Source organism: Anabrus simplex, chromosome 9 (assembly GCF_040414725.1).
Source record: "Anabrus simplex isolate iqAnaSimp1 chromosome 9, ASM4041472v1, whole genome shotgun sequence".
In the NCBI taxonomy this organism is placed as follows: domain Eukaryota; kingdom Metazoa; phylum Arthropoda; class Insecta; order Orthoptera; family Tettigoniidae; genus Anabrus; species Anabrus simplex.
In genome coordinates this window covers 147905768-148049946 of record NC_090273.1, presented here as the reverse complement: position 1 = coordinate 148049946, position 144179 = coordinate 147905768, and positions in this window count along the sequence as shown.

Here is a 144179-nt window from a genome sequence, read left to right as displayed (position 1 = left end):
CGTGCTCTTGTTTGGAAACAAAGCCACGTGCAGCTGTCATCCGCCATCTTTAATCCAGAGAGCACCGTGCTGCCCTCTTTAGCTACTTACCTTTGAAATGTGGTACGTCACAGCTGTCATCCGCCATCTTGCATCGCAAACCTCAGTGCTGCACTCTTTAGCTAGATACCTTTGAAATGTAGTAACGGCAAATTCCACGTGCTCTTGTTTGGAAACAAACCTATGCGCTTTTTTGTCAGCTATCATCCGCCATCTTTAATCTAGAGAACACCGTGCTGCCCTCTATGTGGTGGTGGTAAATTCTACACGCTCTTGTTTGGAAACAAACCCATGTGCTTTTCTGACAGCTGTCAACCGCCAGAGAGCACCGTGCTGCCCTCTTTATGCCGGTGGCAAATTCCACGTGCTTTTTGACAGCTGTCATCCGCAAGAGAGCACCGTGCTGCCATCTTTAGCTAGATACCTTTGAAATGTGGTGGCGGCAAATTCCACGTGCTCTTGTTTAGTAAACAAAGCCACGTGCTTTTTTTGACTATCATCCGCCATCTTTAATCAATAGAGCACTATGCTGCTATCATGCGGGTAATTTCGTCAACTGTCATCCACCATCTTTAATCTACAGAGCGTCGTGCTGCTCTCTGTAGTAGCGGGCAATTTGAAAAGTTCTGTTACTTGTCATCCGTCATCTTTAATCAACAAAGCTTCATACTGCTATCTTTAGCTACATACATTTAACATGTGGTGGCGGATAATTTGAAAATAAAAAACCTTCCGTTAGCTATCATCCGCCATCTTTATTCAACAGAGCATCGTGCTGCTATCTCTAGCTACATACATTTAACATGTGGTGACGGCAATTTGAAATTCTATCTAGATGCCATCTTTAATCAACAGAGCACCGTGCTGCTAACCCTTTGAATTGTGGTGACGGATAATTTGAAATTCCGTTAGCTATCATCATTAAACATTAGTGCATTCGCTAACCTAACCTCTCATCTACTATCTTGAAGGAGATTATACGACACCTCCTCTACCTCATGCTCTTCCTCCTCCTCCTCCTCCTCCCCTACCAACTCCGCCTCCTCCTCCTCCTCTGTCAAGGCATAACTTTATCGAACACGCATCGCGAAGGCAAGAGTGTGCAGCGATATGCATGTTTAGACTTGCGGATTACGAAAGAAACATAACAAGACTTGAATCGAACACTGCACTCGATGTCGTTAACTTCAACATGTGATTAAAACATTGTCTGGTGTGTTCAGAAAACTACATAAGTAGAATCGAACACTGTACAGCATGTAAGGGGATACCTTTGTTCTAAGAAGATCAGATTGAAACATAACAAGACTAGAATCGAACACTGCACTCGATGTCGTTAACCTTAACATGTGATCAGAACATTGATTGATGTGTTCAGATCACTAAACAAGTAGAACCGAACACTGTACAACATGTTAGGGGATACCTTTGTTCTAAGAAAATTAGATTGCAACATAACAAGACTAGAATCGAACACTACACTCGATGTCGTTAACCTTAACATGTGATCAGAACATTGATCGATGTGTTCAGATCACTAAACAAGTAGAACCGAACACTGTACAACATGTCAGGGGATACCTTTGTTCTAAGAAAATTAGATTGAAACATAACAAGACTAGAACTGAACACTGTACAACATGTTAGGGGATACCTTTGTTCTAAGAAGATCAGATTGAAACATAACAAGACTAGAATTGAACACTGCACTCGATGTCGTTAACCTTAACATGTGATCAGAACATTGATTGATGTGTTCAGATCACTAAACAAGTAGATCCGAACACTGTACAACATGTCAGGGGATACCTTTGTTCTAAGAAAATTAGATTGAAACATAACAAGACTAGAACTGAACACTGCACAACATGTTAGGGGATACCTTTGTTCTAAGAAGATCAGATTGAAACATAACAAGACTAGAATCGAACACTGCACTCGATGTCGTTAACCTTAACATGTGATCCGATACAACATGTTAGGGGATACCTTTGTTATAAGAAAATTAGATTGAAACATAGCAAGACTAGAATCGAACACTGTAAGAACATTGTTTGATGTGTTCAGAGCAAAAGTACAACTTCAATGATTTACCTAGTGTAAAAATCAAAAACACACACTGTGCGAATATCGCATAGCTATCTAGCCTATCACTTGCCTAGTATGAAAATCAAAAACACACTGTGCACATATCGCATAGCTAACTCGACAACACTTCAAATGATTTGCTTAGTACGGAAATAAAATCTATACCGCGTAGCTAACTCGTTCATCACACTGCTAAGACGCTTAGTAATTGCAAATACACTGATATATGTCATTCGAAAATCAAGAAAGCACACTGCGTAGCCAACTCGCTCGGGTCACTCGCTTAGTAATTGCAACACGACTAGAACCCTGATACACGTTACTCTTTTTTTCTCGAAACACATACACACACGGATAAGAATGTTGCGAGATACTACACACTTACATGTTTTTTATTTTTTTAAATAGGGGGATGAAAGATCATAAATTAGATGTACACATGTTGTCTCCTCCAAGTTGTAAGACGAAATAGACGCAGTACTGCGAGTTTCCGCTCTAGCTGGCGAACGGAAGTAGCATGATATCTCAGCAAAAAACATGCGTGAGCTTGCATACACGCAAGTCAGACACAATGATGGATACCGCGATTCAAATCCTGGCAACTTATGCCGTCAGGAAGGGCATCCGGCTAGATCATGTTATGACGATTCTAGTCTTGTTATGTTTCAGTCTGATCTTCTTAGAACAAAGGTATCCCCTAACATGTTGTACAGTGTTCGGTTCTAGTCTTGTTATGTTTCAATCTAATTTTCTTAGAACAAAAGTATCCCCTGACATGTTGTACAGTGTTCTGTTCTACTTGTTTAGTGATCTGAACACATCGATCAATGTTCTGATCACATGTTAAGGTTAACGACATCGAGTGTAGTGTTCGATTCTAGTCTTGTTATGTTGCAATCTAATTTTCTTAGAACAAAGGTATCCCCTAACATGTTGTACAGTGTTCGATTCTACTTATGTAGTGTTCCGAACACACCAGACAATGTTTTAATCACATGTTGAAGTTAACGACATCGAGTGCAGTGTTCGATTCAAGTCTTGTTATGTTTCTTTCGTAATCCGCAAGTCAAAACATGCATATCGCTGCACACTCTTGCCTTCGCGATGCGTGTTCGATAAAGTTATGCCTTGACAGAGGAGGAGGAGGAGGCGGAGTTGGTAGGGGAGGAGGAGGAGGAGGAGGAAGAGCATGAGGTAGAGGAGGTGTCGTATAATCTCCTTCAAGATAGTAGATGAGAGGTTAGGTTAGCGAATGCACTAATGTTTAATGATGATAGCTAACGGAATTTCAAATTATTCGTCACCACAATTCAAAGGGATAGCAGCACGGTGCTCTGTTGATGAAAGATGGCATCTAGATAGAATTTCAAATTGCCGTCACCACATGTTAAATGTATGTAGCTAGAGATAGCAGCACGATGCTCTGTTGAATAAAGATGGCGGATGGTAGCTAACGGAAGGTTTTTATTTTCAAATTATCCGCCACCACATGTTAAATGTATGTAGCTAAAGATAGCAGTACGAAGCTTTGTTGATTAAAGATGACGGATGACAAGTAACAGAACTTTTCAAATTGCCCGCTACTACAGAGAGCAGCACGACGCTCTGTAGATTAAAGATGGTGGATGACAGCTGACGAAATTACCCGCATGATAGCAGCATAGTGCTCTATTGATTAAAGATGGCGGATGATAGCCGTCAAAAAAAGCACGTGGCTTTGTTTACTAAACAAGAGCACGTGGAATTTGCCGCCACCACATTTCAAAGGTATCTAGCTAAAGATGGCAGCACGGTGCTCTCTTGCGGATGACAGCTGTCAAAAAGCACGTGGAATTTGCCACCGGCATAAAGAGGGCAGCACGGTGCTCTCTGGCGGTTGACAGCTGTCAGAAAAGCACATGGGTTTGTTTCCAAACAAGAGAGTGTAGAATTTACCACCACCACATAGAGGGCAGCACGGTGCTCACTAGATTAAAGATGGCGGATGATAGCTGACAAAAAAGCGCATAGGTTTGTTTCCAAACAAGAGCACGTGGAATTTGCCGTCACTACATTTCAAAGGTATCTAGCTAAAGAGTGCAGCACTGAGGTTTGCGATGCAAGATGGCGGATGACAGCTGTGACGTACCACATTTCAAAGGTAAGTAGCTAAAGAGGGCAGCACGGTGCTCTCTGGATTAAAGATGGCGGATGACAGCTGCAAGTGGCTTTGTTTCCAAACAAGAGCACGTGGAATTTGCCGCCACTACATTTCAAAGGTATCTAGCTAAAGAGTGCAGCACTGAGGTTTGCGATGCAAGATGGCGGATGACAGCTGTGACGTACCACATTTCAAAGGTAAGTAGCTAAAGAGGGCAGCACGGTGCTCTATGGATTAAAGATGGCGGATGGCAGCTGTCAAAAAAAGCACGTGGCTTTGTTTCCAAACAAGAGCATAAAGAATTTGCCGCCACTACATTTCAAAGGTATCTAGCTAAAGAGTGCAGCACTGAGGTTTCGGATGCAAGATGGCGGATGACAGTTGTGACGTACCACATTTCAAAGGTAAGTAGCTAAAGAGGGCAGCACGGTGCTCTATGGATTAAAGATGGCGGATGACAGCTGTCAAAAAAAGCACGTGGCTTTATTTCCAAACAAGAGCATAAAGAATTTGCCGCCACTACATTTCAAAGGTATCTAGCTAAAGAGTGCAGCACTGAGGTTTCGGATGCAAGATGGCGGATGACTGCTGTGACGTACCACATTTCAAAGGTAAGTAGCTAAAGAGGGCAGCACGATGCTCTCTGGATTAAAGATGGCGGATGACAGCTGCACGTGGATTTGTTTATCTCACGCTAGTGATGTTAAGTTGGTAGCACTAAGGTTTAGGCCCGCCAAGATGGCAGCACTGCCGATGACAGGTGACGAATTTTACATCTACTACGATAAAGAGGGCAGCACAGTGCTCTGTGGTTTAAAGATGGCGGATGACAGCTGTCAAAAAAGCACGTGGTTGTCAAAAAGCACGTGGCTTTCTTTACCACGCGCTAGTTAGGTTAAGTTGGTACTACTGAGGTTTAGGCCCGTCAAGATGGCAGTACTGAGGTTAGCGATGCGTTGTCGTCTGTCAAAAAGCACGTGGCTGTCAAAAAACACGTGGCTTTGTTTACCTCGCGCTAGTTAGGTTAAGTTGGTACTACTGAGGTTTAGGCCCGTCAAGATGGCAGTACTGAGGTTAGCGATGCGTTGTTGTCGATGACAGCTGTCAAAAAGCACGTGGCTTTGTTTACAAATTGAAATCTCGCGCCAAAATTCAAATTTCCCGCCAAAATTCAAATTTCCCGCGGGAGGAGGCCGCCGAACTCTCCAATTATACTACTCCCGCCAAAAGTAGTTATTGGGAAGTCAAAAAACATTAATCTTTGTATTTCACTTGCATTAATCGCAGGTGTGATTCTGAGGTTCAGTTTCTGTGAACAATCCGGCAGGTTAAAGATGACTGCACAGCTACAGCCATCACCAAACGGGCGAATACAGACCGAAATAAGTTATTTGCAAAAATGCTCAACCTTGACCTAAAAGTATCAATATATGCATTTATATGATAAGTAAAACCACTCCAATTTCACGATAATCACCTGATTTGCATTAAAACTCAATAGGTATTTCTAGTCGCACCGACACAGATAGAAATTACGGCGGCGATGTCATAGGAAAGGGCTAGGAGTGGGAAGAAATCGGCCGTGGCCTTAATTGAGGTACAGTGCCACATTTGCCTGGTCTGAAAATGGGAAGCTACTGAAAACCATCTTCTGGACTGCCGAGAGGGAGAGGGGAGGGGGATTCTAAACGACTACCTCCCGGATGTAAGCTCATAGCTTCGCTCCCCTAACCGCACGGCCAACTCACCCGGCAAATAGGCATTAAAATAGAGATAACGATCAAATTATGACTTCTCATAATCATCCAAACCCTAGTGATGGTAATGAGGTACATACTGGGTGAAATTTCGATAATCAAGTGCAAGAAATTAAGAACTGATCAAAACCTTTCAGTCGCAAGGTTTATAAAATGTGAAGGAGACATTACCATCGACAAAAGAGTAGGTAGTATTCCAGTAATACACCTGCCATTAAACTTCAGTACCAGTCTCACTCGGGCTGAATGGTCAGCGTAACCGCCTTCGGTTCAAAGGGTCCCGGGTTCGATTCCCGGCCGGGTCGGGGATTTTAACCTTCATTGGTTAATTCCAATGGCCCGGGGGCTGGGTGTTTGTGCTGTCTCCCACATTTCTGCGACTCTCACACCACACATAACACGCAGTTACCTACCAATGGCAGATGCCGCCCACCCTCATCGGACGGTCTGCCTTACAAGGGCTCCACTCGGCTAGAAATAGCCACACGAAATTATTATTAATTTACAAACTAAATACTTCTTTTCGTAATTTTAAATATAATAGAATTGTTAGTTGGTGAATTTCACAATGTAAAAACATATTTCAAAACATTGTTTGCATGTAGTGAAATAATTTTGCACGAGCTGATTCTCACACACTTTCTACTTAAGCATAAGTATACGCACATCTCAGAAAAAAAGTACTCTGGTGAGCTTCGGAGAACTACATCGCCCCTTCTTCAAAACTTCGCCTTTCCAGGCCTTTCTTCGTCTAATAGGCAGTGGTTATTTCTACATTTAGTTGTTGCACCTGTGGAAAACGCTATGTGGAATATTTCAGTTTTAAACTTTGCTCGGTAAGGTTCTGTCATCTGAGGTTCAATATTATCCGAGTTATCTTAAAGAATTCTCTTTCTGTACCGAAAAGTGCAATGAAGAGAGATTTGTCAAGACTACGGGCATCAGAGATGAAGTTTCTGAAGTCCACTGTCCAGAAGACCAGGTTGGGCAGGTTAAGAAATGACATGAGTCAGTATGATGATCGTCCTGCGGGTCAGTATTTCCTTCACATAGCAGGTTTCGCAGGCGCAACGACGATTAGTGTAATGTAATAACTAGGTAGGCAATGTGCATGGTTCGATGGTGTTGCAGGTTTGCCTATGGTCTCCTGTTATTTTTAATCATTTAGCTTCGCCGATGTCATTACTTAAATATTGGTCTTTTATTAACTGTGTGCAACCCGTTAAGTACAGATGTGTTACCGGCTTCTTATTTGCAAAGTAACATAGTATGGCGGTGGTGATAATTAATTTTATTAAGAGGCAAAATAACATCTTTATTAATCCCCACTTGGCACTAATAATCAGGTTTCGTGCATGAGTCACTTCACTATCCGTATGAATTACCTACACACGGAGGAGAGTGAAGGCATGACCAGTGTGTGGGGCTGGACTGATGGTTTCACAATACAGTACACTATCCTCTCCTCCATAATTGTTTCTGGTTCTTGTGCTCACAAGCCGCACTGGAATTATGGAAAATATACATGTAAACCAAACGTGCTCCTCGGTACAAACTTGTAGAGACTTTATCAAAGAATATTTTATTACAGTGGTTCGTGGTGTGGGTTACTGTAGTCGCGTCCTAGTTCATGAACCATGGGCAACGGCTGAGTGGCCTAGCAAGTGATCCTGAGAGTCGAGATACCTGTATTATGCAATATGTGTGGGCACCTCGGACATATTCTAAGACATGACTCTACTTGTGCTCAGGTGGACAGGGCTGCACAATCCACTGGGGGTCCCTGACCTGTTAAAGGAGAGATTGTCTCTGGAACTACTGAATGTGTAAGTAGGGTTGTATCCTGCTTCATAGTAATTACCAGGCTCAGCACATTTTAAACAAGCCTCGCACGTATGGAAGTTACGAAGCCCCTCTTGAATTTAACAGGCGAGGTACTCCTCGAAAAGAGCTTGTCGAACGATATGGAATTCGATGAGGAATTTCAATGTTAATGCGACTTATGGAAGGAGGAAAGTAGAAATGTCTGAGTTAGCAAAGAAGATGTTTCTGTATATGTTAGTAGTTAATGATATTCGAGTAAGAGGAGATAACGAGGAAGATTTAGGAGATTATGAAGTGTTTTTAAACCTTGCAATAAAGGGACGGGCAGAGTTGAGGATAGGGTTGTTCATTAGGAATACTCTTGTACGCAACACAGTTTCTATTGGGCACGAAAAAGAACGACTGATGCCAACAGATTTACCGGTAGTTGTAGGAATTAGGGCGATAATTTTCTTAGTCTATTCACCATGTGAGGGTGCAGATGAGGATGAAGTTGATAAGTTTAACGAAGCACTGAGTGACACCATGGTAAGGATCAACAGCATACGAGAGTGGTAATGAGTGATTTCAATGCGAGTGTTGGAAATAGAACTGAATGATATAAGGTGATGGGTAAATGTGGAGAAGATATGGGAGATAATACAAATGGAAAGCGTTTACTGGACTTCTGTGTTTGAATGGGATTAGCAGTTCGAATAAACTTCAAGCCTACGGATACTTACCGAGGGATACCAAACCAAATTCGTAATAAAATATATAATACCCCACATTGAATTCAGGAAATAGAAATGTTTGCTATTCCGCCGATTTTTCAATTATGCAGACCACTATCTGATTTGTTGTGAACAAAATATTTCTAGGCCTATGACAGAGAAAGTGGCATATGTCTGCAGACGAGTAAGGATAGAAAATCTCCACGACGAGGAAAATAGAAGTATATGGATATGATTAGTGAAACGTTACAAGCAGCAGACAGTAAGCAGGTCCAGGATATCGAAGGAGAATGGGATGAATGGGCCGCATGGTAGAAACTGCAAGCGAATATCCTGGAACACTTCTGTGTAAAGGCGAGAGAAAGAGAACATTTTGGTGGAGTTTTGAAGTGAAGTGAGGGAAGCTTGTAAACGTAAAAAGGAGGTGTATAGGAAATGACTCCAAATCAGGACTGATGCAAACAAGAAATTCAACTTAACATTCTGCTTTACGTCACATCAACACAGATAGGTCTTATGGTGACGATGGAGCAGGATATGTATAGGAGTGGGAAGGAACAGCCTGGAGTGAAAATGGAAAACCACGGAAAAGCAAATTCAGGGTTACCTGCAGTGGGATTCGGACCCGCTATCTTCCGAATGCATGCTCACATTTGCGGGCCTAACTCACTTGGTGTAATCAAAAACGAAGTTAAACATAGATAAATAAATATACCTTGTAAACTAACAAAAGATACATACAACATGGCGGTCTAAAATTAATCATTATAAAACAGTTATTAAACCAGAAGCAGCAGAAACACTAAACATGAATTTCAGAGGACAGATGGAGAAAGTCGAGCTAAAAGAAAGGACAAATTTCAGAAAGAGCATAGGACCAAAATTTCAGGATAATAAGATCATGTACATCAAGAATGAAACACTCTACAAGAAAATTAAGAAAAACTCTCAGGTACTATGCGAAAAGGACGGATAAATGTTTACCGTCAACTTCTCAGCATGAATTCAATAACAAATCTTTGACTTCTTCCGTAACCGTAAAACAAATCTCAACTGATTTAAAGAAAATGACAAATACGCAATAGAATTAAAAATGGCAGAAAATTCACTATTCGATCAAACAGCTAAAGTACAGGCGAGAGGAAAGGAAGATCAGAAAGAGCGAAGAAATATTGTGCACTAAGTAAAGAAACACACAGAAATTATTGATTCAACGTAACCCAAAGAGGGTGAAAGAAAAGAAGAAAGAACCATAAATAAAATAAACAGGAAGAAATGTTATCCTTACATATAACGTGATTTTATTAATCTCACTTCACTGGTTTTGATTCCATAGTTCTTTGAATATGAGGTTGTCTCTTTGTCCATCAAACAATACCGTTGAACAGTCTTGCAACTGCTGTCGCCACTTCGCGCTCCGATTTTTGAGGTCTGTTTCCTGATATATTGTAATGGTATACGTTTTAATCGCAGTGTGCTCGAATCTAGCCAAGATACACACGAGTAGTAATTTCGCTAGATGTGGGTGTGTTACACACTGCTGTGCGCTGGGATACATATTTAACTGTGTGGATTTAACCCACAACATATACCCCCGAGATATCAGCCGTTCTCCCCAGCGTCGCGACTTAGCCGGTGATGAGGAAATATGGGGTGCAGAGCCAGTTGTTCGTTTACTGTGAGCTCTCATGTCATTCCCTTTACAGCCGAGGTAGTGGAAACGTTCTTCGCTGGAGCACTTCGCAATCTAACTCGGTAAATTTCTTCTAGCACTTGCACGTATGTTTGGTCGAAGATTTCACTGCTCGAAACACAAGAAATAAAATGTATTAATTCGCAGATAATGAGGCATGAGGCATGATGTATGAATCCTTGGGTCTCTTGCACGTCAGAACTTTTAACTGGGAAGTAACTGAGCCGGGATTCGATTTCATGATCTTGAGCACAGGACAGAAGTGTAAAAGCAAGAAAATGTTCACGGCCAGCTGGAGACGTTTATAACATTCGTTTGTAAAGTATAAATGTACACGTACTAAATGTATGTGTACAAATTGATGAAAAATTTACAGAGCAGGAAGAGAAATATATTTTATGTGCAATGAAGTCAGCTGCTGGTGCTAGGTGGCATGGGATCTTCTTGGAGGATGTTGTGTAAATACAGATGATCGTCCGGGGTTCCCGGTGAAGAGTGAGAAGACCACAGGCAGTGTTGTTATCGACTTGAGCACGTCAAAACGGGCAGTGACGATTCACGTCAGTACTGAGAAAGTATTTGTAGAGTTTCGGGACCTTAGTAGAAACGATGTCGAAGCGGATTGACTCTTACTGGGAGGGGTACATAACAGGGCTTTCCGATGCTAAATGTAGCTATTCTGTAATCCAAGGAATATGCAAGGAGCGTGATGTTTGGTATCAAATAAAGGAATTAGTGCTGTATTGAATAAAATTAGAAAAATGCCGACTGGACTTAAATCCAGAGGGAAAAACATGAAAATCCACGAATAGCCACCAGCCATACACCAGAAGTGCTGAGGAAAGTGAAGACCCTTGTTTCAGGTAGTAACACTCCTCCCCAAAGGACTATCGCACGTAACTTGGGGATGTCTGTTTCAACAATTAACATAAAAATCAACAAATCCCTGACATTTGAAAAGCGGTATAAGAATGCCAGGAAAGTTTTCCAAGGGGTGTCATAATCATCACTTAATACTGCGAGTTAATCGTTCGCGTTGTCGCTATTCATGTGAAGGTGTACTGTACTCACTATCAACAAGAGGTTTTAACACCCATTTAAAACACAGATATCCACGCACTGTAATAGAGGGCGAAAAATATGGTATGGGTACACCAAGATAAAGCATCCAGGCACACCTCTCGTTCGACCCGCCTGTTCTTAAATAGAATAGAGTTGGACACTGGAATCCGTGTAATTCCTTTCTTTGGACTCCTTAAAAGGGCCTTAGGAAATAGACGTTCACGCACTCTCAATGGCCTATGGAAACTCTATCAGAAGGAATGGGATAGCTCTGGGAAAAAAGTCTACTGCAATGGAAACTGCGTTCTCGGGCTATAGCTAGTAATACTGGCTTTCAAATTGAGGATGATCGTTGGTGGAGACACGAATTTTCATAAGGTAATTACCCTTCATTCATCCTCCACAGAGATCCCGAATGACCCAAGGGGATAGCTGATTGTTCACAGGAAGTCCTCCAACATGGGATAACTGGCATTCACTGCAGTGTTGGAGTATTGGCTGTCGTGCACTTTCGAATAATTCTGGTATATCATGAACTGTGCCCGGCAGGACTAACAACAGCAACTGATGTAGGAATTGCCACAACGAGACTGAAACACTTGGTTACTGTGAGCATAGTTTCTGCTCAGTTAATTTATGACTATTAGGTTCTTCAGTTCGAATAAACTAATTCTGAGTAAAACGTTTTAATAATTCAATTTCAGTAATTGAACCTCGAGTTAAATCTCTCCAGCCATTCAAGTCCTCCACTAGCTTTCAGTAGCGTTGCTTAGATCAAAACTCACGAGCATAGTCAGACAGAAAGACACCAGAAGGTGAGATCTTCGAAATTCAGGCCTTGAGAGCAACAGACTCAGATGGAAGAAGTTTAAACTATATGAACTAGATGTCTCTAGAGTCACTAATATGGCGATTTTTTGTTTAATGGTTTCGTCATGTAATATGCATTCATTTGTTTACCTGTTACCATCCCCTCCAATCAAGTTGATTCTCTCCTAAAATCCTATCCTCCAATAACGTCTAATCTTTATAATTCCTTATGGAAAATTCTGTTGGGTAGCTATTTATAGAGTCCCTTTTTTTGAAAATTGGTCTTGCAGCTGTGAAGCGTTTGTTCTGATACGCTGAGGAATGTTCCTCTGAGAGGGAAAAATATGGAGGTGGGGAGGTGGCCGGCATAAGAAGGCAGTTATGGAGTAGACCAAAAAACTCTACGTGAACTAATTGGGTGTGTACTATGGGAAGAATTCTACCCTCCTTTTTTTAATGCAAATTTCACTTACTGGTTTCGACAAATTTTAAATGTAGGCTTTTCTCTTGTAATGTTAAACTCTATGTCGGCTTCCGTTCACCGTCTTCGGACTTATAAAATGTTCCCTAACGGTAACTTGTAAAATATAAGGAAGCAGGAGATTTACCCTTGTTAAACTTTCCCTCAACTTAAATCTTGGAGAGTAAGTCTTCTAACTGCTAAACTTAATTTCTTATTTTCTGACTTTAATTTTCGTACATTACTTAGTCAACTAGTAGATGGATTAGCCTCTGGGTCATTGGATGTTATAGCCAGTTATGTAATGTGAATATTTTCTCTGGAGTGCTTAGGTTTTACCTCCATTCATTTTGATTTTCGGCCTTTTTGGATGTATTCTATTCTTTCTACACCTTATGGCCGTGTAGCGTCGGCCTTCTGCTCCTGTTAACCATGTATCTGTAGATCCTATTTCTTTTGTATCGTGTGAATAACAAGTGTTCTACTATCCTTCAATCATCTGTTGTTGCTTCTCAAATTATAATGCAAATTTTTGTCCATTTGTGAGCACCTTTTTTATACTTTGTAAATGGACTCAACGATGAAGCACCTTGTAATATGTTGTAAATGAAACTACTGTGTTAGAAAGCCAGTTTGAAAATTGCGTCAGAAGCTATGGCTTATTTCTTATGTGGTGTTTAACATAACTTTCCTAAAGTGTACCATTTATATTAACCCCTTATGTAATGCTCATGTTGAGTAAATTATTCTGAGCTCTCGAGGTCTTCCTTGTAAGTGATCTCTGAGCTTCCGGGCGTATGCGCTCGCCTTTGTTGTTTAAATATCCCAATTTTGTAACATTTTTTGCCTTGGGCTCTATTTGTTCTTGCACAAGCTTCCTACTCTCTTCTTAAGATAGTGTTATATTGGTGGGAAAAGAAAGGAAAATAAAATTTCTCAAATATTAGTAGGTTTTATTGAACTTTAAATTTTCTTCCTCCAGCCATTAACCCCTCACGTATTTCTCTCTCTGCTCCGCGGAAAGCATGGTAACCACAACAACAACATATAATAATACTAATAGTAATAATAATAATTGTACCGGGAGGTACACCTCAAACGCGTGTATTTAAATGAAGCACCATCAAGAACGCTATCTATCACATACAAAATGAAACAACTAGAGCAAGAAAATGGGACGTTGATCAACAGATGTCACTACTAAAGTGACAGATGAATGTGTTATTTTAAGGTTTCCTACATCGACTGGATTTCTCCTGTTTTTGGGTTGTATCACTGTTTGCAACACTATTTCAAGAAGTTTGATCCCCATAGGTGTCTGTTTAAAAACTGATGTCGTGCACTCTGGTGCAAAGTGGAATAACTGGAAATTTAACGAAATTTTGTGTTCATAGGTTTTCTGAACGGAGTTGACTTTCTTTACTTCATAGTTTGCAACACTTCTTACTCATCCCCCCAAGCTTTGGAGTCTGGCCAATCAGAAATTTTGTGTATTTATTTTTCAGCCAATCAAACGCTTCTTCTACCTATTTTATCTGCCAATAAAGTGAGAGCGTGTGTCTGACTTTATTCCAGAGCCTTCTCGAACCTTCCTCTTGGGTATAAAAGCTGACCCCTTTTCGAGCTAACTTGTCTTATTGATCGTCGTATTTTTGAGTTTGTGTGCTAAGAGAGGAGGCGGAGGCCTCATCCGTTGGCAGGCAGAACATCAGCTAAGGTAATGGCCACTGTTTTTATATCTCTGTAGTTATCTCCGCAAGCTGATTCGAGGGGATGTTTCCTTTCTTTAACTATGTAACAGTCAATTTCCTAATGTCCTTCTCATGTAAATGTTCTAGTAAGTCAAATGAACTTAAACTGAAAACCGGTGATAGAGAGTGCGTTACCCTCTCCAGTTCCCCTTCAATTAACCTTGAGGTGACTACGATTTTGTAACTGTTTTCCTACTTGTAAATTTTAAATTGACTTGTGCAACTTGTCACCTCAGTAGTGTGGGATTAGCCTCTGTGTCATCGGGCCACAAGCCCAAGTAGGGTTTTAACCTTTGATTACAAGGAAAGCAAGTGTTCGCCTTCATATATTTTGATTTTTGGGCCAGTAATTGAACCTGTTATTTTCCATGAAGGCCCGGTAGAATGACGTTGTAAAATGTAGATCGTCCCTAGGGCGGCCAGAAATTGTAATGATAGTTAGGAAATGTAAAAGTTAAAGGTTGCATTAAGTAGGCGGTAAGGGTTTGGGAGCGCAGTCTCCTTGGTAGAGCGAGTAGGCTCTTTCTTGTAAAGTAAACTGGGTGCCTTTGGAAGGCCGTAAGGTGTAATATTTTGGAGAAAAAGTGCTCTTGATAATTAATTTGAAATATCCCATTTAAAGAATTAGAAGATCTTTCTCCTTGAATGTGTTAGAGGTGAAGCATCAGTGCTCTTGTTAAATTGTCAATTTAAATAGCGCTAAGTTCAGGTTACTAATATATATGTTTTTGATGTTACCAACTTTGTACCTGATCTAACTAACTAGTTCCGTAACTGAAATCCTGTATTCGCAAAACGAATTGATTGTTAAAATTTTTATTTCTGAAAATAATTCAAAAGAAATACAACCTTTGTTTTCAAAGTATGAAATGAGTCTTCAGACTGTCAAAGATAGACCCATTCAAGCCCGAACCTTATTTCACCTCTGCGTTCCACAGAATACCCCGGAACAATAATTAATGGGCACCAGGAGAAGATCTTATAATGACTGAAATTTGGAACATAGGTAGTGGTAAATCACTTCAGCAAATTAACGCTCTAATTGAATATATATGGATTAAAGAAGAAGTTCCCGTCGAGTGGAAGTGTGTACTAGCACATCCGTTGCATAATAAAGGAAATAAATCTGTCGCCAATAATTACAGAGAGATATCGCTGTTCCCAGATGCCTCCAAAATTTTCCCCAAAGCACTACTCACAAAACTTGAGAAGCAAACAGACCAGCTAATAGGTGAATATCAAGCTGGTTTTTGAAGAGGAAGATCATGTGTAGAACACATTTTTAATCTCAAAGCCAACTTAAAAATAAGTAAACCGGGCGACTTGGCCGTGCGCGTAGAGACGCGCGGCTGTGAGCTTGCATCCGGGAGATAGTAGGTTCGAATCCAACTATCGGCAGCCCTGAAGATGGTTTTCCGTGGTTTCCCATTTTCACACCAGGCAAATGCTGGGGCTGTAACTTAATTAAGGCCACGGCCGCTTCCTTCCAACTCCTAGGCTTTTCCTCTCCATCGTCGCCATACGACCTATCTGTGTCGGTGCGACGTAAAGCCCCTAGCAAAAAAAAAGATAATAAGTAAAACCAGGCGAACTGTAATGGCTTTTGTAGATTTGTGGATTTTCTTCCTTTGATAAACACTTTCGACGTGCTGGAGAAATTCAGAGGAGATAAGAAAACAATAAATTGTATCAGGCAGAGACTGACCGACAATCCCTCGAAAGTTAAGTTCTTTGGTGACATTTTTGAATTTTTTACAATAATCTCAATCTCGTGCTGGAGAAAGTAGTCAAAAGATGGGAAAAGGAAACGAAAGGGATTAATATCGGCAAGGAAGTTAGAGGTAAAATAGATATCAAATGTTTGGCCTTCACGGATGATCAGATAAGTCTACCCACAAGGCTCGTTTCAGTTCCAGAAGAAACGCTATGCAACTGTTTCTAAAACTCGACTATAAATCTCATATGAGGAAACCTGATACACGGAAGGATCTCCTCGATACTTAAGCAAGCAAGCTCTGGTACCTCAGCTTGGCAAAATCCCTCATGTAAAATTTTCAAATACTTAGGCGAAATAAGGAAAGTAAGGAGCACATAAAATACAGACTAGCGCAAGCAAGGAACGCGTTTTTTTAGAAAAGCAATTTGCTCCCTTCGAACATTGATATAGGATCTTGAAGGATATTTTGAAGACTTTCGTCTGGAGTGTAACATTGTATGGAAGTAAAACATGGACAATAAATAGCTTAGAGAGAAAGAGAATAGAAACTTTTAAAATGTTGTGTTGCAGAAGAATACTGAAGGTGGGCAGATCGAATCTCGAATTAAAAGGTACTGAATCAAATTGGTGACAGGAGATCGATTTGGCTAAGTTTTTACGAAAGAATTGATAAGAAGACACCTTAAGACACACAAGACTTGTTCAGTTGATTTTTTGAGTGAAGTGTAGGCGGTACGAACTGTAGAGGAAGACCGAGGTATGACTATGACAACCAGATTACAGGAGATGTAAGATGTAGTGGCTACATAGAAATGGAAAGCATAGCTCATGATAGCGTGGCATGGAGAGCTGCACCAAACCTGTCTATGGACTGATATTTCAAACAACAATGATCCAACCGTCCCCATTAAATCGAGAAGCAAGCAGAGAGATTATTTGTAAATTACGAACAGGTACAACAAAAAGATCAATATCTCGGAACGCTAATTCAAAACAATGTAATACTGTATGAGGCATTATACGCATCCGAATCTCTCATCATTGGAGACAGATTGCTAAGTACAACTTTAGAAAAACAAGAAATAAAAATCCTTAGGAAAATCTGTGGTCCAGTATGCACTGAGGGAGTGTGGATGGAGAGGACATATCCTCAGCATTCTGAGAAAATATCAAACAACATTAGAAAATGACGACTGAAATTTCATCGCCATATTCAAAGAATGGACAATGAAAGTGTTACTTAAAGGATATTTAATCGTGCCTTCTGACCAACTTATAATTTTTCTTCCTTTAACCTTTAAGGATTATTTGTATAAGGGATGCAGATTTCTTCCACTCCATATGTTACGCGATGGAGCCTCTGCTATGATAATTTGGTTTATACAAACACTATCTGAATTATAAATATTCTGACATACAGTAAAATAACACCCAAGGAGCTGAGAGAGTTCATACAGAAATTGTTAAAAATATTATGGTTTTAACTCCTTATGGCACTACTCTGTGAACGTGTATTTATTATTATTCCTTAATTTACATGGAGTGACTCAGGCTATAAAGCCTGATATTCTGCCAAAGCATGTTTTATAATGTACATACAGTTTAACATACAGCATATTACACATAACGCTCTCCCTAAACATTTACAACAGGCAGCTACAATTTCAAAATTTAAACAAAAAATAATCAATGGATAAAAGGAAATGATCAGTAAATCTTACGTATCGAGTAATGTGCGATGATCTTGTATTACATATTTGTAAGGGTTTCCTCTTCTTTCAGACTGTACCGTATTTACACATAAGGTACCTATTATTGTATTGTGAATATTCTCTAAACTCTGCCAATAGTTTATCCTTGTATTGCACCATTAAGAGCCTCAACTCAGGTGCCCTTAAATAAATAAATAAATAAATAAATAAATAAATAAATAAATAAATAAATAAATAAATAAATAAATAAATAAATAAATAAATAAATAAATAAATAAATAAATAAATAAATAAATAAATAAATAAATAAATAAATAAATAAATAAATAAATAAATAAATAAATAAATAAATAAATAAATAAATAAATAAATAAATAAATAAATAAATAAATAAATAAATAAATAAATAAATAAATAAATAAATAAATAAATAAATAAATAAATAAATAAATAAATAAATAAATAAATAAATAAATAAATAAATAAATAAATAAATAAATAAATAAATAAATAAATAAATAAATAAATAAATAAATAAATAAATAAATAAATAAATAAATAAATAAATAAATAAATAAATAAATAAATAAATAAATAAATAAATAAATAAATAAATAAATAAATAAATAAATAAATAAATAAATAAATAAATAAATAAATAAATAAATAAATAAATAAATAAATAAATAAATAAATAAATAAATAAATAAATAAATAAATAAATAAATAAATAAATAAATAAATAAATAAATAAATAAATAAATAAATAAATAAATAAATAAATAAATAAATAAATAAATAAATAAATAAATAAATAAATAAATAAATAAATAAATAAATAAATAAATAAATAAATAAATAAAGTCAAGTATAGTTGGATAATCGAAGTAGACGTTTGCGGAGACGTCAAAATTGCGGAGGACTGACATAGTTAAGCACTTTCAAATCCTACTGGATTTAGATAGGATCTAACCCATCTTGAGCGGTCTTTAGTATCTGAGCCGTCCAATTTTCTGGGATTTTCTCCCTGAATATGATTTTTCTAGTGTTATCGATACATGTGGATTGAGGAATTTCTCCCCTATCACCAGCGCCAATACCTGAGAATGGGGAACTATGCTGTGTTCGTGGGAAGAGTGAACGAAGTTGAACGCATTGCAAATAAGGATTGATAACAAAGCGAGCAGTGAGTAACAACGCGCCATTGTTGGAGCGTCTTCAACTGTGGAAACATGTCGGCTGAAAGGGAGAACAATTCAGTCCGGGCGATAACAAAGGTCACAATTTCATTTACAATGACATTTCATGGTGTCCGTGTAGGCCTCACTGTAAACACCCCCTAGCGCGTTCCTCAGGACAAAAGCGGCCTCTTACAATTATCCACTAAACGGCTCGCCAGGCGCAGAGCGTCGCAATTGTTGTTCAAGAAAGTCATAAAAGTTTAAGCTGACACCAGCAGACAACTCGCACACAAAGGCTTTTGAGGAGACAATAGAAGAAAGCGGAAGTCCTTCAAGTTCCCGCTGTCACAACAGCTTGCAACTACCGCTGTGAAGTACCGTGCTATTCCTTACCTCATTTCTGTCGATATACCTTTAGGTTTTATACAAGGAATGATTAATCGAACCTTACAATTCAGAAGAGGAAAATAAATTATTATCTGTTATATCTCGCAGAGCTTACCGTCCTTGTCCGGGTCCTCTCAAAATAAAAGTTAATAGAGTAGAATATTCTTCTCTCCCGATCACTAACTAGGGGTAGATCATTTGTATATTGCAATCTTACCGAATACATGCATTTAGTTTAAGAAATTACAAATTACTAAATATGTTCCAACTAACAAAATGTTACAAAAATGGATTAAAATATAGACATAGCTCATCTGGTGATCACGATCGTTCAGGAGTCAAGTCTATATGATCTTGCGAAGTTCGGTTTGAGTCCCGTTGGTAGATAAAATTTTCACCATCAGAATGTTGGCCAGCAAGAGATGAGATGTAATGGTATTCAATTTCCAATCATTGGATTGCGTGCATAAAGCCTGGGATAAGTACCAAGCCTCTCCTCAGTGTTCATATAGAGTATCATTATTATTATTATTATTATTATTATTATTATTATTATTATTATTATTATTATTATTATTATTATTATTATTATTATTATTATTATTTCGTATTAGAGGGTTGAGACAATATGAATAGTACAAATATACATTAATACAAATAACCTTAGCAAGGCCTTCGACTGCGTTGACACGGACATACTGATTGCAAAATTACGTGCTCTTGACATCTCACAAATCACACTATCCTGGATGTATTCCTATCTCTCTGATCGCCGGCAGTGTGTATCAGAAGGTGAAGATTTCTCTTCGTGGCAATTTATAGACACTGGAATACAACAGGGGTCAGTGCTGGCGCCACTCCTATTTTCGATCTTCATTTCAGGACTAACACAAGTATTAATGAAACATAGTCAATATCATATGTATGCAGATGACTTACAAATATATACACATGCACATCCTCGTAACTTACCTACGTAGGATTAGATCATAGCCAAGTTATTAGGTTAATTAAAACCTTGAAATGATACCTTAAGATATTGAATTGTAGATAATTTATTTAGTGTATATTTAACTCTTTATGTAGGTGTATGTATGGTCGGGCAGAATAGCAGGGTTCATAGCCTGAGTCACGCCATATAAAACAAGACAATAAATAATAAAATAATAATAAACATAACATACACTTCACTTTACAGATATAATTCGCTCAGTCATACTAATGATAATATCGTGTGGCTATTTATAGCCGAGTGCAGCCCTTGTAAAGCAGACCCTCCGATGAGGGTGGGCGGCATCTACCATGTGTAGGTAACTGCGTGTTGCTGTGGTGGAGGATAGTGTTATGTGTGGTGTGTGAGTTGCAGGAATGTTGGGAACAGCACAAACACCAGCCCCCGGGCCACTGGAATTAACCAATGAAGGTTAAAATCCCCGACCCGGCCGGAAATCGAACCCGGGACCCTCTGACCGAAGACCAGTACGCTGACCATTCAGCCAACGAGTCGGACGCTCAGTCATACTGAGTCCATCCAATAATCAGCGACAGCAGCGCCCTATTTGGTCACTTGAACGATGTCTTGAAGTATACCTTGGATAGCGCATAATCGAGAGATATACGAGTACATGTCTGGGGTAGTTTTATTTTTCCCCGCAATCACAAAGTTCTGTCTGTTTTTTCTAAATACAATGAGGCTGTGCCCTAGATCTTCCAGAACCACCTCCAAGTAGCAAAGCTGAGCTGATGTCCAGGAGGTGGAGATTCAAGTGGTCCCATCCTCTGCGAAACATCGCCACAGGTCTCGGTGCGCTGTTTCTGGTGATTTATTTAAAGAGGTAGAGACGTCGAGGAATCTTTCAGGAGGCAGTCCAAGTCGAAATAGCGGATGACTCCTGTTGTTTTCCGTCTTTCTCCTCTCATATCTTGCCGCCACTTCCCTCCGAATATCAGGGGTACTGATACCAGCCAGGACACTAAAGCTAAGAGGTTGCTTTCAGGTATCCTGAAATTGCTTTGCAGGTTTCATTCAGAGCTACATCCAACCACTTTGTATTTGGCGAATTGAGCCACACGGGGCTTGCGTATTCTGCCGAAGAGAAACTGAGAGCCAAAGCAGAGGTCCACAGTACTATTGGATGCGCGCCCCACTTGGTCGAGCTTAGTTTACGAAGGATATTATTCCGGGCTGAGATCTTTTTGCCCAGTAATCGTACAGTGTGTCTCGTATGTTAGGGCCCGGTCCAGCGTGTCTCCAAGGCAATGCTCCAATCACCTCCCCTCCCACTGCACAATCAGTTGCCTGTTAGCTTCGATATTCCTGGGTCTTGGAAGGTTTTGAACTAACCGGTTTTTAATAACAAATTGATAGTTCTTCAAGTGAGGATGCCATTATCCCTTCATTAGTGTGAAATTATAGTATGCAACCGCCAGCATATTGCAGTCGACATCAGAATTAATGATATACAACTAAGACAAGTAAATGTCTTTACCTACTTAGGAAGTAAAATCACTCCACATGGCAAAAGTTCAGTCGACATAAAGAGCAGAATTTTCCAAGCAAAGATTGCTTTTTACAAGAAAAGGATACTACTTATATCAAGGAATTTAAATGTGGAGACCAAGAAGAGATTTATTAAGTGCTTTGTCTTGAGTGTGGCCTTGTATGGTTCAGAAACGTGGACTATTAGTGCAGGTGATAAGCGTTTGAGATGTGGTGCTGGAGGAGGATGGAAAAGATCTCATGGACAGCAAAACTCACCAATGAAGAAATTCTTAGACGAATAGGTGAAAAAAGATCCTTTTTAGCAACAATAAGACAATTAATTGGCCATCTCTATAGGCACAATGGTTTCATAGTTAATGTCATGGAAGGAGTGACTCAAGGTAAAAGAGGAAGAGGAAGACCTAGACTGCAATATTCAAGACAGATCAGAGATAACGTAGTAACAGGCTCATATGTGGAAATGAAGAGATTAGCGGATTACAGAGAAGAGTGGAGAAGACGAATTGCTGCCAACCAATCTTAGGATTGAGAATTGAGAAGAAGTGTGAAAATCATCACCTTGGACAGCCAAAGCCAGGTCATCGGGGTAAATGAAGCTCCTAGTGAGAGGGGGTCGTAGGTGGCCCTGTGGACGGCGATTCTGGTATTCCTTCCTTTGAACTGCACAAAAAACCCGAGGTTCTGTTAGAGCGTCTCAATGATCTTAGTGAAACCAAAGTCCTTTTTTATGTGGTAAAGCTTGCTTGATGTTTTTGATATGGAGTGTTGATGTATCGATCGTCGGATGGGGACGTTATGCATTGAGCTGACCCCTCGGTGTTATTCAAGAGGAGTAGGCTCCGTGCCGACACCGCATTCCACCCTCTTCCTATATCATCCTATACCTAGACCCATGAGCGTCAGGTAGCAACACCTTCACCGGGTTTATATTGTTTACAGTATCAACTGCGAGGTTTTAATATCATATGTAAAATTAATAGATTATACGCCCTTCTTTCCCCCCAACCTATCTCTCTCCATCTCTCTTTGCCTTGCGGTTTGTGTTAAGAAGAGCTGATAATCCCATAGTACCTAAAAAAAACACCATTGATTTAGTAGCGTTGTGTAAAATTAATGCGAACACTAGTCGACACTGGTCACTAATTTGTTGTCTTTGATGTTTTAAACAGGGAAATTAATCCTGTGACATATGACAGCCGCTCATTTTGTGGGCACCAGATTTAATAAACTAATGTCCACTCCCTGGTGATTTATTTGGTGTTCGTACATAACTTTGCGTAGAAAGGGACTCATTTTACGATACTATTTTTTTGAACTACCCATGGATATGGCTGTGTATAATTGTGTGTACTGAGTTGGAATTATAATTGAATTTAGTATATGCCACTTGTTAATCTCCGGTTACATTACACATACAACATTCCAGTGGTTGAAGCCACTATAGCCTTCCCTGTTCGAAGATATTATCCATGGGGCCTGGAATGTAGTGCTGAAGACTCCTCGAAGAGTGGTGAGGACTTAATGCTATCTAGATGCCGAAGTTTATACTTACGTAAAGAAAATAGTAGGAATTGTAGATTTCAAAGATAGCATTTGTAAGATTATCAAAATGTAAAATATTTTTGTGTGGAGCTTGTATTTCAACGAGAGACGACATGGAAGTACTTGAGAAAAAGTTCTACACTTTACAAATGATTTAGACATTAATTTTAAGTTCCAACTTTTTGTTTTCCTTCCCTTAATTTGTATGCCAAAAATGCTTCTAATGCCATACGTTAAATACGAGGATTGTACATAAACTAGTCGCAATATTGATAGAACGCAAAATTTAAAGATCTAACAAGCACATTTGTATTACATTCCCTTACTGCAGTCACCGCAAAGTATATTACACTCGGGCAAATGTCGGGAAGCCGTTGGGGACCATTCGTAAGGCGTTCTCTGTTGATGACAGCCACGGAGCGACCTAGTGCGCGGAGTACAGGTGCCACGTTAGGAAATCGGTGGCCTGGGGGAAGTTCCTTCAACTTCAGAAACAGCTCGAAGTCACAAGGACTCGTGTCTGGTGAACACGGAGAGTTTTTCAAGACCTCTCAATACCACCGCTGCAAAAAGAGATTGGCATTGTCCGCGGCATAACAACATGCGTCGCCATGCAATGTTATAGGGGGATCGTCTCGCAATAAACATGGACGCTTACATTGTACAGCCGGACGCAGACGTTGCTCCAGAAATTGGCAATAATAATCACGGTTGACGGTTTGTCCCTCAGGCACAGGATACGTAACAATAACACCCTCGCATTCGTATGCACAATCAGCACAAGCTTCATCCGACTGCGTTTATGTCGAACTTTTGTGGATGAGGCGAAGCTACGTGACGCCATTCATTCGATTGACGCTCGTAGGGTCGTGCCCAGGTCTTATCAATAGCGAGAATACTCTGCGGAAATGCGACACATTCGTTGCGATATCTGTCAAGGTGGATGCCAGCCAGTGTATACCGGTGGCATTTCTGTACACCGGTGAGTTGATGTAGAACCCACCGGGACGCAGTTTTCCTCAGTATATGGAACACCGTTCGATGACTGAGACCAACCTCTACGGTTGATTCCCGGACAGTCTATAGATGAATTACGGAACGAGACTAGTCAAGATGACAATACGATCTTGTACGTCAGCGAAATGTCCGGAAAAACTGCACCAAGAGATCCTGCTGCCTCGTGATAATGCCCGTCGCCATATCGCAAAGGTCGTCGTGCAGAAGGTACGCTAACTCAACTGGGAGACATTCCAGCACACGTCCTATAGTCCTTATCTCTTCCCATGTGATTATGACGCCTTCGGTTCCCTCATTAAGGCCTTGGAAAGTCTACGCTTCCTGTCGGAAGATGATGTGCAGCAGAAGTACACGCAGCAGGACACGGTGCTTTACCACACGGAGATATTCAGCCCGGTGAATGCCTCAACGCTCACGGCGATTTTGCCTGATTGGCAACCCGATTCTGTGCGGTCGTCGAACTAAAACTTTTTGATCGTCCCTTATGAAGATGATGATAATAATAGAAATAGTGTTATTTGATTTACGTCCCACTAAGCACATTAACGGTTCCCGGAGACACCGAGGTGCCGGAATTTTGTCCGGCAGGTGTTCTTTTACGTGCCAGTAAATCTACCGACACGAGGCTGATGTATTCAAATCCACCGGACTGAGCCAGGATCGAACCTCTGAAGTTCGGGTTAGGAGTCCAGCGTCTTAACTGTCTGAGGTAGACAGTGCAGAAACTTCATTCAAATCCACCGGACTGAGCCAGGATCGAACCTCTGAAGTTGGGGTTAGGAGTCCAGTGTCTCAACTCTCTGAGGTAGACAGTGCAGAGACTTCATTCAACTTAGTCTTTATGTCCCCATTTCGATTACCTTCTTGACATTATTCCCATTCCTTTCCACCAGCGGTCGTTCTCGACGTCTATTAGTTCTAAATTATGTACTGTATTTTGTACTGGGGAAACATTTAAGGAAGTAAATTATTGTATAGATATTGTAGTGACGGTGAAGATGAAGACAGTTATCATGTTGGTGGCAGTGAATAATTTCTTGAATGTCAGAGGGATACAGAACACCCATCTACTGATATTTCAGGCTATATGTTTTTTTTTTTGAACAGGCTTGTATAGTGGAATAAATACTTTCTGACTGTGCGACGGATTTGCTTAAAGATTCCTACCTTAATCGGATGTTAAATTTACAACGCGGAAGGCAGAGAATCTGTATCGGTATCTACTGTTCTAATGGAGAGCTGGCGGAATATACAATCAGCGGATCAAATAAATAAACGAAATTAAATAAATTTTATGTGATCAGTTGTAGAGAATCCACCTGTGGATTTCAAGATTCTGGGCTGAAGACTTTGTTTGATTTTGGAAGAAAACACGAAGTGTTGCTAGCAAGAATGAGAATGTGTTTATGAGGTGATAACAAACACATCTCGATTTATGCATGAATCAAACAAGGTAGGGTTACTGGTCATCTCGTCGTCAAAATGTTATGGACGCCAACAATATCGACTATCATGATTTTTGAAAGAGTCGAAACGGTCAAGTCATAGTGCCGGTCGTAAGGTAGGGGGTGGGGGGCAAATTCCGTTCCTGCACCTAATTTCGTCCCCGTAGGGATTTCTAGTTTGCTCGGTTGGTACCTAATATTTAGCCGCGCGCACACGCGAAGCCTCATCTCATTGCCTTGCTTTGAGAGTAGGTTGTGTGCACCACATTTAGTTTCCGTGTACAACGAGGATTCATTTTTCATGTTGAACAGAGTTTGAGCAGCATTCAAATTAAGAGCCTGTTATACCCAGAGTGAGCACTGGTATGTGTATGAAACACTGGACTGCATTTCAGTCGTGTGGTGTAATTCCTGGCGTGTAATAGCTACAGTGAGGTGACCGGCGTGAGTTACTGTAGTGGCCATCATAATAAATCAGGGAATGTTCGTAATTTCGTCCCCTTTCAATTAATTTGTTATAAATATGAAGATTATTATTATATTCAGATGGGAAATCTTAAGCAGTGGGATTAGGAGGCTATTTAAAAGACTATTAAGGCAGCGAGAGACAAGATATCAGGTTTCAAACGTGCAAGTCAAGCGTAAACATCCCACGAGCAACGGTGAAACACTATGTTAAAGAGAATACAAATAACTTTTTTCATAAATTGCCTTCAAGTAATTCATTACAGAGAAAGTGTTTCGAAAGGTTAAAAAGGTTAAATATTCGGAAATTCATTGTACTTATTATAAATTTTGTGGGGGACGAAATTACGAACACACTTATGGTAGTTTTGTTTAATTAGTGTTTATGTTTATGTCAAAAATTGACTACTTACGTTATAACAGTTTCATTGTAACTTGCCCATAAGTGGAGAATGCATCCAGTAATATACGCTAGAAGAACATTATGGCCACCTACGTAATAGCCGGTATGTCCACTTTTGGCCCGCATAACACCGGTGACGCTTCTCGGCATGGAAGCAATGAGGCCTTGGTAGGTCGCTGGAGGGAGTTGCCACCACATCTGCACACACAAGTCACCTAATTCCCGTAAATTCCGGGATGTGTTCGATCGGGATAAGATCTGGCAAGATGGTGGGCCAGTACATCAATTGCAACTCACCACTGTGTTCCTAGAACCACTCTATCACACTCTTGGCCTTGTAATATGTCGCATTATCTTGTTGAAAAATCCCACTGCTATTGGGAAACATGATCGCCATGAAGGGGTGTACGTGGTCTGCAACCAGTGTACGATACTTCTCGGCCGTCATGGTGCGTGGCAAGAGCGCCACTGGACCCATGGATGCCCACGTGAATGTTTCACAGAGCATAACTGAGCCACCGCCAGCATGTCTCCGTCCCGCGGTACAGGTGTCAAGGAGCTGTTCCCCTGGAAGACAACGGATTCGCGCCCTCCCATCGCCATGATGAAGGTATCGGGATTCATCAGACCATACGACGCTCTGCTACTGCGCCAACGTCCAGTGACGATGGTCACGTGCCCATTTAAGTCGTAGTTGCCGATGTCGTGGTGTTAACATTGTCACATGCATGGGTCGTCGGCTGCGGAGGTTCATCCTTAGGAGTGTTCGGTGCACTGTGTGTTCAGACACACTTGTACTCTGTTCAGCATTGAAGACTGATGTTATTCCACCATAGTTCTCCGCGTGTCCTGTTTTACCAGTCTGCCCAGTCTACGACGTCCAACATCTGTAATGAGGGGTGGTCGGCAACCCCTCGACGTTTTACGTGGTTTCACCTTCGTTTCACCACCTGCTGAAGATACTCACCACAGAACTCCTCGAACACCCGATAAGAGTCCGGGTCACCACAATATGTCCTCGGTCAAACTCAGATAGATCGCGCGCCTTCCCCATTCCACACACGGACAGCACGCTCACTGATACTACATGAACCGTGCGCGTGTCTGAATAGCAGTCATTCCTCGTCAGGTGACGCTGCTATCGCCTGGACGGGTTTATACCGATAGTAGGTGGACAAAATGTTCTGGCTGATCAGTGTATATACCAATTTCTAGCCTTGTCTATAAAATGTTTGAATTTCTACAAGTCCAATTCTGGTAAGTAGACAAAATATTATGTAGGCTCCCTACCTTATTGTCGAATGAAAGTGAGTTGGAGAGAGCAGTGAGGCAAATTATAATGAATGCGACTCTTGTTTATTGTACTCTGAACTACCTGCAGAGTGATTAGATATGCTTTACCTTGGCGCGCGTGGTTATTTTCCTACATGCGACATCTCAACTTGTTCCCCGCGAGCGGGAAAAGAACAGCGCGGTATGCTATCACGTTGTTTGTTTCCTGACCGCATTCCTCCTAGCTGAGCTTGTATACTTGTACACGTCGGAGTCGTATTTCAGCTGTTCCCAAGTGTGTGATTTCCAGAGACGCCGAGGTGCTGGAATTTTGTCCCGCGGGAGTTGTTTCACGCGCCGGTACATCTACCGACACGGAGCGGAAGTACTTGAGGATTTTCAAATACCGCCGGACTAAGTTACGAACGAATCTGTCAAATACTAAGAAGAAAGGAGACGAGCTGCTCGACTGAATGGTATGTTCCGAGCTGTCAGTGGACAGATGGCGTGGAATGACTTTAGTGGACGAATAAGTTTGAGTGGTGTTTTTAAAAATAGGAAAGATCACAACATGAAGATAGAGTTGGAATTCAAGAGGACAAATTGGGGCAAATATTCGTTTATAGAAAGGGGAGTTAGGAATAGAAATAACTTACCAAGTGAGATGTTCAAAAAATTTCCAAATCCTTTGCAATCATTGAAGAAAATGCTAGAAAAACAACAGATATAGAATCTGCCACCTGCGCGACTGGCCTAAATGCAGATCAATGTTGATTGATTGATTGATTGATTGATTGATTGATTGATTGATTGATTGATTGATTGATTGATTAAACTCTGGTTCAGAAAGCCAGGACCTTAACCGTCTGAGCCACTCAGACCGACTAGTTTGTATGTTACTGTATGTGTCTTGATCTATTCTTATTTCTGTAATTTGTCGTAAAGGGTATCATGGCTCATGCGTTTCAAGGGAACAACATGTCTTTAGGAACGGTTTAGCCTATATATGTTAACTGAGTCAACTCGTAAATTTCAAAGACAGTTTCAAGAAAGGTTCCCGGGTGTAGATGTTCCAAGTCGTAAACCAGTCCATAATTTTTACAATGCATTTCAGAAAAATGGATCTACCCAGCGCAAGAATAATATCTGAGCAATAGGCTAGCCAAATATATTCCTCAGGTTCAATTCAATGATCGCATACTAAAGTTCAATCCACACCCGAAATATTTAGGTGTCTTATTGGATTGTTCCTGGAACTTGTAGTGAACATCTACGTAAAACACCTGCCAAGATTAAAACCCGCCATAACATCCTGCACAAATTATCTGGAACAGGTTGGGGTCCAACTTCAACTACCCTTCCAACTACAGCACTAGCCTTATCGGATCCAGTAGCTGAATATTGCAGTCCAGTATGGCTTAACAGTGCCCATAAAAAGATGATAGACACCCAGATAAATGAAACAATGAGGATCATATCAGGAACTATCCAATCTATTTACCAGTTCCTTCAAACATCTCACCTCCACATCTCCGAAGACCAAACGCATTGAAGAAAGAATGGATTAAATGTTGCAACAGTCCTCTCCTACCAATACATCAACACTGGTCATGTGAAGATCTTAGGTTGATATCTAAAAAACCTCCTTGGTTTCTAGGCAAGAGACTGGCTCAAGATAAAATAATTTAAATGCAGCATGGCGTGATAGGTGGAAAGCTTACTGGACGTCACATAACAGAATAGGAACCTAACAGAGCAGATGTAAGTTCTGGAAATACAAATGGAAAATCGACGAGGACCCTTACTGTAACTGTTCAGATGTGCCTCAGACCATCCATCACATCGTCATGGAGTGCCGACAATGACACAATGAAGGATCTCCACGCAGCCCCCGATGAAGAAAATTGGATATTCAGCTTTAACTGTACTGCAGTTAGTAACTGATCAGTCCACATTTGTAAATATTTAAATTTTCTACTAATTAGCACATACTGGCAGTATCTTAAAAATGTGTTCTTTTTCCACATCATCATCATCATCATCATCATCATCAGTGCCTCAAGGCAATGCCTTGTCTTTCCTGTCCTCAGCTCCTCGTTTCATTTTATAATAAGAACCACTATGGAGACTCTGTGCCAAGTTTGGAAGAACATGTTTTCCTCAGTCGTCCTCGGCCTTTCTTCCCCGTGATTTTTCCTTCCAGCAGATTGGTAAGAAAAGTTTAGTGTCGTAAGATGTGCCCGGTGAATTTAGCTCTTCTTCTTTGTATTGTTAATGTACCGGGCGGTACACCTCCACTCCGCTAATTTAAAATGTGCGCCAGTTGAAACTCCTCTGCTGGAGGAAGTCTGAACTTTATCTACGCTATTAATTCTCTACTTTCTCAGAAGATGTCACCACGTGGAAAATTTTGAGTTTTTGAACTGTGTCATTATTTTTTGATGTGGTTTTGTTTCACTTGAAGTAAGAAGTGTGAACTTTCTCTTCTAGAGGACACTACTGAAGATCAACAATAGTGCAACCTAGTGCGGAGTCAAAGAACTATTTTGTTGGAGAAATTTTTATTTCAAATGTTTGTTCTTTGCTAAAAAATTTTTTAGTTATTGTTTAAGTTGGCTGTATACCCCTCTCTTTCCCCTTGTTTTGCATTTAACCAATCCTGAATTTCTTTGAGTTATTTCCGACCAATCCGATGTATCTTCCCCCAACTTGGATATGTTTCTGTACCCGAGCCAATAAAAAGTTTGTGGGAGGGTGTTTTCATTCCCCTAACGCCTAGAACCTTCCGCGAGAGGATATAAACTGCTGATTTTAGGGTCTCCGGGCCACTTCTGTTCCATCTTTCAGTGTATAAAGTACATAGCAGGAGGCGGGAAGCGCCCCTTTCCTCGGCAGCGGTCATCAATAAGGTAATGGCCGATTAATAAATTCTTTCTTTGCTAGCTCAGCAGTTTAACTCTCGGGGCGGGTGCGAAGCGTTCCTCCATGTAACCTTTTCCTAAAATGTAACGATCTTTTCTTCTATTCTCTTTTAAGCTGCATATTGGGATAGAGAGTGCTAACCCTCTCGAGCTCCCACTCACATTGTCTTGAGGTGAACTTATTTTCTCAACCTATTCTTCATTAATGTAAAACAAATTGCTCTTTTCTAAAGTCACCTCGGTAGTATGGGATTAGCCCTCGCATTAGTGGCCTAGAGCCAGATTAGGTTTTTAAAAACAAGTGTATTAGGAGTGCAAGATCGCCTCCTCTCAAATTGTTATTTTAGAGGTCATGTAATTGCCCATTTTTATTTAATAGACCTCAGTAGGTTGGGTATTTTACCCCTGTGTCTATGTCCAGTGAGGACAGCTTGAAGGTGGAGTTTGGTGTGGCCTGGGAGAGGCTTAAATTTTGAGAGCGAGTGGCTCTTTTGAAAAAAAAGTGTTGTATGCCTCGTGGAGGCTTTTCTGTGTAATTTGGAGCAAGGGCTCCTAGGTATGAATGGGGTTTTCTGCCCCTCTGTTAAAACTCGTGTTTGGGGTAAAACTGAGCTGATTGCCCAAGCAGTGTAAAATCAGGGCGCGAAGCCCAATTCCTGTAAATATTGTAACTACCCATTTTGATTTGCTACCTTGTACCTGCCATGCTTGTTATTTCTTTGTTTTTGAAAAGAAAATATAACCTTGTTAAATTTTAAATTAATTTTGCTTTCGTAGCTGGAGACCTATTCACACCCGCACCTTCTTTCACCTCTAACTACCACGGAAAACTCCGTAACAAGTGGTAGCAGAGCGTGGTTGAATGGGTCTCAATTTAGCCCCTTTTGACGGCTAAATATTGTTTGTTCCGAACTCTAACTATTTTCCCAGTTGCTGGAATTTTTTGAGTTTTTCAAAATTGTTCTGTCACCATGCCCGGCCCTCGCGATGTTCTCCATCTTAACTATTTGCGCAAGGAGGAGTTGATCTATGAATCGACTATTAGAAATGTACAATCTGGAGGCACGGTTGCAGTAGACACAAACAAGCTTAGAGAGTCCCTAGATTTGCCCATTTCCATCCCCAATTTGGGAGAAAAAGAAATTGACGACTCTCTTTACACGATCACGGAGAATATTACTGGGCTAGCTTCTGTAGTTAGTTTTTTTGATGAAAATGATCCTTCTCCTAATCAAATTAAGCGTGTGCAAGCTAGGCTATATCATTTTTCGAATAGGGTTAACGATCTGTTGTCTCTAAAGTTGAATGACGTTCAGAAGAAGGAAGCTAGTACGCTGCTTGAAAATATGTCTGAATTATCTAGCAAGGTCACTCAATTGTTAACAGGGGAGGTTCCTCCCAAAAGCGACCTACCCACCACAGTGAATGCAGGTAGTGAGGAAGCGCCTCCCAAGTTAATAGGATAACCGTTGCTGCTCAAACTATCCCTGCCCCATTGGACAACGAATCTGAACGTCGTGCATCATTGAGTAACATCCGTTCTGAATTAACTTCTCTGCCATTGAAACCTTTACCCACTATGTCACCCGGGTTTAGCAGCTTGCCTCATCCATTGGCAATGTTGCTCAGAGGTATCTCTAAGTTTTCCGTTAATACCACCAGTGATGTAATTTCTTTTTTAAGATTTCTAGTTGAATTTCAGGATCATGCCCTTGTGTTTTCTCTTTCTCCATGTCAAATTTTGCAAATTATCTATCCGTATGCTATTGGTATTCTCTCAGATAAAATCGTAAGAGCCATTGCCGAGCAATCATCTATTGAGGATTTCCATGCCCATTTGCTAGCTAACTTTATCCCGGCTAGGGCCAGGTCCTCCCTTATTCAGAAGTACTATTACCGTGTACAACGCTTGGATGAAAACTTGGCTGATTTCATTCAGGACATTAAGTTTTATACTAGGGTGTTTGTTCTTCATTTCCCTGAGGATCAGATTGTACAAGCTATTGTGGAAGGGATTTCACCACCCTACAGGTCATATTTGTGTTTCGCGGCGTGCTCGCAAACTTTCTCTGTACTTGAAGCATTGGCCGTCTCAGCGGAAGGAGTTAGATACGCCGATTCTTTGCGTGTCGCGAAAGAACCCCCGCCTTCCTTTAGTAATACTCGGCCTCCACCTCGCCGACCAGTCAATCCCCGTAAATGTTATGCTTGCGGGTCGCCTGACCATCTGCGCAACAAGTGTCCACTGATCAAGTCAAGTGGGACAAGGAATGGAGCCGGGTCATCACAAGGCTGTTTTAAATGTGGGGCTTTCTCACATATCGCCAAGAATTGTCCCAATTCGAATAGCACCCCCTCCTGCTCAACTTCTGGTGCAAATTCCACCTATGCCAATAACAAAAAGTGACTAGTGGCTTCGGCTGAGTCGACTAATCCATCTTCCCGAGACTCAGCCCCGGGTAAACAGGTTGTAACTTCAGGGAACGAGCAATTTTCAAATTCATCTTTTGAAGGTCCCAAAGAGTGTCTTAGGATTGCGGCGGATTCCCCCGCACCGGTCCCCTTTCTCAAAATTGAGTTAAATAACGAGCCTATAACAGCTCTCTTAGATTCAGGTAGTGTTTGTTCTATTATTTCGGCTGATTGGTATTCAAAATTGAAATCTGTTTGCAAGCTTCCTAACTATTGTTTGTCGGCGATCCAATACGTTGCGGCTAATTCCTCTCCATTAGAAATTCTCGGTTCCTTATATGTCAAAATTCGTATTTTTCAATTCACATGGAAAGTTAAATTGTTTGTGGCCAAGCATTTGTCTTGCCCCATTATATTGGGATCGGACTTTATTTCTCACACTGGTCTTGTGCTCGATCTTCAGAGTAGGTCTTGCACTTTCAAATTTGCCTCTAATTGTAATATCCCTCTATTAAAGTGTAATTCTGCATCATGTTCTTCTATTTCGCCTACCCAGGATGAGATGTTGTTAGACCTTAGACATCTACCTGAGGAGCAGGCTGATAGTATTCGCAAATTGTGTCAGTCGTTTCCCGAGGTGTTCTCTGATACTCTTGGTGTTACTGACCTTATTGAATACAAAATTGAGGTCACGGATTCGATTCCTGTCCGTTTTCCACCTTATAGGCTATCTCCACCTAAAATGAAGGCTCTAAAAGAAATCATCGATCAGATGTTGAAGGATGGTATTATTAGGCCCTCTAAGTCAGCGTATTCTTCGCCTATTTTTTTAGTCCCGAAACCCCAAGGAGGCTTCAGGCCTGTCATTGATTACAGGGCTCTCAATCGGAAGGTGGTGTTACAATCTGTGCCCCTTCCCGACCTTCATTCTTGTTTTTCATGGTTTCGTAAGGCCAAGTTCTTTACTATCTTGGACTTGAATCAGGCCTATAATCAAATTCCCCTCGCCGAACAGTCTAAACATCTTACAGCGTTTGCCACGGACTGGAATTTATACGAATACAACCGCGTGCCTTTCGGGCTCCCCACCGGAGCAGCTGTACTCACTAGGCTACTAGATAGGGTCTTCTCCGACATCAAATTTGAGTACTTATATCACTACTTGGATGATGTCGTCGTATTTTCAGAGACTTTTGAAGAACATCTAGATCATCTGCGAGAAGTTCTCGATCGCCTTCGTAAGGCTGGGTTAACTGTTAAGTTGTCCAAGGTTGCCTTCGCTAAGCCCTCTATGTCTTTCCTAGGGCATATTGTGTCACCTGATGGTGTAGCAGTCGATCATTCTAGAACACAGGCCATCCGTGATTTTAAACCTCCCAAGGACATTAAAGGTATCGCCAGGTTCATTGGTATGGTGAATTTCTTCAGGAAGTTTATTCCTAACTTCGCTAATAGAGCGGCGCCCTTAAACCTTCTTCGTAGGAAAGGCATCAAATTCGAGTGGGGACCTTCTCAACAAGCCGCTTTTGAAGACCTTAAATTAGCTCTTTTTAATGCCCCTGTACTTGCTATGCCTGATTTCTCGAAGAAATTCATTATCCAAACCGACGCGTCGTCGTCGGCGGTAGCTGCAGTCCTTCTTCAAGAGAGTGAACTAGGGAGGCGACCCATCGCCTATGCATCTAGGACCTTGTCGGCTCAAGAAGCCAAGTACTCCATATATGAGCTCGAAGGTTTGGCAGTCTTATTCGCCTTAGAGAAGTTCCGTCTCTATCTGGAACATGTCAAATTCGACCTGGAGACAGATAATCAAGCCTTAAGCTGGGTCTTAGGTAGGCCGCGTCGTACTGGTCGTATAGCCCGCTGGGCCATTCGTATTTCCGCCTTCCAGTTTGATGTTAGACATATCAGAGGTACCGAAAATGTTGTTGCTGATGGACTCAGCCGTATGTTTTCTAACGACGTCGAGACCCACGAACCGGTCGACAGTTCATCACCTTCCGAGTCCATACTATCTAAGGTTAATGCCATCCTAACAGATGCCCCCATGCTCTTTAGGGATATCGAGAAATACCAACGTGAAGATCCGACGCTGGCTCCGATAATGGAAACCCTTTCTTCTGGGGAACATGTTGTCCCTTATGTTCTGAGGAATGGTGTTCTATGTTGCCCTTCGAGGCATGATAAGATGATGAAGGTTGTTGTTCCAGCGGTTCTTGTACCTATGATCTTCAAGTATTATCATGAGACCCCATTAGGAGGGCATCTTGGTATCTTTAAAACTCGTGAAAAGATTCGTGAAATGTTCATCTGGAAAGGTATGGACGGTGAAATCCGTGAACTAGTAAAGGCTTGTAAATCTTGTTTGCTCAGTAAACCCACCATGTCCACCAAGGTAGGCCTTTTGTCTTCGCATCAAGCGTCGCGCCCCATGGAACGCCTGTATATTGATTATGTAGGACCATTCCCCCAGTCAAAGGGTAATGCCAACAAGTTCATCTTTGTGTGTGTAGATGGTTTTACCAGATTTTCTTGGTTATTTCCGACTAAGCTGGCTACCGCTCAGTCTACCATTACTTGCTTAAATTCTATTTTTGCTTCTTTTGGTCCGTGCCAATATATTGTATCTGATAATGCTAAGGCTTTTACATCTAATTTATTTCGTAAATTCTGTTTTGACTTATCCATCTCTCATGTAACTACTTCTGCTTATTACCCTCAACCATCTCTGGCTGAACGGGTTAATCGTAATCTCAGGTCCGCACTTATTGCCTATCATCATGAAGATCATTCCAGGTGGGACACGTCCCTGCATTGGTTAGCTTTTGCTTTGAATTCGGCGGTTCATGAATCTCATAAGTTCACTCCAGCTTCCTTGATGTTCAAGTTTGTTCCCAACACGCCGCTCTCTAACCTTTGGTCTCTGAGTGACATTCTACCCGAGACAATAGATCCGGATAATATTAAAGATCTTTGGAAGAAGGCTAAAGTCAATCTTAAGGTATCTCATGAAAAGGTTAGAGAAAAGTATGATCGTGGACGGAGACCCACCACTTTGAAGGTAGGTGACCAGGTGATGGTCAAGAATTTTGTTCCCGCGGGCAAGCTTGCCCCCAGATTTCATGGGCCATGCATCATTCTCGATTTTCTTACTCCGGTTACATTGTTAGTAAGCAATCCAGCCACCGAGAGGATATTTAGGGTTCACCTGTCCCAGGTGAAACCGGTGTAAATCTTGTGTCAACTTGCTTCATATAATTTGATAGGAATATGAAGGTTATATTTTTTTGTGAGTTCCACTCTTTAGGCTTTCTGCTCCTTCTATTATATTTCTCTATATTTAAGCATTTCTTGTAAACCTCCCCCGATTTGTTAAACTGCCATCCTGTCCTTGCCACGGCCATTACCACGCTCCCGTCTCCTGCTCCACTACACACAGTGGCTGGCTTAGATGAAATGCCATGGATATCTGCACGCCGCTGGCCCCTCAATCTCTCTACATGCCTGTGCCCTCAAAAGAAACATGATGGTCCAACACAATTCTGCCGCCTAGCTTTAATGTTTCAGTGCCCCCGCAGCCACGCGGCGCTGTGCCGCGGCTGGGTTCGAGGACGGGCCCCCTCGGCCCCAGCGAGGACGACATGTGCACGGCGAGCCGGAGCTCTTCTCCCGGCCTAGGCTGATGTGCGGCGCACGACCTGCTACTTGCCCGCAGCCTGTATATGTTCACCGCGGGCGCGGCGTGTTTCAACACCTCTGCTCCCCTCATAGTGCGGGCGAGCGGTATCTCAGGGTACTTGAGGGGTCCGAGCGGCCTCCTTTGGACGCCAGCTGCAACGGCCGGTCTGGCCATCCAACTTCATCAACATCAACTACATGGACAGTTACGATAAGCAATGACTACACTTGGGAATTCAACAGAATTATTTGGTGGACATTGCAAAATTTTTCATCACTTTTAAGTATTAAAAGTTTATCCTCAGAATTCTACTTCTACAAACTTAAAAACTATTCTTCACCTGCAACAACAAAATTTGGAAACTAAATCAAACCAAATTAAGAAAACCTTATAAATTTTTTTTGGCAATTAATCTCCATATCTACATCAAAACTTGGACCTTGTTTTCAAACAATTTCATGTGTCACCCCGGGAGGAACTTTTGGGGGGGGAGGTCTGTACCGGGCGGTACACCTCCACTCCGCTAATTTAAAATGTGCGCCAGCTGAAACTCCTCTGCTGGAGGAAGTCTGAACTTTATCTACGCTATTAATTCTCTACTTTCTCAGAAGATGTCACCACGTGGAAAATTTTGAGTTTTTGAACTGTGTCATTTTTGATGTGGTTTTGTTTCACTTGAAGTAAGAAGTGTGAACTTTCTCTTCTAGAGGACACTACTGAAGATCAACAATAGTGCAACCTAGTGCGGAGTCAAAGAACTATTTTGTTGGAGAAATTTTTATTTCAAATGTTTGTTCTTTGCTAAAAAATTTTTTAGTTATTGTTTAAGTTGGCTGTATACCCCTCTCTTTCCCCTTGTTTTGCATTTAACCAATCCTGAATTTCTTTGAGTTATTTCCGACCAATCCGATGTATCTTCCCCCAACTTGGATATGTTTCTGTACCCGAGCCAATAAAAAGTTTGTGGGAGGGTGTTTTCATTCCCCTAACGCCTAGAACCTTCCGCGAGAGGATATAAACTGCTGATTTTAGGGTCTCCGGGCCACTTCTGTTCCATCTTTCAGTGTATAAAGTACATAGCAGGAGGCGGGAAGCGCCCCTTTCCTCGGCAGCGGTCATCAATAAGGTAATGGCCGATTAATAAATTCTTTCTTTGCTAGCTCAGCAGTTTAACTCTCGGGGCGGGTGCGAAGCGTTCCTCCATGTAACCTTTTCCTAAAATGTAACGATCTTTTCTTCTATTCTCTTTTAAGCTGCATATTGGGATAGAGAGTGCTAACCCTCTCGAGCTCCCACTCACATTGTCTTGAGGTGAACTTATTTTCTCAACCTATTCTTCATTAATGTAAAACAAATTGCTCTTTTCTAAAGTCACCTCGGTAGTATGGGATTAGCCCTCGCATTAGTGGCCTAGAGCCAGATTAGGTTTTTAAAAACAAGTGTATTAGGAGTGCAAGATCGCCTCCTCTCAAATTGTTATTTTAGAGGTCATGTAATTGCCCATTTTTATTTAATAGACCTCAGTAGGTTGGGTATTTTACCCCTGTGTCTATGTCCAGTGAGGACAGCTTGAAGGTGGAATTTGGTGTGGCCTGGGAGAGGCTTAAATTTTGAGAGCGAGTGGCTCTTTTGAAAAAAAAGTGTTGTATGCCTCGTGGAGGCTTTTCTGTGTAATTTGGAGCAAGGGCTCCTAGGTATGAATGGGGTTTTCTGCCCCTCTGTTAAAACTCGTGTTTGGGGTAAAACTGAGCTGATTGCCCAAGCAGTGTAAAATCAGGGCGCGAAGCCCAATTCCTGTAAATATTGTAACTACCCATTTTGATTTGCTACCTTGTACCTGCCATGCTTGTTATTTCTTTGTTTTTGAAAAGAAAATATAACCTTGTTAAATTTTAAATTAATTTTGCTTTCGTAGCTGGAGACCTATTCACACCCGCACCTTCTTTCACCTCTAACTACCACGGAAAACTCCGTAACAGTTAATATCAGTCCTCACTTCCCTTCAATTTCTTGCAGAACGCTTTTGTTTGTGCTCTTTTTAATCGATTTAATCCTTAGCATTCGTCTGCACACCCGCATCTTAAACGATTCCAGTCCTTTACAATCCTTTGCAATCCTGATCTATGATTTTCCAAGATTCACAGCCTTACAAAATAAATCACAAATTTCTTCCTAATTCAGAAATCTAAATTAAATCTCTTATTACTAAATGCCTGTTTCGCAAGTTATATTCGGCTTTTGATCTCCTTGCTGCACCTGTTGTCATTGGTGATCAGGATTCCCAGATAAGGTAAACTGGTGACTTGATTCACTATCTTGTCAGTTAGGTTGATGTTGGTGTGAATTCGTTCAGGATGTTCGCTCACAACTACTATCTTGGTCTTCTTAACATTAATGTTTAAGCGTGGATTTTTTGCCGTACAACATAAATAAAACCGAAGAAGAACTAAACGATATTATTCATCGTTTGGAAAATTATCTTAAAAATCACTTCACCGTTTTGCAGAACAAGTGGGAATTTTATGTGTTTGTGCATTACACTTCCAGCCGCACACAATAACTGTGTCTTTTTCTTACAACCAGTGACCTTTAAGTAGGCGAAAATTTTGTGAGTGGATTTTGGAAAATGTATACAGTGCAAAAATAGATACACATTTAATATTATTCTTGCACGTGACCTGGTTCCACCACCATCCTGCCATTTGAATTTTGGCGGGAGATTTGAATTTTGGCGCGAGATTTGAATTTCTAAACAAAGCCACGTGCTTTTTGACAGCTGTCATCGACAACAACGCATCGCTAACCTCACTGCTGCCATCTTGACGGGCCTAAATCTCAGTAGTGCCAACTTAACCTAACTAGCGTGAGGTAAAGAAAGCCACGTGTTTTTTTGACAGCCACGTGCTTTTTGACAGACAACAACGCATCGCTAACCTCAGTACTGCCATCTTGATGGGCCTAAACCTCAGTAGTGCCAACTTAACCTAACTAGCGCGAGGTAAACAAAGCCACGTGTTTTTTGACAGCCACGTGCTTTTGGACAGACAACAACGCATCGCTAACCTCAGTACTGCCATCTTGACGGGCTTAAACCTCAGTAGTACCAACTTAACCTAACTAGCGCGTGGTAAACAAAGCCACGTGCTTTTTGACAGCCACGTGCTTTTTGACAGCTGTCATCCGCCATCTTTATACCACAGAGCACTGTGCTGCCCTCTTTATCGTAGTAGATGTAAAATTCGTCACCTATCATCGGCAGTGCTGCCATCTTGGCGGGCCTAAACCTTAGTGCTACCAACTTAACCTCACTAGTGTGAGATAAACAAATCGACGTGCAGCTGTCATCCGCCATCTTTAATCTATAGAGCACAGTGCTGCCCTCTTTAGCTACTTACCTTTGAAATGTGGTACGTCACAGCTGTCACCCGCCATCTTGCATCCGAAACCTCAGTGCTGCACTCTTTAGCTAGATACCTTTGAAATGTAGTGGTGGCAAATTCTTTATGCTCTTGTTTGGAAACAAAGCCACGTGCAGCTGTCATCCGCCATCTTTAATCCAGAAAGCACCGTGCTGCCCTCTTTAGCTACTTACCTTTGAAATGTGGTACGTCACAGCTGTCATCCGCCATCTTGCATCGCAAACCTCAGTGCTGCACTCATTAGTTTGAAATGTGGTGGCGGCAAACACATAGCAATAGTTAGTAGAGTGCTGTTAAACCTGGCTTCGTACATGAAGTGGCCCTTCGTGACGTAAAGAACGGTGTATGGTGTGCCGTCAGTGATGAAAAATCACAGGATTTTTACAACATTCAACAACCACAAAACTCTCAACAAAAAGAGCGGTGATACTATTTAAAACAGATATAGCACCAATAGCAACTTACGGGATCCATATAACATGGGAAAACTTAAAATTAACCATCTGATAACGCTAGGGAAAGTTAAAGATCATTTATATAACGAATTATGGGTATCGGGAAGACAGCACCATCTACACCGACCTATTTGTTTTACTAAAATATACTTTCTTAATAAATGACAATGCGGATACACCTGCCACACACTAAGGCCTACGAGAACACATTCCAAATTCTCATAGAAAAACGCAGTTATATCTGCAAGGACTTTTATTCAATAGCAGGTATAATGACAGTGAAAAATAGTACGAGCTTCGACACGTAAAACCGCGATATGCAACACAACATTTGCCTCACAAGTTCTGCCAAAAGAAGAGATTTCATCATCGGAATGAAAATTGTGTGTGTGAATTGTGCAATTAGCACTATGAAAGATATCATGCAAGTAACTGCAGTAAAACAAAACTAGGATTAGAGTAATGTAAATTTTTCTATTTTGCACATTGTGCGCATTTGTGTTAATAATAATTTGTTTTGAGAATATGATTGAATTTGTTGATTACTAGCCCCCTTTCTCTGATAAATAACCGTCGCTATGTAAGATTTTGCATTTCTTTCAATTGGATTCCGCCACTGCTCACTTCTTTGTGTAGTGCCTTCTCAAATACTCAAGAAAAAATGGAAAGTGTCTGACACTTTGAAAAATAAAGGTATCCACTAAAGAAAGACAAGGGCCACGAAGGGCGTGAAAATGAAAGACTCCCTAGGCCTCGAGTGCTCTAATACCGTCAGGGTCGGAAAGGACCAAGAGTTGACCAAGGGAGGTGGGACAGGATGAGCGAAAGTGAGGAGTCTGGCACAATTAAATGTAAGCAATGCCAGACTCAGCTCCCATGTTAAGGGCCCCTCGTTACGCTTTTGGTCACCTATTACGACAGGCAGGGGATACCGTGTTTGTTACTTTACCACCACCAAACACAAGGGAGCAAGTAAGGTAAGGGTTGTTCTGCCCGAAGGCAGGTCCGAACCTCCGCAGAGGTGTTCCTGAGCCGGAGTTTACGTGCGGTAGGGTGGCCAGTTCCTTTCCGCTCCTCCATTCCCTTAACCCCCCCCCCCCGCACCAACAGCGCGTGGCAACCCATCCAACTCCTGACCACGCCCAATGTTGCTTAACTTCGGAGATCTCGCGGGATCCGGTGTTTCAACACGGCTACGGCCGTTGGTAGGGAGCAAGTAATGAAAGGTAAATTTGTCAAATTACCTGTTGGGGTCACCTAAGTTAACTTAAGTAATATTTCAAAGTAAAATTTAAATATTTTTCACACTTCATTTGATGTGGTTGTACTGAACATGATAAAAACGCCGTACCTCTTAGGCGCGAAAGTATGAAGTGTCGTATGGCTTTTAGTGCCGGGATATCCCAGAACGGGTTCGGCTCGCCAGGTGCAGGTCTTTCTATTTGACTCCCGTAGGCGACCTGCGCGTCATGATGAGGAGAAGGATGATGAAGACAACACATACACCCAGCCCCCGTGCCACTGGAATTAACCAATCAAGTTTAAAATCCTCGACCCGGCCGGGAATCGAACCCGGGACCCTCTGAACCGAAGGCCAGTACGCTGACCGTTCAGCCAACGAGTCGGACACCGCGAAAGTATGAAAATCTCTTATATCCAGTATGTTTCTAACATTTTATGCAGCACTGGTAGAGACTTTGAAATCCAAAGGAAAACCGTTTCCTTTCCTTTTGGTTCCCTTGTAAAGGTATTTAAATAGGACGTAAGATGTTTTCATTCTTAGCTTGCTATACTATACAAATGCCACTGCTTGAGATAATCTTCTCTGACTTCAGTTAGCTATGGAATGACTGCTAGGTTTCCAAAATATACGATATGAAAATATACTAATTCATGATTGTATCATGCAGGATACTTTCTGTAGGGAGTTCATCATTAACATATTTAAATAAATGAATGTATTTAAGCTGTTAACTCACTTTTTTCCTAATCATGAGTGCTAACACAATTTTTAATATCTTAAGTCACTTCCAGAGTCAGCTTGGGAAGTGAATCAATGCTAGCTTCCATTAGGCTCCATTCTAGCACTCACTGAGATATAATACGGAATAGCACTGAAAACGCTTGCATGATGTACTAAGGTGTGTTTTTTAAACCACTTTTCTCCAGAAGTTATCACCTGTGGCTGAGTGACAAATTAATAATAATCGTGCCGGGAGGTACACCTCTACGCCGCTCATTTAAATCTTGCGCCTTAAAGATCTCCTCTACAGGAGAAACCGTGAACTTGAAATTGGACCATCTTATAAATTTTCACTGCAGATGGCACCACTAAAATTTGTTATTGTGAACTGTGTGAATTTCTACTTGTTTTTGTTTTCCATTCATCAAGAAGCTTGAACATTCTCTCATAGATGTCACTACTAACAAAATTTGATCATGCACCCTGGTGCGAAGTGAAGGAACCCTTCTGAAGAAATTTTGTACTCATAAGTTTTCTCCTTACTAAATTTTGTTCATTCATCTTTTGGTTGGCAATATTATCTTTTCTTTCCGCCAGTTTTGAATTTAGCCAATCAAGAATTTCTGTAATTAATTTTTAACCAGTCCCATATTTCTTCTTTGATTTTGAGTGTAACTTTTGATTCTAACCAATAAAACTCTGTGGGTGTGTCTTGATTATTCATGAATGGTCTCGAACTTTCCCCGAGGGTTTATAAACTGCGGATTTTCACGTCTCCGGGCCATTTGATCAACATCTAACTGTGTGTGTGTCACGCAGGGGGCGGGAGGCGCCTCTTGCTTCACACAGCAGTTCTACAGCAAGGTAATGGCCGTTTAACATCTTTATTCCTTGCTAGCTCTGCAGTTTAACCCGGGGGAAAGGTTCGAAACCTTAACTATGTAACAAACCTTCTAAAATGTAAACATCATTTCGGCTCATGTAAAATTTTATAAATCTTTAACTGTAATCGGTGATAGAGAGTGATATACCCTCTCGAGCTCCCCTTCATCTTAGTTTGAGGTACCGCATTTGTTTCTGCAATGTATTAAAGTTATTTCCATCCGCGCTACCTCAGTAGATTGGGATTAGCCCCTGTTTCATTGGCCAAGTGCCCTATAGGTCTGTAAATTTTACGTGGAACTCCATCTCCGACTCCATTCCTGTTGTACTCGGGCCGTTTATTGAACCTATTCTTTTTACTAAGGCCCCGTAGGTTGGGTACTAGGTACCCCACTGTAATAAGAGGATTATTTGTAAGTAGTGCCTTGTAAGGCCAGCGATTATTAGATTTTCCCGTTGTGTTGCCTTGAGTAGGCTGGGAACACTGAGAGCATGTCAACTCTTTTCTAGTATTGTAAGAATGCCTCTGGGAGGCTTGATATTGAAAATGGGGAACAAGTGCTCCATGTATTAGGGGTTTTCTGCCCTTTGAAAAAAAATGTGCTTTGGTAAAGTTGAGCTAGGAGCTCGAAAATTGTAAAACTAGGGGCTTGTAGCCCAAAAGTGTTAAAGTTCTGAAGTCTTGGATCTTTCTAAATCTTGTTTCAAAATTGCTGTGCCATTGTTATTTCACTGTTATTTAAATTTTGTTGTTTCAAGAAAATATAACCTTTGTTAAATTTTAAATTAACTTTGACTTTGTAGTTAGACCCATTCATCCCGGCACCTTCTTTCACCTCTGCTGATCCACGGGTAACTCCGTAACAATAATAATAATAATAATAATAATAATAATAATAATAATAATAATAATAATAATAATAATAATAATAATAATAATAATAATAATAATGTTATTGGTTTTACGATCCACTGACTACTTTGACGGTTTTAGGAGACACCTTTGTGCCGGAATTTTGTTCCGCGTGATTTCCTTTACGTGCCATTAAATCAATGTACACCCATTGGCCTCAAACATTAGGAATTTAATCTTATCTAGCAACTTGCATATCTGTTATATTTGGGTAAAAGGTCACTGTTGAAAATGAGAGGAGGGACATGTTAGAAAGATCCCCAGTTCGATGGAAAATATATTTCAGCTTCTCCACGTGTCCCGTATCTCATGTCAGGAAGATATTTAAGAAGCGAAATGGAAGACATTTGGAACTGTGTATGGACAAATAGCACGTTGGAGATGTTCTTTCCAACCGTTCATCAACGTTTAACTTCAACATTCTTCGAACCCACTTTTATTTTCAATGGTTTAAAATACAAACACCAGGGGGATACCTTTGTAAGCGCCAATCAGAACAAAGAGTAGCTCATCTTTTTTTTTTTTTTTCTATTTGCTTTACGTCGCACCGACACAGATAGGTCTTATGGCGACGATTGGATGGGAAATGCCTAGGAAGTGGAAGGATGCGGCCGTGGCCTTAATTAAGGTACAGCCCCGGCATTTGCCTGGTGTGAAAATGGGAAACCACGGAAAACCATCTTCAGGGCTGCCGACAATGGGGCTCGAACCCACGATCTCCCGATTACTGGATACTGGCCGCAAAGAGTAGCTAATCTAAGTTTTCTATTGTCCACTATATGCTATCAAAGGGAACAACTTGCTAGGTCACGAAAGTTACTGCGATGTAAACATTTCCCCGCGAGTTTCTGATATATTTGTGGAAATGCCCAGAAAAGATTTTATCTGTTTTTTAAAAATATTTTTAACTCATTGTGATATTCTTTGCAGTATTTTGTTCTGCTAGGTAATACATTAGTAATATTTACTATTGTACATTTTATAAACTATAGCACTAACATACTTTTTTAAAATAGGGCCGCCTTCCTTGCAGAATAAATAATAATAACTCCATCTACACGAGCCTGACGTATTTAAGCACCTAGAAATGCCTCAGGACTGAGACAGGATTGAATCAGCCAAGTTGGTGTTAAAAGGCATGAGGCTCAACCGTCTGAGGTATTCAGATCGACAAGTGACGAATTATTTGCAGACTAAAATCAACGAGAAATCGAACCCAGACTAGTTTCTATGCCAACCCTTAGAAAATAGCAGAAATACTAAGTAAATATGCAGATATTTAACAAGCGCAGTCTAAATCCTGGTACCAGGAGACAGCTGAAGTAGTGTCGTACCAAACTAATCAATAATTGTGAATACGGATCAAGCAGGAAGTTCAGTCGAGGTTGTCGGTGAATTGGAGGAGGCTGGATTTGCCACGTACAACTGCTGCCGCTTCCGGATCTCGTTAAATCGTCTCTGGAAAGGAAACGTGTCAAGTCAGCGCACGACATGGCGTGCCCAGAGGCCGAGACATTGTGAGAGACGGAGAATTTGTTCTCTAGGGCCAGAGTCTCCCTCACAGAGCCAGATTAAATGTACAGCATTCCTTTCCATTAAAATGCGTTCATAATTGAGGCAAAATAATATCCTGGGCTTACAAACAAAACGAACGTACTTTATGTATGTGTAAGTCTTGTTCAGTTTTTCTACGGGGTCTGATATGAGGCGAGATGAATCTCCGCGGCGAGTTTTTATGACCGGATGCTCTTCCTGGCGGCAACTTCATCAGAGGAGTTAATGAGATGAAATGATATCGTGATATATGGTAGTAGAAAGGCAGAGGTCAAAACCTGGTGCCGGCACACAACCTCACACTTTCTCCCACTCACCTCACTAATATTGGAATTAATAATTTTTCTTCTGTACTTAGTGTAGTTAAGAATTTGACATGATGAGAAAAATTGTTCTTAGTGTCTGTAATATTTTTCATATCTATGGTAGTGTTCTTTTGATTATTCAATTGTTTTATCCAGAGATTGTGTCTCCAACCTTCTCGCACCTGAACCGCGTTAAATTTATTATTACTCTATGACTGAAACTACGATTCTTATGCCTTTTGGACCGAGTGATTGCGCAATGTGTTGTTGAGTGAAGAGTTGAGTTGAGACAGAAAGTTATTAATAAACTTTTCTAATCAATTATTGAGAGTTGTGCCCCCATTTATTTCTGATAGGTTATGGGCTCAGTGGGCCAGTACGTCGTGAGTAAAAATGGCATCAGTTGCGGATACGCCGAAGAGTGAGAGACTTGGGCCGAAAAACTACAGTGGCTCAAAAAAGTATTGGTCTGCCCATAGCCGTGGTATGAACGGAACAGTATACTACAAATAAAGATACATATAATGGAATCACACGTATGTAGATATGTAGGACAGTAGGTAGGTTGAATATGGAGCCAAGGAGATTCTCGCTGTTTGCAACCAGACCAGTAATACAACGGCGTGCCTCATTACACGCCAAAGAAGTATTGGTCTAGTAAACAATATCATCGTGACATCGTGCTGTCTGCCGCAACTCGGGCTCATTATGTCTGTGCTGACACGTTGGAAGGTAATATTCAGCATTGTTTCAGCGTTCAGCTAGCAATGGAAAGGAAAATGAAAGAAACAACCGTGGAAAAAAGGAGGATTGCAGTACGACTATTTCAAAAAGGTAAATCTTTCAACGACATAAGTGAACTTACTAGAAGAGTTGTTACAACTGTTAAAAATATTGTGTAAAAGGTACAAAAGAACAAATACAATAGAAAATAGACCAAGAAATGGCCGCCCCTCGAAGTTATTAGCACAAGACAAACGGCAAATTGTGCTTGAAGTGGCCCAAAATCCTCAACTAAGTGCGCCGAAGATAGCAACTGCGTTACAACAAGACGTAGGAGTGCAAGTGTCGTCTGAAACCATCCGAAATGTGATACGCGAAAGAGGATATGTGGGCATAACAGCCCGTAGAAAGCCGTGCATGAGTAAGGCCAATAGGAAGAAGAGACTTGCGCACGCTGAAGAGCATAGAAATGACAGCTATAAGGATTGGAAGACAGTCGTTTTTACTGACGAGAGTAGATTTACCCTCTTCAAGTCATACAGACGACTGACTGTGTGGAGAAGTACAAATTCTGAACTTGAAGAGAAGAATCTGACAGCTACTGTGACACATGGAGGTTGTTCCCTGATGGTGCGGGGTTGCGTGAGTGCGAATGGTGTAGATGAATTAGCCTTTATTGAAGGGACTATGGATCATAAAGCATACATGAACATCCTCAAGACACATCTTCCATCAAGTGTACAAACAACAGGACTCTCAGAAAAAGTATACGTTTACGCAAGATATCGACCCCAAAACACACAGCCTTGAACACGAAGCTATGGCTGTTATATTATACACGGCGTTGGATGGAAACTTCACCACAATCTCCCGATATCAACCCTATCTAGAAATTGTGGCACTATTTGGAGCAAATCGTGAGAATGCATGCAATATCATACAAAGCTGACCTGAAAGAAGACTTACTCACTAAATGGAATGACATATTGTCTGCGCACCTTTTCTGGATAGATTTACACCCTAGTGCTGAATTGGTCGACCTCGGCAATCTTCGAGATTCGTACTGGCAACCTTTGAAACACAAACTATGAATCGCTTATGCATCCTGTACGACATCTGGCGTACACGTTACGTACTAGTACTGTTGTTATTTACACATCAAAGCCAAACTATAGAATTCACTCTAGAAATAAGATTCGCATCGAGAAATATTATATAATGTGTGTGTGACACAGTTGTTGGCTTAAGATAACAAAGGTTTAAAAAATTCATATCGATCGATCATATTATCGATTCAATTCAGATTTCATTTCCATTCAGTTGGCAGTACTACTGGAACCGGAATTGCTCCCTCCTTACTCCTCAAACGCGTACACAAATCTATCGATAAAAAGTGCGCAGATAATACTAAAGGAAACTACGGAAGCGTTGGTACGATCGATGCCAAATAGGTTAGCTGAGATTATAAAAAGGAAAGGAGCACCTAGCAAGTACTGAAACATTCACGAAGGATCAAGAAACAGCGTTATGTTAATTCACAACGCGGCATTCCCTCCTCGTCACCACCGATTTCGCTCAAATTTATAGAACATGCAGGACTTGGCTAGAAATGAAAGTACCCAAAGTGGGAACTCCAGATGGCCAAGCGTATAGAAAATAAAACTAAAAATATTAATGTTGACGCGGCTCTCGCTCCGTATAAGCCAATTACGTTACTGCGCACGCCGAGCAGTTGTTGGCGAAGCGATACGAGCTTGGACTGGTAATTCGATGGTTGTGGGTTCAACTCCCCGTGTGGAGACTGGTTTTTTCTGTCAAATTTTATATTATTCATTTTCCAGTTAAGCAAAGAAGTGAATAATTCATTTTATTTATTTATTTATTTATACGCAAAAGGCATAGAAAAGGTAAAAAATTGGGATTGAATTGTCAGACTTTTTTATACCTGCGCCAAGAATCTATTCTTTGTGTACAGCCGCCAGGAGCAAACTTCACTTGTCAGGTGAAAACGAATCTTACAGCGAAACTACTATTCACGTTTTTGGCACATTCCCCAAGGAGAGGAGATAGCCAATAAAGGAGAAAAAAGAAGAATTTCTGTTTGAACACGTCGGGAAAGTTCGCAACTCAAAATTTTCTACAATTGTGTGCTCATTAAAAAATGAAGTCCTATATGCTTTTTGCATACAAATAAACAAAATAAATGAATAATATAAAAATTGAAGAAATGTTCGCTATACGGGAAGTCGAACCCACGACCATCGAATAACCAGCCCAAGCTCTTACCGCTACGCCAACTACTGCTCGGCGTGCGCAGTAACGTAATTGGCTTATACGGAGCGAGAGCCGCGTCAACATTAATATTTTTAGTTTTATTTTCTATACGCTTGGCCATCTGGAGTTCCCACTTTGGGTACTTTCATTTCTAGCCAAGTCCTGCATGTTCTATAAATTTGAGCGAAATCGGTGGTGACGAGGAGGGAATGCCCCCTTGTCAGACCAATACTATTTTGGTGGCAAGTGAAAATGATTGTTTTAAGTTATAGCTTTTTTAATTATATGGACATGGAATAATTATGTTATTTACAATGGACATGTTGCACAAGATGATGATCAATCAAGGATTCTAGTACATGTCAATTTTTACCATCATTCCATTTGATTCCTCGTCCTCACATGAAGCACATCTCGACAGCGAGTGAAGGCTTTCCTAACAAGAAAGAAATGCTGGGCTGCCTTCAATCCCGGTTACGATGATGATGATGAAGATTTAACTGCAGAAGAAGAGGACCTAAATGCCACTGCACTCAGTTACTTGACGGAGTTGGTACAGGACTCTTACTTGAATGATGTAACCAGACATGAACGAGCAAAGCATGCCTGGACGAGACTTAAGGCAATTCAATTCAAGTTCTCTCCTTTCCAATTTGTGAGTAGCATGAACGAATTGGCAAGCTTCATCGAGAAACATGATGAACCTATTTTGGAATATCTGAATAGGGTTGAGCAATTAGTGGAAAAACTGAGAAATCATGGATCCAACATCAATCATCAAGACCTAGTGGCCTACATGCTGAGAGGTTTGAAGCAAGATTACAAACACATTGGCCACGTGATTGAGTTAAATAAAGAAAAACTGTCGTCAGAAAATGTGAAGAGTACATTGCTGATGGAATAAGATAGACTAGGGAGAGAGAAGCAAGAAGAAAAATCAAGAATTGAGAAGCTATGTTACGAAGAACAAAGGAAACTTCCATGGTTTTGAGAAGAAACATAATTTTTCTGATGAAAATTCAGCTCTTCTGATAGATCCAGTCACTGTTGTGGTCAACTTGCGCATTTTGCAAAAGAGTGTCCAAAAGTAAGAGAAGCCAAGTCAAGAGGAAATGTAATTTGTTACACTTGTGGCAAGGAGGGACATCCTTCGTTTAAGTGTAGAAACTCTGAGGCTAGTATAAGTGACAATAGGTGCTCAGACGGGAATGCCCATGACAACAAGAGAGAATTTAAGAATTAAGTTGCCACTTATGAAGAGAAGAAAGAACCGGAGACAGAAGAAAAGAAGATTGGAAATAGCACCGTGAAAGTGAAATATGCTGTCCATATGATGAGAGGACCTAAAGACAAAGAATGCAAACAGGACGAAAAGTCAAGTGATGCAAACACTTGGATTGTGGACAGTGGTTGTAACCACCACATTACACCTCACAGTGAGTTGGAAGAAATGTGTCAGGTTCAGTGCAGGCGGGAAAGAAAAGTGTCGTATGTGCTGTGAAAGGCAATGGAGAGTTTTCTGGAGTTAATCCTTCTTGTATTCAGTACTATAGAAGTGGTCGGAGCTTTTCAAGGCTAAGACGACTAAATCACAGTACAGATTCTTGGGGATGCCCACACTTTAGAAAACTCAACTAAGAAATTTTATATAGTTCCTCTTGTCCCGATGAAGTAGCTGATAGCTGGTTCACAGATGGCTCGCTTCTCCTCGTCTAGCTCGGCTGGCTGACTGGAGGCGACTTCAGATCTAATGGTGGCGTCCAGAATATTGGATAACTGTATTTGGTTCTATCGTGTGTACCATAGTTTAGCATTCCTCTACATTTCTTTACATCAATTCTATCCATGAATATGAAATGTTTGTGTTTTTGTGGCGTACTTTGCTCTACAATACGATATGGCTTTTTTTTCTGGAATGGGTATTGAAATATTGCTTTCAGACGTATTTCCTTAAGGCTTTTTATTCCAACCTGCACATACTTCGTATTAGTCGTAGAATGGATTACTGTACTTGTTTCAATCGTATCTCCAATAGTTTTTCATTGTTCTATGTGATATAATATTACGTCCTATTACAACAAAGGTTTATGAGTATTACTTCATTACCTCGAAACTTGCAAAGTACATCCGCGGACATATTGACGAACGACATGATGCATAGCGGGCGGAGCCCCCAAGATACTACTAGTAAAATAACAAGGCCTAGAGTAAAACCTGACTCTCCATCGACTTAAGTACTGATTGTCGGGTCTTGTCCTGATCATATCTTAACAAACAAACAAAGAAACAAACAAACAAACAAACAAACAAACAAACAAACAAGCAAACAAACAACACATAATCGAGTGAGTTGGCCGCACGGTTAAGGTCACGTAGCTGTGAACTTGCTTTCGGGAGATGGTCGGTTCGAATCCCACCTTCGGAAGTCCTGAACATGGTTTTCCGTTGTTTCCCATTTTGACAGAAGGCAAATGCTGTTGGGGCTATACCTTAATTTTGGCCAAGGCCAATCCTAGTTTTTTCTCCTTCGTGCGACACTAAACCACTAACAACAGTACAAAGAAAGAAGGAAACAAATAAAGAACAATTTAACTGAGCCAACTTTCCCTTTTTGTGAGGCAAAGAAAGTGAAACTTTATTTATTGATATATACGTTACGATACAAGTGAGCTCCATTGATCTGTGGGGCGACAAAATCATTTATTCCGAAAGGCAAAGGACCTCTCCGTTAACGGCAACCAAATGTTTAATGGTAAACGATAACAATTCCTACAAATGCAGACAAGCATAGCTACAGTGCTTTCCCTGATATGCATTATAAATAAGATTCTACCTGGTTCATAAACTGTCGTATTGTGTATTTTAAAATAGCTTGAAGACATGAATTTGCTATTATGTCGTATGACTACCTCGTCAAACAAGTTTCAGAATTCTTAAAGAGACATTAATGACATAGGCTTCCTCAAATACGATCAGATCATAGCAATGGAGACGGCACGCTAGGGACTCAAATACGATTATCGGCAGGAGGAAGACGATATATTGATTTCAAGCTTAGTGGTAAGACGGGATGTAGTGAAGCAGAGTTACAGGAGAAGTAAACTTTGAAAGTAAGGTTTCTATAGCAAAGGACGTCGACATTAATGAGTTTGCGATCTCTCGGGATATTCTGATAGAGATATATAACAGTTCAGAAGTTACTCCTGTTGCGATCTGGATTGCGGCGAAAGAGCATAAAAAGTGACCTCACTAGGGACACAAACTACCACTGCTCTCTCTCCAGATTTTTACTTCAAGCGATTCTACATAGAAGTTGGCAGATGAGAGTACAACATTCATTTTCGTGAGCTTTAATAGGTAAACCTACAGAATGAAAGATAACGTTATACTCTGTCCATTCCGTATAGCAGAGAACGACATGTGTACGTTAACAAGGAAATGTGTTTGGACTTCGCGTCTATCTGGAATTAGCGTGGAAAATTTTATGTGGAGAGTAAACCGACAGTGTGGTAACCAGGCAACAAGTGTTCGTCATCTTCTTCCTCACGTTATTACACTGCCTTCTATATATACAGTAGGAAACCATGGCAACCAGTGTTCGTCATCTTCTTCCTCGCGTTATTACACTGCCTTCTATATATACAGTAGGAAACCATGGCAACCAGTGTTCGTCATCTTCTTCTTCACGTTATTACACTGCCTTCTATATATACAGTAGGAAACCATGGCAACCAGTGTTCGTCATCTTCTTCCTCACGTTGTTACACTGCCTTCTATATATACAGTAGGAAACCATGGCAACCAGTGTTCGTCATCTTCTTCCTCGCGTTATTACACTGCCTTCTATATATACAGTAGGAAACCATGGCAACCAGTGTTCGTCATCTTCTTCCTCGCGTTATTACACTGCCTTCTATATATACAGTAGGTAGCCATGGCAACCAGTGTTCGTCATCTTCTTCTTCACGTTATTACACTGCCTTCTATATATACAGTAGGAAACCATGGCAACCAGTGTTCGTCATCTTCTTCCTCGCGTTATTACACTGCCTTCTATATATACAGTAGGAAACCATGGCAACCAGTGTTCGTCATCTTCTTCCTCGCGTTATTACACTGCCTTCTATATATACAGTAGGTAACCATGGCAACCAGTGTTCGTCATCTTCTTCTTCACGTTATTACACTGCCTTCTATATATACAGTAGGTAACAATGGCAACCAGTGTTCGTCATCTTCTTCCTCGCGTTATTACACTGCCTTCTATATATACAGTAGTGTTCGTCATCTTCTTCTTCACGTTATTACCGCGTGCCACAACAATGCCTTCTATATACCCATACAAAACGTACAAATGGCGCCGTGTTTTAAAGAGTTTCCACTGTCCTTGACTGGCGTTTCGGCTATGTCACAGCAAAGCCCTTAACACACGGTAACGTCATCTAAGGCAGTATAATTTTTCTCATCTTGCGAACATTTATGGCCAAGAATTTTTGTGATAAATCAGCGACCATTTTGGTGGATGTATATCTTGATGCTACATATTCTCTCCTTTTATCAGAACTCTTCATCTCCCCTGCATGTCGTAAAGAGGGGAACAACCAACTAATCTGTCTGTACTCAGGCTCTCGTCTTTGAAGTCCAGAAACATATCGAGGATTCTATGTACACACACATATACAGGGTCCCTCATATAAATTAAGTCCGTCGAAGCGGCGTTTGTAGTCTCCGATGCGTAAGCTCCAGTATGGGGGGCACCCGCATAGTCCTTGACCTTGCAAGAGGCCAGAACCTGTTCGACCTGGAAAGCATCAGTCGCCGGTCTGAATCTCAGCTGTTAACATGGTGAGACAGTTACCATTTCCGTATGTAAAAGTTTTCTGCACACCTACAGCGAGAGTCATGACAGTTCACACGACCATTAAGATGAAACGAGAGCTTTTATGAAGTCCCTCATTATGATAGGAATATTGGTGTTTGGTGTGCTGTTAATGCAAGACGAATAATTGGCCCTATTATTTTCGGGACGACAGTAAGTGCAGAGAAGTACCAATATGACATTTTGACACCGTTGTTCCAGCAAGGTTCAGCCCCTGCTCATACAGCAGAAGTTTCCCTTCTTACAGTCTCGGAAGTGTTTTCAGACAGAGCGATCAGTGCTGGTCTGCTTCCCACTCGTTCTCCAGATCTAAGACTGTGTGATTTTTACTTACCAAATCCTCACACATTGAAGGAAATGAAACGAAACATTACCGTGACGGAATGTGGTTACCACATACAGTGTCTTGATAATCCAGGAAGTATGACACTTCCAGCATATTTTATGAGGTAAGACTGCATGTAAGATTTTACACACGCTTAAGGACACTGGGAAGTGTTTTGCGGTCAAGAATTCAAATTTTCTTTTTTTGATGTGATATCATTCCCTGAAGTGTACTCTACATGATGATATAATTATTTTTTACATTATCACAATTTAAAGTCCCCAAATCGGTCTTTTAAATATGGCGTCTGTACAGCCACGCCCTCCTTTCAAGCTTGCAATGGTCTGCAAATGTAACTGCTGCAGCTGGAACAATTCTCTTTATTTATGAGTCTGTGGTAAATGTCAAATGATAGGTTAGTATCTCTGGCCACTCAGGAGTAGTTATGAAGGCCATAAAAACAAATGAACAGCGTATTTCCCGCCTTTCATTTGTATGTTTACATGGGGTGTGTTTTGGTTAGAAAGTTAGTGAAACAGCGTGTTTTTATTAGTTTTGCAGTTATATTGTGTATCTAGTTTACGAGTATGCGCAGAATTAAGAAATTTGGGAAGGGAAAGTATTATTCCCGTGTTTCCACTAAAGGAAACAGAGCCAATTGTAGTGAAACAATGGAATACTCTACAAATGTACCTGTTAGTGCCTCCATGAACTTTGCCCAAAAGGTGCTGACTCATGGTGTGCGTACCAAAAGGCACAGGTAACAGGCGGCACCTTTTCATATAAGCACTCATTACCTGAAGCAGTTCTGTCATAAATAAAGCCTGTGTACAGAGAACTCTGTCATTCAAAGCTGCTGGATAGATGTTTACATGGTCATACCCAGAACCCCAATGAAATCTTCAACCATTGCATATGGGAAAGGGTACCCAAAACTGTTTTCATAGGAATAAAAACTTTAAAACTTGCAGTATTTGATGCTGGCATATGCTTTAACGATGGAAGTGTTATAAGACTGCAAGTTATGGAGAAGCTTGGCATCAAACCAGGGAAGAACATGGAGAGTGCCGTCCAGAAGAAGACTTGCAAGTCATGGAAGCTGAAAACATTTTTCAGCAGGTGACCAAGGAAGCTAAGTTGAAAAGGAGGTCGGACAAAGCGAGTAAAGAAGATGAGGAGGCCAGGAAAGATGATGAGTATGGTCCTGGGGAGTTTTGACACCATTGGTATGTGCTAAATTGACATGGTTTTAGTTTTTTATGTTTTTCCAAAAGTTGATATTTTCTTTATTTAGGTACACTTTCTCAAGCCGTATTACTCATACAGGTCTGATATTTTTGTAGTTATTAACGGAATTGAGTACAACACAGCTGGTGAAAGATATGGTGATTATATGCAGAACAGTGTCCAGAAAAAATTAAAATTTACTCAAAATTTTGTAAAAAATTTCATGTATGTCAACAATTGTATTTTTAAAATGCAAGGAGGAAGATTGTAACAAATTTCTCCCACTATGTCAAACAGGGTCTTAGAAATCATGTATAACAATTTTGCTGTAATCTGACCACTAGTTTCTGAGAAAAGTGTACCTAATTGGTAAACAAATGCTTCCAAGTGTTTTCATAAGGAAGTGCAAAAAATCTCTCTCCTAAATCACGTTTTAAATATATGGTGTCTTATTAAATAATCTTGTTTGGTAAGGGTCCCCAGTTATGATTATGAAATTTCATTGAGATATCTTGAAATGGAGAGGACTAAATGGAATTTAAATGGCAACATATTTTAATGACATTTCCATCAGCAAGCACTTCCCAGTGTCCTTAAAGCACGGCGGCCGCTAAGGCAGCTGCCGTAGCGCTGAGTACGAACACTGTGCGTTCGGTCTGAGTTTATATGAGATACCCTGTATATAGTTTCCGGACATACTGTTGGTACTGTGATGTAGTGATGGGACATTCGATTGATTTTACTGAATCGATTCATTTGATTCCGTTCACGTTACTGAATCGATACAGTGATCCGATTCACGGCACATTAGTCACCGCTCCTACTGCATCTGTGTAGTATGTGCTGGTAAGACAGCAGAAACAGCATTCAGTGCTCGCTGCTGCCATCTGGTCTTCATACTATGAACTCTATTCTTAGAAAAAAATTCTAGCCACTCTAATACATGGAAGGTTTCCGGCGACGCACGACGGGAAAGCTCTAGGACTAGGAAGGTAGCAGTCATGGCCTTAATTAAGGTAGAGTCCCAGCATTTCCTGGTGTGAAAATGGGGAAACTACGGAAAACCCTCTTAACGGCTGCCGACGGTGGGATTCGAACCCACCATCCCCTGAATGCAAGCGCATAGCCACGCGATATTAACTGCACGACAACTCGCTCAGTCATTTTCGAAAACATGTATTTTTCTATCAGCTGAGGATTTTTTTTAAATCGTCGTATTTTGTATAGGCTACCCGAGATGTACAGTAGCCCGCTGGTTTTCTGATTCAACATACTGTTGGTTAAGTTATTGCGTCAGTCGGCTCACTTTCTGTCCACATGTGACTGAAGTCTTGTGCAACGATGTGACATACGAACTGAGACAATACTGAGCCGTTCTTCCCAATATAAAACAGGAACTTTTGAGTGGTCATGAGCATGACTCATAGTCATAGGGCAGGCTAGAGTCGAGTTTAATTGTCAAATGTCAACTGAGTTATAATACTAAGATTCATTACACTAATAAATAGTATAACCTAATAGCCTACCTACTTACTGGCTACTTCAGAATTATGTTTTGACTACCTTTTTAACACTGCAAATAAATCCATCTGTTATTTAAACCTCCTTTAAGAAGAGGACAGTGAATGCAAGTGGGTATTATTTTCAAATGAGCTGAGTTCGAGAGTCTATTATAGCATACGATTCTTTCGGTGTGCCATGATTCACTGTCTCGCTGCAGTGGAAGCTCGGCTCTCCGCCAGTGTCCAGTGTGCCGATAAGGAGCCGTGTGTATCTTGTGTCCCACCGAGCCGTTGTCGTTCACGATTCTTTCGATGTGCCATGATTCACTGTCTCGCTGCAGTGGAAGCTCGGCTCCCCGTCAACGTTCATTCAGTGCGCCACTGAAACATGCTAATTTACCATGGTTTCTAATGTGATTATACCGATGTCTCCATGAGTAGATATCTGGCTGTTCCTATTGTTATTGTATTTCATCCTTCTGTCGACAGAGGGCAGCTCCCTCTGTCGCGAGCGTGAAGGATCTTTTCTCGGCGAGACCTTTTGAATATCTTCTCCTTGATGTAATGTGGTTTTATAAGTTTAAATCTATGCAAAACTGCTGCATCATTTGCATGCTTCGATGAATGATATTGACGGTAATGTAACGTTTTAAATTTATTTGATGTATTATCTTTCTTTTTATTATGGCCGACCGAAGTCCATCTCGGTACTCGAAGCGAGAATGGCATGTGTATGAGTTGTGTAAGTGATTGTGGTGCGTCAAAATCTGGTCTCTGATTACTGTATTCTAAATGAATTTCTCGATGAAACATTTTTCCATTATTTGGAGGTATGGTCTGTGTGTCGGCCAGGTCTATTCTAGCCGTATGCAGTATGTAGGTGATGGATCTACGCGTGACCGTGGGGTCACAAACGTCCTGTCATTTGCCCTAGGTGGGCTATATATCTACTACTGACGTGAGACCTTATTGATGAAATGTTGAACTGCACTCCACGAGTTGTCTTGATTTTATTTACTCGCACCAATCTGTCGGAATTATTTGCCTTTGGGGGCAAAAGGATCGCGTGATTGAATGAATGTGTAGATGAATGAGCTGAGTGCCAAGATGACGTATCGGTCTGTTGAATTTATGCCTATTTGTTCCCTATCCTGCCTCTTTTCTCCTGGGTGCGAAGTCTTTATTTTGTGTGGTGTGCATCCTTGTTGTTTACGACCTGGAGCTCGCCATGTTGGTTTATTTATTTCATGGCCGTGTGCCGGTCCATGTTTTCTGTTATTGTTTTGCTTTGCGTTCATTGCTCCATGGAGCATTGTCTTTGCCCCTCGTGGATTATTTCCTTGGTCCGGCAGTTTTATGATTTAATTACTTTATTATTTTATCTGCTCCTTGGTGTGTGGAATGGATATGAGAGGGGTATTGTTAAAATAAGTGGGGATATTGAAAATGACTCCCACGCTTGGAATTGCGTTTCTATTCCTCGCCAAAGGAAAGATTGAATAAAGATTGAGTTAATGATATTCAGCTCGCAGTTTTTAGTAGCGAGGTCAGTGGTGGAATAATTGCTATCGTCTCAAGAGTAACTGTGCCCTATGCATGTAAGAAAAGATGAGGTCACGAGACCTTGGTACGATTATCTTTTGGGCTGACGCCGAATATGTATGTATTACCTTGTTATTATTACTGGTTATTTAATCTAATTAATCCCTTTGATTTACGTTACATTACAATAAATTCTCATCTATCATTTATAACGATTTTTACTCGTAGTAGTGTTAGTTGTTAGCTTTAATTGTTTGAGGAGAATAACGTTTTCAGCTCAGGGCTATGTATTTCGCCCTTCCTGATCGGGGATCCACGGCAAATTTGTTTCCCTACGATGGTCGTGATTCACTACGTGTGTCCTTTAGTTTGGGAGGGTGTGGCTCACCACTCAGCACTGTCCGCTGGGAGTAAGCTGAATCGTGTGCCGTGAGCTCGCCGTTCCTGTGAATCGATTCACTCGGACACTTGAACGAATCGGTACACTGCTTCGAATCATGCATTCAGTAGTCAACACTACTGTGATGGTACGTTTTAAAACACGATACTTTTATGTAAGGTAGTATAATAGTTAAAACCGGCCGTCGCAGTACAGTAGTTTAATTCCAGTAGCAAGGACAGGCGACCTGTTGTGACAAACACAACACATCTGGATGAAGATCAGAGTAGTAGAGTGAAGCACACGAACTAGTTCTGTAACGTGATGATGGCAAACACTCACCACACATGCAACATAAAGCAAAACGGAAAACATTTACCTTTGTCCTTCTGCACAATAACGGGATACTGTTCAAGAATTACATAGTGTCTCTACAGAAGCAGTGAACTGGCTGAAAAGTCTGGACATTAAGTTTTGAATGCTGGCCTGTAAATTACATACATATTTAAGAAATATGTATTTATATGTATTATAATGTATCCTTGTTTTGCCATACGAAATAATAATAATAACAGGATACTGATAGCTGTACCATATTGTAACAAATATACTTCCTTTCCTTTCCCATTCACTCTGTATCCAGAGACATAGCGACAATGTGATTTAAACTTCAGTAATTATATCAATGGCTTCATAATACATACATTGTAACTTGAACATTTTCTTATGGTTATGAGGGTATTTATGGGTTGTAGTAAGTATGTAACGGAGAAGGTACGTATGTCACTGCTAAGACCACATTTATTATTATTATTATTATTATTATTATTATTATTATTATTATTATTATTATGCCGCCCACCCTCATCGGATGGTCTTCCTTACAAGGGCTGCACTCGGCTAGAAATAGCCACACGTAATAATAATAATAATAATAATAATAATAATAATAATAATAATAATAATAATAATAATAATAATAATAATAATAATAATATACGGCCATAATATTCCTCATACAGGTAAGTCACAAATTTCTCAATGATTGTGTGAATTTTCATAGTTTCCTATTTACGTACCAGGCAAATGGTGGGGCTACATCTTCATAAAGTCCAGGCCACTTTCTTTTGAGTAGTAACCCTTTCCTGCCCCATTGTCGCCGAAACTAGCTTGCGTCATTGTGACGTTTAAATATTAGAGGATGATCAAACGGTTAGAATCATTCCCTTTCTAGCCGACACCTACATTAATCCCTTCTGAGTACAGTTAAGGAGGTTTGATTGTTACGTTGCAATTCCCTTCAGAGCAATGTTACCACCACAATGTGTTCAGTGACACTGAGGGATGATTGTTGGAAGGACTTGAATTCCGGTCTGAAATATCCTAAAGATGTTACCTGTTATGAAAGCATCGTGTTCCTTATCACAGGCTACACTTTCAAGCTCTATTCGAGTACCAGGAATCGAGCCTGGCGTATATAGTTAAAGCGCTTTGTTAAGCACTAAACCATATCAGAAGGCCTAATCGTATCATATGTTAAAAAGCATCTGAAAATTTTTCAACGAGTCAAATGATGGACATATTACCGATTCTTTATTATCCATAGTCACGAAAAAAAACTTAACGATTTTGAAGAACTCTCACTGCTGAGAAGAAAAGAAGGAAAAGAGGAAGGAAAGAATGAAAATTGAAAGAAAAATTGAATGAAACAAAGTAAAGTGGGGGAGAAGAATTGGAGGTGAAAAGAAAGGCAGAACAATATTCCAAAACACGTTTCAACATAAAATTGAAGCTTTCCGAATGCTGTAGACAGCTGCGACAGTTTATTTGTAATAAATCTTGTGTTCTAAGAGTGAGGGGCCCGCCAGGAGCAACAAGTTCCTGGAAGTGGCTGATGAGAGCCCATCTATCTTGTGCATGTCATTCAGTCTCCATATCGCTTTTTGTGGACACCTTGTAGAACCAAGTGCTTGCTACTCAGATCCGTCACTTACGAGATATGACGATTAAATCGTGTGTTTTACAAGAAAAGAAACTCGCCCCAGCAGTACAAAAGGGAAGTCTTTTGTACTTGATAGTATGATACGTTTTATATGTAGCTTTCACCACATTTATCTACAATTCAGGGACTTCAGTTTCGACTTTATCAAAAATCATCTTCAGATTGCAAATACAACAAAAGACATGCTAAGTGTCTAGTCTTACACACTAACAAACATTACATTAAAAAACAACTGGACATACTCTCTGCAGAGTGAAGGTCTGGCATCAATTTGAGTTATTGGCTAATAAAAATCGAGTAGTGGAAATAAACTAAAGGATGGAACTACACAATTTATTAATCACAGATTAGGCAAGAAACACAGTTTGTTCATTTATACATGCTTCTATTGGTATAAAAAGAAGCAGTCTCCAATTTTCCTCAAAATTGAGTTATTACACCATTGTATTGTACTACCAGCCCTCGACTACACTATATTGTTGTTTTGTCCAAAACTCCTACCATTTCACGGTATGAAAGTACAACGTTGATTTCAAACAGAACAATCTCCGCCATCCGTTGGAATGACGTAGGACATTGTCCGTAACTACCAATCAGCTTTATTCGTTCAGGTCATGTGAATGCTGCCATATTGCTTCAACGGAGTTAATGGGTGAAAATTCCCTGCTAATTTGTCTAATTTGTAGTTATATTGGGGGTATATTCGGTATTTTCAAATTATATGAAGGTTCACGATCATATTGTCAAAACAACATGTAACTTTCTTCGCAGTGTTCTGTGATGGATGCGAGACCAAAAAACTTAACACGTGTGTCAATCTCAAAAGCGAGCAAATGGACCCAGAATCAAAGGAAATGGAAGCCAGTTGTTTCTAAAAAGATGCTCTAATAATAATACGTGCAGAGGAAGAGTAGATGGAAGGGGAGGAGACCAAAAGATGATAAACATATTGGAAAGCGATTTCAATCTAAATTTTATGTTCGGAACAATAAAAGTAAGGTTTAAACATAACTTGTTATAATGTTTCAGACAAACCATTTTGAAATGGTAACAACTTTGTATATAATAGGTGGAAAAATTATAATTGTAATTCATTTTAAGAATGATCTTTATAGGAAAGTCAGGGGGAAAAATGCTGCATAAGCAAACTGTCTAAGAACCCAAAAGCTTGGTTCAATTATTGTGATTCCTCTATCTGCGGCTGTGAAAGCTTTATGTGGCACAAAGCTATACGTGAAATGACAAACTGCAGCCCTTATTTTTGGGGTTTAAATGGAGAAGCAACCACTGCCTTGTGGTAAAGACAGATCTTTCAAGGCAACAGGTAGGAGACAGCCCCTCCACTGGACTAGCGTACTGTGGGCCAATAATTCGAGCACCTGAAACAAACTTATTGCAGAAACCAGAAAGGGACCCTGTATTCTACCTACTGTATGAACTAAACGAAATATGTGAAGTCAATGTGCAACGCTTGTAGCTCAGTACTAACGCACTGCAGGAGATAAGTTCATAGGGACAACTGTTCTTATTTTGATCCCAGGAATCAGACTCTACCCTTGTTACAAATGTTACATTCGTGCTTGACATAATTTTGTAACTTGGTCTCCCCTTTTGATGTGAGTCGTCCGTAGTGTTCAAGTTTGGAAAATGAACAGATGTCACTAAAAGTGATCTAAGTTTGAAAATATAAAGTGTAAGTTACACAATTACAATGAACGAACTAGCAACGTTATGATACTGTAGCACTTGTTGAGACCCGGATACAAGTTTATAACTCTGTGTGTTCTGTTGTCCTCACGCTCGCTAACTTGAGAATTTCTTCGTAAATATTCTCTCTCTATCACTCTGTGTTCAGTGCTTATAAACCTCGTTATCTCATAATGATAACACTGCCCTGTAATTAGACCGCACTGTGTCGTAAATGCTTTCGTTCATTAACGTAACGAGAGTATCGCTCGCTTGTTCTTCAAAATATCACAACACATCCATCATTTGTCTAATGTTAGAGAACGGGAACAGTTCATTTGAGAGTGAACGTCTGCCTGGGTGTGGTTGGTAATGGTTTGCTTGGTTCACCCAAAATGGGCGTAGATTTGATTCAGCCTCAGGGATTGAATAAATCTAGAAGCAACCTTTGATCTTCTGAATTTCGTTGAGCCTAGAACAGAAATTAATACCACAGTAATTCCAGGAGATAAAAGTGATCGAACAAAGGGTTGGCCACTTTACCTCAATCATTAAAAGATCTGGGGTCACAATTGCAAATTTTATATGTAATCTGTGATAAGTATTGTCGAAATGAAATATCCATTCAATAAGATTAGACATTTCTTAACTAATCGAAACAGACTTTCAACGTATTCATCTCTTCAACACGTACTACATGTACGTAACACGACCTAATACGTTGAAAGTCTGTTTCGATTACAATGCGGTCGTGAAAATTCAATATTCATTTCTTAACTAGTATGGAAGTCTGTCTACGACAATTGAAAAATGAAATAACCATATTAATGTAGGCCTATCTTACCTAACGCGTATTGGGGAATCACGTACCGTATGGAAATTTTGCACACACGTTAAATGAGCGAAAAAATTTATTTCAGAAATTTGCTTATGAGACCTACAGAAAATGTTAAAGTTTACAAGTTTGGATTGGAGCGCTTGGCTACGCAGGACTGCGGGGCATGCTGGGTTCATTCGTCAAGGGACCACGCCACAGATTTCCTTTTCTATTCCGTTAGTAATTACGCAGCACTTCGCGAAGATGATGTAGTGGCATTAGGAAAAATAATTTCATTTCTGCATTGATTGTGGGTCAATAAAGACAATATAATAAGATGTTACAGTGAAAATAAATGTTAATCAGTATAACAAGTGACGCTACACACGAAAGCAAGTTACGCAATTTAGGAAAAAATTATGTTCGTGCTAGAAATATTGAAAGCACAAAGCGATTCTACATCTACCTCACCTAACGAAGCGAGGGTAAAGGCTTAATATCACACGTTCCATATTTTCCTTCCAACGCAAAAATAACTTTGCCTACGTTGATTACCGTTATACAAAGAAGAACTTGTTCCATAAAAGGACTATAAGCATATGTCAGCGTCGGCTCGGATCAGCTGTTGGACAGTGTGAGTTGCGGGTAGGGTATGGACTAGCGGCCTGCGTAGTCGAGGGCGCTAATTCAAACATACGAAATCTAACGCTTTCTCTAGGTCGCACGTGTTAATTTCCGAAGGAAGTGTTTTGGCCATTGTGTTACGCTTGAGTCATTCAACGCGTGTGGATTAACGTCAGACAAGCGATCCCCAGATACGCGCCCTTCCCTTGTTAGTAACAAACGTTAGGCTTCCCATTTTACATGCATGCCATATGAATCATATCAGGTGTTATGAAATTTCCTTATGAAGAATATTGATTTTCGTTGTAGATTGGAGTCGTACTTTGACGTCTATGTACCTGCAAATTCTTGAGAATGATAAATATACACTGCCTGACAAAAATAAAAATTGAAGCACCCAGTAGGTGAGCAGGAAACGAAATGAAAGTTCACGTGTTCAGAAGGTATAAGGTATTATTTAAGAGATTACAAAATCGAGCCCACTTATGAGTATAAAGTAGCGTGCCCTCTGGCCTGGATGCATGCGCTGATTCGGTTTGGGAAGGGTGTCATAAAGCCGTTGTATCCTCTCCTAAGGCAAGCTGATCCACAACTGTTGCAACTGGCCCTTCCGCGGCGTATTAAAGTGGGTTCGTTTCGTTAAGCTTTGTCTATAGCCCTTAAAATGTTCTGAAAACTTGATTTACCTACTCCTCATTCATCCCAGTCAGTTCTGAACTTGCTTGAAATTTACAGTATTTAAAATTTTTGGATTTCAGCCGAAGTTTGGAAAAAACTGTACACATGTGTTATAATACATGTTGAAGAGAGAAACGAAAATTTTAGGTAAGATAGCAGAGATAACATCTGGAATAAAAGAAGGAATGAAGAACTGTACAAACATATTAATGAACTGACTGATGAAATGAGAAAGATACGACTGAAGTTTGTTGGACACATCATGGGATGAGTAACGATAGGTTGGCTAAGAGGATATGAGAGTACACCAGTAAATGCAAGACCACCACGACCTGGACGAAAGAAGTTATCAAAGATCCAACTGAACTAGGTCTAAACACCGAAAGCATGTTGGATAAAAACAATTAGTTGACATACAAAGAGAATTTTAGAAACCAGAGAGGCAACAACGAACTTTAGCAGACTGACAAAGTGAGGCTAGAAGACGAAATATGAAGAGGTTTGAGGAGCAGAAGAAACCGAGAAGCAGAAGCATAAGCTAAGCGTGGTCCATACAGGGAAAACACGAATGTCAAAATGAATACATTTACACTATTTCTTGAAGTCCTTCTTGCCGTGCCCGTTTCCTGGCCTTCCCCGTGGTAGCGTACGAGGAATATCCTCATTATCACTTATAGAATTACACATCGTGGAAAACAACCTTAATAAGATCACTCCTGTCAAGCAAATTCACGTTCTGGCATCTAGATAAAGTAGGCGACTGAAGGTGCGGTGGAATAGCGTGGAAACATTGCCAGGCGAGGAGTGATGAGAGTAGCATTGACTTTCATGCCTGCAATGATGTGTCCCAAGCCATAGCAGTAGTAGTAATCAGTCACGCAGGTAGCTAAGTTATTATTGTGCTTCGCTTTTAAATAAACTTCCCTCTCTGGCTGACGTAAGCCCCGCAAGGCTTCTTCAAAAGTCTCATAAGTGTGTTTCAAGGAAGGATACAAAATCAGCAATTCTTGGATGCCAGTTATACATAGATAACAATATGCATGTCACAACATGAAAATACAGGACGAACAGAGCCGGTTCTCCCTAGCTAACTGTCAAGTGACACACATTAGCAAAAGAGAGAAACCGAAGCACACTCGTAGTTGATTTAGCTGACTTATTATTTCGGATCGAGTGAGAGCATTTCAGTCGCCTTGACAGAAGTCCGACTCGTTGGCTGAATGGTCACCGTACTGGCCTTCGGTTCAGAGGGTCCCGGGTTCGATTCCCGGCCGGGTCGGGGATTTTAACCTTCATTGGTTAATTCCAATGGCCCGGGGGTTGGGTGTTTGTGCTGTCCCCAACATCCCTGCAACTCACACACCACACATAACACTATCCTCCACCACAATAACACGCAGTTACCTACAAATGGCAGATGCCGCCCACTCTCATCGGAGGGTCTGCCTTACAAGGGCTGCACTCGGCTAGAAATAGCCACACGAAATTAAACCTTGACAGAAGAGCCACTTGCTCTGTTTTGAGGGAATATCAAGCCCCTGTCCTTCAGTCTGAACTAAGCATGGCTATATTGACTCGACTAGGCATGATAAATTAGGTAATCACCGTGCAGCTATTTATGGAGATTGATTTATAATGTGAGTTTTCTAATATTAATATCAGCGGAGATTATTGGAGATTGCTTGGTGGAGATTACGGAAATTGAAGAAAATGTAATTATTTCAGAACTCAGTATGAAATTACTTTCCACTACCGTAAATCTCCGACAAGAGATAATCTCCGCTGACATCAATATTGAAAATGCACATTACATAACTAATCTTCATCCATGATCACCTCATTTATAATGCCTACTCCAGTCGACGAGCACATGCTGAGTGGAGCTGGAGGACGTGAGCTTGATACTCCCTCAAAAAGTTCAGAAACAAGATTTCCTCTTTTGGAAAGACTCTTGAAGCAAAGAAAATTATGAGAATGTAATTATAAGGGGAAGTTAAATGAAAACCGAACACCCGCCATACATACATTCCACGCGAAAGGTGTCAACACTATTGTTACTGTGGTAGGAAACTGCGTAGTGACAACTCGCAGGTGCGTGCAGTTGTTGGCACTGGTCTAGTGTGTTCGTCCAGCTGTAGAAATGGAGGCAAGCACAGAAGAGCAGATAAGTGTGGTTCGTTGCCTGGTGACTTAGCGCTATGAAGAATTTAGCAGAAACTGCGACACGCCATAAAGTCAAAACGCCCTGGAATGTTGTCGGATTATTTTTGCCCCCCATACTTCCTATCTGGCGAAGGCTACACTTCAACGTCCTCCGTGCCGCCCGGATATTTCACCTTGTGATTTTCACACTTTTGGCGACCTGAAGAAAGATAATCATGGACGTCGGTTTCATTCGGATGAGGAAGTACAAGAGTGCGTGCGGTTATGGACCCGTCACCGATCTGTATCCTTCTAGGAAACTGGAATTGATCGTCTCGTCTCCCAGTGCGATAAATGTATTAACGCTTTTGGTAATTACATTTCAATAAAACCATTCCATGGTGACATTGTGGCAGGTGTTCGATTTTCCCTTGACTGCCTGTTATATTTCTGTACTGGAGTATTAACCCATTATGAATATTACGTCCGGGACGTTTCTTCTTCTATGCAAATTATATTAAAGCCCCTCTTCCATCTGGCCTTCCGGCAACATGGTCAGCCACTTAAATCCGTCTACTCGCAATAAACAAGCTATTCCCTTTCCCTTTATAGTTCTTTACACCTCATCTATTGAGCGCTTCCTAAAAATCCCATTTTATTCTACATAATTCTTCCTTCAAATATATCTAAAATCAGTCATCCCTTTCCTTTACTGGGCATATTTCAGAGCCATAGATAGCAATGGATCGCATGCCTGTACTGTATATAGAGACTTTCGTTTTAACTCATTTCTCATCTAATATTATTGGGGCTGAATAGCTCGGCCGGTAGAGCGCTGATCCTCTGAACCTAACTTGGCAGGTTCAATCCTGACTGAGAAGTTAGAACTCCTGCAGGGCAAAATTCTAGCACCTCCGTGTCCCCGAAAAGCATAAATATGTAGCTCGTAGGGCTTTTGAAGGAGTAAAATGAATTATTATTTATACTAAAACAACCTACATTTACTCAAGGAGCAACAAAGCTAATGCAGCAAATTCGCAGTTGTAATCATTGGCATTTAAAAAAAGTCAGTTCCCAGGAGAAATTAAGTAGAAATCCTCTATAGCGAGTACGGTTTATAAAGAGAATCAGCTATAACGACATTTCTCTGTCCCTTAAAATTCGTATACTAAACTGTATATTATCCTTCGTTTACAGCGAGAGCCCCATCATAGACTCATCCGTTATTACGAGCTATAAAGCGTGCACGATTTTTTACGTTACCGATATTCGTGCACCACAGCGATTTTATTTCAAGCGATCGATCACCCTCGGTGTCGTTTTCTCGCTATGATCACAAGTGAGCTATCTCTTCGACATTCGAAAGTGATGTCGTAGTGATCAGTAATACAGTTTTACAATTGCTTTACGTCTCACCGACGCAGATAGTTCTTATGGCGACGATGGGATACGAAAAGCCTGAGAATAGGAACGAATAGGCCGTGACCTTAATTAAGGTACAGCCCAAGAATTTTCCTGATGTGAAAGTGAGAAACTACGGAAAACCATATTTAAGGCTGCCAACAATGGGATTCGAACCATCTACCTCTTGGATGCAAGCTTACAGCTGCGCGGCGCTAACCGCACGGCCAACTCGCCCGATGATTATTGATACCTTTCGACTGCTGTTCTCTAAATAAAATTAGAAATGAAAGAGGAGAACATGTATTCGTAATAAATAAAATAACGTGGTAGACTGGAGTTGTTAACTCGTTAGAAATAAAGGCTTAAGTAAACGATCGCTTAGTTTTAATGCTGTATACTGAAATTAAGCAAGAATGCGATACAGCTCAAGATATGGCAGAGCGCATCGCTGATTTCAGAGGTAAAATAATATATTCTCGCGTCTGGTTAAATTTCAGTAAAGCTATTTTCATGTAAATTTATAGTGAGAAGGTGCTTGAAAATATGATTTCATGATACACATACGGTTAGGTTAGTTGACGCTCTTTGAATAACAAAACTGCAACGTTTAGAACAGAACCCTCTGGGGTGATACTATACTTTTTCCGGAATGGAATTAATCATATGCTTTGACGTTGAATTGGATTTCGAAAAATAATAACAAACGAGTAAACCGTAGAATGGGTATCATCCGCGAAAACTCAAGTTCTGAACAAAATAACTGCCGTTTCATGCCGATGTTTAGAAAAGTCCGATATAACGAAAATCCGCCATAGCGAGTAAAAAAATCATCACCCTTATAAATTTCCCCTATGGACTTCTATTGAATATTTACAGTACGGAATTGAAAGCCAGTTAGACTGAAAATTTCTCATAAGTAGAAATTAATGGACTTGAAAATAGCGGGACTGATTGCAGGTACAGACTGGGCAGGAGGGTACAAGAAGTGAGGAGGCAAATGAATGAAACTCAACGTATAAACAGACTCTGGTGGCGGGTTCATGTGAGGCGAATGGAGGAGGATAGATTACGTAGGAGAACAACTGAGTTGGTAGAGAAAGGTAAAAGACGTTGAAACAGAGCAATGTGACGATGGTTACACACCCAGTACATTATGATTAGTGATAAGAGATGCGGAAGTAAACCAGGACACGGAGATAGTTGCAAATAGAGGATTGTCGAATCGTTTAACTAATTCGCACAGACTTACATACGGAATGCTGAGATGTGTAAATGTACATACGCTCTCATATAAACTCAGACCGAACGTACGGTGTTTGTACTCTGAGCCACGGCAGCTGCCCCAGCCGATCTTACAGAGCGCGCAGCCGCCCTGCTTTAAGTGTGTATACAATCATATGAAATGTTACCTGATAAAAGATGCTGGAAGAGTCGTTCTTCCTGGGTTATCTAATAATAAGAGCTGATATAAAAGAGATACCTCTAAGAAATACTGTATCTAGAGCCCTCAATGTACTGTAGTTCTCAGGACAGTGAAGAACCCTTTCCCAGCCATGTGGATGCCGTAGTATCCTTGCAGCAGTGTCTCTTATCTGGTTACCACATTCTGGTTGACGTGAGTGAGTTCTGGCGCTGTAATATTTCTCATTTCATACATAATGTTTTCATTCAGTTCTTCCAATGTCTGAGGATTTGATCGATACACTTTTCCCCACAAGTAAAAATCACACACAATTAGATCTGGCAAACGAAGGGGAAATAGACCCGCACTGATCACTCTGTCTGCAAACACTTCCGACATTGTAAGAAGGGAATCATCCGCTGTATGAGCAGGAGCTGAATCTTTTTGAAACCACCCACGCGATTTTTCTTCTTCTGTTAACAGATGGAAGACCGAGCTCGATAGCTGCAGTCGCTTAATTGCGGCCAGTATCCAGTAATCGGGAGATCGTGGGTTCGAGCCCCACTGTCGCCAGCCCTGAAGATGGTTTTCCGTGGTTTCCCATTTTCACACCAGGCAAATGCCGGGGCTGTACCTTAATTAAGGCCACGGCCGCTTCCTTCCACTTCCTAGGCCTTTCCCTTCCCATCGTCGCCATAAGACATATCTGTGTCGGTGCGACGTAAAATAAATAGCAAAAAAAAAACAGATGGAAGAATGGCGCCAAAATGTCATGTTGGTACCCCTCTGCATTTACTGTCGTTTTGAAAAAAAATGGCCCAGTTATTCGTGTTGCACTAACAGCACACAAAACACCAATCTTCCTATCATAATGAGGGACTTTATGAACACTATTAGGATTGTCTTCACGTCAATAGCGAGAGTAATGACTGTTCACAGGACCTTTAAGATGAAACCAGAAGTTTTAATTACAAAATACGGTGATTGAATGATAACTGTCGCATCATGTTAACATGTGAGATTCAGACTGGTGACTGATGCTTGCCAGGTCGAACACGTGAAGGCTGCTTGCGAGGTCAAGAACTATACGCGCGCTTCCTCTACTGCAGCTGTGGTAGATCAGAGTACAACCACCGTTTATTCAGTGTTGGTTTATATGAGAGAGCGTTTATAAGTAGGCATGCATACATTTATGTATGAACACATTAGTGACATCTAATAACAACATCTGTCAGAAAAGAGATACTTCTACGAAATATCTAGAGCCCTCAGTGTACTGTAGTTCCCATCACAGTGCAGAACCCGTTCCAAGCGATTTGGAAGTTGTAGTATCCCTGCAGCAGTGAGACATATCGCCCGGAGAGCGCCGGGAACAGCGGTCCCTACACGTTCGGTTTCAAATTAAAATCACTGGCGTTAAAACCGAAGAGTATGGTGGATGACAGAGGACTTGAGATCCCAATCCAAGCGTGTAAATCAACCACCTGAAAAAAGATGCGAGGCGATTTCAGACAGTGTCGTCGCTTCTTCCTCAACACTAGCCGTAGGTGAAGTTCAAGAAAAGAACAATGATCCATCGTCTGTCCTTGGGGTACGGGATGGGTTAACATATCTCCATCACAGTCTTACACTTCAATCACCTTCACACTGCCGGAGTTTTTTGACTCGTAGGGACTAACCATTCGACCAGTCTTTCATAGACGACGCTATTCTTCGCAGCAATGCGAATGCGCGGAGCATTGGATGGGCGAGTCCATCTACTGCGACGCGGGTTGCATAACACCTATCGTGAGCACCCGCGAGATACACTTGTACACATTCAACAGTGTCCCCTCCAACACAGAAACAGCCCTCGTTTGTACTGTCACAGACATGTTTTTCATTACTTACTTTCAAAAACTGCATAACAAGAAATTATATTTGAATTATTCTCTAAGACTCAGAGACGCTTATTGAAACTTGAAGTACGCCTGCGCTAAGATTTGAATGTTATGTTATTTTCTGTTTCGACATTGGTTGTTCTCCCTCCTGCTCCTTCCCCTTCTCTTCTCAATCGTAGTCCAGGTGACTGGTTGTGTCCAGCGGTTGAGAATTATTATTATTTTCAGCTTGATCAGAGCATCAACTTGGGGGTTCCTTTCGAACCCGAGGCTGGTGGGCTGCGAGCATAGGCGTGTAAATCGCGAATGTATGCTGTATGTTAAGTGCTAAGTGTTGTGGTTCTGCGCGTGCATGTGCCGGGCTCGTAGCCCCAGGGGCCAGATGACGGCCTTTTCCTTTTCGTACTTTATATTCATTTCGTACTTACTTTTGGCAATATACGTTCTGCTCTGTTGTAAATCATGAATCATACGAGGCCAATAGAGGTTTATTGGTATGTGTAATTGTTGTAAGGTGTATCAGCAGTTTCGTTTTTGTAAATATTTTGCTACCTTGTTAAGTTTTCTTTGATAAGGATGTATTCTGCCCGAAGGCAGGTCCGAACTTCCACAGAGGTGTGCCTGAGCCGGAGTTTACGTACGGTAGAGTTTCCAGTTCCTTTCCGCTCCTCCATTCCCTTACCCCCCACTAACAGCCCGTGGTAACCCATCCAAATCTTGACCACGACCAATATTGCTTAACTTCGGAGATCTCACGGGATCCGGTGTTTGAACACGGCTGCGGCCGTTGGCAGTTTTCTTTGACCAGTTAGAATAAATGACATTAATTTACACATGGTAAGCGCTCTAATCTTGGTTCAGTTCCCTTCCCCTTTGGGTATGCTCCTTTTTCTTAGGCCCTAATGCTACTACGTTCTCAGTACAATAATGTTCTCATTAGTTTTGCATCCCATTAACCGCGTTTACAATTAACGTAAACTCCGAGCTACCGGAATTCAGTCCATCAGTTCTTTCATTTTGCGGGAGAACAACGATGCATTTATGGAATACTTTAACATCTTCAAAAACTACCGAACTGTTCAGGTTCAAACCAACGAGCGTGGACTCAGAAAGCCAGCGGTCTCAAATCAGCCTGTCATCAGGACTGTGACTGTTAATATCCAATACACCAAACGTAGTCCGTCTAGCGTTAACATTTCCAAAGAGAAAAGAGGTCTCTCTACATTTAAATCCATTGGATTTTGACATGCATTTGTTATGCAAAGAATAAAGGCAAACTATTGAGTCAGTTAATGTGTGCCGGTGCGGGAAAGACAAAAGAAAATTCAATTAAATATCAAAGAGACATCGTTAATGAACAATGGAAGCGCGAGAATGAAAGCTGTGATAGGTCCTTTGATAATATTAAAATTACACTCACTCAATGAATGAAATAATTCGAAAATTTTAATGTTTTTACAACGAAGGAAGTCAGTAAGAATTTTTGCATAATGGCACGGTAAAATTGACAATAGCAGTGGCAGCATGGCTTACACTGTTTTCATTTTTACCTCATATTACTTGTAGGAGAGTGAAGTGTGCAGCCAAGGCTAGGAAGCGATTAACTCGCCTCTAGACTTTTCATAATACGCGTGTTATTTTCCATACCACCTACGTGAACAGCCACTAGCTAAATGTTAGAAAAGAATGGTGCCAATCCCAGAATTCACCATCTATATATGTGATTACCAACAGCGACACAATGAACTATTCAAGACACTTGTTGAAATGACACGTATTAAAACTCATCAATTGCCGTGGAGACTCTTTACTAAGTACCCCTGACAATTTAGACCAAACGAGTGTCACTAGAGACCACGACTCTCTAGAACAATACGCTATCAATTACGTTTTTTCTTGACATAATTATGTCTTAGACATTTGAAAATTTATATAAAGAAAGTGTTATGTAACGAAATGTGTGAGGTGATGTTACCTAGCAACAGTACTTTGGGAGCTATACAGACCGTGGACTTGCATGTCAAGGCCATCCATCTATACTTCACATCTCAGCCTGCACGGTTGCAAGGTGACTTCGCGTCACACATTTCACTGAAAGACATTTTTATGGCCATCTGATTTCCCCAAACGGAAATTTCATAACATCGTTTTTGTTAGAGTTTCAGCGTCGCACTGACACGTCAGTGATTTTTGGTAACGCAAGAGTGGGAAGTTGCGGCCACGGATTTCATTAAGGTGCAGTGAAAGCACCCATCTGGTGTGAAATTTGGAATCCACGAAAGATACCTGGACGACTGCGGGAGTCGGGATTCGAAACCAATATCATCCGAACGCAAGATCACAATAATCGTACTATTAAATTTTTCAACGTCAACACCTCTGAATCTTACGGATTTCTAAAGAACATCAGCCCTTTAAGCAAATTAGTCTGTGTGATGGTGAAAATAATCTAATATATAAACTTGTAGGGGGGCCGCTGTCTATAATGTCATTTAATTCGCCATATTTTGATGTATTTATGCGTTTTGGGTCAACTCAAGATCGTATCAGTAGTTTTTAGCTTTTGTGTCTGTTTGTTTGTCTGTTTGTTTGTTCCACCATCGTGGGTAAACGGCTGAATAGATCTAGAACAAACTTCATATTTTGAGTCTACTCATTCAGGTGTAAGTTATTAAAAATCACTGAACAGACTGGGGGTTTACAGGAAGAGCAGCAGAGTTCATTTCTTTTAATTTTCATTTACACTATTGAATTTATCTGGACCAAACTTCATACTTAGAGTCTACTCATGCAGGAGAATATTTCAATATGATTATTATTTAAAAGTCACTAAACAGACTGGACGTTGATAAGAAGACCAGAAAGATCTTTTTTTTTTTTTTACCTTCTCTTACACTATTGATTATATCTCGACCAAATTTCATAGCTGGAGTCTACTCATCCAGGAAAAGTTTTCTGTATGCATATCATTTAAAAATCACTCAATAGAACGGGAGTTTATAGGAAGACCAGAAGAGTGATTTCCAAATTTAAAATGTTATATGTAAAATCTGTAGACTATATAAGTAATTCATTTTATATAATTTGTGACATGTGCATAATTTCGTTTCTTCAAATGATGGAGAAAGTTAATTACTTTCTACGGGTTTCATGGTGTGCAGCCAGTGACGATCACTCTCGCAGACCTACAGTCATTTGAAGGATCCAGAGCAGGAGAGGCTGCATAATATTTCACTCGGCTTGAACATTTACCCCCACCTAATGTATCTGAGACCGAGCTCGATAGCTGCAGTCGCTTAGGTACGGCCAGTATCCAGTATTCGGGAGATAGTAGGTTCGAACCCCACTGTCAGCAGCCCTGAAAATGGTTTTCCGTGGTTTCACATTTTCACACCAGGCAAATGCTGGGGCTGTACCTTAATTAAGGCCACGGCCGCTTCTTTCCCACTCCTAGCCCTTCCCTGTCCCATCGTCGCCATAATACCTATCTGTGTCTGTGCGACGTAAAGCAACTAGCAAAAAAAAAAAATGTATCTGGGCACCGAGGTAAAATTAGGTTGAGCCTTTCCCTTTGGTGTCAGTGTGTCTGTCTGGTTATCTATCTGTTTGTATATTCCTAAAAGTGGAAAACTGCTGGACTTAATTCAACCAATCTACCTATTTGTAATCTACTCACTCAAGATTGTGTTATCAGGTTGTCATGGTAATCGCATGGAGTTGGTATTTGTAGGAAGGTTGTTCTGAAATATTTTTGTTAACATCAGGTCTATCAAAAGACAGTATATAACACACGAGTAAGAATATGTTATTTCCGTTCCTTTGTGTCATGTACGTTTTTGTCGTACGACGGATAATAACGCAGATAATTACTACGAAAAACTGGAAGTTTAGTCGAAGTCCCGTGAGACATGTCGTGAATGTCACTTCAAGGTGCGTAACGGGAAAACTAAAAATCCATTTTACTCCTTTATATAGGGTAGATATTAAGGAAGGTATCATCAACTTTAGAGTGATCAGGGATACAATATGCAGCCTGAGAACCACGGAGAATTTCGCACAACTTCGGGCCAGGAATTGTGCCGTACAATAAATTTGGAAATCGTCCTCATTCTCTCTCGACTTTAAGCAGCTTCATCATATTCCACGTTACTTTAACATATCGCATTAAAGGTGTAAATAGCGTCATGTTACTTCGCATAAATTTCTGAAGAAAACTTGTATTCGACTGCAAATTCCCGTGCGAATAACGGGTACAAATACCAGTAAGTTCAATTTTCAGCCTACAAAGTGTTAAAACACTTGTTGCCTCATGTTTGTGAAAATAATGATTAGAATGACACATAACAAAAGACCAGTGATCCCGTGCGACTAGAAAGCTACTGAAGGCCTCTTTTCAGCTTAATCTGGAAGTGGTAATCAAAATGGAGAGAGTATTCTCTTCCTTGCACCGACGTACGCTTTGTGATTTTGGAGAGAGTGTTTCGTCCAGCTCAGTAAACAGATCAGAGCACGTTTGATCAGTGATATACAACAAGAAAGGGCAGGTCCCGCAGGAGATTATTGTACGTCCAGCAGAAGTTCCCTCGGGCCAGACATGTCGTGATGGATGGCTGAATCGATGATCCTAGGGAGTGCTCGGCTTTGTACGCGCGAGGTCGCACATTGTGCGGGTTAAGTGGCAGGAAAAGCCAACACACACATACACAACACTCTAGCTGCATGATCGATCACATGACAGCACTCAGCACCTCGGTAACACCTGGAATGTCCTCAAGTGGTTTAACTTCTTAGCACCGAACAGATTAGCTCAGTTGAAATACGTGGGTTCGAATTCCCGTCGGCCATCCACGAAATGTTTTTCCGGTAGTATTTAAGTATTAACTCCGCCTGTGTGGTGAGCTGCCAGCCTCGGAAAGCCGGGTTCGATTCCCGGCTCACCGAGCTCGATAGCTGCAGTCGCTTCAGTGCGACCAGTATCCAGTAATCCGGAGATAGTGGGTTCGAGCCCCACTGTCGGCAGCCCTGAAGATGGTTTTCCGTGGTTTCCCTTTTTCACACCAGGCAAATGCCGGGGCTGTACCTTAATTAAGGCCACGGCCGCTTCCTTCCAATTCCTAGGCCTTCCCTATCCCATCGTCGCCATAAGACCTATCTGTGTCGGTGCGACGTAAAGCAATTAGCAAAAAAAGTAGCGATTCCCGGCTCTGCCAAGAAATTTGATAAATAGCATGAGGATTGGAACGGGGTTCACTTAGCCTCGGGAGGTCAACTGAGCGGAGGGATTCGATTCCCACCTCAGCCATCCTCAAAGAGGTTTTGCGTCGTTTCCCACTTATTCTCCAGGCAAATGCCGGCCGGAATGGTGCCTAACTTAAGGCCACGGCTGCTTCCTTCCCTCTTCATCGCCTATACTTTGCAATCTCCCACCCCCGACCCAAAGTCTCACGCTCCAGGACACTGGCCTTGAGGCGGTAGAAGTGGGATCCCTCGTTGAGTCCGAGGGAAAAACCAACCCTCGGCGTAAAGTGACTAAATAAACTCAATGTCCGTCTTAAAAGAACTAATTTAAACATACACAACATTACGGCGAATGTCGGAAACATTGTCATCGTCTTGCACTTATCCCTGTGCCGCTCTTTGGTCATGGATCATATTTGTCACAACACACGGGTGAACGTCCGAGATATATTCAAACGGCAATTTGATATGGCAATTATTCGGAGTAGAGTTAATATTACAATGTTGTGTGTTGTGTTGGGTATTCAGCCCGAAGGCTGGTTTGATCCTCTGCAGCTCCGCCAACAGCTGTCATAAATAGCCTAGGCGTCACTGAAGAGGCGTACTAGGAAAATGAGGAGTGAGGTGCTTTTCCGTTGCTTTCCTCTATTACAATGTAACAGACGCCATTATTAATCTCTTTATCGTCGTTTAAATTATGATGAAGATAACAAGCAATAGGAGGTTTACAGTTTAATAATAATATAATTTTCTGTGGCTATTTCTAGCCGAGTGCAGCCCATGTAAGTGTGGGCGGCATCTGCCATGTGTAGGTACCTGCGTGTTATTGTGGTGGAGGATAGTGTTATGTGTGGTGTGTGAGTTGCAGGGATATTGGGGACAGCACAAATACCCAGCCTCCGGGTCATTGGAATTAACCAATGAAGGTTAAAATCCCCGATCCGGCCGGGAATCGAACCCGGGACCCTCTGAACCGAAGTACAGTACACTGAACACTCAGCCAACGAGTCGGACTACATTTTAATAATAAAGTAGAAATGCGCACAAATTATGCAAAAGTTAGTCAGTTTTGTGCAATAGTCTATGATTGATTTCAAACGCTTTTCACATGACGTCGGTCACAGTATTTATCACATAAATCACATACACAATCTTGTCCTGTGTGTTGAAATTATATTCGTTTATAGGAAGGGGAGTTATGGATTGGAATAACTTACTAAGGGAGATGTTCAATAAATTTCCAATTTCTTTGCAATAATTTAAGTAAAGGCTAGGAAAACAACAGATAGGGAATCTGTCACCTGGGCGACTGCCCTAAATGCAGATCAGTAGTGACTGATTGATTGAAAGAATTTAGATTTGCATAGTTTATGATGGTAGCCGTGTATCGCCATAGAGCTCACGAAGTGACAGAGTTCTTGATTTGTACCTGACCATGATCTCTTCAGCATTGACTCAGTTTCATAGAATACGGCCCAGATTTCTTTTCTTTTACTCTCCCTGTCTTCCATCGACTTTCTCCATCCATGTGTAGAGGGCAGGTCGAATTTCATTCGCAGGTCTTCCATTTAAAACGTTCCTCCAGCGAGCTCGTAAACAAGTCTCGACTTTGTATGTTTAGATACCCCGAGGGCAGCCTTTAGGAAGCAGGATTTCACGTTTTACAGGCAGATTAGGTCCTTAGTGCTTAGACTCTCCCAGGTTAACTGTATTATTTTCATTTCGAAAAAGGCCATGGCGGATTTCAGAGATATTCTTGTGATCATTCTGATATTATATATAGCTTTAGTAGCTGCTGCTACTGCTCTTTGTGCCGTGTGAATCCTGAACGAGTGCGCTGTTGTCTGCAATGTTAGGCCCAAATATTTGAAACTTTATAGTACTCCTTCCTTGAAGTATACATTTTCTTCTGAGGAGAGACATCCTGCCTCCCTGAAAACCATGTGTTAAGTCTTCCCTGCGTTGATCTGAAGTCCATTTCCATCTGTACATCGTCCTGGAGCGTTTATTCCCTTTTTGCAACTCCTGTAAGTCATGTGAACCTACTACAATGTCGTCTGCATGTATACAGGATGAAGCTAAATTCGCGCACTCGGGCGTCGCAGCACGACTCCTCACACGCCAGCAATAAAAAATGTCTCTCACAAAAACTCGTCCTGCGAGTATATCCGGCAGAAAAAAGAACGTTGAAGAGTAGCAATCTGGCAACACTGTAACCACATGTAGGATAACTACCTCTGTCAGCACGAGTTAGCTGTGCTGTATAGTTGGTGCAGTGGATAGAGTTTTGGGTTAGCATGCAGGAGGCGAGGGTTCGGCTGAACACGTTGTAACGCATCTAGTAGATGAAGTGGTGCGAATAAATTCACGCCCACGACGTGGGAAGGGCGTCTTTCAAAGCTGACCAATGAAAACGAATGTTCGTGCATTTCTAGGATCGTAGTATGTAAGTGCAAATGATTTCTAGAAGACCCGCTGCAATCGCTGTTGACGATTAAGATGCCAGATATCGTACCACCTGGACTACATTTACGAAATAAAAAAGCATACGCCTCAACCCGGGATCAACCCCTCGACCTCCTGCATGCTAACCCAAAACTCTATCCACTGCACCAACTGTACTCCACGATTAACATGTGCTGACAGAGGTAGTTACTGTACATGTGGTTACAGTGTTGCCAGATTGCTACTCTTCAACGTCCTTTTTCTCCCGGATATAGTCGCAGGACGAACTTTTGTGACAGACAATTTTTTATTGCTGGCATGTGAGGAGTCGCGCTGCGACCCCCGAGTGTGCGATTTTCGCTTCACCCTGTATATCTTGAGGTTCTTTGTTTGTTTGCTAATTGCCTGCACGGCGTCATGCGTTGCCACGTTGAACAGTAAAGGGCTAAGAGGGTCTCCTTGTGGTACTCCGTTAGTCTGCGTAATCTCGTGTGATGTTGAAAGATTATCTGTGATTCGAACGAAGTTGTTCCTTAACATGTTGCGAGTCAGGACAACGAGCTCCTTGTTCCTCTCTAACATCTGATCTAATTTGGAAGAAATGATCATCCAATTTAGCCCATCAAATGCTTTGGTGAAATCTATGAATACCAGTACTGCGCGGAAGTCGTATCGCGTCTTCTATGTCGTCAATAAGGTTCTTGATAGCCTGAGTTGTACTTCTTCCTTTCCTAAAGCCGAATTGTTCCTCTGGAAATTTGTTGTCAATTTCTTCGGTGAGCCTTTTTGTCATAAAACTTCGTTAGTAATTTAAGAAGGCTATTTTCTAAGGCAATCCCTCGATAGGAGTTAGGGTCACATGGGTCACCTTTCTCTTTGTAGAGCATCCTAATTGTCAATTTCGTCCGTGCTACCTGGTTGTTTCTTTCTTAGAGATACATCATGTCCATGGGAACTGGAAAAAGTACGTTAGTAGATGTTTTCAGGTGCTCATTGAAGATACTATCTGGTCCCGTTGCCTTCTTGTTTTTCAGATTCGATATCGTGTCTTGGATTTCTTGTATTGTAAATAGGTTTATATTGCTGAGGTCATGGCTTGTTGTCATCTTATAAGCTTCCGTGATTCTCCTCCGGTTTAAGATGACGGCCAAGTGTTCCTCCCAGAAGTGCATTTCAATTTTCCACACTGATTGTGCTTTCCGTGGATTTATTGCTATGCAGGGGGTTTCTTTAGCTTCTTCTATCATTCTGCTCGCTTCAAGTTCCGTGAATTCATCTCGCGTCCGTCTATGTAGGTCTTTATATGCTGTTCTGATGGTGCTGTAAGCGTCCATGTCCTCTTGGCTCATTGCATTGTTTGGCCTTGTAAAGACTTGTAGGACTCTCTTCCTCTCAAGGTAGCATGTTTGATTGAACAAACTTTGAGATCATCGCTTGATGACTGTAGTTGTTGCAGTTTTAATTAAGTCGTGGAAAGCGACAGCTGCAGATTCCAAGTCCTTCTCCTTTATCTTATTTTCGAATGCAGTAAAGCCATCCGTAGTTTGACTCAGGGTTATTTCATCAATTTTTCTGCGTAAGGGATTTCTTTGGTTGTCTTCATATTGTTTAACTTCGTGTCCCTTTATAATAAAATTTGTTGCAACAGGGCAATGCCTTGTCATGCGTCTTTCTGATGCTGAGTAGTACACTTCGTGATCCGTTACTGTAAGGTCAGCGCTCTCATGGAAGACGAGGTCTATCGTGCTGCTGCCGTTGTGGGTGAAGTATGTCTGCCAAGTATATTGTTTACGAGAGTGAAACCTTCTTCTTTCAACAGCTGGAGCAGCTCTATACTTCTGTGATTGTGTATATCTACCCTGCAGTTTAGGTCTCCGGCCATGATGATGTTACTCCCTGAAGTGTTTTTTCGCTAGAGCAGTCATAATGATTCCTATGATGTCCTCTGCCGGAGTTAGTGATTCAATATAGAGTCCTATGAAAGTGACTTTCTCCGAATTTAGTATTATGGTGTCGTCCGTTTGATATATACAAGATGTTTTTCCTATTGATGGTTTATAGAAGCAAGAAATTCCTTTTACAGGTCTTTATCTTGGTCCCTGTTAGGCGAAGACGTGTTTCGAGTAAAAACCGGGGATTTCTATGTTAATGGTCATGAAAGTGTCGGTCAATATGAGAATGTCGTGTCTACTGAGAATTTCGTCGGATGTTAGGTTTAAGATGCTTTCTAATCCTCCTAAATTCCAGGGAAGCATCTCCATTTTCGATTATAGCTCCTTGCCTTTGGGGACGAAAATGTTTGTGTCTTCTAACTACGGAACATTCGGACCAAAGAGCCGTAATTTTGTGTCATAGGGGAACGCCCACTTTGAATGCTTTGAGCGTTCCTTTCGATTTTAGTTCTTCGCATTCAAAAACTTCGTTCCCTTCCAATTTCCTCAAGTGCCTCTATATTTTTTCTGTTGTTGCGCTGCGGTTCAGTCGGCCTATGTAGAGGAATTGTCTTTGAACAACTGCTTGTATTTCGCTGTCGGGAGGATCTGTTTCCTCATGCTGAGGTCCCTTCGTGCCCAGGATTGTGGGGTTCTGCACTTGAGGGGGTCTTCTTCCCTTCTTCACGACCTCGGTACAAGGTGCCTGTATAATATTATTGTCAAAGATAGTTGGCTGATTTGCTTCTATACGACCTTCTTTTTCTTCGTTCCGACTCGTTTTGTCTTGTGCTTAACTTGCTGCCTCGTCACGCACTAGCCTTTTGTGTACTTTTGTCGTAGTTTGGTTGTGTTGGTTGGCTTTCGTATGTCCCTTAGCTTCTGAAATTTCTCTGAATTCCGTCTCTTTGCTCTCCTTCGTTTTTGGTGTCTTCACCGTATCCTCATCAGCGGGTGAGGGATTGTCATTCTTTTCTATGGATGGGGTTAGGTGCCTTGTGCTTCGTTATTCTAGGTATAGAGAATTGCTCCAGTTTTTTGTTAATTGCGACATGTATTTCCACTCGCACCTTGTTTATGATTTTGATCTTCGTTGCTTCGTTTTTCCTTCGACCTCAGTTTTTGTGAGTTTCGATTTGCATTGTACCCATAACCAGGTCAACGCACAATTTTTCTTCTTTTCGATATCATACTCCCCTTTGGTCACTTCGGTGCAGCTGAAGTGTTGCCATCTTCGCATTGTATTGCTTCGTCATTGCTACTAACTCTCTTTGCACATACATCACATTGATCGGAAATTGTATCTTCCTTGACTCTCGTCATATTTGTGTAGTCTTTGCTTGACGTCATTTCCTGTCCGTTGACTAATAGTATGCTGATTTTTATTACTCCGTGCAAAATGGCTACTCACTGATACAAAGAAATCACTAGGAGGCCGTGATAAATTTGATTACTTATTCTAGTATTATTATCAGTAAATCGCTTAGATTTTATAGATAACAGTGCCAATTATAAATAACATTAAATTGACAGTTGACACTGTACGTAAACTTTCCAAGATTATTATCTAGCTACTATATTCTCAGTATACTTTAACTTTTCCTTTGGAGAATTCACTTTTACAGGCACGTAATTCACATGGGGGTGAAGGTGAGATACGACAAAAGTACAACAGGCCGTATTTCAGCTCCAGACCACTTGGAAGCGCTGCAGGGTGTAGAGTCGCGTCTTGATTGGCTGACTTGCCTCGTGGCCTATGCGCGTCTTGATTGGCTGGCTTGCCTCGTGGCCTATGCTCGTAAAATGAAAAATGGCGATTCAGTTCTGTACTGTTTAATACTGTTTAATTGTGTATGGTTATGAGAAGTTGCGACGAAGAAGGAACAAGTTTTTAGATACGGTACGCTTAATGTCCAAGTGTTGCTGTATGTTTGCGTTCTGTAGTTTTGCAATTTCATTGTAAGCTACATGTAACCAGAACAAAAACATTGTTATTTTCTGCCCTAAGATGCTAAGTACAGCGAAGGTAAGCTATGGAAATATAATTGTAAATAGTGTATTAAAGTATACTTTTTCATTCCTTCCATTTCTTTGTTTTCGGTATTTAAACTTTGTTTATAAACGCCATGTTCTTTATTTCAGGGAGGTAACACCTTGAGGTTAAAGCACTCCTGCAAGTTTTCAGCATGTACAAGTGGCTATTATGTTGATATGACTGGCAATCTCAACATCAAGAATAAGCATTTTTATAAATAAGGATTATCTGAAGCAGTGGAAGCATGTGTGTCATGTGAGTGATGGTGTAAATTGTTCTAGTTTTTATGTTTGTGAAGTTCATTTTCTTGAGAGGGACCTTATTAACTACCGGCACACTAGGCACCAATTAAATTATAATGTTATTCAATCAATCAATGATCTGCATTTAGGGTGGTTGCTCAGGTGGCAGATTACCTATGAATTGTTTACCTGGCTTTTTCTTTGATATTTTCAGGACATAACATTTCCCTTGATAATTTATTCCAATCCCTTACTCCTTGTGCTATAAATTAATATTTTCCCCAATCTGTTCTCTTGAATTCCAACTTTATCTTCATATTAAACATCTGGAAAGTATCCCCTATAATCCCTGTAACTTGGACATGCCTGTGTCAAGTATTAGCATGGCATAAAATAGAAATGTAGGCCTAAATGAAATTTCAGTAATTTCACAAACAGGATTTGTAATCTAGATCTGTCAGTATTAAGTGATGTTGAAGTGGTTGAGATTGGAGAAAACACACAAAATATTATGGATGAAGGTGAGTAGGCCTTTTTTGTCAGTAAATCATTTATATCTGTGCTCAGTTACAGAATGCTAACAAAGCTCTGTCTGGTATGTGGTGGAATGAGGATAAGGTTATGGCACTTTCAATTTATAAATGTGGGCCTTGCATATATCAATATTTGGTTACTCGATAATCTTCCCTCTGTCAGGCCTTTGAACTCTTTACCATCTCAAATACCTTATGACACTGGTCTGAATCCATCCATAGTTGAAGTACTGAAAGTAGAGGTTCCAAAATGTCTGATATTGATAAATAATGTGCCCTCCTATTTGATGAAATGTCATTAGAAAAGGGGTTATATTATGAGGCTAATAAACAAGGTATATGTGGGTATGAAGATCTTGGTCCTTTAGGAAGGCCATCTGCTCTAGCAAATCATGCATTAGTTTTCATGTTAAGAGGTATTCACAGAACTTGGAAACACATAGTGTAACTGCCTATTATTTCACCACAAATTCAGTACCAGCATGTAATGTAGCCTTACAACAGCTGATTGAATTTGTTATAAGTAAGGGTTGAAAGTTGTTTGCACAATTTGTGACCATGGCTCGAGAAATCAGCAAGCATTGTCAAGGTAATTTAGATAGACCCAGTCCATTCCATTTTCTTGTGAATAGTGAACCAATTGTTGTCATGTATCATGTTCCCCTTCTGAAACATTCCAGAAGTGCCTTAATTGAAAATAAGATTCAGGTTAATGATCACAAGGTGGTAACATTTAAATACATTCAATATTCAATATAGACCAAGGGAAAAGATTTAAATTAATTAATCAATCAATCAATACTGATCTGCATTTAGGGCAGTCGCCCAGGTGGCAGATTCCCTATCTGTTGTTTTCCTAGCCTTTTCCTAAATGATTTCAAAGAAATTGGAAATTTATTGAACATTTCCCTTGGTAAGTTATTGCAATCCCTAACACCCCTTCCTATAAATGTGTCCTTTTTGCCCAAACTGAGAAAACAACATTTCAACTTCCAGGATAGCAGTTAAAGTTGCTGCTGCACAGTTAAGCCATACTGTGGCAGCTGTAATTGAAACATTTGTAGCTACTCAAAGTGTTGCCCTCAGAAGCTACATACACAGCAGAATTTGTAGAGGCAAGTGACAACCTTCTGGATTCTTTGAACAGTTGTAACCAGAATGCCCATGAAAGTATGATGTATAGATGTGCCCTTTCAGGAAATTCTCCACACATTGAGTTTTGGAACACTATTCTAAAAGAGATAGGTACCTGGAAAATAAGAGACCTTAAAACTGGTAGAGATAAGACATGCACATTCAGTTTCATTGATGGGTGGCAGATTACTATAAGATCTATTAATTTTTTTGGAATAGGTAGAAGAAAGTAGGATTCAGGTATTTTAGGTAATATGAAAGCTCTCAATCAGGAGCCCTTAGAGAATACATTATATTGCATATGACAGCATGGCATTTCCAACACAAATCCACATGTTTCCAGTTTGTAATGCTTTTAAAAACTTGTATTGGAAAGAATATGGCTTTTCCCTTCAAGAATATGGGTAAGTGTGAGAGTGATAATTGTTTTCCCTTTAGCAATTTATATCAGTTTTTAAAAGTGCTGATGATGACAATCCAGGAGTACGTAAGTGGCACTGGCTCTGTTGATTGTGAAGGTATAAATTACTGTCTCAAGTCAGACCAGTGAATCCCACTTTGAACTATTAGAGGACAATCAAGCTGTGACATATGTAGAAGGATATATTTTGAAAGTTTTAGGTATAAATAATGAGTGTGATGTGTGCAAGGGAAATCTATATTTACCTAACTTGACTGACGGCTATTTATTTACATATTTCAAAGAAAACAGTTCATCAGCTAACTTGCAGTATGCCAGTAAACAACTGAAAGATTTTCTGCTTCATATTCATGACCCATTGTATATAGTTTTGGACAAATATGGTCATACAGAAGCATTAGAATAACTTTAAAGGTTTATTCTCCAGGCAACTTACTCCTTTTGTAGGAAACATTGTCTTGAAAATGTAATTTTGCAGGCAACTCTTCCATTTCTCATTTAAAAGAGTGTAAACATTTGGTTGAGGAAAAGTATTCAGCTGGACATGACAAAAACGTTTAAAAAAAAATTCAAATGCCAGTAACAATTGTGTATGTAAACAGTGTTAATTTTGCTAGAATTTATTATCAGGTTAGCTATACGCAGGCTTAGGTAGTTTTAAGACTTGTGCAGTTGTATAGACTGTATGATTGCTTGTCGTATTTGCTGGCACCAATATATTTTCTTCATTGGTTGATTGTATGCCATGTGTTGGCCTAGGTATTTTGGTTTGAAGACTTGTGAGGTTGTAAGCATTACAGTATATATGTATAGCCTATTGTATACTGCTTCTCCTTCATTGATTAGGTTACACATTGTCATATGTAGGCTGAGGAATTTTAAGACTTGTGTGGTTGTAAATATTATCTGTATAATTTTAAAGTTAAAAACTTCATTATTGTTCCGTATTGAATAGAGAAATAAGATGTACAATATTATAGGTTAGGATCCACCTTTCAATACTCCGTAATAAGATGGTAAAAAGTAGTTACAACCTGTTTAATGGGACCGGTTTCAACACATTTTAAGTGTCATCATCAGCCAATTTGCGAAGATCTTAAAACAATTAGCACATTGAATACAGGCAAAAAATTAACATTGTATCATAACGTAGCAATTCAGTAAATGTTCAAAACACAATAATCACAGTCAAGAGAGTAAACAGAACATCACTATCTTGCGCCGAAAACAAATATAGCTGAAGTTCATAAGCAGGTCAAATATTCGCTTATGTAAAGTCGTTGCTAGGCAGGTCTTGTAGGCATTTGTTTCTCCGGCCGAAGAGCAAAAGGTGACGTGAATGAAGTCCTAGGAAAACAGTGTAGGATTTAATTTCGTCAAATTTCAAAGTGGATATATAGGTTTTTTAAAATAATTTAAAACGTTAAAAAAGAATAAAGCCAAATAAAAAATATATATAAAAAAATAGGAAGAAATAATGAAAGAAATACGAGGTTCAACTCGAAACAACTTGCCGTAGTAATTGATAAAGAAATGATAAATAGAGAAAGGGGGACGTTAATTAGAGGGTGGTGATGGTGGTGGTGGTGGTGGTGGTGGTGGTTATTGTTATTAGAGGAAATACAATTGGGCAACAATCCTTAATATAATACTAATTCGAAGAAAAAAGAAAAAGAACCGACACTTCGAAAAATGAAGATATCGGTTAAAGGAAGACAAGGGCCACGAAGGGCGTGAAAATGAAAGACTCCCTAGCCCTCGCAAACCTAATAGCATCGGGGTCGGAAAAGAACAAGAATTGACCAAGGGAGGTCGGACAGGATAGATGAAAGTGAGGAGCCTGGCACAAGTAAGTGGAAGCAATGCCAGGACTCAGCTAAGGGCCCCGTGGTCGCCAACCCACGCTCTGAAGTTCAGAGCCCCTGGGGGATGGAGGATGGGAAGGAAAGAAAAAATGGAAGGGATCCGATACTTCGAAAAATGAAGATATCAGCCAAAGGAAGACAAGGGCCACGAAGGGCGTGAAAATGAAAGACTCCCTAGCCCTCGGAAAACTAATAGCGTCGGGGTCGGAAAGGAACAAGAGTTGACCAAGGGAGGTCGGACAGGATAGATGAAAGTGAAGAGCCTGGCACAAGTAAGTGGAAGCAATGCCAGGACTCAGCTAAGGGCCCCCGTGGTCGTCAACCTACGTTCCGAAGTTCAGAGCCCCTGGGGGATGGAGGGTGGGAAGGAAAGAAAAATGGAAGGGATCCGATACTTCGAAAAATGAAGATATCAGCCAAAAGAAGACAAGGGCCAACGAAGGGCGTGAAAATGAAAGACTCCCTAGCCCTTCGGAAACCTAAAAGCGTCGGGGTCGGAAAGGAACAAGAGTTGACCAAGGGAGGTCGGACAGGATAGATGAAAGTGAGGAGCCTGGTACAAGTAAGTGGAAGCAATGCCAGGACTCAGCTAAGGACCCCCGTGGTCGCCAACCCACGTTCCGAAGTTCAGAACCTCTGGGGGATGGAGGATGGGAAGGAAAGAAAAATGGAAGGGATCCGATACTTCGAAAAATGAAGATATCAGCCAAAAGAAGACAAGGGGCCACGAAGGGCGTGAAAATGAAAGACTCCCTAGCCCTCGGAAACCTAAAAGCGTCGGGGTCGGAAAGGAACAAGAGTTGACCAAGGGAGGTCGGACAGGATAGATGAAAGTGAGGAGCCTGGCACAAGTAAGTGGAAGCAATGCCAGGACTCGGCTAAGGGCCCCGTGGTCGCCAACCCACGCTCCGAAGTTCAGAGCCCCTTGGGTGAGAAGGGGGAGAACTGAGGAGGATCAAGGGGGGTGTTGCGGAAGGGGGAATTGGCATGAGAGGGTATTGTGTAAATTGTGAAAGATTGATTCCTTATTTGTTGACTTCAGGTTATTTAAAAAGGAGATGAGAAAATCGAAAAGGGGATTGGGTTTCTCAGAAATATCATTCAGATTAAGATTTGGATTGAAAAACTGGTCAAGGTGTATAAAACAGTTTTCGGTGATGTCTAGGAGAGGGCCTTTATTTAGAGTGCTGAGAATTTCAATATCCTGGTTTATTGTAGTGAAAGCATGTTTTGTGTCATGTATGTGTTGTCCCACTGCCGAAAATCTGTTGTGCTTTATTGCATTAACGTGTTCAAAGTACCTAATTTTGAAGTTGCGACCAGTTTGACCTATGTAAGAAGAATTACAGTTGTGGCACTTAAAACGGTATACGCCTGATTTAGAAAAGACACTTGTTCTATTTAAGGAGTGGGAATTATGTAATAATTCAAGGTTTCTATTATTAGTTCGAAAAGAAATCATAGTATTATGTTTTTTGAAGACATTAGCTATACTATAGGTATTTGCATTGAATGTGAATGTGGTGTAAGCAGCTGGTTTGGGAATATCTTTTAAGAGTGTTGTGTTAGGGCGGTGTCTAAATTTGTTAATGATTTGTTCAATAAAATAAGAATTATAACCGTTAAATTTCATTATTTCTTCCTATTTTTTTATATATATTTTTTATTTGGCTTTATTCTTTTTTAACGTTTTAAATTATTTTAAAAAACCTATATATCCACTTTGAAATTTGACGAAATTAAATCCTACACTGTTTTCCTAGGACTTCATTCACGTCACCTTTTGCTCTTCGGCCGGAGAAACAAATGCCTACAAGACCTGCCTAGCAACGACTTTACATAAGCGAATATTTGACCTGCTTATGAACTTCAGCTATATTTGTTTTCGGCGCAAGATAGTGATGTTCTGTTTACTCTCTTGACTGTGATTATTGTGTTTTGAACATTTACTGAATTGCTACGTTATGATACAATGTTAATTTTTTGCCTGTATTCAATGTGCTAATTGTTTTAAGATCTTCGCAAATTGGCTGATGATGACACTTAAAATGTGTTGAAACCGGTCCCATTAAACAGGTTGTAACTACTTTTTACCATCTTATTACGGAGTATTGAAAGGTGGATCCTAACCTATAATATTGTACATCTTATTATCTGTATATACTGTATGGGTTCATGGTGTGGGTTTCTGTAGTCACATCCTAGTTCGTGAACCACGGGCAAAGGTTGAGTGGCCTAGCAATTGGTCCTGGGATCCGACACTTCGAAAAATGAAGGAACCTGTCAAAGAAAGAAAAGGGTCACAAGGGGCAGGAAAATGAAATACTCCCTAGACCTCCATATGTAATACCATCTGAGTTAGAAAAGAACAAGAGTTGACCAAGGGAAGTTGGATAGGATAGACTGTGAGGAGCCTGGCACAAGTAAGTGGAAGCAATGCTAGGACTCAGCTAAGGGCCTCGTGGTCGCCAACCCACGCTCCCAATTCCAGGGCCCCTTTTAGTCGCCTCTTATGACAGGGGATATTGTGGGTTTTGTTCTATTGCCCCCACCCGCAGGAGGAACTAATGGATGAAGATGATTCCTAGGAGAATAATGGACTCAGAACAATGATTAGACAGAGTTCTCGGGGATTTTAAGGTCAGGTTCACCTTTGGAGGGGGGGGGTAGAATAACACCCACAGTATCTCCTGCCTGTCATAAGAGGCGACTAAAAGTGGCTCTAGTGGCTCCAAACATGGGAGCGTGGGTTGGTGACCACGGGGCCCTTAGCTGAGTACTGGCATTGCGTCCAATTACTTGTCAGGCACCTCGCTTTCATCTGTTTTATCAGACCTTCCTTGGTCAGCTTTTGTTTTTTTCGACTCTGACGGTACTAGGTTGCGAATCCTAGGAAGTCTTTCATTTTCATGGTCTTTATCTTCTTTTGGCCGATATCTTCACTTTTCAAAGTGTTGCGTCCCTTCCATTTCTTCCCTCTGATTAGTGTTATATAGAGGATGGTTGCCTAGTTGTACTTCCTCTTAAAACAATAATCACCACCACCAACACTTAAAAGTCAGAGGTGTAGAACTAAAGGAAACCACAGAGCTAGTTGCGAAAAGGGGGCTTTGAAGAGACATGGTTAATTCACAGAGGATTGTAGGGTGAACGGTGAAGGGCATAACCGTCTATAGTGAAGATATATGTATTTTACTGATGCTTCTACTTTTGCTGAAACCATGGTACTGCAGTCTTCATTAACTGATGATGGCCTAGGCAATTTGAAGACTTGTATTGGTGGTAAACATTGTAATGGAACTGCCACCTCAGCGACAACTCTAAACGCAGATCGCTGATGACTGATTGTCTTCTTTCATGTACCTATCATTTCTCTGCTTTTCCTGTTGTCATTTAAAATGTTTGTAGTGTTTTCATTGTATTAATTAAGTTGTAATTCAATAAACTTCAAATGTCATCATGATTTTGTTTTTATTGTTTGATAATGTTATGTTAGTATTTCTCCCACAGAATTCAATCCACTCAAAGCTCCTCATTCCAAACTGAACACACAATGTCATTGTATGCGACATTGTGGTCCTGTTCCCAATGACAAAGTTTATTTTTCAGCTTGTAGGTTTCCGAATTTAGTGAGCAGGCCAAGGTGATAGGTATGAGAATCTTAGCTTGCAGAGTACTTCCTGGCATGAAAACTTTCGTTTTGTTATTTAGAATATCCTGCGTCCCCACGCGTTTCTCAGTATTTTAACATACTGAATTTCGTTTCATTATGTATACGAAAGTCTGAAAATACAAAGTAATTTATGAACCAGTAGTAAAACATATTGCTCAGTCACGCCATATTCATTATGAGATAAAAAATGTAGACTATTACATGTTATTCAACATGTTAAGATATTGAGAAACGTGTGGGGAGGCGGAATATCCTATATAAAAAAACGAAAGTTCTCATACCAGGAGGTACTTTGCAAGCCAAGATTCTCATACCAATAACCACGGCCACCTTGATGCGTAGCTCTCGCTAGTGCAGCAAGGGATCCATCTGGCCGTGCTATCACTTAGGATCCAGACCACTAGGAGCGCTTCGGTCATCTTTGTTTCCAAGCTCTAACATGGACTGTGCACTTCTGTTTTATATTGGTGTTCTGTGGTAATTCATTTTTACATCCTTACATTTTAAAATGGGGAAATATGTGATGAAATTTATACATCCGTATATTTTCAGTTTAACTGTTTTCACTACCTTTTTGAGAACCTCTCTCGGCTTTTTTTCTATGAAAGCTCATTTTCAAATTCCTTCTTTTTTAAGAAATATTACCGGTGGTAATGTTAGGTAATTCACTCCATATTGGCAAGCATAGCAGCTGGAGATTGATTCAGAAGATGGATTGTCCCAGAAATCTCTCGGTGCTGTAATCTACAGGATTTTAGAATAACAAACAGAGAGAGCCTGCTCGGCCATGCTGACTGGAGGCGTTTCCCACGTGATATACAAGGTCTGGAAAAGGCGGCCAGCTGATGGGATCGTGGAGAGTTTCAAAATACGCCGATAGATGTCATCTTTACGGGCTGACCTACACATTTCTTCTAAATGGGAAAAACTCATATAATTGATGAAAGGAAGAAAAAAATTATAAGAAACAAATCGGTTTAAATCACTTATTACCTATTCCGCACCTGTCAGTCTATAATATTTTGAAGAATCGTTTAAATTTTCCAGATGTTCCACTCTCTCGAATACTGTAGCCAAGGTATTTTTTTTGTATTCCTGTGTGGAATACTTTAAAATGTGCTTTTCGGTGCCACAAAACATTTTTTCAAAGTAGTCTCAGCAAATTTGATGCTTTTGTTTCCGTACCGGTTTAGCTGATCTATTTTATTCCGTAATTTTGTTGTTTCCACCTTCTCAGATTTTAATTCTTTCATTTCCATCGAAGCTTAAAAATTACTTCCTTATATCTGTCAATTGACTTCCTCAACAAGACAGATTTCCTTCCGTTTCTATTGCATTTATCACTTAAGGATGCTTTTGGAGTTGGGGTGGATTCTAGAATTGCTATATTTGTCATAGGAGGTTGAGGAGATTCACCCATAGGTGAAGCTGCCATTGAATTCTCTGGTTTAGATGAATCTAATCTGGGGTAGAATCACTTCTGCGTTTGGCACACATTTGTTTATGAGTGGCGTAACCACTAAATATGGATGATATTTTATTTGTGAGAAACCTTTTTTTGTGGGGTTTACACTAAAATCAGTTTCAAGGATATCCTTACTATTACACTTTCCACGGTCTTATTGGTAACTACAAAAAATCTAGTTTTTTGCCTCACTTCGAAACGGCAATTTTCTACTTCTCTAGTAAAGTTGAATCAGTAAGAAACAGATGGAACGTCACATTTTTTCTTTCTTTGCACTGTTTGAAGTACATGTTGGAACAAATCAATGCACCATCTTTAATACTTTACTAACATTCCCAGATTGTGCACGAAATGTACATTACATGGCTTCGCCCTACAATAATAATTATGACAGTAATGAAAGTATCATCACACCGTTCGCCGTTGCATAAAAAACTGAAAGTAGTTTTGTGTTTTGTTGCTGAACTAGATGAAGAAGCAACCTACAAATTTTTACTACGATTAAACGTTTTTATTCTGTACACTTATGGAGTGCGGTTTAGGCACTTTCTCAGGCCAAGGAGATTTGAAGCCGTGGTTTAAGGTGCGGAGACGGTGAAGGGGTGGTGCGCATGGCCTAAACAAGATGTCCCAAAATTTGACTTAGTGCAGGAGAATGGAACACCATCCTTAGGTTAGCTGAGGGTGGGAACCAGACACTTCTCTTCCGACTACAGAGTTGCAAGGCTAGCAAAACTAGCCGCTGTTGAAATGAAGGCCACTCAGCTCAGTAAATATAAATTATATGAATAAACTACCAAAAATAGGGGCCGATAACCTAGATGTTAGGCCTCTTTTTACAAGCATCATCATCAAACTACAAAATACCCAATGGAATCGAACTTATAGACTGAATAAGATCTAACATTATTGAAGTTGTAATTAATGAAGGAATAGCGTTAACAGGATGCATCTATAAGCGTTCTACAGCTATAGCACGCCAAAACCACCACTGAAAACATATCACACATGTAATTCAAATCTTATACCAAGTTACGGCTCTAATTCACTGACAACAGCCCATAACCCTGACATCTACCGGTAAGACGATAAAACTAAAGTGTCCCGCTATTTTGGCGGAAAATCGCCCGTTTTTCCAGGCCTTGTATGTTACGTAGGTAACGGTGAAGGACAGTGAGAACGGCGGACCCAATATAACTTGCTCTTCACGCCTTAAAACAACATGGCGGCCATCCCGTGACAATACTATGACTATAGAGGCCTCAATATAGAAAGGTGTCTGGTTCGCGCATGCGCAAGCGACTTGTTGTGACAGTGAGCCATGTACAATGGGTCAGCGACTAACGGGATACAAGTGGAAATAATCTTGAAAGTTAGTGAGCATCGAACGTAATTTAAGCTACACATTTGACATATTTTATTATATCATTGAAATTTCTAAACTTTGCTTTCATATATTTTTCCCCGTGAAAAATTACTGTTCTTTTGTCTAAACTCGTATAAATCGTATAATGAAATAAAACTTTGTCAAATTTCAATCTCGTCTGATAACACGTTAGAGTTGCTAAGCTCTCTTTATCACGGTGGACGAGCAGAGGATGTAAAATGATATAAAAAGTGTAGTTTAGACGTTAGTCTGGTAGTAGCGTAGTTCAGTTAAGGTGGAGAGAGACACAGGGAGAGAGAGAGAGAGACTAATTAGGAAATTAAGGCCTTTTGTGAACTTTATACCATGCTTGTATGCTGCAATCACCTCCTATATTACAAAACCGATCGTGCGTCCTAACTGATTAAGTAGGTCAGAAGTTATAGGTCTCTTATTAATGGAACATTTTAAAAATTTCGTTTTCATTTTTAACAAGAAAATCTTGATGAATTCCAAGTATTATGATTTCTGGCATGTTTCAGTCTGTATTAGATTATTATTTATTCTACCGCAATTCGAGATTGTCTCGAAATGAATAGGTCTACTTTGTCACCAAATGACAGTACGCAACTCTATTAAGAGAGTGGGGGCCCCTCTTTCACCCTAGTGCTTCCTACGTTGAGGTTAGTGCACTACTACTGCTAATAATAATAATAATAATAATAATAATAATAATAATAATATTAATAATAATAATAATAATAATAATAATAATATGCCACAGTGCCCGTAGTGCGGAGCTTCTGAAGTGGTGGTGTCTAGGCAGCCTTTCTACGAATAGCATCTGCTGCTATCTAGGAACGAATATAGAAGTATACTGGAACTTTTTCTGCGGCTGAGTTGTCAATTTAACCTTGTCTGGGGGCACTGAGAGCGCTATCAGAGATCTTCAAATTAGTAACAGCAAAGACTTCTCGCCCTTCTTCAAAAAAAGTCGTCCACTTCAGTGAAGATCGAACCCGCGGACTTCGAATCTTGAGTCGTACACTCTACCACTGCTCCACTGAGGCAGCAATTGAACTGACGATATGACCCAACCCTCCATTCGTAATTTTTATCCGAATCCGCTGGGACAACGAATAAAGAATTTGTCACTCGTACATATGCTTGGCTACACGGAAAACAAAGCTGCTTCATCTTTTCCTTCTTCTCTCGATTTTGACTAACTTAGGACGACGTAAAATGATCCACTGCATTTATTTCCGTTTGTTTTCTGCTTCCTTTCTTGCTTTCCAACAGTTTTCCATTATTATTATTATTCTTTTCCTTTTTACCGTCCAGGGTCGGTTTCTCCCTCGGATTCAGCCTCAAGGGCAGTGTCGTGGAGCTTCAGACTCTGGGTCGGAGGATACAACTGGGAGGAAGAACAGTACCTCGCTCAGGCGGCCTCACCTGCTATGCTAAACAGGGGCCTTGCGTGGGGGGGATGGGAATATTGGGACAGACAAGGATGAGGGAAGGAAGCGGCCGTGCCATTAAGTTAGGTACCATCCCGGCATTTGCTTGGAGGAGAAGTGGGAAACCACGGAAAACCACTTCCAGGATAGCTGAGGTGGGAATCGAGCCCACCTCTACTCAGTTGACCTCCCGAGGCTGAGTGGACCCTGTTCCAGCCCTCGTACCACTTTTCAAATTTCGTGGCAGAGCTGGGAATCGAACCCGGGCCTCCGGGGTGGCAGCTAATCACACTAACCACTACACGACAGAGGCGGACTTTTCATTATTTCACGTTTTTTTCTTCCTACATTCCGTTCCCCTCCTTTTCTTTCTTCTAGCTACGCTTGAAACGATGTTCAATCCCAAAGTTGTTTTGTCCTGTTATTCCCATCTCTCAACTAAGGTTAGGTTGAAGGAAGAATACCACCTTCCAATACTTCTTGGCTTTTTATTGTCAAGTCTATGTAATTATAAAAAGATATTCCAGCTTAAATTCTTGTTAAAGTTTTGAAAATGTTCATGTTCCGTTCCTGATTTGGATTATCTTCAGCTAGAAAAGTTTGTAAAGAAAAATTGGCATATACAAAATAAAAACACTTATGATAATGATGATGATTTTAATGATGAGATGAAATGTCCTTTCAGGTTTAGCTAAAACAAGTCAATGTTCAAGTTTGTGATAAAATCTATAAGTAAGAGATTCTAGAATATCACATTCTTTGCTGAAGAAGTTGCTATAGTATTCTAGTGTGTACAGTAAATATCTTGTAAATATCTTGTGCATAAGGATAGCCTTAAAATTTAAAATATAAAATTAAAAATACGATAACGGGGCGGAAAACTCCTTAAGAATAACCGAAGTTGAGGTTAAATCTTTATAAATATAAATTTTAAGGTATTGACGTGAGTTCGTAACAAAAGAAAAGAACAACCCAAATTCTTCCTTCAACCTAACCTTAGTTCAGTTGATGCCAATACCGTACAAGACTGAGATTTATAACTTATTTTCATCTCTGCCGCATCTCCCTTTATACTTTACACCCACTGACTGCCACTCTTACTCTTGTGAACATAATTACAAATTTGTTTTGTGAGTCAGGAATTATCCATCCTCATTTATGTCACCAAAGAACTTAACTCCCCTATTCCTGATCGTATCAGACATTCTTTCGATTTCCTTATTTGTGTGGAGATATTCATTATTTCTGTGTCTGAACTCCCGATTTTCCGTCTTTAAAGGACCCCAGATTTCTTTTAGAAATTTTCTTTCCATTTTTCTCTACCTGAAACATAGAGACGTTCGCGTTTGGTGTTGTACCGTGTTGTAGTGCCTGATTTTAAATTTGATCAACACACTCTTTTCATTGTTGGTAAGCCTGTTCCGGTTTCCTGGCTCCTGATTTATTTGCTTCCTTAACTTGAATTACTTCTCCCAGGTACTTAAACATTTCTATCTTGTCGATTTTTCCAACTATTATAAGACTGCAAGAGAATTTCCAATGTTAGCCATAAATTTGGTCTTCTCAAAAGATACCTAAAGTTCAATATTTTCTGCAATTTTTTTCAAAACTTTACCGGCGTAAGTGTTATTTATTTTCAGAAAAGAATTGCAATATCCTCAGCGAAGGCCGAACAATTTATACTTACCCCATTCAATTTCATCCCCAGCCTTACATCATGGTGGGTTCCCCTTTCTTTGCTTCATTACATTTTGCAAGACAGAGTTAAAAGTAATCCGAGACAAACCATTATTATTATTATTATTATTATTATTATTATTATTATTATTATTATTATTATTATTATTATTATTATTATTATTATTATTATCCCCTGTAGATGTAGCGTGACTGTGTCCAGCTGCATGGCTAAATGGTTACAGCGCTGCACTTTAGTTCCAGGGGCCCTGGATTCCATTCCGGACCGGTTCGGGGAGTTTAAATTTCATTGATTAATTCCGATGATTTGGGGACTGGTTGTGTGTGCCACCTACATCATTAGAATTCATAAGAATAGGGCCTCATTCTCACAGAACTGCAGGTCGCCTATACGCCGTCCACTAGAAAAAGACTTGTACCAAGCCTCTTCGGAGGGCATACGCCATTATTAATATGGCGTGCCTGCGATATTCCAAGGGGCTATGTTCGTTTTCCGTCGAGTCCCAGTATTTTAATTTAGGACTTAGGAATAGAACGGGGTTCACTTGATACAGGATTGTCTAACACTCTTAGTTTCAGTAAGAAAGCGCACAGTGAGAACATGTCGCTAGTGACCTAGTGTACATAGACAAACACTGGTTGCCATGGTTACAATGGTGTGGTAAATTTTATGAACAAAGCCCTACGCCCTATGGTCTTTCGTTTGCGAGTTATAGACCTGTTTAACTTTGTACAGGAAGTACAGTTACAGAAATTAGCAGCTTGTAATTACATCAACTACATCAAATTTCTTTCCGTGATAAACCTAACCACTTGCACGAAACACATTCAATGTTAAGTCGAGTTACATTAGATTTCATGACATTGGTCTCAGCAAAACTCAGCGAAATGGATGGTCTCCTAATAAGAAATATTTCACATAAACATGTCGTGATGGAACTGCTCATAACGCAATATTTCGTGACATCACGTGAAGGATCATGTTTGACTGAGGCAACACATCAATATTTACCATATTAAAAACGAAGAACCGACTACTCTCTGTTTCTGTATAATATTATTCCGCTTATCTCATATAATATGCCTACAAATAACATTTACTTACATCTATTCAGACATAAATTGTCATTGCTGTCATTGATTCAGTTCGTACTGGTGTCTTCGTATTACGCGAGATTGTGCCGCTATTGTCAGCAGATCTGCACGTATCCCTTGACAGTTTCGGAAGCCCAAACGGCCAGTGACCCTTACAAAAAGAAACCATTTTTCCCGTTGCGAAACTCAAATAAATTTCTCTCCGGGTCGTGACCATCCATCCACAGCTGCTAACTTCAGGTGACTTACAGCCATAAGATATATTTAACCCCCATGAAACGTTAATATGTCGTAAAGCTCAATTGGTTTATGATATTTTGTCACTGGATGAAAATATAACCAGTGACACGCCAATTTGTTTCCCATGTAAATACAATAGACATACTCCTTCAAAGAATATGGGATGACCGCACCCACAATCGAAGTGTAGCGTTACGTACCTATTTCTTAACCGGCCTCAAACACAAGATGTTAGGTCATTCACCAGGCAGGCATGAGAGGAAACCAGAATACATGTTTGTAGAAATAACAGCGAACTGTACTAAATCCATTGTAGGAGTAGTTTACAAACCTCCGAGTATAGGCCACTTAGAAAATTTTGAAGCGGACTTAACCGAACTGTTGCCAAACTACCCCCACACAGTAATGATGGGAGACATTTTATACGGAATAAATTGACAGTACTTCTTCCGAAACCACGCGACTTAATACATTGTTTCAAGCCTGTAATATGGACTTCTTGCCTCTCTCTCGAACTCACCACACATCTCATTCGCACTCACTGTTAGAGCTTATAGTACCAGCAATTCAGACAATGTTCTCAATGTTGGTCAAACCTCTGTATCTTGTCTTTCTGCACATGACGCAATATACATCTCGTATAACTTCCAGCCACCGACACCCTCCCAGAAATTTATTACCTATCCACCATTGAAAAATATAAATAAAGATAGACTCTACGAGGACGCAAGCAACATACCCTGGCATAACATAACGACATATAACAAACTAGACGACAAAGTCACCTTCTTTAACAGCAAAATAACGGAACTATTTTACGAGCATGCTTCAAAGCGGCGAGCGAGAATATCCAAAGGACCCTCCTCTTGTTTAAATGACGACATTAGAGAACTAATGAAACAAAGAGAATTTGCCCACATACAATACAAAAATGACCCTTCTGTACAAAAATTTGACGAATATAGGAAATTATGAAACAAGATAACACAACAAATCCGAAATGCTAAACTGCGGAAGGCTTACAGTGTAAATTCGATTAACGGTAGAACAGCGACGACATTGTGGAAATCTATTAATAACCTTGGATTTATGAATAACAAAAGCAAAGAGAGTACCTCTAGAGACTCTTAATGAGTACTTTATTGCTAGTTCCTCCGCAGTACGACCTGTCGACTAACAGAAACTTATGAACCATTACGATACACACCCCACCCCTGACAGAGATAAATTCTATGTCAGTCACGTGACACCTCTCAAATTCAGAAAATCAGTCCTTAGGATAAGCACGAAAGCGAAAGGAATTGATAACATTGTGACTGATATGGTCAAACTAATTCTTGATTTTATATTACCAACCTTAATCCATGTAATGAATTTCTCTATTCTATACTCCACATAACCAACTCTCTGGAAGAAGGCTATTGTACTACCTCTTCCGAAAAGTCAAACGCCTGTGAACGAGGGAGAATATCGTCCAATCTGTATTTTATCAGCTTTATCTAAGATCTTATAGTCAATACACAAAATGCCAGAGTACCTTCAAACGCACAATCTCCTTAATCCTTTCCAGTCCGGTTTCCGACAAGGACATAATACAACTACAGCCTGACTGAGGACGTTCGACAAGAAATAGACAGAGGACAAGTCACAGTTCTAGTACCACTAGATTACAGTAAAGCTTTTGACAGCGTAGACATTGACATATTACTTGTAAAACTGAAGGCTCTACATTTTTCTCAGAGTACGATTGCTTGGATGCATTCCTATCTTCACGGACGTCAACAATGTGTGAAAGGGAATAATGGAATTGTTTCCTCGTAGCGCCATGTGAATAGTAGAGTCCCTCAAGGCTCTGTACTTGAACCTCTTCTTTTCGCACTCTTTTTGAATGACATATAATCGAATTTAAAGCATTGCAAATACCACATGTACGCTGACGACCTTCAACTCTACACAGACTCTACAGCACGAGACCTTCACGAAAACATAGTTTAATAAACATTGACTTACTGGCTTTTAGTGAATGGTCTGCTTCCCACGGCCTGCTATTGAATCCTACAAAGTCACAAGTAATCCTTCTTGGCCATCAAATTCAAATGACAAGTATTAGTAAACATCCGTAGCCCAGAGTAATTCTTACGAACGTCCAATTCCCTTTGTACCACAAGTGAAGGACCTCGGCGTTATCATAGACGAACGCATGACTTGGTCTGGACATGTCCTACATATCCGCCGAAAGGTTTTCTCGGCTGTTCATTCTTTATATATATATATAAATATGTATTTCCAATAAAATTTAAACAGAAATTAATCGAAGCACTTGTAATGCCACATTTTGACTACTGCGATGTTGTTTTCAATGATGTGAGGCCACTGTTGACCCTAAGGCTACAACGCACTCAAAATGCATGTGTGAGGTGTGTATGCAATCTAAGAAAACATGACCAGGTGTCATCATCTTTCCTAGCACTAGAGTGGTTGCGACTCCATGTTCATCGTAATTGTCATACTCGATCTCTCTTTCACCGAGTCTTTACTACTCCTTCTCCATCTTACATTTCTTGAGTTTTCATTATTTCTCAAATGTGTATAACCGAGATAAAAGTGCTCAAGCATCAAACCTGTTCATCATTGTCAACCATTGAATTGTCGCATATAAAAACGCATTTTCTGTGTTTACCGCACGAGAATGGAACCGTTTACCGGATGACGTCAGACGAATACCAACCACAGGTTCATATAAATAGCCTTAAGAGGTACAGCAGGATACTAATCAACTGCGCATTTCTGGCCTTTTAATTGATCGTGCTAGTACATTATTACCACTAGCTATTATTATTAATTTTTTTACATCGTTATGCCCTACTCAGGAGCACTGTTGAACTTGCTTAGCTGATGTGTTGGCCTTCTTTTCCTCCCAAAATCTCTTCATCCTCTCGCTGAGCTTCTTCCTTCGTTCTTCTGTCCAAGTTATAGTAGCTCTGGTGTTGGGTTTGTCTTCAAAGTGGTGATTGTAGATTTTGGTTCTGAATTTACATCTGTCCTGTGCAATGTCTTCTGAGATGTTGATTTCCTGGAGACCTGTTTCATTTTCACGAAGCCAGCTGTTCTTGGTTTTAGACGAAAGGGCCAGGTTGAAATTTCTTTTAGTTAGCCTGTTAGTGTTCATTCTGATAATGTGTCCATAAAATTTCAATCGTCTTTTCCGAAAAGTGTGAGAAACTTTTTCAGAATGACAATGTATCTCCTGGGATGATTTTTTCTCCATATTCCATCTATACAAACTGGCCCAAAAAATTTTCGTAAAATTTTCCTTTCTTGTTTCTCAATGTCTTTGGTTAAAGATCCACCACCAATGATTAAGGTTTCTGAGGCATATAACGCTTCAGGTTTGATCACTGTTTTATAGTGTCTAAGTTTTGCATTCCGAGATATTGATTTTTTATTATACCTGTTCCAAGTGATCCTGTATGCTTTCTGTAACTTGGAAATTATTTCCTTATTTGCTCCGCGGTTTAAACCAGAGAGCCGAATAATTTCTCCCAAATATTTAAATTGGTTCACTTGAACAATTTTGCCAAATTTAGTTATCATAGGTTGTCCATCTAAGTATCGTGAGGCTCCTTCCATGTACTGAGTTTTCTCATATGAAATTTGAAGTTCCGTTTTGATGGCAATTTCATGCAGTTTTTCAATGGAATGAATTGCTTCATGCCTATTATTGGAAAGGATTGCTATGTCATCAGCAAAGACTAGACATTGCACGTGAATTCTGTCTTTACGTAGTCTTCCAAGGGTTATTCTTTTGGTTTCCTTTTCCCAGGTCCTGATTACTTTCTCAAGTACCAAGTTAAACAGTAACGGCGATAAACCATCCCCTTGACGGACCCCGGTGTTAACAGGAAATGTTTCAGATATTTCACCTAGGAATTTAACTTTTGAAGTTGTGCCAGTTAATGTTTGTTTGATTAATTCTCTTGTTTTTTAATCCACTTGAAATTCTTCTAGAGTATTGAAAAGTGTTTGACGGTCTATAGAGTCATGTGCTTTTCTGAAATCTGCAAAACGAATGACTGTTTGTCTGGTTTTGCGCATTTATAGGATAGTTTTGAGATTAAGGATTTGTTCTGTACAAGATCTTCCTTTTCGGAAACCTGCCTGTATTCACCAATTAGATGGTCTGTTTGTTTCTCTAGTCTAGTGAGCGAGGCTTTGGAAAAATTTTTGTAAGCAACTGGTATCAAGCTAGTTCCTCTATAATTATTGATGTTCATTTTATCCCCTTTCTTGTGTAGTGGATGGATTAGCGCACATTTCTAATCTTCCGGAATTTCTTCAGTGATCCAGATGTTCTCAAGAATCGAGTGGATTTTCCGGCCTCCGCTGTCACCTCCTATCTTCAGCATTACGGCAATTATACCATCTTCCCCCGGGGCTTTATTATTTTTGAATCCATTGATTATTTCTTTGACTTCTTCCACTGTTGTGGGTTCCGAATCTTGATTAGATAAGGGTTTTTCAAAGGTGAGTTGTTCTTTAGGGCATTCACAGTTTAAAAGATCCTGGAAATAAGCTGCTAGAAGTTTGCAGTCCTCTTGATTATTCGTTTCTAATGTCCCATCTGGGCGTTTGAAGCAAAGACCAGGTGTCTGATAATTTGATAATTCTTCTCTGAAAGTTTTGTAGAAGTTTCATGTATTGTTTTTTGTAAAATCTTGTTCAATTTCTGCCAATCTGTAGTGTTCGTATTTGCGTTTTTCAGACCTGATAATTTTTTATGTTTGTTTCTGTATTTTGGTGAATTCCTGCCAGGTTTGTTCAGTTTTATGAGAAATCCAAATCTGCCAGGCTCTAGTTCTAAAGTTTATGGCCTTGTCGAAGGGTTTCATTCCACCACCTATGTTTGCGTTTCCTTGGAGGTGTGCCAACATTTCGAGGAGCCTTCAAAAGTATATCTTTGAGTTCTAACCAGTTCGAAGGATTGTGAGTAGGAAAGTACTAGTGTTCTGTTTAAGAAATTCCGGATCGACACGCAGGTTTTTTGTTATTCTGGGTTTGGACCTGTTTGGTTGAAATTTGACCTTGATTAAGGATAGATGATGGTCGGAGTCAATGATACCTTTTTAAACTTTAACATTCATAATTTCTTTTTGATTTTTCTTGGAAATAGCGGCATGATCTAGTTTAAATTCTCCCAAGTGATTATTTGGGGATCTCCACGTTGTTTTCTTGTGTGGAAGCGCCCAAAAATGTGTTGAAATTAATTTGAGATCAACATTTTTGCAAAAATCAATTAATCTTTTTCCATTTTTATTAGTTCTATTGTGCGCTGGGTATAGTCCTACAATGGTCCTGAATTTCTTTTCTCTACCAATTTGGGGATTGAAATCTCCTAATAGAATTTTTATGTGATGATTTGGAATTGTGGCTGTAGTTTCTTCTAGCAGTTCCCAGAAGTCTTCCACCATTTGTGGATCTTTTTGATTGTAGTTATTGGTGGGTGCACGCGCATTAATTAATGTATAAGCTTTGTTTCCTGATTTAATGGATAGTGTTGAAATTCTTTCAGAAGGCGAAGAAGTACTGAGTTTACAATGTTTCTTCTTACAGCGAATCCTGTGCCATATTGTAATGGTCTCTTATGAAGGGAGATTGCTGGCTTGCCTTTGTAAATTCTATAATTTCCTGAGTGAAAATTATTTTTATCCGTGTATCTGGTTTCCTGAAGTGCTAAAATTTGGATGTTTAAGTTATCTAACAGGTCTGTTAATTGTTGTAACTTCCCAGTTTTCCGAAGTGTGTTGATGTTTAGACTACCAAAGAAAGTTTTGCATTTTGGGCGAAGAGATTTGGGAAGCTCCGACATATTTCCGCATGATGTTCTCGGTTCCCCAGAATCCGATGACCGAGAAAACTGGTATGTCTACTAGGGCCTGGGGTAGTTATATTGTAGGTCGATTCCATCACGCTATCAAGTTAAAAGTATTGGGGACATCGATCTACGTCGGTGTCATGGTTACAACTGAAGTAGTGAGCTTCAGAGGTTGCTGAAGATGTTCGCGAGCTGTGAATGTTTTTGGTCCGCGAGAGGTATGTTATTTCCCTCAAACCCTCTGGACAAGTCCGGCGAGCCTCCCGATCCGCCACCTGGGACGCGCCCGATAGCGGAACAGGCTGAAACCCCCACGGGATTATTATTATTATTATTATTATTATTATTATTATTATTATTATTATTATTATTATTATTATTATTATTATTATTATTATAAGTAGATATGTATTTGTCACTGGGGTGGAATTTTATTTCTGTAAAAAATATTTTGATTTTGTTTAACTGTACTATACTTATTATTAATTACGGTAATTACTTCGATTCTATGTACAACAATTGGTATACTATAAGAGAATGCCTAAAGGCCTTAACTACGCCAATAAAGACACTTATCCGTCTATTTTTACTGAAGATGTTAACGTAACCCACAAGCCTTTTAAAATGGCAAAATATCCATTTCGCTTTAAATGAGGGTTACCACTGTGCTAGACTACACGTACGACTTTCGCCACATTAATTTTGAACGTAGAAATGGAGATATTCACCAATATAAATCTGAAATGCTAAGTCCATCATGAGCGCACACGCCTCACGTGGTGAAAATGTTCAGTTGGCTTAGTGAAGAACTAATTGGTGAAGTTGGTGGCTCTCGTCACGATTGTTCTTATAAGGTGAAAAATTCCTGATCATTAAATTCTAGTGATAAAAGTCACAGAAATGAGAAGAAAATCGCAAAGGTACGATTACTAGAAGCACGAGGGGAAAAGGAATAATAAAGGGGGTAAACATTTGGCAATTCCATGTCTCGAATGCTCAAATATCGCCGATACTTTTCAACAATAACACACACCGACTTGTCAGTTGAAGTGTGCTCTGTCTCTTCTGTTGCCGCTCATCTCCGCCAGATACCTTTACTACCACAATTACAGAAACTAACCCGTCAGCGACGGGTAGAGTACAGCTACAGCTAAAAGAAGTAATGTTGAAAGTTTAAACCATATTTCGTTTCTTGAGTTGTCCTTACATCCAGCAGCCTGCCAGCACGTATAAGATCTCTCGACTATATCAATGAATACAGTCTATCCACACTCCCAACTGATATAGTTTTGAACATAACCCAGCCTGTTTTCACTGTCATAACAATAATGAAAGTCTGCAAGAGAACGTGATTTGGCTCCGCGCCAAGTGGCTCGTATAGCGAGTAGAGTGTCGATGTTCGCCGTGACGTGTAGTGGGTATGCAACACTTCATACACGAGAGGGAGGTGGGTAAACTGAAAACTACAGGTGACTAGAGTCAAGCGCAGAAAAATTACACTGACTGACAGAGCAAATGCAACACCAAGAAGGAGTGGTTCGAAAGGGATGAAAGTTGGGGAAAAAACAGAGACGGCACGAACGAATAATTGACGTTTATTTCAAACCGATATGTAGGTTACACAATGCGCAAGGCATCGACTCAGTAGGATGTAGGACCACCGCGAGCGGCGATGCACGCAGAAACACGTCGAGGTACAGAGTCAATAAGAGTGCGGATGGTGTCCTGAGGGATGGTTCTCCATTCTCTGTCAACCATTTGCCACAGTTGGTCGTCCGTACGAGGCTGGGGCAGAGTTTGCAAACGGCGTCCAATGAGATCCCACACGTGTTCGATTGGTGAGAGATCCGGAGAGTACGCTGGCCACGGAAGCATCTACACACCTCGTAGAGCCTGTTGGGAGATGCGAGCAGTGTGTGGGCGGGCATTATCCTGCTGAAACAGAGCATTGGGCAGCCCCTGAAGGTACGGGAGTGCCACCGGCCGCAGCACATGCTGCACGTAGCGGTGGGCATTTAACGTGCCTTGAATACGCACTAGAGGTGACGTGGAATCATACGCAATAGCGCCCCAAACCATGATGCCGCGTTGTCTAGCGGTAGGGCGCTCCACAGTTACTGCCGGATTTGACCTTTCTCCACGCCGACGCCACACTCGTCTGCGGTGACTATCACTGACAGAACAGAAGCGTGACTCATCGGAGAACACGACGTTCCGCCATTCCCTCATCCAAGTCGCTCTAGCCCGGCACAATGCCAGGCGTGCACGTCTATGCTGTGGAGTCAATGGTAGTCTTCTGAGCGGACGCCGGGAGTGCAGGCCTCCTTCAACCAATCGACGGGAAATTGTTCATGTCGATATCGGAACAGCCAGGGTGTCTTGCACATGCTGAAGAATGGCGGTTGACGTGGCGTGCGGGGCTGCCACCGCTTGGCGGCGGATCCGCCGATCCTCGCGTATTGACGTCACTCGGGCTGCGCCTGGACCCCTCGCACGTGCCACATGTCCCTGCGCCAACCATCTTCGCCACAGGCGCTGCACCGTGGACACATCCCTATGGGTATCGGCTGCGATTTGACGAAGCGACCAACCTGCCCTTCTCAGCCCGATCACCATACCCCTCGTAAAGTCGTCTGTCTGCTGGAAATGCCTCCGTTGACGGCGGCCTGGCATTCTTAGCTATACACGTGTCCTGTGGCACACGACAACACGTTCTACAATGACTGTCGGCTGAGAAATCACGGTACGAAGTGGGCCATTCGCCAACGCCGTGTCTCATTTATCGTTCGCTACGTGCGCAGCACAGCGGCGCATTTCACATCATGAGCATACCTCAGTGACGTCAGTCTACCCTGCAATTGGCATAAAGTTCTGACCACTCCTTCTTGGTGTTGCATTTGCTCTGTCAGTCAGTGTATATTAATACTGAGTCAGAAGACACTATCTTTTTGCTAGTGGCTTTACGTCGCACCGACACAGATGGGTCTTATGGCGATAATAGGATAGGAAAGGGCTAGGAGAGGGATAAAAGCGGTCGTGGCCTTAGTTAAGGTACAGCCCCAGCATTTCCCTGGTGTGTAAACGGGAAACCACGGAAAATCATCTTCAGGGCTGCCGACAGTGGCATTGGAACCCACTATCTCCCGGATGCAAGCTTACTGTAAATGGAATATGTTCTTCCCCTGTGAAATGGTAACTTATACGCCAGGCTGCTCACTGAATGTTATGAGTTTGAACAGGAACTTCTTCGCAAACCTGATCTTGCCCTAGTAAGCGAGGTAGTCCAATTCGCGTCCTGACTAGTGCCTGATGACATACTAGAACATCTTAACGACTAGGCCTATATATACATGATATTCCCAAACTTGTGTGATGTAATCAGGGGATGGATAGTACACTGCAAAATACCACAAAATCCAGAGAAATGCATGTCCTACGGTCGGGGCTCAGCTTGAACTTCAAACTAAATTGCCATAGTATTAATGTTAAGGCAGAGCCCAGTATTTGACTGGTCTCGAAACTGGAAATCCTGGCAAACTACTGTCAGCGTAACCGAAGTTTGGATTAAACCCAACATCTTCCGAATGCAAGCCCACACCAATTCATCCGGTTTCGCTCTATAATATAGAAATTTAGGAGTGGTATTACAAAGGGATACATGTTATCTCGATTGCTTTTTAATATACAGGGTGGTTCAGCTGAGTTGTCCATCTCAAATATCTTCTGATCCGTCGGTGATATAATCATTCTATGTGTTTACCAACAAGGCATGAGTCAAGCGCGAGAACTACGACATCGAGACTTTCTGTCTAATACCCACACGTAAGAAGCCCTTTAATATCGCCAAAAGTACTCGTTTTATTTTCAAAATAAGTACATCACTGAATTTGTCGCTCGATTTTAATTGTTCTGTTGGGTGAAATGTGTACAGTTCTATTTAAAACAAAAGAAAGTTGCTGCCGGTTTATCGGTAATTACATTTGTGATCGGGAGGAATAGGACAGTACTTTTATGAGTCCCTTAATACAATTTAAGAATTTGGAAAGATAATATTTATATCTGTAACGGATGAGAGGATACCTGAGGCGGACCACCCAGCTGAATCACCCTGTATATTTTAAGACGGGCTAGAATGAGGAAATGCAAATACGATCGACATAAATTAATATGTGATCACTAAATATAGCACAATTACCACAGTACTTCTAGTAAAAAAAATGAAATGGCGTATAGCTTTTAGTGCCGGGATATCCCAGGACGGGTTCGGCTTGCCAGGTGCAGGTCTTTTGATTTGATTCCCGTAGGCGACCTGCGCGTCTCGATGAGGATGAAATGATGATGAAGACAACACATACACCCAGCCCCCGTGCCAGGGAAATTAACCAATGATGGTTAAAATTCCCGACCCTGCCGGGGATCGAACCCGGAACTCCTGTGACCAAAGGCCAGCATGCTAACCATTTAGCTATGGAGAGTGCTTCTAGTGAAGAAGACCTATTAAAATTCCTGCAAACGGTCAGGTGCGAGGAGCAATATTAACAGCCTGCAGATGTACTACTCAAAGATCAAGTAAGTCATTGCATTGAAATCATGTTATAGTTTTCGACAGGCACACGGGCAATAAGGCCTCTTATTTTAAATGTCTTGGTAACGGTGCACAAAGTGAAGCGTAGGGGTAGCGTGGATTTCTCCTACAGAGAGGTCCCAGGTTCAATTCTGGGATGAGAGCCGCCTCACAGATCAAGTGAGAAGCTGCCATACGAGAAGTTTAAGCAATGAAAGTCAGGTAATGAGGATGAAGATGTCACGCCGACAGAGAGCAGGCGACATGGCAAGTCAGGGCAGAACTGGGCTGTATGTGCCACAGTTAATCACAGGTAAGTGTTTAGAGCACGGTCAGTCTATGATGATACATTCACAATGCAGTTTTACAACTTGAGTTGTAGATATTACTAGCCTATAGATTGTGAAGGTGTATACGTACATGAAAATGCGTAATATTCTTCTTCTTATTCTTCCTCCGCTTTTTCCATACCTGTGGAGTCGCGGGTACAAACGACATCGCACATGTGGATTTGGCTTTTTTACGACAGGATGCCCTTCCTGACGCCAACCCTGTATAGAGGTATGTAATCACTATTGCATGTTCCTGTGGTAGTTGGTAGTGTGGTGCGTTGTCTGAATATGATGAGGAGAGTATTTAAATACCCAGTCCCCGAGCCACAAGAATTAATCAGAAGCGATTAAAATCCCCAAACCGGTCGGGAATCGAACCCAGGACCCTTTGAACGGAATGGCAGTACGCTGAACATTCAGCCAACGAGTCGGATTCATATCGGTTATATAATCCTAGAAAAAATCGCAGGCTAACGGGATGTAGCTGACGATGGGAAAAGTAGATACTAATAATTACGACCGGGTCCGCATCCTCTCGTGTCAGACAGCTCACCGGTAAATCTAATCGTGTGGAGTGAGCCACGTTCCAGGGCTCAGTGCAGAATGGAATCCCAGTCCTCTGATTTAAAGAGCAGGCACGCTACCCCTACACCACGAGACTGGCTGGGAAATTAGAAACTCCTTTTTTTGCTATTTGCTTAACGTCGCACCGGCACAGGCGGTTCTTATGGTCACGATGGGATAGGGAAGGGCTAGGAGGGAAGCGGCCGTGGCCTTAATTAAGGTACAGTCCCAGCAATTGTCTGGAATAAAAATGGGAAACCACGCAAATCCATATTCAGGGCTGCCAACAGTGGTGTTCGAACCCACTATCTCCCGAATGTAAGGTCACAGCCGCACGGCCAACTCGCTGGGTTCCAGAAAATAGTGGGTTGTAACATAAATAAAGTAATTAATGAATATTGTAATTAATAATATTATTGGTGATAATGTCTCACTAAATAATTTTACGGTTCTTGGAGACGCAGAGGTGCCGGAATTTAGTCCCTCAGGAGTTGTTGTACGTGTCAGTGAATGTACCGTCACGAAGCTGACGTATTTGAGCAGTATTAAATACCACCGGACTGAGGCAGGATCGAACCTGTCAAGTTGGGGTCAATACGCCAGCGCCTCAACCATTTGAGCTACTCAGGCTGGAAAAAGAAAATTTGTAAAATTGTAACGTTCGTAAGGTTACTGACAAAACAAACAAAAAATTTCAACACAAGTCTGAATCTTGTGATACCCGTTTCCGTGGCTGACTGATGAGCGTGTTGGTCTTCCACCATTGGGGTCCCGGGTTCGATTCCCGAACGTGTCCTGAGATTTCAGTATTGACACCTTGATACCCTTGCTCGGGGAATGGATGTTCGTTAAGTCCCCAATACTGTTCCAGCTCACGCACAACACTGTACTCCACCATATTAACACACAGTCTACTGTGACCTGCATGGCAGAGGGTCTGCCTTACAAGGGATGTACTTAGTTAACCCTCCAGTATTCGCGCGGGGTAAAGCATTATCCCATTCTTTCGTGAACTTTTATCAGAATATAAAAATAAAATTATGTTCTTTCCATGTTGTTTCTATAAATGAAGTAAACACAAGTGAAATAACTTCTAGTACTGCCTTTAATAAATACATCAGACAGAAATTGTATATCGTAAATAACTTCAAGGCAGACAGGTATCGTCCATAATAACACTTGAGTTAATGCAGTCGTAAAAACTAGAACAATGACAATCGATCACACTTCATTACAGTTCGAACACTGAAGTTCGGTCTGTTTTACCGACTTTCGGTTGTATGGCTGAGGAATTCTTCACACTCAGTATTGAAATGGTCTTGGCAGACATACATTTTACACAGCAGACAAGGGTTTCTGCTTTTTCTGTCCCTATTTCTAGCATATACGGGACATCTTCTAGATGATACTGGTATTTTCTCCTTCACAAGTGGCATAGGAGAGCCATGGTAATTATCTTCCTTATCCTTTGAACTCAATTCCAACTGCCATCTGAGGTTTCACCCCATTCTGCTAGGGAGCATATTACCAAGGTTGTTTTCAACATAAACAATATAGGTATTAATATAAACAATAAAAATGCGCGGAAAAGTGGAAGCTGACAAACCGCGATTTTGCCAATTTAATTTCGCCGGTAGTCGCATTCAGTAAAATTTCACCTCAGTATATCTCACTGCTCAAAACGTAGCGAAGTCCAAAGATTTATGACAAGCAACTCAGAAGTTGCCAAACAGTGTCCTTGAAAGTTACACGGTGATAGAAGAAAAATGGCCGTCGTTTTCTAACAGATGGGGTAATTTATTACCCCCGCGCGAGTACTCCAGCCTTAATAATAGACGAACAAACTTATTGTTATCTTCTTGTGATAAGTACCCAAAAGAAAGAAAAAGCTTTCGCAGATTTCAAGTCGTTATTTAAGAAAGTAGCCGGAGAACTAGAGTGGCTCTTAAACAGCACCTGAAGTAGCTCTCGATAATTGTCCTACTTGTGATCAAATCACAGAACTTTGACTCTCCAAGTAGTGTGTTTTTGCTCTCTGGTATATAGCTAGTAGTAAAAGAAACAAAGAAGCAAGTGTACTTGTAAATGAGGATATAAAGAACTTGCCTGAAAATTATGTGCAAGTAACCGCGGATGTGACGTCCTATGAAATTATTGTATGAAGTGTCACAGAAAACGAAACAGGTTAAAATGGTCGCTTGCCTTTCACGGCCCCGGCTTTGTTCTGTGTTTATCTGCCTGGGGGGATCTAATAGAGCGTGCTCACTGCACATCATACAGCGGCTGACAAATGTGACACCACAGTTAAACAATGGGAAGACAAGAGCCACAAAAATGGGCGCGCGAGTTACACCGCGGACCTCTACTACAGTATCTAAACGGTTTACATTGACGTGCTGGAACTCATTAGTTAGGATTCAACAAATTCATTACATCAACTAAACTACCAACAGCGTGGATAGACTGAAACACGTCCATCGTCTACAAGGCAACGTTATGGTCATTTTTAACTAAATAAGGAGAGCAAAAAAATATTATTATTATTATTATTATTATTATTATTATTATTATTATTATTATTATTGGAAAAATGAAAACCTACAACCTGTTTTCCAGTCAACGACCGGGTCAGGGATGGCTTGAATGAAGGCCCACTTTGCGGCGAGGATAGCAATTGTGCCTGTTGCCGAGGCCTGTCGCACTCCTCTGGGGCAATGATTAATGACTGACAGGTGAAATAAAATGATATTGTAGAGCAGGGCCTCTCAGGGTGCATGCGCGTGGTGCATGCACTGTGCACGGTGCAAAAGACGACTTGGCTTGGTTGACCAGAGTGCAGACCCCCCACTCCTCGATTTGGAGCAATAGCGCCAACTCTCTCTTTCCTCACGCCTCTCTTGCTCGCTCCGCCTGTCTCCCTCTCCCCCACTTACGCCGTAGCGCTCCAAATCCGGGCTGACTTGAGCCGAGTATAGCCGAGTAGAGGCGAGCATAGCCGAGTAGCCCAGAGACGAAGCGTTGATCCGAGCCATACCGAGCGGCACCGAGCGGCACCGATGCACAGTGCACGGAGCTCTTGCGCCTCGCTCTGCACGCGTGAGATTTTGGGCGTTTGAGAGGCCCTGTTGTAGAGTGTTGCTGGAATGAAATTTGAGAGAGAAAACCGGAGTACCAGGAGAAAATCCTGTCCCGCCTCCGCTTTGTTCAGCACAAATCTCACATGGATTGACCGAGATTTGAACCACTGTATCCATCGGTGAGAGGCTGGCGTGCTGCCGCCTGTGCCACGAAGGCTCCAATTATTATTTTTATTATTATTATTATTATTATTATTATTAGTAGTAGTAGTAGTAGTAGTAGTCATATTGTTTTGCCTGCCCTTTCCAATTGTTTTATGAATATTTATTAAGAAGCGCGTTATGGTATGGCGCAGTTCGTAGTCAGAATTCATCCATTCTGACGTCATGATGCCGTCTGTTTGGTAAAAATCTATCCATATATTCCATTTTTTATCCAGTAGTTCTTAATGTAAAGCTTGGTAGTGTGTCATAGACGCCAATGTTATTTTTAATCGTAGTTCTATAGAGAGTAGAACGCTTGTCTTGTGAGCGCATAGTTTAGCCTCGAAGAAGCGTTTTTAGCCAGGCAGGTCCATGGCTTTCACTCTTTCTAATGCAAGTAGGTTATCCTTCGATAGGTGGTCCCAGATAATGTCTAAGGCGTGTGTCTGCTTGTACGTAGACTTTTTTCCTTAGCAGCATGTAAGTTATTAAGAACGCTCTGCCATCTGTTGAATATATTTGAAAGCTGTGAAAGGTTAGAGAATCAAAGAGTATCTAGCAGGGATTTGTAATCTTCCGTGATCAGGGAAATGTATATTCTCTGGCCTGACAGATAGTAATCGAAAATGCCGACATGCAATGACATTAAGGATGAAAATGACATATATCAGAATATTAATGAATGAAAGTGTCAGTCGCTTAGCAACCTGTTAAGTAGAGAATGTATTGCGGGTTAGACCAACCTTCGCCTGCAATTACTGCAGTGATCATTTATTGATTTGATTTTATGATTACCCAAAGTGGTCTGAACTTAAAGACCTGTCAATGTCTCACGATTCACCGGCAGGTGATTGCAGAGAGAATAAAACAGAACTGAAGCAAATCGGTCCAGTAGAACGGACGGACGGATTTGCCAAAGCTGTTTTAATAAATTCCGCAAGACTAACTCTCTTAATGAACAGGAGAAATTCCCATCACAGAAACTGCTGGGAACCGTGATTTTGATGCACCAATCGATTGATGTCACATGTCTGCGCGTGCGTATCTCCCGAGTAGGTCGGTGTGTCATTATGTGTAAATGAGTGAGTGAGAGGTGGAGACACGTTTAGTGACCAGTTGAATGCAATACAAAATGGTGCTCAGGATGAAACAACACATGTTCATTGTCGAGTGTTATGCGAAGCATGGTTCGAGGAAAAGTGTTTTTCCAAAACCTCCAGCAAAGTCTGCAATGCAAAACTTAGTGGCGAAACGGCGTGAAACGAGTTCGGTGCGAATAAAAACCGTAACTATCCGGAAATAGTTCCAACACAAGAAAACGTGTTCGAGCAACGGAAAGCCCGGAACGAGCTCGTAAGCCGTTTATCAATGCCCAACTTTTAATTATTCTTCAAAACAATGGTCGGTTCCAACTACATGCTCTACCTAGACTATCCTCATTGCAGCTCAATACTTGAGCTTCCCTGGATGACAGGCGAATCCATTGACTGAAATTTGCCGGGATTTAGATAGTCACATGTTCAAATACTCTGACGGCTGTAAAAATAATCCTCTACTTGGTTTAATAATGAAGCCACCTTGGAAGGCAATCAAAAGCACGAAATCTATAATAATATCACGAAGAAGTACATACTTTCTTCTTTTAAGTGCCGTTATCCTGTCACTTTTCTGTCATCGAACAAGTAAAGTTTCCTAATCTTATACATGATTGTATGTAATCTGCTGAGCCTTGTTGAGGATTCCCGGAAGGATAGAAAATAACAGTGAGCTTCCATTCTGCGCATGAAATTATAATTCATACTCATTAGAATGTACAGCAACCATTAAAATGAATTGCAGCTAGGAATTCATGTTTCATTCTGAAAAGGAACACCATCATACCCAGTTAATGCTAGGATTTACAATCAGAAACTTAACAAACCTCCTGAGTAATTGTGAAGTATCGTGTACCAAGAGGTCTAAGGCTAATATCAATGCAAGTGTGTCTGCAATTTGTTTACATTTGGAAACACAATAATCTTCTCCTTAGGACGCCGTCTGCCTACGAAGGTTGGCGATCCAGCTGATAATGATAACTCGTGAAAGAGTGGCATGAAAGACTTCAATGGATGTTCGTCCATACCAGTGGAGCAAGTCTTTAAGCCAGCAATTTCTCCGTCTCCCCCACAGACATGTAGTAAATAGACAGGCAGCGCTGTACCTCGTAGCATTGGTGCTAGTGAAGCCGAAAACTTACGCCCGTCGCCATCTTACGTCACTACAGATCCACTGTAAACCTGCATGCAGTTTTGGTTTATGCTTTTTTAATGTATATTTCACTTTTATTTTCGACAGACTACTGTGTGGTATAATGGGCGTAGTGTTTCGGCGTAGTTCTTCCTATTCGCGAAGATAGAAGAACGAAGGAACAGGTGTTTCAGTCACCGTTAAGTGACTCACATGTGCTCATGTACAATTGTCTAATTATTAATAGTACTAAATTTAATATTAAATTGCCTGATTATGTAGGAAACAGAGATAACTTCCTTCCGATGTGCGTTTGTTGGCATTAGCCCCCTTGTGATCGAGTGCGACATAACAACAACAACAACAACAACAATAATACCGGGCGAGTTGGCCGTGCGGTTAGGGGCGCGCAGCTGTGAACTCGCATCCGTGAGATAGTGGGTTCGAATCCCACTGCCGACAGCCCTGAATATGTTTTTCCGTGGTTTCCCATTTTCACACCAGGCAAATGCTGGGGCTGTACATTAATTAAGGCCATGGCCGCTTCCTACCCATTCCTAAGCCTCTCCTGTCCCATCGTCGCCATAAGACCTATATGTGTCGGTGTGCCGTAAAGGAACTAGCAAAAAAAAAAAAACCTAAAGCAATTTTTTATTTTAAGGTTTACTACACTGAGTTGATTGTTCGTTGTTTATGGTGTGTTAAAGTTGTCAGTACTTCGATCTCTTTCGGCCAATTTCAAAAGTGACCAATAGGAAATTATGTATATGTATTTTTTAACTAATAATATTCATCCTCTACCTTTTTAATTATCCAATAAAATCTGAAGGTGTGTCGGGCTTTAGCCCAGAGCTGTCTAGGACCTTCCTCTCGGGTATAAAAGCTGGCACCTTTTCGAACTACCTTGTCTTATTGATCGTCCCGTCTACTGAGTGTGTGTTGATAGTGGAGGCGGAGGCGGAGGCGCCTCACCCACGATCGTGTATTCCAGCTGATAAAGGTAATGGCAGCCATTTTATAACTATGCGATTGCCTCTGAGAGCTGGCTCGAGGGGAAGGTTTGCAATCTTTAATAATGTAACCTTAAATTTCGAATCTTCATTTATGTAAATTTCATCTTCTAATGTAAACCTCAAAACTAACCTAAGAAACTCAGCCGTAATTCGGGAATAGAGAGTGTGACACCTATCAACTTGTATTTGAGGTGACTACGAGTTTGTAACCGTTTTCTGCCTGTAGCTTTTGTAACTTAAATTTTTCTCCATCTACTCACCTCAGTAGGGGTTCTTATATTTAAGTGCAAATTTTCAAGGAGTGCAAGTGTCCGCCACAGCATCATTTTGATTTTTTGGGCCAATAACTTTAAACTGTGTTTTGTTTCCCACAAAGGCCCGGTGGAATGGGTATTGGATACTCCTGTGAAATTCAATTATTTATGTTAAGAGGATAGACTGTGGAGCGTTTAAGTCAGTGAATACTCTCGAAATTGTAAAGTGTAGGTTGTGTCTCAAAATGCCTGAAAAGTGTAAATTTTATTGAGCAAAGGTGCTCTGGTAGTAAATGTAAAATTTAAGGTTGCCTTTGAGAAGGCAGGTAGGGTGTAAGGCTCGGAGCGCAGTCTTCCAGATCAATTCATAGGTCTTTCTATTCTTGTAGAGGTGTTAGTGTAAATATTGAATGAGGCCTTTTGGAAGGCGGTAACGTTGTGTAGAAAAAGGTGCTCCGGGAAGATTGTACGATGTGAATACTCTGTCTCCTTGACTATTGAGTGGATGGAGCGACAGTGCTCAGGTAACGTTTGTAAAATTGGGAGCTTCAAGCTCGTATTGTTAATTGGCAATTTTGTTGATTGTTCGGATTTCTCAAACTTTGTATCTCAGCTAACGAGCTAGTTCTGTACCTGAAATCTTATTCTGTCGCTGAGCGACGTGTTTTATTAAAATTGGGCATTTGAAAAACAAAAGAAAAGGATACCTTAGAAAGAAATATAACCATAATTTCAAAGTTTTAAATCAATCTTCTGATTGCCCTTTCGTGACCCATTCATGATCGCACCATATTTCACCTGTGGGTTCGACAGAACCCCCATAATAATAATAATAATAATAATAATAATAATAATAATAATAATAATAATAATAATAATAATAATAATAATAATAATGTGTCTGTTAGATCATCAGCCCAGAGGCTGGTTGGATCCTCAAATAGCACCACCAAAGGTTATGCGGTTATAAGGAAACCCCAAAAACCAATGACAGCATCAAAATGACGCTTACTAGGCAAGATGAGGAGTGAGGTAGTTTGGCATTGCTTTCCTCACTGGATCAGAAAGTGCTATTGCAGCACGACTGACCCTATGAGCAGCACCTTTCATAACACTCAGATGCACTAGTCGTGCTCTGAATGTCATTACTCAGCACTACCCATACCCCAGCAGCTTCCATATTGTCACAGCCATGGATGTTGACTGGGACTTCGGTGGAAGCTACACTTTACTCTGGCCTGTGCCAAGTATAATAATAATAATAATAATAATAATAATAATAATAATAATAATAATAATAATAATAATAATAATAATAATCTATTCCTACAGTAAACATATGGTGTGCTCATACAACAAATCCTAAAAGACTAATTGCTATTATTGCATAAATTATACCTAGAGTACCAAAAGCTTCCTTTTTTCCTCTTTCTTGACTAATAATATGTGTGAGTATCCCAGATCCTGGAAGAATTAAAATATAAACTTCAGGGTGTCCAACAAAAAACCAAAAGAGGTGTTGATAAAGAATAGGATCTCCCCCACCGGCAGGATCAAAAAATGAGGTATTTAGGTTCCGGTCAGTGAGTAATATAGTAATAGCACCTGCTAATACAGGTAAGGAGAGAAGGAGGAGAAGAGCAGTAATAGCTACAGCTCATACGAATAAAGGTGTTTGATTTAGTGATATTCCAGATATCTGTGTAATTTCATAATCAAGAGGAGGACTCTTTGCTTAGTCCGAGTCAGCCCGTTATGTTACCGCCAAATACGGGCCTTCCTACATGGATGCAATAATAATAATAATAATAATAATAATAATAATAATAATAATAATAATAATAATAATAATAATAATAATAATAATAATAATAATAATAATAATAATAATAATAATAGTAATAATAATAATAGTAATAATAGTAATGTTACTGCATTACTTGGTTATAGATTGAGATTTTGTTTTAGTTATAACAGTAATGAAATTATACTGGTCTTTTTCTCTTCTATTCTGTAAGGATATGTTGTAAGGATTACAGTTAACATTATACTGGAAGGATTAGTAAGCCTGCATAAATCGATAGGTGTTAGGTTTATTATCAGAGAATATTATTAAATATATATCTCAGGATTTGTGGTAAAGATGCTAGTAGATACTTGTAAGGAAGCAGGTGTTCGAAAATAAAATCCGTATCCATTCATTTCTTTGAAGAATAGGAGTAATCTATATGTTCCTACGAAATATGTTTTTATGTGTAAAAATTTACTGAGATATATTTTGAAGGGAATACATGTAACGGTTTAAGCTCAGTCGTGAACATACCTAATGAAGCCATAACTCACATGCTTTAAATCTAAACCTAATGTACAGCATGTTTATCGCCTTATTAATGTAATTTCATGTCCGACCCCGCGGTGTAGGGGGCAACGTATCTGCCTGTCAGCCGGCGGCCCCGGGTTCGATTCCTGGCCAGATCCTGGGTTTTTAATTGCAATGATTAATATGCGTGGCCTGGGGACTGGGTTTTTGTGACGTTCTTAATCTTCCTTTCCTCACACACAACATTCCACACTACCGCCATTCCAATTACACGCAGGTTCATGTAATATGGTGCCAGTAGGGGCAAAGGATCCACATGGGTCGACGCCCCGAACAAATAGCATTTAAAATTGTAATAATACGTGTGGATCATGCTGTAAGAGAGTTAGGTGGAATCATAGATAGGTTCGCTATTTTTAAGCATTTGTAAATTGATATGTTGTAAAAATGTTTCTTGTTTAACAGTAAAATACAGGACAAAATACAGGACCTAATAGTCCAATTAATCACTATTATTGGTATTACTTCGATGTGATTTAAATTATTTTAATTATGTTCTGTCCAATATTCCCATTCGGCTACTATTTTACATCAATGCAGCCGGATAGGGTAGTGACGTAAGATGGCAGCGGCCGCACGCTTCCGGCTTCAGAACTCTGCTGCTCATTGCCAGTCTATATCTAAATATCTGTGGTCTCCCCACGGATCGTTTTCATTCAATATTCCCCTCGATGATGACATTGGTATCGTTCACCTCTCATGATGTGCCTTAGCATTTGCTCCTTGACGAATGTTAGAACGTCGTTTTTCTTATTTAACAAGTTAATGACTTCCTCATTGGCCTTCCCTTCTATCCAGGATACTTGAAGCATTCTTCTGTACAAGTATATTTTGAAAGTTTCAATCCATCTCTGCAGCAAAAGACTGAGCGTGCATCCTTCACACTCGTACAGAAGAGCAGGGAAAACATGGCAGCGCAACATCCGAACTCGGAGCTGAAGGTTGAGATCTCTACTGGTGAATAGGGCCTTCATACTGTTGAACAAATGTTTAGATTCACAATTTTAAAAAGAGAGAGGTTCCACCTATTCGATACATAAAAAACAGTTGCACAAACTTATGTCACAAAATTTGGTTTGAGACCGGTTTTCGACACATATTTATGCCATAATCAGCCGATAGAAAAAGCATGGCAAGAAGTATACAATCATCAACACAATAAAAAACATTAAAGGATCACTGTAACACATATAACACTTTCACGAAGAAGTGAACAATTGACGTTCATGTAGTTCTTACACTCTTGTTGTGAGAGTTAAAAGAACTGAAAGGTACAAGTGAAATGTAACACTTTTCCATGAAGATAATTTTTTGTAGAGATCATAAGCAGTGTGACGTTCTTCAACACTCTTGCTGCAAGCTTTGAAGTCAATATATTAGATCTTGAGGTTAAAAAGGATCTTGAAGGATGCAGCATAATTTACAATTTTAACCTCTTCTTCTTCTTCTTCTTCTTCTTCTTCTTCTTCTGCTTCGTTAATGGGTCACTAAGAGTCACGCGGAATCAACATTTTCCAGTCTTCCTCTTAGCGCAGCGTTCCTACATATGCATCAAGCGAGTGTGTTCTTGTAGCGTTCACCTTATGTAACGGTGAGTCTTCCTCCCTTCTTCATCGAAACTTCGCGTATGAGTTATATTTCTCATTTCATTTCGCTTGTGTAGATTTGGTGATCCTTTTTAGTCTGTTTGTAGTTGTAGATTTGGTGATCCTTTTTAGTCTGTTTGTACCAATTCAGTCACGTGCCCTTGTTCTTTAAAAACGTGTGTATTTCGTTATTTGCTCTGTTTCAGCCGAATTTCTCTCAGATAATCAAAGATGTGGTGAATGGGAAGATCGAAGAATGTGGATTGAAAATGAGTGTAGAAAGGAGTAAAACTCTTGTTATGACTAGAGGAGAAAAAGAAGGGAAATGACAGATTAGACTTGCAGACAAGCCCCTGGAAGTAGTGGAAACGTTCAAATACCTGGGGAGTGAAGTAACGGAGAATGCTCGACTGGATGCTGAGATTAGTAAGAGGATGCAAGCTGGAAGCGGTTTCTGTCATAGTGTAAGAAACATGTTATGGGACAGAGATGTGCCAATGGAAGCAAAGGAAACTATGTAGAAGATGTATTACGTACCCATAACAACTTACGGAGCAGAAACTTAGACAATGACAAAGAAGGATGAGGCAGCCGAAATGAAGTTCTTGAGGAGCATGATACAAAAGAGTAGAAGAGACAAAATAAGGAATGAGAAAATCCGGAAAGAAATTGGAGTGGAAAAAATGAATGAGCCGACTAAGATGGTTTGGGCACATAAAGCGAATGAGTGATGAAAGAATGCCAAAAAAACGTGATGGAAATGGAAATTCGAGGAAAGAGAGGATATGGACGACCATGATTGAGATGGAAGGATACAATCCAAGGCAGTATTATAGAAAGAAACCTGGACTGGGACACTGTGTTGGAAGAGGAGTGGTGGAAAGACCGAAGAAAGTGGGGAGGAAGCATGTTTGCCCCTACCCGGCTACAGGTGGATAAAGGGAAATGATGATGATTATGATGATGATGATGATGTGATGATGGTGATGATGATGATGATGATGATGATGATGATGATGATGATGAAACAAACATCTTATGTATTATCACACAGTCTTTACACGCTGGCATTACAAGATACGCAGTGCAGAACAGAGAAGTTATCTCACTCTTTGAAAAACTCACCTCTGCTCTATATGAACAAGAATCTTGAGATCGGAAGGCTGTTGCTCAACAGAAGAAGATTGTGCCCTGATATTAATGAACTTACTGCTAGGATTTGAGAAGAAATGGCATGGATAATATTCAAGGATCGCTAATATTGCGATACTAACCTTTTTCCCTACTCAATATTTCCTCAAACTAGTATTAAATTGATCGCAGGAGCAGAAAATGAATTCCAGTGAAAAATGATCAGGTAACGCTCCGAGAATTCGAATGTGGGTTTAACCGAAGATAACAAGTTTGTGTCAACCTTAAACGGAAAAATAATTAACGCAGTAAAAGGATGTATTGAACGAAATAGGGGGCGGAGAAATATGAGTTTAAACACGATAAATCAACACTCATTGTGTAAATATCTATTATACACCTAATTTCTATTCATGTATATACTTTATAAGCACTGTGTTTTAGTTTAACACAAGAAAATCCACAGTTTCATACACTGTGTACCACTGCAAGCTGAAACATTTCAATGCCAAACGCAGTAAATAAAATCATTGCCACTTCTATGGGAAAATTGTTCATGACACATCCTGAAACCAATATACAACGTATGATCAGTAAACACCGTGAACGATTGGTTTCATTAAATTTTGCAAGAATACAGCATATTTTCCATGAACATAATCTCCTCCGATGGTTATTAAGTTCTGACAACGCATTTAGAGGTTTCACATACTTTGGGCGAAGGCAAGGGATGCGGTTCAGTTCAGCATTCACATTGCGTTGAACGTCGGCAGTGTCCAAAAAGCATTGTCTCTGAAGTGTTTCTTCAAGCAAGGATAAAGGAAACAGTCCGCAGAGACTAGGTCTGGTAAATAAGTGGGGAGTGATGGAGCAGAAAAGCCCTCTTAAGTGCCAGGAACTGATGCATGGTTATGGTGATATAAGGGCGTGCATTACCTTCCACCAGCCACGAGGATCTTTTGCGGTATACTTAGGACGCACTCGTCTCATCCTCTTCAAGAGGCGGTGCAAGGTATTCACGTAGGTGGTTGCAGTCAATGTGGTGCGAACCTTATGAACGATCCCTCCAGCACATCAAAGTGTAATGTGCGCGATATCTCGCATCTAACATCTTTGGATTTCGGTGACACTGAGCAACGCCACTCCATGATTTGCCTCTTCGATTCTGGGTCGAAGTTCATGCACCAAGACGCATTGTCTTCAAGAAAGATCGATGAAGTATCCACACACTTCCATCCTGTCTTGTATCTGTCGTGAGATAGTAACCGCTAACAGTTTATGCTTACCTAACTTGGTTACAATTGCGTTTACACACCTGAGGCCTCCGCCTGGAGCCGTCCGTCGAGGATATTCGGTCAAGAGCTGACGAATATTGCTCATGTATTGGTCCGTGCAAGACTTCACGGGTCTACTTGGCAGATTCACGTCCTTCAGGCTATTTCGACCGTCAAGGAAGTGCTTGTACCATTCGTGCCCGCACTTTCTATATAAACACCGTCTTCATACGCCTGGGGCAGCATTTCGTGACATTCCCTTGGAGTTTTTCCCCCAAGTTTGAAGCATAATTTAGTCTTCATGCGTTGCTCCATTTCACACGTAAAAGCATCGCAGCAATGCACCATACTTCCACAACACTTGCACACAAAGTAAACAACCACACGGCTTTGCGAAAGATGACCTGAGTGACCACGGTCCTGTAGTACCAACTACACAACACGCCAGCAATTCATTGACCGTATTTATTGATAACAGGTTGCATAATATCATACCGCGAGATTTAATACTGTTGTTTTGATTAAAGAAAATCTTAATATCACTTCTCTTTTCTTACAATTTGTTTTACGTCGCACCGACACAGATAGGTCTTATGGCAAGGATGGATAGGAAAGGAAGTGGCCGAGGCTTTAATTATTAAGGTATAGATCCAGCATTTTACTAGTGTGAAAGTGGGAACCACGGAAAACCATCTTATGTGTTGCTGGCAGAGGGGTTTGAACCCAGTATCTCATGAATGCAAGTTCACACTGTGCGCCTCTAACCGCACGGCCAACTCACCCGGTAATGTTTTTCTTTTGTTAGACAATACTATTGTACGCTAATTACATGTAACGGAATTGTATTACGATTTCTATCATCCGATAGAGTATTCTCGGTACTTCAACTATCGATTTCCATCCAATTTTATCCGATATCGATTTATGTCATACGCGGGATAATGCAGAAGTTTTATGCCCACAAGTACTCTCATAGTATTCTGCCTAGTAGCAGGTCAGTGTCTTCGTACGGAGAATTCCTGGCGCCAAAGTTCCCTGTTTCCAGCTTTTTCCATCAATATCTGCTCACATCTTGCACGTCATCCAGATGTTGAATTCTCCTTATTCCTCGTCCTGCGGTTCCTTTGATCTTCCTTTCGATGACGTCGGGACATGAGGCCCTCGTGTCTAAGTATGTGTCCGAACCAGTTGGCCTTCCTCTGAAGAGCTGAATACAGAATAGTTTACTTCTCTCCTCTTCTCTTCTCAGTACATCGTGAGTAGTAGAGCAGTGGTGATTGAGAGACAATGGGTGCTGCATCAGCATTTTCCCATGAGATCATTGACCCCTAGTATAGTAGCAGGGCTATGTCGATTCGCGGATATTGCATAAGAGAGCGAGCCTAACCTCACAAATCCCATCTCGGAGGGGCCTAACCTCACTTTTACGGCTAGTTGCCCTTCCCGACATGGATTTTGCGGAAGAGAGCATGCCTAACCTCACAGTCGCCATCTTAGAGGAGCCTAACCCCAGTTTTACGGGTAAATGCCCTTCCCGACGTGGACAGTCGCCATCTTGGATGGGCCTAACCTCGCTTAACGGCTAGATGTCCTTCCTGACGTGGACAGTCGCCATATTGGAGGGTATAACCTCAGTTTTACAGGCAAATGCCCTTCCTGACGTGGACAGTCTCTATCTTGGAGGGGCCTAACCCCCTCCTCTTCAGCAGGCTGCCTTTTCCGACGTCAGTTGCACAGGATGCTCTACTACTATCGTCGTTTGTCACCCGATCTGTCCACTTGATCTTCTCTATTCTCATCCAACACCACATTTCAAGAGTTTCTAGGCATTTTTGTCCCTCTTTCTCATGGTCCACGTCGCTGCTCCAGATGTAGCATTTCACCACTTTCTATCTTAATAATATTTTTGATTTTACGCCCCACTATCTACTGTACTTGTACGGTTTCTGGGGGCCCCGAGGTGCCAGAATTTTGTCTCGCAGTTATTTTATACCAGCACAGTACTGACGTATTGGAGTAACTTTAAATACCACTGGAGTGAGTGAGCATCGAACGTACCAACTTTGAGTTAGAAGACCAGCGCTTTACCGTCTGAGCTATTCAGCCCGGTGTAAGTTCTCTTTCGGAGATCACTGGCAAAATAAAATTGCTCACATGCTCAGTACTATGCTGCGACTTTTCACGTAGCTATTCCTGCAAGCGTTCTGGTTCTTTTGAACCAGATTAAAATTTCAATAAAAATAATAATAAAAAATGTAACGCAAAATTACGATATTACAAGACAGTTGTTTTGCGGAAAGCTTCATACGCCTCAGAAACCATATCACTTGGAGGTCACTATAAAATTATAGAAACTGAAGAGAAAGACAGAAAGAAAGAAAGAAAGAAAGAAAGAAAGAAATGAAAATTCTCCGGAAAATATATGGTCCCAAGAAAGAAAATGGAATGAGGATAAAGCGGAGAACAGCGGAGCTCTACTCATTAACTGACAGGTTCACTGATGCCGTACGCAAGAGACGCCTGACATTTTATGGCCATATCTATAGAATGGACAGCAACAGACTCACCAAAAGGTTATATAAAGTAATCAACTGAAGGGAGGTCAAAATAAACCGGCTAGAAGAAATTCTAATGTTATTTGTTTTACGTCCCACTAACTACTCTTTTACGGTTTTCGGAGACGCCGAGGTGCCGGAATTTAGTCCCGCAGGAGTTCTTTTACGTGCCAGTAAATCTACCGACACGAGGCTGACGTATTTGAGCACCTTCAAATATCACCGGACTGAGCCAGGATCGAACCTGCCAAGTTGGGGTCAGAAGGCCAGCGCCATAACCGTCTGAGCCACTCAGCCCGGCTAGAAGAAATTCAGGCGGACCTCTGAGAAATGAATATCACGGGCGACATCAAAGAAGATCATGGGGCCTTTAGTACAATAGTAGCCAAGCATAAATTCGTGGAGAAATCTAACACAAAACCTGGTAGGAATGATCCACAGAACGGAAGATGCAATACAGTGCATTCATGAAGAGATTTTGGGAGAATAAGGAGACGATAACCATCAGACCAATGAATAAGTTCAAACGTGCTTTTGTGTGGGCATAACGAAGAAATAATAATAATAATAATAATGTTGTTGGCTTTACGTCCTACTAACAAATGTCACACTTTTTACGAGATGCCGACGTGCCAGAATTTAGTCCCTCACGATATATTTTGCGTACCAGTAAATCTACTGACACGAAGCTGACGTATTTTAGCACCTTCAAATGCCACCGGACTGAGTCAGAAGTTCAGCGTCTCAACTGTTTGAACCACTCAGCCTGGCATTACTATTTCAGAGATTGCAGATGTATGTGCTGGGAATAGAACTACAGCCAACATGGTATGAACTCTGAGTTTTGTCACGGTGTAGCTGTGGAAGTGGGATCATCTTTAGAAGACGCTTTATTTTCGTGAAGAGTTGCTCACACATCCCGGCTTCTGTAATCCACGTTTGCCTTTTTAAGATCTCAATCACGTACCGTGCTGATAAACTTTAACAGCTTAGCCTGCAGCCAAGCCAGCCCTGGAAATCTAGGCACTTGGAGGGAAGAGTCCCTTGAGGTCTTTTCAAGACACGGACGTTTGCATTCTCTCGTCCGCCTGCTCGGAAAACATATCTCTCCCCCTGCGCCAGGCCACCCACTGGCCTGTCCTGTAAGACGTGTTGCATGCATTCTTCAAATAAAACAGTCCAATAGGTTCTCAAGTATACACAGACAAACGTTCTTTACATCTTCCCAGTCTTTGCAGTAGATGTTTTATGACCATATCAAAGAAGTAAAAATTATGGCCCAGTTGTTTCTAATAATTTTAATGGGTGCAAATACGTGCATACATCCATACAAACTAACCACCGGTCAAGTTTTGACATTCAGTATTTAGTGAAAAGGAGGAAATATGGTAACATACTGTTTGAACATAGGTAATGAAATTCTGCGTACAACTAGACTTTTGTGTGTAAATAATAGTTTATTTTTACGTCCCACTAACTATATTTGACGGTTTTTGGAGACGCCGAGGTGCCGGAATTTTTTCCAGCAATGTTCTGCCACGTTGGGGTCAGAAGGCCAACGCCTCAACCATCCGAACTAGCCAGGCCGCCGAACTATTGGGAGTAATAATGAAGAAACTACCGGTGATAAAACAAGTAACAACTTAACATGCGCAATTTTGTAGCGGACTGATGACCTAATTGATTTATTACGTCGTACCTGTATTACAATTACATCATTAACGGAAATAATTAAGTTCTGGGTCATTTATTCTCACATTCACCCATTAGCTGACTCACGAACTTACTGAGTGAGTTGGCAGTGCGCAACTGTGAGATCACATTCTGAACATAGTGGGTTCGAACCCTACTGTCGGCATTCCTGAAGATGGATTTTAGTGGTTTCCCACTCTCGCACCACGAAAATGCTGGGGATGAGCCTTAATTAAGGCCACGGCCGCTTCCTTCCCATTCCTAGCCCTTTCCTATCCCATCGTCTCCATATGACCTACCTGTGTCGGTGCGACGTAAAGCCATTTGCGAAGAAACCACTTCTACCTTTGCGAAAATATCTCCCGGTCATGGCCATCTATCACCGGCTACTAATTTCACGTGGTAACCAGCCTGCACGGTTGCTAGGTAACATTGCCTGGCCATCGATTCATACCTTACATCACAGCCTGCACGGTTACTGTGGTTACTCTTCCGTCACATGTTTTGGGGGTTACGTTACACAAATTTTCGGATAAGCTCCAGCTATAAAACACATTTATGTAAAAAAAGTATGTACTTAGGAGTAAATCCCGGAAAGATATTTTAAAGGAGGCTAATTTAGTAGAGTCGCTAACATTTTTGTGAGAAATAATTCATATACTAGCACCAGTCAAGAGAAGTGATCGGTTGAACGATAAAATATTTATAGCCAGAATAAGCGAGGATTTAGATCGGGTTAATACAGATGAATGGAGGTGAGGCAGTTAAGATCTGAGGTAAGATACTGCGGAGTTACTTCTTTAAAAACAAGTGTAGTAGTGTGAAAATATATTATTTCCTTAATCTTCAACCAGCCAAGTGTTTCGTAATAGGGGTGACATGAGTTGTATACTGTAATATAGGAGTTATTTTTCTACAAACAGTTTTACGTCGCATCGACACAAGTGGGTCTTATGAGGACGATTGGATAGGAGAGGCCTTGGAGTGGAAAGGAAACGGCCGTGGCCTTAGTTAAGGTACAGCCCCAGCATTTACCTGGTGTGAAATGGGAAACCACGCAAAATCATCTTCACGGCTGCCGACAGTGCGTTCGAACCCACTATCTCCTGGATGTAAGCTCACAGTTGCGCGCTCCTAACCGCACGGCCAACTCACCCAGTGATACAGGAGTTCATTCCCTTCTTCAGTTTCTGTGTTTTTCCTCTGTAGTATCAGGTAATTGAGGTAGCTGAGTATGGGTAATATGAGCGTCTGAATTAATCTTATTTTCATACTGTGTGGAAGAAACGCCTGGTGACTTTTGACAGGGTGGACGGAAGCATATATTTTCCTGGAAGTATGAATTTATGGTGGCAGGCCTCATGAGACTTCCTTCTAGACATACGTTGAATCCTCCTCAAGTAAGTATTTAGCTCAGTGGGACGATTTATAGAAGATCCTTCCAGCAGCCTCCCCGATACCCGCTTTCTGCATTCCCCGGGCGAGTTGGCCATTCGTTTCGGGGCACGGAGCTGTGAGATTGCATCCGGGAATAGTGAGTTCGAACCCCATTGTCGGCAGTCCTGAAGTAGATTTTCGGCGCTTTCTCATTTTCACACCAAGAAAATGGTGGGGTTGTACCTTAATAAAGGCAACGGCGGCTTCCTTCCCACTACTATCCCTTTTCTATCCCATCGTCACCATAAGACCTATCTGTGTCGGTGCAACGTAAAGCTACTTGTTAGAAAGTAATAACTCTACTGTAAGTTGTCAGCTCCTCTCTAGCCCCGATTGATATTTCCTAGAATGAATTAGTGAGTCAGTCCGAGGACATAGTGACAACATGTCTCCTCGATTATTCTCTTCGTCTGGTTCCCCGTGCACCTTCTGGAACACTAAACGAATCACTTCACTAAACATCTGCACGCAGACAGGCAGGACGCACGACAACTGTTCAATTGTTCGACTCCAGATGAGCCCCGTAACCCACACCGTAAACACAGACTGACAGACAGCGTAACTCCATGTTGCAGCATCGAATAATTTCAGTGTCGTTTCTTTTGGCATGTACAGTATATTCTACAGGTCCAACTTTCTACGACCATGCACTCCATACAAATTCCCTTCGTTATCTCCATCTAATATGCATTTATACCTCATTCATACATCTTGCTCAAGGTCTTTCAGGAGGTCTTTGTGCCCTTTAACTGCTCTTGCAACAGGCAGTCCCCATTGGATCCGTTAGCTCGCATTTAGACATGTTGCAATTAAATACTTCATAAACTATCCATTCTATTCATCAAGCGTAATAATAATAGCAACAAATACAGGGCAGCAAAAGACCGCCGTACTTTCTACTTGTAGATGTCCCGCATGCACAAATGATGAATGCGATGTCTACTAGCTGATTTTCATAGGGGCACTACTGCTAGCAGGCAGGCTACGTCAGAATCTGAAGAGATAACAACCGGACGGTCGCTCGCAGCATGTTCCTCAGCGCTACCCGTCTAATGCAAACCCATAAATTCGAAAACCTCGTTTTCGACCGCATAATACTAGGCTGGTGTATGTACTAAAGTAAAGCAGCACGACATTTGTTGTCTGCATGTCGGCAATGGCTACAGTGTTCAGCAACAAGGAATACACAGACAGCATTTTAATCTGTAGAACCTGGTCGGAATGCTGCCGAAGCACCAAAGAGACGTCTGCCTTCTACGCAAGTATTTCGCGGAACAGTATTAGTTTTTGTTTCATACAAACAACTCTTTTATAGAGTGGAACATATGCACGTGTATAAATTAGTAAGTTATTCAATTTTCTTTTCTGCACCCTTGGCGTATTAACAAATGCACCCTGTTATGGGACGTGTGCAGTAAAATGACTGTTATTTGTTTCACAACATCCAAATTACAGCACGTTGTAGCGCTCCTTCCAAAGCAAGTGATTAGGCATCCCATGCATCACTAGTGCATGCGGAACAATTGTAAGTAGAAAGTACGGCGCTCGCGGGCCGCTTGATATATATCACAAGTTACATTACGCTGCACTGACAGAGAAAGGTTTTATGTGAAAATCGAAAACAACGGAAAACGATCTTCATGGCTGCCGATAGCGGGGACCGAACCCAATGCAAGTTCATAGCTGGGCGCTGCTAACTTCACGGCGAAATCGCTCCGTATTTTTATCGGGAGGTACACCTCAACCCCGTGAATTTAAATGAAACGCCTTGAATAACGCTATCTAACACATAAAGTTGCAACAGCTATTTCAAGAAGTTGGGACTTTTCTGCATAGATGCCCCTATTAAAAAACTGATGTTATGCACTCTGGTGCAAAGTGGAACAACTAGAAATTTAAAGAAATTTTGTGTTTATAGGTTTTCTGAACTGAATTGACTTTCTTTGTTTTTGATACTGCAAGGTTTGCAACACTTGTTACTCAGCCCGCCAACGTTGGATTCTGGACAATCAGAAATGTTGTGCATTTATTTTTCAGCCTATTATATATATCTTGTACCCATTTTATCTACCAATAAAATGAGCAGGTGTGTCTGGTCTTAGTCCAGAGCCTTCTCGAACCTTCGTCTGGGGTATAAAAGCTGACGCCTCTTCGAGTTAACTTGTCTTATTGATCGTCGTGTTATTGAGTGTGAATGCTAAGAGAGGAGGCGGAAGCCTCATCCATCAGCTAAGGTAATGGAAGCATTTTTCTATCTCAGTAGTTATCTCCGCAAGCTGACTCGAGGGGAAGTTTTCCAATCTTTAAATATATAACAGTCAATTTCCTAAAATGTAAAATTTCTTCCTTCTCATGTAAAAGTTCAAGTAAGTCAAAAGTACTTAAACCGAAAACCTCTCCAATTCCCCTTCTATTAATCTTGAGGTGACTACGATTTTTTAACTGTTTTCACTATTGTAAATTGTAACTTAACTTGTCCATCTAGTCACCTCAGTAGTTTTGGATTAGCCTCTGCATCGACTGGCCACAAGCCCAAGTAGGGTTTTAATCTTTGATTTCATAGGTTGGCCCAACCTAATACAGTAAAATAGAATTTCGAAAGTCCTATGCAGACACTGTTTACGGAGTCATTTTAAAATGCCTGTGCACGCTATAACTTGTTTTGGAGACGATACGTTTTCCTGTCAAGCATTCATTGAAATCTGTGTCAATACGCACTAAGATGTGTGTTATTATTTGGTTGGCCTTAAAGCCCCTTTTTATTGTCTTGTAACTCTGTCTACTGGACTGTGACAGCATATGGTAGCATATGTGATTGGCGTGGAGCGCTAAACCATAGTGGAGTTTCTCCGCTCCCCGAACTCTGGCACTATCTAGCCTTGACCGCGCTTCTTCGAATGCCATCACTTGTCCAGTTCATTTTTGTGAGCGACAAGGGAATGAGAGTCGCTTGTTTTGTTTGGACCTTCGGAGAAGAAGCATCAGTCCTCTGCTGTAGCTGGGAGCTTAATTGTATTTCAGGTTAAAAAGAAGAGACATGGGGATGAATTTGGACCCGGCTACATGCCGAATATTTTGCAAGATATATTTCTTTATTTTGATTTGGAGAATCTGTAAGTAGCTATGTCAGTCCTCCCTTGGTCTCCGAGCTGAATTCAAGTAATGGATACATACTAAAAATTTGGACTGTTGTTGTGTTGTTTGGATTGTCTACGTCAAAATTACATTTGGGGAAATTTATTTTACTTCGGTGACTAAGGAATTGTGTTAGGAAGAAAAGATATATGTGTTCAAAATAGCTTAAATCTTGTGGATTTATTAGAAGTGATTTTCCGTGGCGTTCCTTATAATTGCTAGACAAATAATCATTGGTTTGAGTAACCTGTTCTAAATTCGTTAAATAATATATATATTGTATGAGGTTGTAATTACAGATATTACTCGTTAACTGTATTACCTAGGAATGATTATCTTGTTATTTTAATTCAATGGCGGTTTAGCTTGCTAATTCTTTCAAAAAAACATATTTAACTACTTACATTCTACCGAAAATGAACGTAAATGAATGAGTTAAAAAAAGTTTCTTGCAGCTAACTCGGCTTCTTGTATGGTAGCCATATTCTTTGTCCTTGATCACGTGATCTTACAGCTATGGCTGCGGTTCGTAAACAGGTTATGAGGGTGCGTCCTCGCTTTGATTTGGCGTTGACCGAATCTGTGGTAAGATTCTGGGTTTGAATTCAATTGATGCTTTAAAAAATACTTCTTTCGGGAGTATTAACTTACTTGTTTGTCCCTTTACGTTTCTCTTTATTCTGGTTTTGCATTATATTATATGCTTGTTCGTCGTGGGACATAACCTTGGTGACATCATTATCTTGCATAACTTATCAAATTCATTGGAGGGAGTCATATAGAAGCTGTTCTTTGCTCAACTACTGACCTCAAAATATTTCAAAGGTCTTTGAATTTTAACGATTATTTTAACTTCATATTATTTTAATTGATTAAATGGTGGTATACCAATTAATGTAAAAAAAGTATTTTAATTTACATTCGATTGATGGTTTGCTTGGGGGCACTGACGTGTGAAACTAATTCAATTTTTTCTTTAATGAAACTTTAAATTTTTGGTCTAGCATTTTAACCATTTTAGATAGATAGATTGATAAAAGCCTTTATTTTCTGTGCCGAAGTTAGCGCTCTTGGCCATTTTTTACACTTAACCACACACATATCATTATTTGCTAACGATGACACTCTTTAACTTAAAATACTAAGAACTACAAATAACACTAATTTTTAAGACAACAATTTTTTAAACAAAAATATGAGTACATACGCGCAAAGAAGAAAGAAAGAAAAAGGAACTACCTAGATAATGCAGATTTGAAAAAAATACTCATTTCAATAGACACCGAAATAAATACTAACGAAAAATTCTAGTAAGCTTAATAAAAAAATAAAATGAAATTTAATTAATTGTATCCTTGCAATACTAGATCTAAGTTTAGGCTACTTCTACTTTGTAAATACAGTACGGATGTTTTTAATTTAAATTATCATATTAGCCAAATATTTTATTTTATTGTACAGTAATCTCATATCATTTTCACACACAATCACTCGTTGCACTCATACAATTACCTTGCTGGAAGCACTTAACGAGGAACTGCTGGTAAGAGGTTTTAAATATACTTTTTGATGCAGCATCCTTGATGTCTTTGGGAAGAGCATTCCAACATCCTGAAGCGGTGATAGCAAATGATCGATGGTATGTGGTTGTTCGGTGGACAGGTATTTCTAGGAGGGACACTGATCGAGTATCATGGAGATGTTAAGAACCAAGGTGACGAAAATTGCTGGAGAGATAAGCAGGGATATCTTCCAAAAGTACCTGGTACACAAGAGTATTTGAATGTAGTTTACCAAGATAATTATTTATAGTAGGGAGAAACTCGAGCGTCATACCGTAAATCCATAGCATATCTAATACAAGCATTTTGAATGCATTTTATTATCTCAATTTGTGATTGAATAGTTGCCTGACGTTAATTTAAATGAACCTTGTTATTTTAACTAAAATTCCTATAATTTTCCTGAAACTGGTGTTGTTATTTCAGTCAGTTAGTTACTCTTAATGTTTTAATTTAATCCAGTTGACCTCTTCGGGCCCAGTTGATTGTTTTTCCTTTCTCACGACGTCCTTTAGGAACTGATTTAGGTAAGTGCGTTTCCATTGCCTTATTTAATTGTAACTTTGGTTTTAGTGTATGTTCCATGTCATGCAAACACCTGCCACTTGTGGATATCCTGAAGATACGCGATAATGCTAGCCGAAGATGTGCGATAAGAAGAAGACGAATAAGAAGAAGAAAAAATAATAAATCAAAAATAAGAAATAATAACAACAAGAAGAAGAAAGAAAGGAACATTATACGGAAAATACTAGACTCGCTAAGAACTACAGAACTCTGGAAATCAAGAAGTAATGATGAGACATACCGGATCATAAAAACATAAGAGATACAATACAATGCATTATCTGCAGATATTTTAGGAAAACACCCAGTCTATGAGCCAGGAGGTGACTAAAACACCACGTCTCAGCCTAGAATTGAACCCTGAACACTGAGGACCGAAAGCCAAGACGATGAAAATTCAGCCATTGAGCCGGGCCTCACTAGTTACTGATACATACTAACTGCGTGTACAAAAGTGTCAACTAAGAGTTCCCCGAGAAGTGTAAGCATATCAGATTTATTTTTGACTCACTTCTAAGATTCTGCCGTCGTGAAAGTGAGATCGCAAATCTTGGTGAACGAACAGCTGTTCCACAATTCAATGAGGGGCATTAAAGAGCCATCAGGGTGAAATCAGAGAACACAACTGTGTGCGAGTCGGCGTATCTCACAACGGGCGTAAATATCGCAGCGGCTTACAAGAAGAACAGCCTGATGAGTTACGTCATTAGGAAAGTAGAGTAGTGAAAAGATTCCAAGTAATGTACTCATGGCAACTGCAGGCTACAGTTCCTTGGATATGTCGCCTTAAAGCACAAAACAGTGAAACTATCAATATAATAATAATAAGAAGAAAAAGAATGGCGTGTGGCACGGGAGACACCTGGTGCAGATCTATTTGATTTGACTCCCGTAAGCGACCTGCGCGTCGTGATGTGGATTAAATAATGATGAAAACGACACATTCACCCAGTCCCCGCGCCAGGGGAATTAACCTATATGGTTAGAATTCAAGATCCTGGCGGGAATCGAACCCGGGACCGCTGTGACCAAAGACCAGCACGCTAACCATTTAGCCATGGATCCGGACACTATGAATAAAATTCTTTATTTTGATGTGAACCAAAATTCAGATGTAACTAGTAATATGTCCTGTCGTATGTTTTAAAAAATGATGACCCCTCCTACAACGAAAAGTCAGCAAACAAATAAATCAAGCAACCTCCTTATCATGCCCCCTTACCCACAAAACCGTTTAAAACTACATCTAAGATATCAAAAGCTGGTTCTATTCCTGTGATTTTACATCTAAGATATTACCATACTCTTCCCCCCTCCTCACCTATATTTGTCTTCTGGTCAGAGAGAGGGTGTTATCCTCTGGGTGGCCCGCCTCACCCCTTCAGGGTGAGGAATGAAAGCAATAAAAATGTGAACCATATTACCGTTCACAGATTTGGTTCTCAAATGAAAATTAAATGAAATGCTTTTCATGAAACTTAAAAATATTCATGAAAAATTCCGAGCAAACTGGCCTTGCGGTTAGGGATGCACATCCCTTAGCTTGCATTCGGGAGATAGTGGGTTCGAACTCCAGCCTTGGCAGCCCTGAAGATGTGTGTTCATGGTTTCCCATTTCACACCAGTCAAATGCTGGGGCTGTTCCTTAATTAAGGCCACGGTTGCTTCCTTCCAATTCCCAGGCCTTTCCTATGCCTTCGTCGCCATAAGACTTATTTTTGTCGGTGCGACGTAAAACAATTTGCCAAGAATTGTACACAACGGCATATTCCCTTCATCTTAACCCTCGAGGCAAAGAGTCCGAACACGATGGAAGTCCAAGGTAGCCCTTACATTGTAGAAGTGAAAGATAGCCCTTACATTGTGGAAGTGAAAGATAAGCCCTTATATTGTGGAAGTGGAAGATAGCCCTTACATTGTGGAAGTGAAAGGTAGCCCTTATATTGTCGAAGTGAAAGGTAGCCCTTACATTGTAGAGGTGAAAGATAGCCCTTACATTGTAGAAATGATAGCCCTTACAATGTGGAGGTGAAAAATAAGCCCTTACATTATAGAAGTGAAAGATAGCCCTTACATTGTGGAGGTGAAAGATAAGCCCTTACATTGTGGAGGTGAAAGGTAGCCCTTACATTGTGGAAGTGAAAGATAAGCCCTTACATTGTGGAAGTGAAAGATAGCCCTTACATTGTGGAGGTGAAAGATAAGCCCTTACATTGTGGAAGTGAAAGATAAGCCCTTACATTGTGGAGGTGAAAGATAGCCCTTACATTGTGGAAGTGAAAGTTAGCCCTTACATTGTGGAGGTGAAAGATAAGCCCTTACATTGTGGAGGTGAAAGATAAGCGCTTACATTGTGGAGGTAAAAGATAAGCCCTTACATTGTGGAAGTGAAAGATAGCCCTTATATTGTGGAGGTGAAAGGTAGCCCTTACATTGTGGAAGTGAAAGTTAGCCCTTACATTGTGGAGGTGAAAGATAAGCCCTTACATTATATAAGTGAAAGATAAGCCCTTACATTGTGGAGGTGAAAGATAAGCCCTTATATTGTGGAGGTGAAAGATAAGCCCTTACATTGTGGAAGTGAAAGATAGCCCTTACATTGTGGAGGTGAAAGATAAACCCTTACATTGTGGAAGTGCAAGATAAGCCCTTACATTGTGGAGGTGAAAGATAAGCCCTTACATTATATAAGTGAAAGATAGCCCTTACATTGTGAAGGTGAAAGATAGCCCTTACATTGTGGAGCTGAAAGATAATCCTTATATTGTAGAAGTGAAAGATAACCCTTACATTGTGGAAGTGAAAGGTAGGCCTTACATTGTGGAAGTGAAAGGTAGCCCTTACATTGTTGAAGTGAAAGGCAACCCTTACATTGTGAAAAGGAAAGGTAGCCCTTACATTGTGGAAGTGAAAGGTAACCCTTACATTGTGAAAGGTAGCCCTTACATTGTGGAAGTCGTTCCTATACCGATGCCCGCCTGATGGCCATAACCCTTAAGGCGCCAAGTCTATATGATCTGACGCTGTAATTAATCCCGTTGGTGGCAAAATTGTCACCATCATAATATTTGCCAGCAGAGTAGGAGAGGTGGTGGTATACAATTTCTAATCACAAGATTCCGTGCCAAAAATTGGAGTCAATTTCAAACATGTAGGCAATCTTCATATAGAGTGAGGGATCATGACGCTCGTCGGATGGGTACGTCAAGCTTTGAGCAGTCCTGTTAGTGTTATTCGACACGAGTACGCTAGGTGCGGACACTGGTTTTCACCCTCTCCCAACCTCGTTATCATGACACACCACACGACGTCAATCAGCTCTACTGACAGAGACAGGTCATACCACCCGGGCTCAGTACTAATTGTTGGTTGAGGGCGGCAAGCCGAGCAGTAAAAGTGACTGCCGCAGCGCCATCTGCGTGTATTCAGAAATCAATGTGCAAGTAGGCATCCTCAACTGTCGCTGTAACTCTCTTTAATGGTAAACCGATCGTTTCACGGGAACTTGGGATTCAACTTAGTGAGGCAAGTGCTTAATTTCCAGTGCTCGATGAAACTAGACGACAGTACTTGCTATTATTGCCTAAGTTTGTTTCTACGCGCAACAGAACAGATGATATTCATACTTATGTAGCTACAAGGGTTCTGTAAGTGATAGAGCGTGTTAGTCGTGTGGTGGGGATAGCGCAGCTGTGAGCTTGCATTCGGGAGATAGTGGGTTCGAACTCCGAAGATAATTATTTTGCTCACACAATTCAAGAGGCCACATCATATGATGACTGAATGAGCTAATAATGACATTTACAGCCACATAAATTTGACAACGCAGATTTATTCAACTGATAAAACTAAAACACTGTATTGAGATATTTTTCCATTTTGGGATAAAATATAATTAAATATTTTAGTGATTTTCTCAATAACTTTGTTAACTAATTTAAATTAAGTAAAAGGCATTTTGTTCAGAATGCAGTGATATATATATAACAGGTTTCGAACCCCACTGTCGGCAGCCCTGAAGATTGTTTTCTTTTGTTCCATATTTTCACACCAGGCAAATGCTCGGGCTGTACCTTCATTAAGGCCACGGCCGCTTCCTTCCCACTCCTCCCCTTTCCTGTCCCATCATCGTCGTAAGACCTGTCTGTGTCGATGTGACGCAAAGCAAATTATAAAAGGAAAGGTAATGTTTGAAAGTGTCCGTAAACCATATTCAGTCGAGTGATGACAAACGTTATCATGATATTTCTGAATACTCTAGTCTATTTGTAGCAGTATATGAGACAATGGTCATTCATAGAATGTTACCTCGTGTTATTAAGAGATGTCCAGCTCCATGGCTAAATGGTTATCGTGCTGGTCTCTGGGTCCCGGGTTCGATTCCCGGCCGCGTCAGAGATTTTAAGCTTAAATTGTTAATTCCCTTGGCTCGGGGACTGCTTAATTGTGCTGTCCCCAACTTCCTGAAGTTCACACATAACACTATCCTCCACTATAATAACACGCAGTTACCTACACATGACAGATGCCACCCACCCTCATCGGAGGATCTGCCTTACAAGGGCTGCACTGGGCTACAAATAGCCACACGAAATTATTATTACGAGATAGTTGGTAACACTAAAGCAGTCAGTAAGAGATCTATAGAAAATCACTTTTAGCATTTTCAGGACTGCGGAGAATACGAAAGATGATACTCATCAAATGGTAGTGGTGGTGATTATTGTTTAAAGAGGAAGTACAACCAGGCAACCGTCCTCTATATAACACTAATCAGATAGAAAAATGGAAGGGATACGACACTTCGAAAAATGAAGGTATCGGTCAAAAGAAGAAGAGGACAACAAAGGACGTGAAAATGTATGTCTTCCTTGGCCTCGAATGCTCTAACAACGTCGGGGTCTAAAGAGAACAAGAGTTGACCAAGGGAGGTCGGATTGGATAGATGAAAGTGAGGAGCCTGACACAAGCAATTCCAGGACTCATCTCAGGGCCCCGTAGTCACCAACTTACGCTCCCAAGTTCAGAGCCGCTGGGCCCGTTTTAGTCGCCTCTTGCGACAGGCACGGGATGCCATGGTTGTTATTCTACTGCGCCCACCCGCAGAGGGTGATGGTGATACTCAATCTTATAGTAGTCCATATATTAGCGTATATAATACAAACTGCTTTGCACACGCAATTTCGTAACAATGGAAAGAAAAGATTCTACATTTATAAGCTATTTTTCTAGTTTAGCTGACCTAACAACAAGATTCAATTTATGGTCCTCATGTGAAATAACTAAATGATATGCCTACCCCTTTGGACTGATTTATTCCTGATTCACTAGGACCCAATACTTTTCTTGTGTGTTTTCGTACCTTCCATCATATTCAACATATTCTCAAAGACAATATTAGAAAGGCTTCTTTCAATACATTTTATTTGAATGTCACATCCGGCTGCTCTTAGGGACTCTTGGTTGAGGTAATTGATAATTCAGACTCCCAAAATATTTGATTGGAATACATCCAAACTTTTCCAGATATATTTCGGTATTTTAATTGCTACAAAACATTTTACCTATCCACGACAAGTTAAGACTCCCAACTACTTTTTCATGAATAGGGATTAGTACTAATTCAATGGACCACACCTGACGTCTCTCAGTCATGGCCATCCATCAATACTTCACATCACATCTTACAAGACCACATCGTACATCTGTACTCTAACGCCATCTTTGATAATATGTCTCTCAGTGATGGCCATCCGTTAATACTTCAGATGACATCCTGCAAGATCACATCGACCAACTGTTCAATGACGCCCCTCTTTGTTCATATGTCTTTCAGTCAAAACCATCCATCGATACTTCCTGTCATATTCCCGAATATTGAACATTCCTCCTGGAACACCTGGTATATATTGAGGTATAGAATATTGCTGCGATCCAGTATTTCAGTTTAACACCAAATTATATGAATTTTTCCTGTATAACATTCCAGTTAAGCCTAAAGGTGTCCTAAGTTCGCCTCTACTGAATGCAAGTAAATAAAATATACAATACATTTAGTTGCATTTTTTCGTCGCGGACGGACCTAATCACGTCCAGAATACTTGTGCCCGAGTAGACAACACAGCCTGTGTGAATTCTTCCTTGTTATTCTCTAGCTCCTGTATCAATTTATGTACAGTAGTGGAGCAGTGGGGATCCCAAACACTTGGCGTCAGCACTTTTTCTGCTTCGTCAGCACCCGAGGTCATTGACAACGGCCAAACGTCATGAACACGTGACTGTGACGTCACGACCACGTGCTCTTGTCAAGCTGACAGCTGCTATCCTTAAACAAGACAGCATCGCTAACCTCAGAGCTGCCATCTTAATGGCACTAAACCTCATAGCTACCACCTTAGGCACGTGGTGGCGGGCAATTCCACGTGCTTTTTTTGACAGCTGTCAGCGTCTATTTTTTAACAAGACAGCATCGTGCTGCTTGCTGGCATCTTGACGGGGCTATATCCTCATGGGTGCCATCTTAGGCACGTGCTGACTCAGCGGATTTGGGAACCCCTTTGTTCCTCTACTTTGTACATAATTTTGGAACATCCTGTAAGTGATATAACTTCTAGCTCTCGGTATCGTCTGCTTCATTTCACTTTCTTGTCGTACATTCACCTTTCTCTAAGTTAAATACACTTCCTTCATTCTCAGACGTTATTCCAGCCCAGATGTAATTTGCCTATGGATGGATGGATGAAGAATAGTTTCTCTCACAGAGGAGGAGGGACGCGCTGCCTCTTACGCATTTCTTAACTCTCAAAACTCAATCTGGAAACATTCTGCCTTCACTTCACACAAGAAATCTGTATACATACATTTTTTGTTTGTTGCTTAGCTGCGACACAATTGTACAAATTAGGAACATCAGTACTTTGCTCAGTGGGAAAACACTCCTCCTTTGTGTGCGTTAAACAAGCGAAGTAATCAGGGAACATGGTAGAACTGTGCCCCCATGCGCATTGCACCAGACAGGGAGCATCAGTTTTACAGAGGAAAAGTGAATACACAGAACGTATACACTGAAACAATACACACACAAAGAAATATACATTTAAACACAAAGTTATTTATTACACTGTTCTTCACTCAAAGGTTTCAGAGTTCGAATCTACCATGCTAGCTATTATGTAGCCCTGATAAAATAATAACCATAACAATAATAACAATACCCTGTTATGTCCTACACATCAAATACATGCACCTTACGCACCGATGGCCGCCACTTCATCAAGGCATTTGAGATGTGGTGCTGGTAACGTATACTTTGCATTTCGTGGACAGCACAAATAACTAACATATCCGTTCACGTGAAAATGCGACGGCAGCAAAGATTGTCAACCTTGATATAAAAGAGAATCCTTACATTCTGTGGGCATATCACTCGCAGCCTCCCGTGGGGAAGCTCGTGGTCTAGGGAAAGTTATACGCGAAGTGACGACGTAGCAGGTCACTAACACATTGGACTGAATTCAGAGAAATCTCCTCAACACCAACATGGATCTGGTTGAACATAGTAGTCGATGGCGAGGAACAGTACACTTCTGTATGATGATGACTCTCGTATATGACGCACCCAAATTTTGTCACGGCTGCGGGTCATTTGAAAATTTGCATTACAAAAGTTAGCGTCACAAAATATGTGACGGAAGTAGTACTGATTATTTGGCTGTTTCCCTCTTGGTAGCATCTTACGACATACACGGGTTACATCAAATGCATCCTTTCTCTCCACCCGCATGAGCGATAAAGAGTTCCAATAAATGAAAAGAAAATATAGCATCAAGATCCAACAATATGGCAGCTGATCTAGCACACAACATTCCCATGCCATGCCACAAGATAGCTCCACCTATCTAGATCTACGTCCAACAATATGTCAGCTGATCTAGCACCCAACATTCCCATGTCATGCCACAAGATAGTTTCGCCTATCAAGATCTACGTCCAACAATATGTCAGCTGATCCAGCACACAACATTGCCATGCCATATCACAAGATAGCTCCACCTATCAAGATCTACGTCCAACAATATGTCAGCTGATCCAGCACACAACATTCCCATGCCATGTCACAAGATAGCTCCACCTATCAAGATCTACGTCCAACAATATGTCAGCTGATCCAGCACACAACATTCCCATGCCATGTCACAAGATAGCTCCACCTATCAAGATCTACGTCCAACAATATGTCAGCTGATCCAGCACACAACATTCCCATGCCATGTCAAAAGATAGCTCCACCTATCAAGATCTACGTCCAACAATATGTCAGCTGATCTAGCACCCAACATTCCCATGCCATGTCAAAAGATAGCTCCACCTATCAAGATCTACGTCCAACAATATGTCAGCTGATCTAGCACCCAACATTCCCATGCCATGCCACTAGATAGTTTCGCCTATCAAGATCTACGTCCAACAATATGGCAGCTTATTAAGCACACAACATTCCCATGCCATGTCACAAGATAGCTCCACCTATCAAGATCTGCGTCCAACAATATGGGAGCTGATCCAGCACAGAACATTCGCATGCCATGTCACAAGATAGCTCCACCTATCAAGATCTGCGTCCAACAATATGGGAGCTGATCCAGCACCCAACATTCCCATGCCATGTCACAGGTTAGCTCCACGTATTAAGATCTACGTCCAACAAGGCAGGACTGAGGTATTAAGAATGTACATAACCTGTCAAAGTGCAAAGACTGAGGCTACCTTTCCCTTACCAGGCATGAATTCAAATTGTTCTCTGAGCAATTAGGCAATGATTCCCTCCCATAGATTCAATTGATGTCTCCTTAATATTATCGCCTTTTAATTACCTCATTCCTAGCCCGCCTGGTGACCATGATCGATAAGGACTCTGACACCGCTGTTAGCTGCTTCGAGTCCCGTAGGTCGACAATCAGAATGTTGGTCGGGAGCTTTGGAGAGGTGGTGGTATAAAATATATAAGCACTAGATTGTGTACCAAAAGCCTGGATTTAATTCATGTGGAGTGAGGGAATTTGACGCTGTTCATTGTGATTCGTCCGTCGGATGGGAAGGTAAAGCCTTGAGTAGAACCCTTGGTGCTATTCGACAGGAGTAGGCTATGTGCCGGCACCCGATTTCACCCCCTCCCTTCCTTCTATCATATATCATGCCATTCATTTCATCTCGCTAGCTCCGGTGATGAGATTGACGTCAGTAAGTGCTTCCGGTCATAAAAATCCACAGTTCCAATCCTTCAGCCAAGCAACTCAATGTTGAAACCATCCTCGGGATAACGCTGCGAATTTTAGGTAAATAAAGTATAGTACAGTATTAAAACCTATTCTTTATTTATTCCTAAAATTTACTATCATTTTCTTAATCATCTTTATCCGGTCGATTCGATTAGCATTTTGCCCTTTTCTACCACTACGAGCGCTAATGTGAATCAATGCATTGTTTCACTTAAGTACCACTACGAGCGCAAGTGTGAATCAATGCATTGTTTCACTTAAGCACCACGACGAGCGCTAATGTGAATCAATGCATTGTTTTACTTAAGCACCACTACGAGCGCTAATGTGAATCAATGCATTGTTTTACTTAAGCACCACTACGAGCGCTAATGTGAATCAATGCATTGTTTTACTTAAGCACCACTACGAGCACTAATGTGAATCAATGCATTGTTTTACTTAAGCACCACTACGAGCGCTAATGTGAATCAATGCATTGTTTTACTTAAACACCACTATGAGCGCTAATGTGAATCAATGCATTGTTTTACTTAAGCACTACTACGAGCGCTAATGTGAATCAATGCATTGTTTTACTCAAGCACCACTACGAGCGCTAATGTGAATCAATGCATTGTTTTACTCAAGCACCACTACGAGCGCTAATGTGAATCAATGCATTGTTT